General features: G+C 46.3%; 1 protein-coding gene across 2 annotated transcripts; it reads left to right on the plus strand.

Moving 5' to 3' along the window:
- Positions 1 to 47,689: 47,689 nt before the first annotated feature.
- On the plus strand, positions 47,690 to 115,325 carry ADRB2 (adrenoceptor beta 2). 2 transcript variants are annotated; one of them, XM_054037670.1, is made up of 2 exons: positions 47,690 to 56,008; positions 94,310 to 94,643. In XM_054037670.1, the coding sequence occupies exons 1-2, from the start codon at positions 54,823 to 54,825 to the stop codon at positions 94,564 to 94,566; spliced, it is 1,443 nt and encodes a 480-aa protein (XP_053893645.1). In that variant the 5' UTR covers positions 47,690 to 54,822; the 3' UTR covers positions 94,567 to 94,643. The 2 variants fall into 2 exon arrangements, with proteins under 2 accessions (XP_053893645.1, XP_053893646.1); XM_054037671.1 differs by lacking the exon at positions 94,310 to 94,643 and adding an exon at positions 113,604 to 115,325 and having other exon boundaries at positions 47,694 to 56,008.
- The last annotated feature ends 28,854 nt before the right edge of the window (positions 115,326 to 144,179 follow it).

Genomic DNA, 144,179 nt, shown 5'->3' on the forward strand with positions numbered 1-144,179 from the left:
TGGTTTATAGCTCTATTGCCCAGGGAGCTGGATGCTGTTGTTTGTTGTTCTGAAGCTAGAGGCAGTGGTGTGGAGATGGAGCTGATATGGCTTTAGGATCCTCTCTCTTAACTTCTAATTAGTTGTTCTGGATTGCCGCTGGTTTGTTTTCTCATTCCCTCATCCATTCCAGCATGTTGGATCATCATTAACATTATCTGAGTGTAGGTGATGGAGGTTTGGTTTGGCAGCAAACAGAAACCAGACCCCGTTGTTGTCACAGCTTGGCAGAAGACAGAGATCTGACAGAAGCTGGAATCCAGCTCCAGACAATCCCTCGGAATGACACCAGACCATGGAGTTTGTGTTTCAAACAGAAAATGCAAATGATAAGTAGTACACATGTCTGCCTATGAGAAAATCTGAGGACAGAAATAGTCTGCTGAAGATTTATTGCTCCTTGGAAACAATTCCTAAAAGGTTTGGCGCTGTCTGATGTGTTATTTCTGTGTATGCTGCACCTTCAAGCCTGGGGGAGAATGACAGTACACCCTCTCTATCAGCCAATGTCAGCTCCATCCACTGTTCTATGTCAAATAAGGTTAGCTCAGGAAGGCTCAGCCTCTCCCATGAATGTTATAATTCCTAGAGTGACCCCCATAGCATTGGTGAAGACTGATTGGATAACGTTCTGCCAGGCACTTACAGAAGTACCACCGTTTGGAACTTTCACTATTAGTATTGACTTACAAAGCACCATGAACTTCCCAGTGTGGCTGTAGTCTCAGAGTGACAAAGAAACTCTTTACAGGCAGGTGTGTGTGTGTGTGTGTGTGTGTGTGTGTGTGTGTGTATACACACATAGTGAGCTTCAACAACCACCTATAATTCCCATCATGTCCTGCTCTGGTGAACTTTGCTCTGCTCTGCTGCTCTCTGCACAACATGACAGACAGTGAGGGAACTAATGTTACCTAGTATTTGTCTGTTTTGCCAGATTACATGTTGCTGACTCATTAGGCAGCTGTGTAACTTTTTCTGAAAGGTTAAAGGTTTCCAATAAGCCTGGTTGGGAGCTGACAAAAACCTGCAGTCTAATGACCCAAACAGATTGAATATTTCCTTTTGCTAACAACCACAGCAAACCTCGTGTGAACGACCCTGCTCACAACAGTAGTTATAATAAATTGTATTATGAATAATTAATACTTAGCCTTGCTTGGTACCTTCCCTATCCAGGGAGGTGCATTATACATGTTAATGAATTGGCGTGAGTTTCTAAAAACTTCTTACTCTCTGGTTTACAGGTGCCAGCTGAGGAAATAACAAACTTGTCCAGATCTTTATTAAATATAGTAGACAGTGATCTGGCATCATCCACTCTTTTATCATCCCACCAAGCCCTTAACATGGATCGAAAAGCCAAAATTTCCTTTCCTAATAAGAATGCCAATGTGAAGCTGATTATTTTGAAATACAAAGTCCTCTGCCCTGGAAGCTACAGTCAATATTTGGGGAAACCAACACTGATGACACATGACACCACCTTCTGCACTCTCTCTAGTCTTTCTGGACTCACCGCCCAATTCCAACATCAAAAAGATATTACTTCTTTTCTCTATCTGTTTAATATGTCTATGGATGTAGTGTAATGCTGCAAATGGTCCATTCTTTCCATTAAGCTCTGTGAGCCAAGACCTATCCTCAGTTGCACTTGTGTATTTTCATTGATCCAGTGAGGTTTAACGGGTGTAAATAAGGAAAGACATTGACCTTCCAGGTTTCTCTATCAACATTTTCCTCATTTCCTTTGTTACTTCCAGAAGAGTGTAACAATGGGGCTGATTGCTGGTGATCAAACTTCCAGAAAACAACACAATGTTTAATTACTCAGAAGAGTCTGCTAATAAGGGAAACATCAGGTTGCTGAATCCAACAGCAGCCAGCCATCCCTTGACTAATGTTCTTCCTGAACTTCAGTGATTATTGCTGCTGATTCCTCCTATTTGGATTATTCACATCTTTAATGCCATAGTGGCAAGATGCAGTAATTTTGATGTCACTGATTTACAGTATTGAACTATAAGATTAAACCAAGGGTGGCAAAACTGAAAAGGAGCCAGAATTTACCAATGAACATTGCCAAAGAGCCACAATAATACGTCAACAGCTCGCTCCGCTCCGCCCCTGCAGCCTCCAGCGTCTCCACCCACAGGCAGCCCCACCAATCAGCACTTCCCCACCCCTCCCCATGCCTCCCGCCCACCGCAATCAGGTGTTTTGCAGTGCGCAGGAGGCTCTAGTGGGGAGGGGGGAGGAGCGAGGGCATGGCAGGCTCAGGAGAAGGGGCAGGGGCCTTGGGAGAAGAGGTGAAGCGGTGGCAGGACCTGGGGCTGAGCAGTGAGCACCCCGCAGCACATTGGAAAGTTAGCATCTGTAGCTCCAGCCTCAGAGTCAGCACCTAGACAAGGAGCCGCATATTAACCTCTGAAGAGCCGCATGTGGCTCCGGAGCCACAGGTTGGCCACCTCTGGATTAAACCAAGATTTGAATGGGGAAAAAGTAAATTTGGAGTTAAAATGACTATAGACCTTGTAATGAGGTGCAGCTGAGAGACATTTAGTTGCTGGAGACGGAGACCTTGATTGATATTGTCAGGATGAGACACTGACAACTATTTATGGATAATGATAATTCAATAGCACAGATATGACCGTCATGAAGACTTTCTTATAGATGTAGTAATAAACGACCTTATCATTTGGCATTTGAAAAGAGTATTAGAATTTAGAAGAGACTTGGTCTTTCTACAGTTCCTTTGATCCTCCCATTCCCCCAGTAAGTGGTGAGAGCATTGGGTTAGATGCTAGTTGTGCAGTGATAGCATGGGTAAATGTAAACAATATTATGTGCTCAATAACAGCACATACACAGCCTTGGACATTGCCACCTGTTTTACTGAGAAAGAGAGTGCTGGCCACATCACTTGGTTATCCATTAATAGTTTGAAAATGAGCCACTGGCTGTGGAGAAGTACTAGGCACTGGCAAATCAGAGTCCTCTGTTTAACATCTCATCTGTAGAATGTAGTCTGAAGGTTAAAAAGAACCTGCACACTCAAGACAAGCTACTGCACCTCTGTCTCCCTTGCTTTTCATTTCTTTGCACCATGTCTCCCACCAACTAGGGCATTGATTCTCATTGCAAAGTGGAGGAGGGCTGCATAGCATTTGCCAAAGGGCGAGAGTCCTTAATCCATGTCAGACTGTTGTGCTCATGGGTCCTTGATCTCTCTGGCCTCTTAGAAATCTGTAAATGGTCCCATCTTGATAGCTGGTGGTAGAGCTAAAGCTCTTCACAAACACACTTATATTGTAAAAAAACCCAACAAATCAGCAGAAAGTAGGTTAACTATCAAACTGATCTTTCAGCTCACCCGCCTACCTCCTAAACCAATTGACTTTTGACATCCCTCTGGAGCAGCAACAAAGGTGGGAAGAGGCTGACGGGGGTGAGGATGGGGGAAGGTGTGTGTGACAGTCACAGAGACAGCACTTTTACAAGCAGGGGTCACAGGTATTGAATTTGTAGTCTGATCTCCTCCCTCTTGATCTACTGCCGCCGCTTCATTCCTCGGCGGCAATTTGGCGGCAAGTCCTTCCCTCCGAGAGGGGCCGAGGGACTTGCCGCTGAGGAGCCGGACGTGCCGCCCCTTTCCATTGGCCGCCCCAGGCACCTGCTTGCTGCCTGGAGCTGGCCCTGAACATATCTTATTTGTTGTCCACTATCACCCAAAATGCTTTTCAGTTTTACCTAAATCCATGCTTATTACATTAGCACAATCCTGTGAAAGTTCTGGGAACTTAATGAGCCTTTAGCTGCTTTACCTTTGTTGTTTTCTTTCAGAGTAAATGAAGACACTACAAAACTGGACCCAGTCAGAACTGGAATATGGTGTTCTTACAGCTATTTTCTGCTGGGAAACCCCTATCAGTTTCTGTTGTGGCTTTCCCAGCCAAACCAGTGCAGTTCAGCAGCAAGATGAATGTGAATGTGAACAGGAAAAGGTCTAGCTAATCTTGTCAGAATCTGTTAACCTTATGACTCACAATATAAACACCCTGATGCATTAGGCACAATATTTTATGCGAAGTTTTGATTCCAATTCACCCAGATGTTATTCTTCAAGTTCTCAGAAGAGTCTCTGGTGAATACAGTGCCAGATTCTGCTCTCAGTCACACCAGTATGAATTGGAAATAACTCAATTGCCTTTGATGGTGTAACTTTGGATTTATATCAGCGTAACTGACAGCAGAGTCTGGCCCAAGAAGTCTTACTAAAAATAGCAATTCTCCCTGGGAACTCAGAGCACATGGAAGATTTTTCTAGCTCACTGGGCCCAAGTAGTGTCCTCTGCCCTTCTCACTAGAATTAAGCAACAACCTGATATTTGCATGCCGTTATTTGTGCAGCTTATTATTTTTATATCATGTTTTGCTTTTAAATAGTGAGTTCTGATTCAGTTCTGAAACAGAAAAACCCTGCCAACCCCAATATTTTAACAGGACGCTTCAGTTAAAGTTCAGAGGCCAAATTCTCTCTCACTGTAAAGCCATTACAGTTAGTGGAATTATGTCAGCAGATCACTGCGCCACAAACTTGCATCTGAACTAGAAAATGTATACATTTTTTTAAAGACTAGATTAAAGGATTAATAATATATCTTGGGGTTTGGCATGGTGTTGGCAGATGGTGAGCCGGTTACACATACACAGACACACAGATTTCTGCCAATGTGTCTTAGTCCACACCTTCTTTAAACCCAAGAATACCCACTCAGCTATGGTGGTGTTGACATATCACTGTAGTGCTTTGATACAAAGCTTTGGTTCAATATGGGATCAGTCAGACTACTAAGGAACTAAAAGCCTTCAAATACATATTCAAGTAAGATTCAAGATGCCAGTGTGTTTTCATTTACCATCGCCCCCAAAATGGATCATCCTTGGTGCTTTCTCACAGGAAATAGCTCTCTGCACCAAGCATTCCAGCTCTGCTAGCTACAATTAGAGACATCAAGGTCATTCTCAGACTTTAGTTAAATGAGTGGTAGCTTCTTTTGGGGCCTCCACAGCTCCTGCATGACCCCTTCCAGTCCATACAAAACTCAGCTGCTAACTATTTTGATATGCCACCTCATTCTTTGGAATCCCTCCACTGGCAGCCCCTGTTTCAATATAGGACTTTCAAGCCTCTTGTCCTCATCTGCCATTACATCTGTGGCTCTCCCTGCTTGTCCATTCTTGTCTCTTATTACATCATCCGCTCCCCGCCCCTCTTGCTGTGCCAGCGATGCTGGCCTCAACCGATCCATTGTCAAAGTCTCATACAAACACTGCCAAAAGAATATGTGGTCATGCAATTAAAGATTGCCTTAATTCTGGCCTTTCCTGACTTTGGAGTGCTTGATTTTTCAACCTCGATGTTCTTTTAATGCAATATTTTAATGTAATATATATAAAGGCTATGTATATTTTTGACTGTATCCATCTTCGTTTTTTCACTTCTCTTCCTAGACTTTAAGCTCTGTGGGGCCAAGACCGTATATGTGTTTATACAGCTCTTAGCATGATGGAGCCCTGCTTGTGACTGAGGCCTCTGGATACTACTGAACTATAAATATTAAAACAATCTGCGCACAGGAGAGTGTCAGACACAGCTCAGGAAGTAGCCATAGACATTATAGAATAGATCTCAACAACATGAGGCTGCACCAAGAGGAAACCCTTCAACTTTGACCTTTGTTTAAGCTAAAATGTCAAGTGGTTTCATATTTCACTTCTGACTAGACAAGAATCCTCATGGGTCTGCTTCTGAGAGAGAAATCTAAAGCAAGCAACATTATGTTTTTGGGGCTCCAGATGGGATCAAGCGAGCTCTCCGCTGGTTTCCCCCGCAGATGACAAATAACATATTTAATGTAATTCTATTCTCATTTGAAAGCTAGTTCTCTTTAAAATTCTTCATCTGTTTCTTTACCCATCACCTAAGTTTCTCCTGGATCATTCTATACTGGTATCTTTTTTTTTTAGATGGAAGAGAAAGACTGGACAATGATAAGTGTAGCAAATTACTGAGTGTGACAATAGATGTAAAGGTACTAGACTGGGAATAAGATGATGTGGGTTCTAATCCTGGCTCTACCACTAATCTTTGGGCAAATCCCTTATACCTCTGTGCATCAGACCCCCCGCCCATCTGTAAATTGGGGATATTAATAGAGATCTATCTCACTAGGGTGTCGTGATGATAAATTCATTAATACCTGAGATGTGCTCAGAAACTAAGGTCATGAGGGCCATAGAAAAGCCTAAAAATAAAATAAAAAATATCAAAAGTTTGTGTGGCAAAGATGCCAAATCCTGATGCCCTGTCCCAACTGCAGTGAATGAAAATAAATGAGATGGTTAATGCCTGGAAAAGTGAATCATATGAGTTCCAATGGAACACTCCCTGCTATATTCCTGGAGTGGCTGGAATGCTGCTGAGTGGACAGAATTCCACAGCCCAGCTCAAAGGCTTCAAAGGCTGAAGCTATCTCCTTGAGTCACCCTGGTGAAAGAGCTGATAAGGCTGGGCCAAGAGTCCCTGCGATGTTAGTCACTGTGTGTATCTATGAATCTCTCAAGAGTGCTGTCACTTGGAGGCTGGCTGGAGTGTCAAACTCAGTGTGTTCAATGATAGATGTTGGGCACTCATTCACTCTGTGTACAGACATGGTTTAGGTTTCACTATGGATTGTCCCCGGTGGGGAATGTTTCCACCGCGGAGGTCATGCCAATGAGAACTTGTTGAAGGAAGGGACTTGGTTGACTACATTCATTCCTGTGAGTCATGTGACAGGTGAAGAAGGTCAGAAGGTGCCATTTACATAAGCTCACGTGCTCAGAACAGATTTCTTTGAACTTCTTGCCCAGAAACTTTTGGCGCCATCTCTCATGCCCACAGGACTGCAATGCCCCCTAAACATCTTGTGACACAGGTTTCCAATGCCACAAAACACTGGCAATGCCCTGCTACCCTGACATGGCCCAGAAGATCCTGTAAGAGGAACCCCAGTATACAGATCATGCACGTTTTCCAATTAGACACGCATCTTGCCCTAGCAAGGGGAGGCTGTTACAACTAGCAAGGTCTGCAACTGTGGCAACAAAGGGCAGGGTAAGGGTCTGGTCTGAACTAATGTGTATATGAAAAAGGTTCTTGATCAGGGGCTGGACAAAGGTTGGAATTGTTCTTATAGTTTCTGCAATGGCTCCTTGATCCTTTACCAAGCTCTGCTCTGATCTACCATTAATGGGACACTAATATGATTTGTTTTGGGGGTGTTTGCCTCCAGGAGTAAAGTTGCTATTCCCAATCCTGTGCCTGGCTTCAAAGTGTTGTATTCACCTGCTGCATGCTCCTGGATTAGACTCACCAAGTTCTTAGGGGTCTATAAAGAGGGAAATAATTTATTGGCGCATTCACAACTCCTAGGCAGATCCAGGAGGTAGCCAAGCACATCATTGCCTCCTGACTGCTGCTCATAAACCTGCTGCTCCCAACAGCCATGGAGCCATCTGATTCCAATCTTCTGTCTTTTTACACGAAACCAACAGAGTCAAACAGCCCAGAAACCAACTGAGCTCTGCAGAATACTGGAATTTCCCATGCAGCACTAAGAAAAGAGTGGCACAGAACTGACTGAAAACAGGGGAAAATTTCTCAACGTTGATCTTTCAATTTTTTTTTCCTGTTTGCTTGTTTGTTTGTGTTTTTTTAATTGAAATTTTGCTGAAATTTCAAAATGCAAAAACATTCCAGCCAGCTGTAGAGCAGATGGATGGCACCAGCCCAATCTCACATGTGCTCCTGAAATCCCTAACATACCTAATGCCTGAGTTCCATTCCTGTTGACCTTTCTGTATGCTAGAACTCGCAGGGGTTAACAGAGCCCCTGTGTGCATTTGAGAGAGGCTGAGAGTCTGTTCAGGGTCAGGAAGATAGTTAAAATAGGTTTCCAATGGTGCAGCGTGATGGCCTGACATGCTCTCAGTAGAGCCAATACTATCCTTGACTTCAATGACAGCCGAGTATGGCCAGTGCTGAGTGCTTTCAAAAAATCCCATCCTCACACTGGGACATCCTTTTAAGCAGGGCCGCATTAATGCAGGGGCTTTAGGGGCTGCTGCCCAGGGCCTCGGGCTAAGGGGGGCCCCGCAAAAATAAATCCATAATTATATACAATTCAGTGGTCACCAACCTGTCGATCACGATTGACTGGTTGATCCTGGAGCCTCTGCCAGTCGATCATGATCTCTGGGCTGCTAAAAGTCCAGTGGTTCCCATCCAATGGGAGCTGTGGGGGCAGTGCTTGCGGGCATGGGCAGCACACAGAGACATGCTGTCCCCCTCCCCACAAGGGCGCACAGAGATGTGCCAGCAGCCGGCCACTTTCGGGAGAGGTGTGGGGCTACAGCAGTCAGGCAGCAGCCTGCCTGAGCCCTGCTGCGCCGCCAGCCAGGAGCTGTCTGTGGTAAGCACCTCCCGGTTGGTGCCTACACCTCGTACCCCCTCCTGCACCCCACCCCCCTGCCCCAGGTCAGAATCCCCTCCTGCACCAAACTCCCTCCCAGACCCTGCACCCACTTCTGTACCCCAACCCCCTGCCCCAGATCAGAATCCCCTTCTGCACCAAACTCCCTCCCAGAAAGAACCCCTCACCCTCTCCTGCACCCCAACACTCTGCCCCAGCCTGGAGCCCCCTCCTGCACCCAAACTCCCTCCCAGAAAGAAACTAATATAACAGCTGTTCTAAGGTAAGAAGTAGGCTAGTTTGAATTAACTTAACTATATTCTACATGGTTTAAGCCTGAAATGTAACCACAGAATGGTTTTATGTTAATTAAAAGGCAAGTTTAGTATAGTGTTAATAGCCTCGATGCCATAATTGTGATCATTTTGTTTTAAATTAGGAAAAAGACTTGTATACAGGAGCCCCACAAAATCTAATAGCCCCAGGCCCACAAGAGAGTTAATCCGGCCCTGCTTTTAAGGGTAGGTGACATTTGAGGGGCTGTTTCCTGACTCATTCCCCATTTAAATGGACACCTGGCTAACCAAGCCAGGTTGTGCAGAGAAAAGAGTGTTGGGGCAATGGGGTTTAATCCCTGTGTCAGGATTCCAATCCTATTTCATTGCCATTTCACCATTTTCATAGCTTGGTGTCTTTTCAGTATTTAGCTGGAATAGAGCGGCAGTTTGGTTTTAACCAAAGAACATTTAGTTAAAAGAAACCCAGACAAGGTGAAAAGAACAGCAGCTTCCAAAGGACTCTAACGACTGGCCAGATGTTATCATTTCCCCCAGCCACTTTCAATATTCCCAGTGATTCTCCAAAGTTCTTCCAACACAAACAAGATGCTGTTCATCTAGGCTTTCCCAGGTCTTCCTCAGACACAAGAACTCACTTCAGAGGGGACAAATTCCCCAAAGTTGTTTGCAGTAACTACCGTCTAAGGAATATGTTGCTGCCCTTTACTTAAAGATTATTTAAAGATGCTGGAAGTTCATGACTTAACTGTCTAATTCAATTTATTTCTCTTTTGAAACTTACAGTAGCTGAATCAGTAGAATTCAAAAGAAATAAAAAGCCCAGGCCCACAGCTGCTAAGGAAAAGCATCTTAAAACTTGTCCCAGCAACAAAAGGGTTTCCTTTCCTCCACATTCAGTGAGACTGGTGAAACCAACAAAGTCGAGAGGAAGGATAAGCCAGTCATTAGAGTGCTAGTTTAGGATTTGGGAGACCTGCCTTCTAGTCCCTCCACTGCTACAAGTTTCCTGTGTGACCTTGGCTAAGCCACTAAGGTCCAGATTTTTACATGTACTGAGGCATTATTCTACTCAGGCTTGCAATTAGAGGAAGAGGATTTTCTGGTTCTGTGGCCAAACCAAAAAATCTGGGAAAAAATTGTTTCGGTCAACCTGAAACGACATTTTTTTTGTTTAGTGGGGGAGGGAAAGATTGTAGAAGGGTTACCCTGTGGTTTGTTGTTAAATCTAGCTACAATTTTAAATAAAACATCACTTGAAACAAAAAGTCAAAATGTTTTGTTTTGAAAATGTTGAATAGAAACACTTTTTGGAAAAAAATCCATTTTTTCCAGCTGAAACTATTTGCCAAATTCAAGCAGAAATCATGAACACTTTCAATCGACCCCAAACTGCATTATTCAGTGAATAAACTATTTGCTGAATAATTTCACCCCACTCTACTTGCAATGCCTAGCTGACTTAGGAGCCTAAGTCTTATTTTCAAATATGACAATGCATTTAGGAGCCTAAGTCTCCCTGAAAGTCAATGGGATTTAGGCTCCTAAGTGTCTAAGTTACTTTTGAAAATGATACTTCAGCTCCTAAGTCAGCTAGGCATTGCAATGCTGAACAGAGATATGCTTAAATACCTTTAATAATCTGTGCCTCTCTGATGCCTCAGATCCCAGTGTGAATAATGGGGATACAAGCACTGCCCTATCTCACAGGGTGTTGGAAGGACAAATACTGTGAGGTGCTCAGATATTTCAGTAATGGAGGCCATACAAGTACCTTAGACAGAAGTCTAAAAAGTCACATGCCAATCATTCTATACAGTTCAAATCTAGGAGCTCAGACTTCATGTTCACTACACAGAGGCCACTGCAAGACTATTATTCTAAACTGTACAGAAATTCTTTAATTTTTTATTTCTGTAACACAATAGTCTCAGTTTATGTCAGGACATACAAGCTGAGAAGAATCTTCTTAATACAGAGGACTAGGAGATTTGCTGCAGCAATTTACAATGCTGTTAATTTTGTCCAGCTTCTAAGGTATACTTCTGTCCAATACACTGTGAAATTCAGTATTTTCTGCAGTTCAGGTAAATCCAAATTATGTTGCAGTCTGCTTTGAAAGCTTCGAAATCCATGTGAATTAGGTGCCATGGTTGTGGGCACCATATAAAAACCTAGTTAGATAAATAGATAGTTGGATGTTGTCTTCATTATCTTCATTAGACCTTCATTCTGACTATGGTAAAATGAAGTCCTCACTATGTGCCAACAAATATTGGTGCAGAAATCCTGCAAAGGCTACTACTTTATCTCCGGTTTCATTATTATCAGACACTGTAGCACCTGCTGTCCCATCCACAGGTCTCCATTCTCCACCTTCTATCACTTTGGAGAAGAGTAGTTGTTCCGTGGTGAGAATAAGGACAAACATAATGTATAAAAACCCTGGAAGTTGAGTTTGTGTCTGATTTAATCTCTCCCAGAGTCTAGGCAGTCACAAAGTCTCATCTTGCTATTCTCCTAACTTGTGTCAAGATCACAAAGCGAAGAAAGCATCTCTCGGGGAAAAAGAACATTATTTGTGGCAAATTAAATAAGGAAGCCAAGGAAACACCTGTATAAATCACACAGACATTTAACTCTAAAGACATTCTGAAAATTGATTTCACTTGGGTGGCCTTTGTGGCACAGGGGGGAATGATTTTATTGTCTCTTTCCTTTGGCTGCAAAGATGTCTGTTTCTATTTTGATATACGTGCATGTAGAATAGGTTTAGGAAAGAGGAAAAATGTCATCACTAATAAACTGCATGTCGCTGATTCAGATAAAGGTCCCGTCACAACTAGGCAGCAGAATGTAGCAATTTACATGGAAAAATAAGACTGTTCTTGGTTATATAGAAAGTTCCTGATCTTAGGGTTTATGTTTTACTTTTTTTCTGTTTTCTGTCTGATGTAGAAAGTATCAGGCTTGCGTGAACTCACCTTTCAAATAATACAACACAACGCTTGGCATTAAGACTCTCATTCAGTTTTACGTTAATGCTGCACTTTCCAACGATGAGGGAAAGCTGTACTTCTTCTGTACTTCTTTTGTGTTTCTTTTATTAAATTCTTGGTCTTTCTCAGTAATAGTAGGAAAGTGTTTGGGGGGTACTTGTCTTGCAATCTCTAGTACAGAGCAGCACTGAGTACCTGGATACAGATAGTACATTTAGCACCTGCGAGTACGAACATCTATGAAACATTTCAAAGTGAACATTTTCAAGGACAAGGTAAAATTTAAGAAGCAAATTTTCTGTACAGCATAAGCAAAAAAAAAAATCACTAATTGTAAAATATGTATTTCTTGCAGTTTTCTTATTGAAACGCTTTTGGCCTGTGAATCTAAATAGTCAGATATAAAGATATTTCACTAGCAGGACCACTGCCAGCTACTATCTTACTCATTCCTTTGTGTAGTGTGTGGGATACCTTGAAGATGACATGCCCTATTGTACAGAGAGATGTCAGCAAACCAGTAAAGTGCCTGAACCCACTATTGCTTATTGCTAAAAGCAGCCAAGTCAGCAGGCTTAGCTTAACTACAGAAGGAGGGGAGGGGGATTTGGGTGCCACAGAAAGGGCAGTTTGACCCCGCGTCCTTCCTGATAAGAATTGTGTTGAAGTTGCTGATACATGCATCTTAGAAGAGCAGGATGTGCCCTCAGGAATGTGTCTAGCAGGGTCTCAAGGCTGCAAACTCTGGGAAAAACCCACACCTGATTAATCAATAATCAGAAGGAAGCCTCTTGCTTGACCATTGGAACTGCTTGCTTAACAAGTTTTCTTTAAGGGACATGTCATTCTATTTCTAATGTATAAATAAGGGGGGAAAGTTTGAGGTAGTTGGACTCTTCTGAACTCTCCCTCTGGATACATCTTGCAGTCCCCAGCAGCAGACGGGCTGCCGCTGTGCCACTTGAGAGCCACGCTCAGCTTTGGTAATTATTGAGGGTTGCGGGTGTTTTACTAACCTGTGGTGGATGTGTGTAAGTGCTTGAGACTAAGTAAAGTTTAGCTTTAAGCAAAAGCACTCTTGTGTTGTCCTGTTTATGCCAGCCATCTATCGGTTGGACGGCTGTGTCTCCCCTGATTTATTTCCTGACACCACCTCGCACAGAGTAAAAGTTACCAAGAGCTTTGTGTTGAAAGAACCCTGGATAACACTATGAACTGGCAAGCTGATGAGTTGAGTTTAATTAGCAACAGACCTCAACCCAAACCTCAATTCTGAACACACCTAGATTTTAGGTTGATAAAATCAAGATTTGAATTTTGAAGCTTGGATCCATCCCCAACCCCATGACAATGTGGGACTTTTCAACTGACACTAGTGTGGATAGAACAGGTTAATTAGAAATGTTTCTTTGCAAACAATGTAATGAGGCGTGGTAGCAAGAGGCACCATGAAGAAATGGAGCTGCAATATTGAAGATGTGGCTCATGTACATGATCCAAACCCAGGCGCCTGAACTAGGGAGACCTTGAATGACTCAGGTAAGTAAACCAAGCATGGCCAAAATAATCCCAGCGATTGGGCAACTGCTGTGTTTGCCAGTTTATAAACATTGCAAAAATTGCCTTTCTCCTTCTTCTGCTCCTCTCCTTCCATTCCCCATCTGGCTGGGAAAGCGCCTGCCTCAACCTCAAACAGTACAGCAGCTTTCCTGGATAAAAACTATGAGACAAGTGGGCAGAGCTTTGCATGGTAGCAGAGCTCATTGATAATCTTGTTAGATCAACACCATTGGGTTAAATAAGGTGTGTTTGCACCAGGCAGGCAATGCTACAAAAGTGGTCAGTGCTATGCTATGGATGACAGAACATGGAGACAGAAAGACTAAATAGATGGACAATGCACAGTAATAGAGCCCATAATAGACATGGAATATGTCCCCTGATATTACTCTATACATAATTTAAGAACAAGTGACTCCCAAGAACCTGCCCATTTCTTCTCCCCCTCTGTTTCTCAGTTTTCCTTTGACAATGACTGTAGTTGTGTTTTGTGCCTAATTAATCACTGTTTCTACATGGCCTGCCTCAACTCTTAACACAATCACTCACTGCAATACTTAACACTTATTGATATCTCATCAGGCTCGGTGGCATTCTGCTGTCATTGGGATCTTGCCCATTTGTTAAAATTTAGCCCTGCATAGGTCAGCATGCTGAAGCATTTCATGTCAATCACATTAAATCAGTGAGACAGGCCACTGGCTGAAAACGGTCATTGTTTTCCGTCAGGATTCCCCCCTCCCCCCCCCCCCCCGGTGAAATTTTCTATTTAAAATAATCACATAGGACTCACTTTCCCAATTACAGTGCCTGAACTGTGCACCCGGACATATATGCATGTTGAAATAGGCAAGTGCGTGCACACTGACCTGTCTGCAGGGCAAAGGCCGGTTTTGTGCATACAAATAAGTGTTTTGCATGTGCAAAAAGCTATCACTTTGCCTGTGCCCATATTGTGCTGATGTGACTTAGGCATGGAGTTGTCTTACTCTTAAGCACTGTTATCTGAGGGGCCATGTGTCTGGTTTTTGCTCTGGTTTGAGAACTATTTAGACATTGAGCAAACTGATGGGCTACTGCTGCAGAATGCGAGATAAAATAACAATGATTCACCCTGAGAAGAGGAAAATATCTGAGAAAGGATGCGTCATCCTCAGACTTCCTTTGGAAGGGTTGCTTGGGAAGTTTCCTTCATTTTCTTTCCACCCCGGACCTACTCCATGAGCAGGTTTTAAAGATAAGAAAAAAAAGAAAAGAAAGACAGAAAAGATTCCACTGAACAGTCACAGTCAACAACCTGTCAGTAGGCAGTGCAGCTAGGGCCCTAGACTGGGGGCCCAGATTCTGTTCCCAGCTCTGACTGGTTTTGCAGCTGACCTTGGGTAAGTCACTTCACCTCTCTGTGCCTCTATTGTTATGGGTAGCTTGCCCCTGCCAAGGCCATACTACAGAATATGCTGTGCTGCATCCAGCTACACCCACCTGCTGTGCTGCTGCATGTTTCAAGTTTGTCCACAGAGAATAGATGTGTTGTGATATTGAATGCTTCAGGCAACTTCATCTGTTGTATATGGCAGAATCTTCTAGGCCAGTCCCAGCAGGAATATTGTACCCCCTAATACTAACAAATGTGAATGGGGGATGGCGGCTCAGCAGAAGCAATAAAAGGAGCTCTCTTCCTCGCACTCCTATGGGAGATGTTAGAGAGAAGGTCTTACATTGCTCTGGACAGGCAGCTGTGGCCTACTCCGACATTTGGTGGGAGATTCAGAAGCCTAGATGGGTTCCCTGAGAGACAAATGTCGAGGAATTCTAATTATTAATAAAGCTAGAGATAAATCCAGGGGTGAAAGTAATTTAAAGGACTTACTGGTACACTGGAGTCCTGAGCAGGGGGCAGGGCCTCAACTGGAAGGGGCCTGACCTTTAGAGCGCTGGGCCCTTTAAATCGAGATTTAAAGGGCCCGGGCTCTGGCTGCAGTAGTGGTGGCTGGGAGCCCCGGGCCCTTTAAATCACTGCCGGAGCTACCAGCTGCCAAGGCAGCTGGGAGCCCCAGGGCTCGGGGGCCCTTTAAAGGGCCTGGGCTCCAGCTGCCACTACCCAGGGGCTCCAGCAGTGGGGCTCTGGTGGCAATTTAAAGGGCCCAGGGCTCTAGCCACTGCTGGGAGCCCCAGGCCCTTTAAATTGCCACCTGGGGAAGCTGGTCCGGTACGGGCGTACCGGCTCTTGCCAATACGCTGTACTGGGGCGTATCGGCTTACTTTCACCTCTGGATAAATCTTCGATGTATCCCCCCTTTACTGGCTCTTGACATTCCAGGTCTGGCTGGCACATGACTACACACTACGCAGTAACCCATTATTTCCATGAAAGGCCCCGTCAGCAATCTGTTGTAAAACTGGGGCATCTGTACTGATTTATTTGGTTTTCCTCCCAGTGTAGCTCCCCCGCCCATGCACGAACTCTATTCCTGAAGCAATTCCTTACAGTTAGACTAAACAATTTTTTCTTGTAGCTGAGGATAACCAGGCCCTACTGTACGCTAGAGTTCATCCTATGGACAAGTTGAACCAAAGGAGCGGGTTAAACGCAAAACCAAAAACAACCCCTCTCTCTAGTTCCAAACAGGAAAGGACCATCGTTGACTTGGTACCAACCTGTCATGTGCAGTGTGTGAGGTTTTGCATAGCCCAGGATTAACCATGGGATTTTGTGGGTTGCTTCAACTTTTACTGACATGTTTATATATTGTGAAGATTAATAACCAAGATTTCACGACCCGGGGGATTTCCAGCTAAAAGGAAAACTGGGCGGTTTCAGTAGATTCCAAAGATGTCCTGACACTGTTGATGGAAAAATTGTATTGTATGTAGCCTTCTTTGGGCTAAGGTTCATTTAAAGTTCTCCATGACAGACAAAAGGGTCTCAATAATGGTTGAGAAAATGACATTTAATTGTAGTATAGCCTTGCCCTCTGGCCTCTAATTAGGGCTTATAATTAGTCCTATATAGTACCACGTAAGCATCTGCCGGGAACCATAAAAAACTTCCACACATACTTAAAAATAGAATTTATATGCTACACAAATCCAAACAGCAAGTACTGGATATGATGAGCAACAACCTGAGGACTACAAGGAGGGTTTTTATTGCCAGGTTCAAGAGGAAATATTAGCTCATCAAACGGAATGCTGAGTCTTCAAGAGGTCAATTATCCTCCACTCACCTTTAGAAACAAGGACATTTTCCTATCAAGACACCATGGCCAAGGACAGCATGGTTCCTCTTAGGACCTTGATCCAGCAAAGCATTTAACCATGTTCTTATTTAAGCATGGGGGGACAATAGCATGACTTATGTGCTTAATGTTGAGCATGTGCTTGCTGGATTGGGGTCTAGGTTCCATATGTGATTGATATCCATGGAAGCTGTATACATGAATCGACACTGGGAAAGAGAACTGAGAATTATAGATGGCAGAACCCTGAATACATATCTTAGACCTCTCAGCAACCTCCTGACAGGATCTGGCATGCTAAGCCTTAGAAAAATGTAAAGACTAGAAATGAGGGGGAGGAAGGGAGGGAGGAGGTTCCGTGTTAACTTTTTATGCAAATCTTCAGAAACTATTTCTGGATTTGTACTTTGCTGACACACAATATTTTGTGCTGTGAACCAACATACACAAAATACTGGTATGGCGACTGAAATGCTAACATGTGAAAAATAAATAAAAGGATGGTTTCCTAAAACTAGCCCCCCTGTGGTTAATGCCACCCCACTTGGGATCTTTTCTCTCTTCAGTGATTGTAGCCAGTAGGAAATCTGTGGGGAATTAGATGTAGCGATTTAGAAGGAAATAGTAAATCTCATTTCCTCATTTATCATTTCCAGTGCGAAAGTTTGTTTGTTTGTTTAGGGACTTCTTTTCTACTTATTTGTCACTTTGGCCAAAAATTTCCTCAGTACCTTTCAAGAGAGTTTCAATCTATAACTAAATAATAACTCATTAGTGCGCTCTCTCTCGCTCTGTGTTCATGTCCTGGTGTGTGCAAACTTGTATGTGTGGTTAGATAGGCTTTTGTGTGTCTCACTGTATGTGCACATGTGAACATGCTGTTTGTGTGTGCTTGTGTGGATACATGTGGTTTGTATGTGTGCGCATGGACTTGTATGTGTACATGTGGGTCTGCATGTGCATTTACTTATATGTTTAAGTGTGCACATGCCTGTTATGTGTGCATGTAACAGTTCTGGGTGGGTGCATGGTGTGTTTGTATAGTTGCACACTTACGCCAATGGCTGCACACAAAGAAGAGCCGGATGAGCGAGAGCGGGTGTTGACCCTCTGTTGTCTCCAGTTGCTGCTGCTGCCCTTCCGTTTTTAGGAGTTGTTTTTCTTCATAGTCTAACTTTGTTAAACTTGCTTATGTGAAACAGTTAACAGGGAATCCACTGCACATTCTTAATTGGAGTGATAGCCCCCCAGATAGAAAAACATGCGCCTGTAAAACTATGGCAGGGGGGGACATTCTTTCCCAGTGAAAAAGGCTGGGAAATAAGTGACCATGAAACCACACATAGATCAGGCTGTGCTATTAAACTGGCAGAATTCTCTTCCAAAAATGTCTGTCCATGTATTCTTCTTTCCTTCTTTCCGTTCCAAAACACACACATTTTGAAGGGGTGAAGGCAGGAGCAGATTTACCATGAAACAAACTGTGTGGTAGCATGGGGCCCCCAATGACAGGGGGCCCCCAATGACAGGGGGCCCCCCAAAATGCAGGACAAATGTCTGACAACCTGCCCCCGAGTCCCGGCTGATGGCGCAGCAGGGCTCAGGCAGGCAGACTGACTGCATGCCATGGCCGGTGGTCCCACGCCACTCCCGGAAGTGGCCGGCTGCTGGCATGTCTCTGCGTGCCCCTGGTGGAGTGGTGGGGGGAAGGTGGCTCCGTGCACTGCCCCCGCCCCCGGCAGCATACAGAGACCCGCTGCCCCCTCCCCACAAGGGGCGCACAGAGACACGCCAGCAGCAGGGCTAACGCTGCTCCCTGCCTGCTCTGCCTCCCTCCCTCCACACCACTTCACATGTCCCTGTAACCCTTGGGGGGAGTGTGTGTGTGTCTCTGCACACTGCCCCCGCCCTGAGCGCCAACTCTGCAGCTCCCATGGGCCGGGAACTGCAGCCAATGGGAGCTGTGGGGGTGGCGCCTGCATGCACCCCTGGAGCCCTCCACCTAGGAGCACTGAGGAGTGTGTGTGGCCGGTCGCTTTGGGAGCCGCACTGCTGGAGGTAAGCACCACCCCTCTGCCCCCCTCTTGCCCCCAACCCCCTGCCCTAGCCCACAGCCTGCACCCTGCACCCAAACTTCCTCATAGAGCCTGCACCCCTACCCCTCCCACACCCCAGCCCCCTGTCCCAGCCCAGAGCCTGCCCCCTGCACCTCCTCCTGCATCCCAACCCCCTGCTCCAATCAAGGTACCTCTCTTTATTTTCATTTACTTCCCATTACTTAGAATATAGGAGGAGGATGAAGAAAAAAAGAATGAAAAACAGGGGGGGGAGATAAGAGAGAATGTTCTTTTTCTTGGCTGGGTCCCGAGGGGTGGGGGTGGGGGGCAAAAATAAAGCTGTGCACAAGGCCTCACTAACTCTAAATCTGCCACTGGGTGAAGGGAGAGATGTAGTGGTTCGGAACAACAACAAATAACCAGAGAATTCACACGTAGCAGCAGAAGTAGATCCTCTGCCCTTTCTCTGCTGTATTGGATCCTAGTCAGGTGGTCTTCAGTCCCTTCTCACAAGTACTTATTTATGAAAAACACTGACCTACTGAATCTGTCCCTTGATAGGGACAATGCAATTGCGCTAAGCCATGTTGAACAAATAGAGGTAATCTTGGAAAAATGAATTTAAAAAATCCCTCCTTAATCTTTCTGCCACTGACAGGGTTAAAAATGTTCTATAGGGCACGGCCCAGGTGTCTTTAGAAATCTTTGCATGATCTCCCCAGGATCTCCTCCAACCTCCAATGGGATTATTAAAAATCTGTTCATGTTCTACCATGTTGCAGCTAACATGGTAAGGAGGAGCTGTGTATAGTGCTCTGCAAGGCCTATGCCAGCATTTAGTTCCTGGGCTTTTCTTACCAGGGTTTAGCAGGAGCTGAAAGGGGATAGAGGGGCCTTGCATTGCTCATCAATCAAATGACTTCTCTGGCTGATTAAAAGTGAGGCACTGGTAAGTTCCTAAGGGAACCCCCTCCATTAGGGTTACCATACGTCCTCTTTTTCCCGGACATGTCTGGCTTTTCGGCACTCAAACCCCCGTCCGGGGGGAATTGCCAAAAAGGCGAACATGTCCGGGAAAATGGCGGCTCTGCTCCTCCCCTGACTCTTCAGCTCTGTTTAAGAGCCGAGCTGCCCGAGCGCTATGGCCTTCAGGCAGCCCCCTTGCCTCCGGACCCCAGCCGCCGGACGGGCACTTCCCCTCCCGGGCTCCGGCGGCGCAGGGTCCGGAGGCATGGGGGCTGCCCGAAGCCGGTAGTGCTGGGGCAGCTCAGCTCTTAAACAGAGCCGAAGAGTCAGAGGAGGAGCAGAGCCTCTGGCCGCGGCGGCTCTGCTCCTCCCCGACTCTTCGGCTCTGTTTAAGAGCTGAGCGCTACGGGCTTTGGGCAGCCCCCATACCTCCGGACCCTGCGCCGCCGGAGCCCGGGAGGGGAAGTGCCCGGCCGGGGGCGCAGGGTCTGGAGGCAAGGGGGCTGCCCGAAGCCCAAGCGCTACTGGCTTCACGATTTGCCGGGCAGCCTCCAGACCCTGTGCCCCCGGCTGGGCGCTTCCCCTCCCAGGCTCCAGCTGCGCTGGGGAAGCGCCAGCCGGGGGCACAGGATCTGGGGGCTGCCCGGCAAACCGTGAAGCCGGTAGCGCTCGGGCAGCCCTTTCCACGTGGCTGGGAGTGGGAGGGAGGAGGGGGCGGAGTTAGGGTGGGAAGGGGCGGAGTTGGGGCGGGGCTGGGGGTGGGGAAATGGGCGGGGCCGGGGCCCGTGGAGGGTCCTCTTTTTTTATTTGTTAGATATGGTAACCCTACCCTCCATTTTGTTTTGGCTGGAAGAGTTGACATGATATAAGGCCACAAAGCGGAACTGGTGTATAAAGCGAGAAAAAGCCAGGTGACCCCTTAAGCCTCTGAAAGGGACATGGGGAAAAAAACAATCACCCAGCATTTCCAGGCCTCAGGACTGTCCTCTGACGTTTTAGCTTTTGGGGCAAAAAGGAGACCTCACATTTCAGATCTGTTGAAAAGGAGACAGCAGATGAATAAGGATTCAGGAAGCCAGAGGAAAACAGATGACTTGAGAACTGCTTTGCACGACCTTTTCAAAAACCTTCCCCCACAGGCCAGAGCAGCAGTTGGGGAGGTCATGAAAGGCCTAAGCAAAAGGCTAAGCAAAGCTGTGATTGCCAAATGGTGAAAGGGATACAATGGTTTCCTACAGTGCAATCAAACTTTAAGGGCTGCCTTTCTGAACAAATACCATTTTCAGCCATTGTGCCTCTCATCACATGAACTATCCTTGTCACACGACTTACAGCACCTGGTTCTCCTCTCATGTCCATCAAGTGCAATTCCATTGAGATGGATGGAGTTATAACAGCATAAGAGCAATGTTAGTGGGTGGCAATACAGCTCCTAGACCTCATTTGTCAGATAATAATAATGCTGATCTGAACCCTATTGAGTGTTTAATTCTGCAGTTACTATTACCAGCTTATGGTTTATTTATTGGTTTACATAATTGGTTTCTTAGAGACAATCTCCCTTGGCTAAATGGAACAAAAAATCATCCAGTGAACTGTGATCCCCCCGTGCTCTGAAAGCAGCATAAGCTGGAACTGTTAACAAAGTGAGAGTGCCGTAAAACATTGGGGAATCCTGGCTGCCAATTGGCTGCTAAGAAGCTCATGATTTATAATATGTAACAGTAGCAACGCATGATTCTTTCCCCCCCTTTGAGTAATGGATCCAAAGCTAACAATGCTCTGTCCTCATCAGCAGAAACATTTGCTGCGGGGTGGGCCAACAGCTATTGATGCACGGCCCTGTTTTCTGAAGTGCTTTTCCCTATTCCTGTATGAAATACATCTGTAGCCAATTACATCTGTCAAGCTGTATCAGTGAGCGCATATGTGCCTATACATGTGTGTGTCCATAAGAATTGTGGCGATGAGCAAATAGATATTAAAACTAAGGCTTGGTCTACACTACCCCCCCCAATTCGAACTAAGGTACGCAACTTCAGCTACGTGAATAACGTAGCTGAAGTCGAAGTACCTTAGTTCGAACTTACCTTGGTCCACACGCGGCAGGCAGGCTCCCCCGTCGACTCCGCGGTACTCCTCTCGCCGAGCTGGAGTACCGCAGTCGACGGCGAGCACTTCCGGGTTCGACTTATCACGTCCAGACTAGACACGATAAGTCGAACCCAGAACTTCGATTTCCAGCCGTCGAACTACCTGGTAAGTGTAGCCAAGGCCTAAGATCCTTATTCTGAAAAATAGTGGCTAGACGTCTTTAAGCTGTGTTACTAAGGATGATGGAAACGGAGGGAGTGATCTTCCTACAGGCAGAAGATGGTAGCTTCTAACAGTCTAGAGGTGATGGAGGCACCAGGCTGCAGAACTGACAAAGTCATTATACATAAAGAACAGCTGGTTTGGCAGAACCAACAACCCAGATAAACAACAAAAAGATCAGCAATTCTTTCACCAGTTGGAGGGCAGAGGAATAAGGATGATGCATTGAATTTGTGTCATTTTTCTCCAGAAGAGGAGACTAGCATTCAAATCTCTGTTGGATCACTAAGAGAGTGAATGCAGTCTCACCTCAGCACAAAACCACCAAATAGGCCTACCACATGATGCTCCCAAGTCTGGATTAGTCGGGTGAGCAGTAGATCTGGACGGGGCTGCATTGGAAAAGCTGGGCTAGCATGGTCAAGCCAGGAATGAGGGCCACTATGACAGTTGTTTCGGGAGCTAGGATTAGTTTAGCAGATGGTGCTGCAGATCACAACTTAGATGCATTTATGGAGCTAGGTGGAAATCTTGCACTGAACGTGCCCTGACTAAACTGTACCCAGTAAGAGCTATTATTTAAGGAGTCCGAAAATAAAATTTAAAAATCCTGAAGTATTACTGTGCCAATCCAGTCCTGGTGGAGTTCCAGAACTGTTCCTTGTGCTAATCTCACTGTGTTCAGGTCCTGGAAGCTTGGCTCCTTGGGTGGAAGTGAACACTCAGCATGTGTTTTCTGAGCCCCGGGGCGGGAATGCATTCTACAATTCCTTTAGCAGTTCAGGACCCTCATTGTGTCTGGTCAGAGGCACACTAGGGACCTGGGTTTGGAAAGATGTCAGGATTCCCATGGAGGTACAGCTGCATGCAAGCTCCAGAGAAAGAAGGAAGTAGGGTGTGTGTGCAAGCTTCAGCTAACTCTACAGCAGAGTGTCCTTTATTGGGCTAGTTCCCAGAGAGGCACTGATGTCTGATTAGTAAGTGGTGTATTGGTGTCAGTCTGCAAGTGGGTAGATAGGAGAAAAAGAGTAGGAGAGGAAGCAAGAACAGGCCAGCTAGATTATCAGCTGATGACACATTCAATATTTTCGCTAATGATTTGGATAATGGCATGGTGAGTATGGTTATAAAATTTGCAAATGACATTACACTGGAAGGGGATGGTAGCATTTTGGAGGACAGGATTAGATCAAAAGGACCTTGACAAATTGGAGAATTTTTCTGAAATCAGCAAACCTGAAATTCAATAAAGACAAGTGCAGAGTACTGCCCTTCGGAAGTAACAATCGAATGCACAAATACAAAATAGGGAATAACTGAGTAGACAGTAGAAATGCTGAAAAGGATCTGGGGATTATAGTGGATCACAAATTGAATATGAATCGACAATATGACGCACTTGCAAAAAAGGCTAATATCATTCTGGGATGTATTAACAGGAATGTTGTATGTAAGACATGGGAGGGAATTGTCCTGCTCTGCTTGGCACTGGTGAGGCCTCAGCTGGAGTACTGTGTCCAATTCTGGGAGCCAAACTTTAGCAAAGATGTGGACAAATTAGAAAGAGTCCAGAGGAGAGCAACAAAAATGATGAAAGATTTAGAAAACCTGAATTATGTGGAAAGGTTAAAAAACTGGGCATGTTTAATCTTGAGACAGGAAGAGTCTTCAAATATATTATATTATAAAGAGGACGATGATCAATGGTTCTCCATGTCCACTGAAGGTAGGACAAGAAGTAATGGGCTTAATCTGCAGCAAGCGAGATTTAGGTTAGATATTAGGGAAAACTTTCTAGCCATAAGGATAGTTAAGTACTGAAATAGGCTTCAAAGGGAGGCTGTGGAATCTCCATCATTGGAGGTTTGTAAAAAAACCAGTCAAGGATGGTTTAGGTTTATTTGGTCCTGCCTCAGTGCAGGGGGGTGGACTACATGACCTCTCCAGGTCCCTTCCAGCCCTAAATTTCTATGTTTCTATCATTAACATTGACAGGCTTATTTTCCTTCCAATGACATTTCTTTACGTTTACTACTCAGCAACTAGAGAGTAGTGCGGGAGAGATCAGTGGAGAAGGCCCTTTGATTCCAAACACAGGCCAACACGTTTCACTGCTTCTTTTCCTTGAAGTGTCAGTACATTCTATTATCTCTAACACTAGCTATGAAGAGGTGTGGGGAGACTGAAATCAACAGGCTGAAAGACACAGGGTACTTTCATTTTCTTTAATTATAAAGTATCTAACACCCCTGGATTGTCGTTATGCTCAGGATCTAGCACAGTGAGCATTTTTATCCACACACCTGGAGATCTTTACCTGCCCTCAGAGTTACTTGGCACAGTGAAGAGAATCTTTCTGCCCATTGAGTATCTAAAGACAGCATTTTCCTGGAACATCTGTCTAGGAATATGCTGCCAAGACAGTCTTCCTTTCTTATGGTTCCAACCATGTCACTCCCATGTTCGAGTTTCTTCACTGGCTTTCCCTTGCCTTCTATGCTAGGTTCAAGGTATTAATTTTCACATCTAAGGACCCTGTACAGCTACTTCTCTGCTCTTAGTTTCTCCTGCTCTGCGCCCTCTCCCTTTGCTCCATCCAAGACTCATTCATCACTGCTCACTTTATCTTTCTCAGTTTTGTGACATTTTCCATGCTTGGAAATGTATCTCTGTCTTATGCCCCAAACATCCCCACCACTCACTTCAGTGCAGGGGGGTTCCCTGCTCAAGCAAATTTTCTTCTTCAAAGGACCTTTCAGCAATCACCACTACAGATTCCTACAGACATCACCTCAAGTCTGTCCCTTCACCTTCCAAACTTTTAACTACATCTGAGCAACACTGAAAGCTCTCTAGGGCAGATACCACATCTCTTTCTCTGTTTTCAAAACACTGGCCACTCTGCTTGCACTCAAATTACTGATGATGACAATAATAATTCATAACTATTAATAGTTAGAACATTCAGCCTATCAAAACACGGATGGCCTGATTCTCCTGTACAGCTGCACAATGCCATTGACTTCAGTGGAGTTTCTTCTGATTTACAGAAGAGTGAGAGAAACATCAGACCCAGAATATTCATGAATTAACTCGTACAGTACTATTTTGCTTTGCCATATCATTGCTATGGACACCAAGGTCCTGATACTCCACTTCATTACGTTAGTGTAAATCAAGAGCAACTCCATTGAAGTCAATGGAGTTGCAATGATATAAGCAAGGACAGAATAAGGTCTTCATGATATTTAAACATACAACTCCCCCATTCCAAACAATATTCGCTTCCCTCACCAACATCGGCTCCTGCAAACATATCTAATCTGTCCTCTACGCTATACAACGGCTTCCCTTAGAATGTCAAGTTAAGTTCAGGATCTCATTCCTCCTCTTTGAAGTGATCAATGGGCCCAGCATAAGTAAATGATTGCCTAAAGCTCCAGGATGAGGACCAGCTCCACTTCTCAGAGACAATGGACCTTTCTACCACAAAGCTTCTGTGTGCGGGAGACAGACCTTTCTTAGGAACAAATTCCTACAGGAACTAAGGACCATCACAAACCTCACCACCTTCCATTCCAAGTGCAAGGTGAATTGCTTTGACCTGCCTTCTCTAACATAAACCCGGACCAGCTTGTACATTTGAATACAACACCAATAACTACCACAGCAAAACACTTCATTGCACACCTAATTCTCCAACTTGTCAGAGAATGAACTACATGTAACAGATGCCAGCCACATCACTTAATGCACTACCGGGAGTTGCTCAGATACTATAGTGATGAGGGTGGTATAAGAACCTATATAGACTAGACTAGACCAGTGCTGTAAACACAATATATAGCCCCAAGAAGTAAAAATAAACCTCAACCCAAGTCTAAATCAAATAAACCCATCTTACATTATGCTATGAAAGCAGCAAAGCTCCGGATTCTGCTGACTGCCAAGGAGAGTGAGTTCCAAAGGCAGGGCCTCCGACTGAAGACATGCCACCAGCACTGGAGTGTTCAACAGAGGTGGTACAAGAATATCTGACGTGCCAGGAGGCATTACAACTCTGATCGCTTGGTCCCTAGGCAGAGATTATTAGAAGAAGTGGCACAGCAGGGAATCCAATTTATGTCCATAACTGCATGGAAACTAGGAAATGCTACCAACCTGGGGCCCAGTCCTGCAATGGGCGGCGCACTTTCATTTCCTTTTGGGTCTGATCCTGCTTCCATTGAAGCCAATGGCAAATGTCCTATTGGTTTCAATGGGAATAGGATTGACTTCAATGGGAGTTGAAGGTGCTTGGCCTCTTGCAGGACTGGCCCTTAATCCTTTCCATGGAGTAGACCCTGGCTTTGCCATGCCTTTCAGACTCAGAACCATATTAAAATACAGATGATTTTACCAAATCCTTAACCATCCTCCTCTCCAGCTGTCACCTTTTGATCTGCTCTTCCTCTGCCATCACTGCTGGTTGCCAAGTCACGTGTGTGCAAAGGGAACTGTTCTCCTGTCTCCGTAGGATATTGTGAGCACACTGCAGGGCTTGCTGCAGAGGGGAGAGGCTCACAGGAATATAGGACTTTTCATCAAAGATCAAAGGGCTGTTTCAGCTGACCTGGCACCCTGCCTCTGGCAGCAGCTTGTAGCTGATGCTACCGACAAGGCGAACCCTCCCATCCCCAGTAACATGCAAAGCCTTTTATCGACATGCATATCTCCGAGATCAGCAACTCGCATAAACGAGATACCAGACGGAGCATGCAGCAGTTAAGTGGGGCTCTGGGTCCTGTAAGATTTTGATAAGTGGGGAGGAGATTTTTGATATATCTGTCTGGGTTCCAGTCCTGGGTTCCTAACCAGAATCTAAGGGTTCTGATTCTAACCTCCCTGGTGCAACGAAGATCATTGTGTAACTTCTAACTACCACAAGGGCTCATATAAATGAGTTGTGCATCATGGACTCCAATCGTGACCTAAGACACTTGCATAGATTTTTACCAGGGCTACAGGAAGAGGGTTTTTTTTATTTTAAATCAACCTGCATGATGTCCTGCTATTATAGTCCTAGGCCCCTTTCACCTCAGTCTTGACCTGCAGCATCGCAGGCTCTTCCAGTCCTGAGCCCCCAGACACCTCTGCAAAGTAGCGCATTTCTCGCCTCCAAAACCCCCTTCGTGTCCTGAGGATCTCCCAGAGACTCGTAGCCATGGTCAATATTGTGGGGTGGACACATGTGACGCAGGTGGGAAGATAAAAGAACACAAAACTATAATTAGGCTGTGAGGCAGGATTTGAACCCACTTCCTAGAGTCGAAAGGCTGATGCCTAACCTATGACATCACCCCAGTCATCCATGTTTGTCAGGTGTCTAGTTGAGTTTCATCTTCCTTCTTGCTCACTCCAAAAAACAGCACTTGCCACAAGTTCAGGGAAAGCAGAGGGCACCCCAGGGAACCCCTTTCCAAGAAGTCAGCTTGTGACACTATCAAGATTTTACCTGTTCCTCTACTGCATAATTTATTACACTCATGACTTTCTACTTCACTCCTCATTTCTGCACCTGCTACATGGCTATTTCTATGTTTCAGCTGTTAGAATATCAGATAATATTTGCTTTGAAATCATCGTCTCATGTCACACCAGCGGGAAGCTGGGGATTAGCTGAAAACATGTCTTGTAAAGGGGATAATCAGTTATCAGTTGCAAAACTGATCTGATGTCTCTCCAGTACAACAGCAGAAGTCACTGCAGGCAAAGCCCAGAATTGCTGATGAGGCCTTTCCTCTGTTGTAACTCGGCACTGTTACCATACTTTGACTTTTCTGAGAATTCATAGCAAGGTCTTCTTATAATAACTGTGAAGAAACGAGGTGGTCTGGGTATGGAGGTTAGTTACTGGGCCACAGATAAGAGGGTGAGTATTTGGCTATCAACCTGTACCTGTGGGAACCTATGGCCCTTTCCCTCTCCGTCACCACCTATTGTGTATCCGTTGCCTGAGTTATAAGGACTGCAAGGTTACTAGACCTTGGTAGAGGTGGTATCAGAAGCCGAGTTAATTCTATGAGCCTCCAGATACCATCCCTGCATCCTTTCATTCTGCACCTGCAGCCTACCTACTGGACCAAGTGTGAATCTCACAGAAACTGCAGACTTCCTGATAGATTCCCACAGTTAGAACTTGAGTCCTGACCACCCGCATCACCTCCTTTTCCAGTCCGTGGCTCCTCCATACAAGCTCTGTCAACTCACCTCAGTCCTTCCCTGTACACTGCCATTCCTGCACACCCGACTGCTTCATCAACACACCTCAGTATTACCTTGCAGAATCCTGTCTTACAGCCCCATACAGCTTTGTTAATACACCTCAGTTTTGACCTGTCCCAACCCCAGTTATTTCAGTCCTGTGACACACACAGTTCTTTCAGTGTATCTCATGGAGGCCTGCAGTAGCCCCAGATATTCCATTTTTGGGTCCCTAGCCAGCTTTGTCAATATACTTCATTTTTGACCTGCAGCACCCTTGGCCTTTCCAGTTCAGTGACTAGCTTTGGCTGCATCTGCAAATTTTGCAAAATTGTGCAATGAGCTGCAAAAATGTGACCTACAATAAAATCTACCAGCCTGGTTTCACTTCCAACCTAAGCAGCATTTTGTACTCATGTCTCCCATGATAAAAAAAAAATTGTGCAAAAAGTCACTGCACCACCCTCTCCCCAATGATCAGCACTACAACTACCCTTTTCTCTCCTGATTTTAATATAGCATGGAACTAATGTACCAATCTTCTTGTAATGTGCACCATAGGTGCCAACTTCCTCTCTACCTAGGGGGGGCTCAACCCCCTCTCTGCCCCTGACCCCACCCCCACTTCATCCCTCCCCCAAAGCCCTACTCCACCTCTTCCCGTCCCAACCCACCTCTTTCCACCCCCTCCCCCGAGCGCGCCCCGTTCCAGCTCCTCCCCCTCACTTCCAGCGCCTCCTGCACACCGCGGAACAGCTGTTCCATGGTGTGCAGGAGGCGCTGGGAAGGAGGGGGAGGAGATGATCAGTGGGGCCACCAGCGGGGGGGGGGGGGTGGCGCTGGTGGGAGGCGGGGAGGAAGGGGAGCTTGGCTGCTGGTGGGTGCTAAGCACCTGCTAATTTTTTTATTAGAGTCGGTGCCTATGATGTGCACATCCAACCCCCATTTTATCAACCCATGTTGATGTACATAGGCCAATCCATTCTTTGGAGGGTTGAGTTATTTAATTTTGAAAAAGTATTTACATAATGAATAACCAAAGCATCCAGCATGTTTTTGGCTTTCACAAGTAGAAATGAGGCCAAACCTAAACACTTGATGTGTATTTTTTATTTTGTTGGGTAAATATTTCTATAGTAAGTAGGTCAGTAAAATGAGGATTTAGAATACAGAAGACATTCCCTACAGTACTACAATCTTTTGAAGGTGCTCTGGCTCAAATGTTGGAGTTGCGCTACTTGAATGACAAACTCTAGGGACATTGGTATAAAGCACAACTCGAAACAATGCTGGCTAAGAAGATCAAACCTCATTAGAGGATAGTATCATGATATTGATCACGAACAATGTATTTTAGTTCAGTTTAACGACAAATGGAAAAGTGAGAAAAGGAGATGGTACAGGCTGGAAAGAGACACAGATGGTAGACTCAGTTTTCAAACTTGATCCCTCCAACCTCATGATTGGGCTTTTACTTGACCATTTAGAGCCTTAAATATGAGGCCCCTAAGTTCTAACCACAGCCCAGTAATGCAACATTTTGTGCAAGTAGCTTCAGCAGCCAGCTTTGAAAAGTGGCTCCCCAGATTCAGGGGAACAATACAGCTTTATTTAAAAATCCTTGAAAAAGAATAAGATCTCTAAGCTCTAATCATTAGACAGCTAACCTAACCAGCCAAATTCTGAGGTGGCTACAAAGACCTTATTCAGGTAAAACTCTCATTGATGTCACTGACAGTTCTGCCTGTGTAAGGGCTGCAGGATCTGGCCATGATGTTTTCGGGACCACCAAGACCAGTAAGGGGTTCAGTCACCACCATTTAGCTTCTAGGTGCCTTGGTGGTGTGCGGCTATGGTTCAGATCCCTGACATCAGTAGCCACCCCACAACCATAAGGCCTCACCCTGGCTCTCATCAGCCTCGTTATTCTTTGACACCAATAGCCCCTCTAGTTCTGAGTCTCCCCAAATCCATTCTTCCCAAGTTCTTAAGTACCAGACACTTGGACCATTCCCCTCTGGTTTGTCACCCCCGATGGCATGGAACCAGCTCCCCAGTTATCAGTTCATTTTGGCACACACTGCACACAGTTTGCACCCCAAAGACCTGGTTGGGGTAAACATAAACAAAAAGTTTATTTAATAGAAAAACCACAGATTCAAAGATAAAATAGCGAGGGAAAGCAAACATAGACAAGTTACACAGAAAACAAACCTCAAGAGCAACTGTAGGCTTTACACTTCCATACTAGATAAACCCTTCTTTTCTAATACAAGTTACCTACTGCCTTTGCAGATTCCCAGAGTACTACCTAGCCATAGAGGAGATCCAGCTATTCCCAGATAGCTTCCCACCTAGAGACTGCCCCTCAGTTCAAACCTCTTCCATTTTAAAAGGGTTTGCAGGGGTTTTTTTCCCCTTCAGTCACTAGATACTCAAAGTGGGGGAAACGCCCTAATTTCTTGTTTTCTGAAGACTGGGATTTGCTTTTCAGTTTCAAGTTGTTTCAGTGTTTTCCCATTAACTCTGATTGTCTATCTTTGTCTTTTCCAGGGCTGGACAATGGATGGGTACTTGAAGGTACTGTAACCTTCAAGTTAACAACTGGCTTGGGGATGCCTAGGGCCCTACAAAATTCACAGCCATGAAAAACACATCATGGACCATGAAATCTGGTCTCCCCCTGTGAAAACTGGTCTTTTGTGCGCTTTTACCCTATACTATACAGATTTCACGGGGGAGACCAGCGTTTCTCAAACTGGTGCTCCTGATCCAAAAGGGATTTGCATGGGGGTCACAAGGTTATTTTAGGGGGGTTGTGATATTGCCACCCTTACTTTTGCACTGCCTTCAGAGTTGGGCAGCCAGAGAGTGGTGGCTGTTGGCCAGGTGCCCAGCTCTGAAGGCAGCGCCCCACCAGTACCAGTGCAGAAGTAAGGGTGGCAATACCATACCATGCCACCTTTACTTCTGCCCTGCTGCCTTCAGAGCTGGGTGGCGGGAGAGTGGCGGCTGCTGACCAAGGGTCCAGCTCTGAAGGCAGCAGCAGAAGTAAGGGTGGCAACACCATACCATGCCATCCTTACTTCTGCGCTGCTGTGGCGGCAGCTCTGCCTTCAGAGCTGGGCTCCTGGCCAGCAGCCACCACTCTCCAGATGCCCAGCTCTGAAGGCAGCACCGCCTCGCCAACAGCAGTGCAGAAGTAAGAGTAACTGTTCTGCAACACCCCCTACAATAACCTTGCGACCCTCCCCCCCCCCAACTCTCTTTTCTGTCAGAACCCCTACAATTACAACACCCTGAAATTTCAGGTTTAAATAGCTGAAATCATGAAATTTACGATTTTTAAAATCCTATGACCATGAAATTGACCAAAATGGATCGTGAATTTGGTAGGGCCCTAGAGATGCCCACACTTGACTGCTTCACTGCCCAGTTGTGAGACGATGTTGAAACTGTAGTACAGATTATGAGCACAGTTTTCTATGTACACAGATTCACAGCCACAGGCTGCATACATTTCGCACAATCACCATTACAAGCTTTCATAAAAGACCTTACTCAATATACTTTTATAGGAAAATATTGTACAATCAGTAGATTTGCTCATGGGGGGGGGGGGGAATTAACTCTTCTGTTCTCCTCTTGGCATGTTTGGACCCTGCCTGTCACACTGATTGTAAAAGAAGGTGTGTGTAGGAGGTGTGTTTAATTTTCAAAATAGAAAATAGAGGGCCAGTCTTGTGAGATGGTGAGCACCTCTTGAACGCTGCCAAGTACCTTCCTCTGGCTACTCACATTAACTACAGTGGGAGTTGAGAGCACTCTGTATCTTGCAGGGCTGGACTCAAATACACTTTCTCCTGCACTTACTTTGAAGCCCTAATGAACCAGGGTTCTTTGTTTTTCCCACAAAAGCTGCTGACCTGATAATAATACTTACTAATGCAATTTACACAAGTTAACTAATTAATCCTCACAAACTCTTGCTTATGGGCACAAAGAAGGGTTAGATGATGTCGTACCCAAGTCAATCAACAGCTGAGCCCGAACTACAACTTCAGTGAACAATGCTGGCTCCCTTGCCATAATAAGCAGTCGAAGCCACTTTCTGTATTCCTTGGGCTGCTTCAGCTTCTTGTATAAACCATCCTAATCAACCCTTGCTGGGGAAGCATAGGCCTCTGAACTCAGGTCCTGGCAGATAAATGATGGATGTGCTGATTTTTTAAAAAAATGTATCAAAATGTAGTTGAATCATTTTATAATGCCAAATTTGTCATGTTGTTTATTTTGGATCTTAAGATTTTAATTTAAAAAAACCCACACACACTAAAGCTTTATTGTTCTCCCTTAACTAATGCAATAGGAATGAGCTATGGATTTGCAAGGAAAGAGAATAAATACCTTCCTAAAAATTGTTTATCTCCTATTAGGGTTTATAGACCAGGAAAAGCCTTATGTCCTAAATGTGGAAAGGAACAAGGTTCTTTTTAACATATAGTGGTGGTGGGGAACTGTGTCTTCTATATGCTTCACGATACAGTTTTAGATAAAAGCAACAGAGAGTCCTGTGGCACCTTTAAGACTAACAGATGTATTGGAGCATAAGCTTTCGTGGGTGAATGCCCACTTCATCGGATGCATGTTTTAGATAGTGCCTGTAATAGCAGACATAACTAAATAACTGATCTCCTCCACATCTCTGTTTTGCCTGTGAAATTATCTAGGATATTTTAAGTTTAGACAGCCTAGTAGGAAGTATATCCAAGTAGCCATGGTGACTGCTAAAAAGATTGAGTTGTATTTGATAGGTGACAAGTCCTTCACCTAAATCATTGATCAAGCCCATATGGTAGGAAAACGCCACATGTCAAACTAAGGCCTTGGCTACACTTGCGAGTTACAGCACTGTAAAGGTTCCCCCAGCACTGTAACTCACTCCCCGTCCACACTGGCAAGGCATTTGCAGCGCTGTATCTCCGTGGTTGCAGTGCTGCATGTACTCCACCTCTCCGAGAGGAATAGCAAGTATTGCGCTGCCGCTGCAGCGCTGCGGCGCAGGTGTGGCCGCCCAATGAGCTGTGAATGGCCTCCAGAATTATTCGGCAGTATCCCACAATGCCCGTTCTAGTCACTCTGGTCATCAGTTCAAACTCTACTGTCCTGGCCTCAGGTAACCAACCATGTGACCCACCCTTTACATTCCCCGGGAATTTTAAAAATCCCCTTCCTGTTTGCTCAGCCCGGCGTGGCGTGGAGTGCTATCAGCGAATTTTTCCAGGTGACCATGCCTCCATGCGCCAAGCGAGCCCCAGCATGGAGCAATGGCGAGTTGCTGGACCTCATCAGTGTTTGGGGGGAAGAAGCTGTCCAGTCCCAGCTGCGCTCCAGCCGTAGGAATTATGATACCTTCGGGAAGGTATCAAAGGACATGATGGAAAGGGGCCATGACCGGGACGCCCTGCAGTGCAGGATTAAAGTGAAGGAGCTGCAGAGTGCCTACCGCAAAGCCTGTGACACAAACGGCCGCTCGGGTGCTCCCCCCGTGACCTGCTGATTCTACAAAGAGCTGGATGCGATACTTGGGGTTAACCCCACGTCCACTCTGAGCACCACCATGGACACTTCAGAGCCGGTGGGGGGGGGGGGTGAGGAGGAAGAAGAGGAGGAGGAGGAGGAAAATGGGAGTGATGGTAATGGGCCAGATGGAGACACCCTGGAATCCCTGGAGCCATGCAGCCAGGAGCTCTTCTCGAGCCAGGAGGAAGGTAGCCAGTCGCAGCAGCCGGTACTTGGTGGAGGAGAAACAGAAGAGCAGGTTCCCGGTAAACGGTTTTTTTTTCAGGAAGGAATTTTTTCGGTGTGGGCTCTTTGGGAGAGGAGGGTTAGCCATGCATGCCTAGATGTGGAATAGTGCATTGATGTGGTTTATCACATCGCGGTAATCGGCCTCGGTAATCTCCTCAAATGTCTCATCCAGAACGTGTGCAATGCACTCGCGCAGGTTTATCGGGAGAGCCACCATGGTCCTTGTCCCAGCCAGGCTAACGTGTCCACGCCCCTGTGCCACGAGGGGTAGGGGGACCATTGCTGCACACAGGCAAGCTGCATATGGGCCACGGCAGAAACCGCATTGCAGTAGAAGACCCTCCCTTGCTTCCCAGGTCACCCTCAGCAGCGAGATATCGTCCAGGACGAACTGTGGAAAATGTTGGGACAGTGTTCAGTGTAGGTGCCCCCTGAAGCTGTTGGCTCTCCCCAAGGCACAGAAACAGGACAGTGCAGCCCTGAAACAATCAGTCCCCCTTACTCACCATTTTGAGGCTCCCATGGGATATGTGTGCTCTGTTTCGGATGTGAAAATTATGCTATTGTGTAGACCCTGTGTGTTTTCTACTCCTTAAGTGCGGGGGGAATCATTACTCTGTCTGGTATAAACAATGCTGCCTCTGTTAAATGTTGTGTTTTGCCTATACAGCTGCATCAACCTTGAGACCTCAGCCGTCCCTCTTATCGCCTGCTCAGAGACTGCAAAGACTCAGGAAGAGACTGCAAAAAAGCAAAGAAGACATGCTGCAAGAAGTGATGTGGCAATCTATTAAAGAGAATGAGAAAGCACAGGACTGGAGGGAGAGAGAAAGCAGGATCCGCCAGGAAAACGCAGCGCACCGGCGGCAAAGCACTGCGCACCAGCAGCAAAGCACTGATAGGCTCATAAGCATCCTGGAGTGCCAAGCAGACGCTATCCAGGAGCTGGTAGCCATGCAGAAAGAGGAGCAGTACCGCAAACACCCCCCCACACACACAGCCCTTGTCCCCAAACTCTTTCCATTGTGCCCCACTGTCACCTCCAACTCACTTTTCCCAACTTCCATGTTCTTCACACCACCCGCTGCCTCCAACACCAGTATCTTCACCACCCAGCCCTGAAAACCACGACCCTTACCCTCTGCACTCAACCCCCATCACCATGCAGTATAGCTGTCCTGAAGTGCAGCACTCACTGCACAGCACACCAGACAGGACATACGCGAATCTGTGATTGTACCATTTCCCACTCCACCCCCCTTGTTTCTTTTCAATAAATAATTTTTTTTTCTTTTCAATAAATGGATTCTTTGGCTTTGAAAACATTCTTTATTATTGCATAAAGTAAAAGACTCCTTAGCCCAGGAAATAAACAGGCACTGCAAGTCTGCTTGTCTGTTTAGCAGACACTGATTCCTAAATATTGGAACTACTGCACTTCACTCCTGTGCAGGGCACCAGATATCACTGCTGGTTTTCAGCCTCAAATTGCTCCCTCAAGGCATCCCTAATCCTTGCAGCCCCACGCTGGGCCCCTGTAATAGCCCTGCTCTCTGGCTGTGCAAATTCAGCCTCCAGGTGTTGAACCTCGGAGGTCCATGCCTGAGTGAAGCTTTCACCCTTCCCTTCACAAATATTATGGAGGGCACAGCACGCGGATATAACCGCAGGGATGCTGTTTTCGGCCAAGTCCAGCTTCCCATACAGAGATCGCAGCGGGCCTTTAAACGGCCAAAGGCACACTCCACAGTCATTCGGCACCGGCTCAGCCTGTAGTTGAACCGTTCCTTGCTGCTGTCAAGGCTCCCTGTGTAGGGTTTCATGAGCTACGGCATTAACGGGTAAGTGGGATCTCCAAGGATCACAATGGGCATTTCAACTTCCCCTTCTGTGATCTTCCGCTCTGGGAAAAAAGTCCCGGCCTGCATCTTCCTGAACAGCCAAGTGTTCCGAAAGATGCGTGCGCGTCATGCACCTTTCCAGGCCAGCCTGTGTTAATGTCAATGAAACACCCACGGTGATCCACAAGCGCCTGGAGAACCATAGAGAAATACCCCTTCCGATTAACGTACTCGTATCCTAGGTGGGGTGGTGCCAGAATAAGAATGTGCGTCCCATCTATCGCCCCTCCACAGTTAGGGAACCCCATTTGTGCAAAGCCATCCACTATGTCCTGCATGTTACCCAGAGTCACGGTTCTTCTGAGTAGGATGCGATTAATGGTCTTGCAAACTTGCATCAACACGATTCCAACGGTTGACTTTCCCACTCCAAACTGGTTTGCGACCGACTGGTAGCTGTCTGGAGTTGCCAGCTTCCAGATTGCAATAGCCACCCGCTTCTCCTGTGGCAGGGCAGCTCTCAATCTCGTGTCCTTGCGCCGCAGGGTGGGGGCAAGCTCCTCACACAGTCCCATGAAAGTGGCTTTTCTCATCCGAAAGTTCTGCAGCCACTGCTCGTCATCCCAGACTTCCATGACGATGTGATTCCACCACTCGGTGCTTGTTTCACGAGCCCAAAAGCGGCGTTCCACGGTGCTGAGCATGTCCGTGAATGCCACAAGCAATTTCGTGTCATACGCGTTATGCGGCTCGATAGCATCGTCGGACTCCTCACTCTCACTGTCACTTTGGATCTTAAGGAATAGTTCGACAGCCAAACGTGACGTGCTGGCAAGACTCGTCAGCATACGCCTCAGCAGTTCGGACTCCATTTCCTGCAGACAGATCGCGCTGTACAGAAACCGTTGAAAGATGGCGCCAAAGGTGGACGGAAACAAAGGGATTTCTGGGATGCGAAGTGATGCATCACGGGGCATTGGGACAGGACCCAGAATCCCCCACACCCACGCCCCCGTCCCACAGCCCACGGCGCCAGAATGGGCAAAGGTGCTCTGTGGGATAGCTGCCCATAATGCACCGCTCCCAATAGCGCTGCAATTGCCGCAAATGTGGCCACGACACTGCGCTGGGCAGCTGTCAGTGTGGACAGACTGCAGCGCTTTCCCTACTCAGCTGCACAAAGTCAGGTTTAACTCACAGCGCTGTACATCTGCAAGTGTAGCCAAGGCCTAAGTATCAGAGCGGTAGCCGTGTTAGTCTGTATCCACAAAAACAACAAGGAGTCCGGTGGCACCTTAAAGACTAACAGATTTATTTGAACATAAGCTTTTGTGGGTAAAAAAATGCACTTCTTCAGATGTAGCCATCCTTCAACAAAAAAACTTCAAAAACAGACTTAAAAGAAAAACTGCAGAGCTACAATTCATTTGCAAACTTAACACCATTAATTTGAGCTTGAATAGGGACTGGGAGTGGCTGGCTCACTACAAAAGCAATTTTCCCCCTCGTCGTACTGCACCTCCTCATCAATTATTGGGAGTGGACCACATCCACCCTGCCTGAGCTGGCCTTGTTAACACTGGTTCTCCACTTGTAAGGTAACTCCCTTCTCTTCATGTGCCAGTATATGTATGCTTGTATCTGTAATTTTCACTCCATGCATCTGAAGAAGTGGGGTCTTTTACCGACGAAAGCTTATGCCCAAATAACTCTGTTACTCTTTAAAGTGCCACCGGACTCCTTGTTGTTTATGTCAAACTAAGTTACACATGGACCTAACCTATGAAACAGCCACCAGGGCAGAGAATTTCAAAGCCATCTGGGAGATCTGGACAATTCTAATGGGAATTGCGTTCAAGTCCCTCAGACAGCTTTGAAAGCATCAGCCCATTCCTTTTAGCTGTATGAAAATAGTGTGGTATGAATGTAACACTCATGAAACTAAGGATCTGTATAGTAGTTCTGGCCAGAGTTAGCACTGTCACTGAAATTAAATACCCATGGCTGGCCCATGTCAGCTGACTCCGGCTCGCGGGGATCAGGCTATGGGGCTGTTTAATTGTGGTGTAGATGTTCAAGCTTGGGATGGAGCCCGAGCTCTGGGACCCTGCAAGAGAGGAGGGTTTCAGAGCCCATACTCCAGCCCAAGCCTGAACATCTACACCCCAATCAAACAGCCCCGTAACCCAAACTCCGCGAGCCTGTGTCAGCTGACATGGGCCAGCCGCTGGTGTTTAATTGCAGTGTAGACATACCCTATATGGGCAGGAACTGTGCAAAATTACCATCGTGCATGACTGTGTCAATGCACCTTAATCCTGATCAGCTACATTCCTTGTGTGAGCAGTTTCAGGACCCTGGCACAGTTCTGCCAGTCCTGACAAGCAACAGCCTCTGCCATGCCAGTCCTAGGACACCCGCCCTTTCACACGTGCCTAGATACAAAGACCTAGTGCTGTGGTTACCCACATCAATCCTGACCTGCTACATTTCTTGCGAATGCTGGGCTGAGAATGACAGTCATAGCAAACATATATAATATATGCACATGTATCTATAATGTTCATATTAGATCCAGCGGGTCATTTGTGCTTACATTATAAATGAGGTAATGATGATTAAGTAACTCGCAAATGGCACCAGGAGACTGGAAGGGGTGTGTGTGTGAGGATTATATGTGAGTCATGAAGATAAAAAAATGTAGCTGCCCTTCAGGCCAACACAAAACCATATTTATTCCTCTCCCTATAAGACTCTCCAAATGGTGGGGATGGGAACAGGACAGCAAATGAAGGTGAGATTGTAGCATAGGTAGGCATACCTGATCTAGCGTTAATCTAGTTAGCTTGGTAGCAATCATAGTGAAGACATGCTAGCAACCTGACAACAACAGCGCCAGGGACCCTGGGTACATACGCAGGTTGCCAGCCCCTGTGCTGCCATGTCCCTCACCTGCACTAGCTCGATTAAAGCTAGCCTGGGTATGCCCACCTGTGCTAAAGTCACACCTTCATTTGCTGAGTAGACATGCTCACAGTATGGGCTGATGTATTCACATTTCACTCTCACCTGGAAATGCTCTGCACAGAAGAACCAATGCTGGAACCAGTGTTAGAAGTGAGACAGGAACTAGTCTCCACCACCCATTCAGTCTTTGGGCTCTCCACTCAGACTGTGTAAAAAGGGGCTGTTTACGGGGACTGGCTATAAAACAGCAACATACTAGAGTGGTGTTGTGCTGAGCCATCCAATCTCCCAGTTTCTCACCACTCCTAGCCCTCACAGGTGGCATATTCTCAAGGTTTCTCTTGGCTGTTTTGGAAATGTGGGAATCACTCTCCCTGTGTCACCTATCTCTCTAGGTTCCCTCTCTCTGCCTTTAACGCCTGTTAAGTGGCTACATCAACTATTGTGAAACCAAATGACTTTGACCTTTGAAGTGGGAAGTGAAGGGCTGAGGAGGGACCAATTCACTTTGGTATTATTTACAAGCATTCAAGTGCCATTGTATTTATGTATTTAACTTGTTGGGGCATGGGAAGGAGCCAGCCCATGATATGCCCAATTCATCTGTTAAACTTTGCTGTGCCTCCCAGTTTACGGCCCATAGCCCTCACCCCTGCCCCCAGTAATACCCCAGCAGTCTTGCTGAACTGGGTGCAACTGAAAGAAGAATTTGGCCCCATGTATCTAATATAAATAGGAAACCTGAGTGAAGCAACTTACTGTGGTAGCCCAGTGACTGAAGGGATCCCATAAAGACTAAGTGCAACGGCATGACTGGATCCCAGGGAAAGAGGCAGAGGACCCTGCAGGGAAATGCCATAGCAGGATCTCACTTAGGGTTTATCTCCACTGCTGAGTTGGCCTGGGTGACTGGCATCTGGTCTGAGTGACCGGGTTAGCCTAGTCTAGGTGTGAACAGCCACACTACAAAGTACAAAGTCCTACCTGAGTTACTGCGTCCTCACTGTGTGCATGTCCCCAGGACATACAATACCCCATGGTTCTTGGTGCTGCAGTAAGCTGAGTCGCTGCATGATTCTTTCCCAGTGAATTGTGGGAGAACTTGTCTGTCCTTCTGTGCACATGGAGGGAATTGTGGGAAGGCATTGGAGGACTATCGATACTCAGATGATTTAGCTTGTGTCCTCACTGCAAAGCGGGCAGGTTACCAGACAGATTGAGAACAGAACAAAAGTTCTGGCCCGCAACCCCAACCAGGCCAGCTAGCCTGTGTTGAAAGCACCCCCAAACTCAGGTTAGAGGACATGTGGACAGGAGGTCATTTGGGTCTACATCTGAGTAAGAGCCCAGGTTTCTCTGCAGTGAAGATACACCAGGGGTTCTCAAACTGGGGGTCGGGACCCCTCAGGGGGTCGCGAGGTTATTACATGGGGGGTTGCAAGCTGTCAACCTCCACGCCAAACCCTGCTTATCTCCAGCATTTATAATGGTGTTAAATATATAAAAAAGTGTGTTTAATTTATTAGGGGGGGTCGCACTCAGAGGCTTGCTGTGTGAAAGGGGTTGCCAGTAAAAAAGTTTGAGACCCACTGAGATACACCTTTACATTAGTTCCCTTCCCTGCAGAACAGCAGTTACAAAACCATGAATTAAAGAGAAAAATCAGTCCATTACCACACAATAGGATATAAAAACACCAGCCAGAGATTTAATTTCTTGGGCTATTAATGTACAATAACAATGCAAAACACCACTCACTGATACCATCACACAGATGAATGCCACATACAATAGTAAATTTAAAAGCAATTACATGCATTGTTTAAGAAATTGCACACAACATTTGTTTTGACTTGACACAGGAGGCCTGGGTGGATAAGGGGATTGGGTGGTCATGGGATACGACGCCTTTTGCTTCCAGGTGACCAGCTTGAATTTGGATCAGGTTGTTAATAAGCAGAAAAAGTTGATAGTGTCCAACAGGTGGATGGCCTGTGCAAGATGAGTTGGGGATGGGAAGAGATCTGAGTCCTGTTCTTAGTGAACAGATACTACATCACCAAAGACACCACCACAGTTGGCCTTAACAAATGCCAGAGAAAGATCAAGGAGTGAATGAGCTGTGGACGTTCTTCTCATAGACTTTAAGGTCAGAAGGGACCATTATGATCATCTAGTCTGACCTCCTGCACAACACAGGCCACAGAATCTCACCCACCCCCTCCTGTAACAAACCCCTAACCTATATCTGAGTTATTGAAGCCCTCAAATCATGGTTTAAAGACCTCAAGGTGCAGAGAATACTGTGCCTATTGCCATGGTATCTACTTATCTAATGTCCTTCTCACATCTAATGGTTATCCCAGATCAAAGTTGAGGCCCATTGGCCACAGATGGTGAGTAAGGAGATGTGCTGTCTCTGCCCATGTTGTACCTGTTCTAGAGACTTTAGTCTCCAGGGCTGACAATCAGACACCTTCCACCAGCCTTACATTCACTTGTAAAGACCCCCTTCCCAAAAACTATTGACATAAAGAGTGCTTGTGCCCTCATGCCACAGGGATAGATGTGTTGCTAAAAAAGAAAATGCTCCATCACCCAACCAGCCTGTGAGTGTCTAACAGAACTGGCATAAACCGACCATATGCCCCCATTTGGACTCTTACCACCTGATCCCATTTTTAACAGCAGACACGTAACTGGAAGAGTGGCTTGTAGAACATGCTTTATGGAGTGCAAAAAATATAAGCTGCATGGACAATTATCAATGAGAAGATTGTTCTTGGTTTGATCGTCATTATTATTTACATTATCATAGTGTCTAGGAGCCCCAGTCATAGACCAGGATCCCATTCTGCTAGGCACTGTATAAGCATGGAACAGAAAGATGCTCCCTGCCCCCAAAGAGCTTACAATCTAAGTATAAAAGAAGAGACAACAGATGGATCCAAACAGACAGTCAGGGAAACCAGGACACAGCAAGACAGTGTCATAGGTGTGGCCTTAGAAAACTTTATTCTTACCCTAGCCAACTCCCTCCCTGTCTGTGAAAGAACCAACCAGGAGAGCAGACACAGACTGACAGGGAAAGGGCTGGCTCATATCTGAGACAACCAGACAAAACGATGCTGTGGATTGTACAGCAGGGAATGAATAACTACCAGTCACTGTTTATGTAGCCCTTGCCACCTCACAAACACTAATGAATGTGTCCTCCAGACACCTCTGAGAGGTAAGGAAGTGTTATTCCCACTTTATAGGGTGGCAGCCGAGGCACTCAGAGATCAAGAATAACATTTTCAAAAGCACCTAAGTGATTTAGGAGTCTAAATCCCACTGAACACAACCCTTCTTTATAACTTTCAATGGGAATTAGTTTTCTAAGTCACTTAAGTCACTTTTGAAAATGTTAGCATAGGTGACTTGCTCAAGGTCAACCGACGACACCTGTGGCAGAGGCAGGAACCGAACGCAGCTCTCCTGAGAGCCAAATCAATGCTTTAACTACAAAACTATCCTTCTTCACTTTTCATCCTTTCCTTACACTTTCCTTCTTTCACACTTTGTCAGTGGCTGGACTGTGATCCCTCATTAGGTTCTGACTGTATCAGCCAGTGAGGGGATTGGATTCTCACTAGCTTGAGTGAGAAGCTGAAAGCAGTTCTTCCCCTCCTCCACAGCTGACCTTCTTGTTCAGGACAGAACACTTGCTGGCCCTTCCCTATGGAGAGAAACTGGAGGAAGGAGAGATGTGACAGTGTTTTTTATATCAGGAGCAGAGGGGCAATACTTCACTTCCACTTCTTCATACCCTGTTGCTTCATTACCAGATCTCCTCTTTCACCCCCATGACTCCACTCTTCTTGGCTCTATCTTCCTTCCATCAATCCTTGGAATGATCCCATAGAACTGAAAGAAAAATCTCTCTGACCAGCAGGCACACAAGCTATTTTGGGTTTGATATGCAGCAGATTTGATAAGAAAGCTCTCAGGAAAAAACAAATTTCCTCTTGGACTAAATAGAGCAGGGCACATACTGAAGCACATAGAGTTCCCTTTCCTATAATCTCATTAAGTAGCCTTTCTAAAATTAGAAACCAGGGGTGAAATCCTGGACCCATAGAAGTCAATGACAAAACTCCCATTGATTTAAGTGGGGCCAGGATTTCACTCTCAGTCCATTGCCATCCCACATCCGTGGTTGAAATGGAAGAAGGGTTCTTTATGCTTTCCACCATGTTGCTCCTTCTTGTTGTTCAAGTCCCCACAGTTTTAGTAGCATCAATTGATTTACATTAGAAATCTGTAAACCCTGTATGGTTTGAGTCCTGCCTAGTGATAATAATGATACACAGCATTTTTATTTGGCTTTTCCTCTGAGGATCTCAGAGTGGGTTACAAAGGAGATTAAGGATAATTACCATCATTTTACAGATGCAGAAACTGATGCACATGCAGGGGAAGTGATTTGCCAACGGCCACACCATGATTCTGTAGCAGAGTCATGAATAGAACCTAGCTCTCCTGACTCCCAGCTCTAATGCTATCCATCAGACTACACAGCCCATGTGGGAGACCTGGCTTTCTTGATGCCTCTAGAAGGGCTGGAATCAGCTGAGGTGCCCAGCTGACACTGCCTTATTTAAAAGTCTTGGGTCCTGACACTGCCATATGTAAAAGTCTTGGGTCAGGATGTTTTATCTGAAGGATCCTTGACTTGGGAGACCATTTCTCAAGCTGGTCCATCAGAGCCTGAATTTGAGGGCACGCTACAAGGCCCGAGATACCAGCTTTTGCCTGAGCAGAATATGGGGGAGGATTATGGTTACATTATTTTTATGCGGGTACTCTCCAAATGCAGGAACATAAGCCGTGGGCTCTTTATCAGTATTTACCATTCTCTTTATCAGAGCTGACTTTCATGTAGTAAACCTGATGTGGTTACTTCCTGTGGTACAAATTCATCCTTGGTGTGTAACTCCATTCACAGGGGATGATTTGGGGCCACGGTGTCTGACGGGAGAGGACTTGCTCTAGACAGGAACATTACAAATAACAATATGTGTTACCAGCAACTGAAAAGCCATGGAATGACAATTAAGAAAAGATTAAATCTTTCACCTCTGGACACCTGGGTATCTACCCTTAGCTGTGCATACATAGTCCATGTTGATTTCAGTGGGAGTCTTGTCCATATATGAGAATTTGGCTCAGAATTAGGTTACAAGTGAAAACTAGTTATAGGGATTTCAACCCAGTCTGCAAAACAACATAAAATTCCTACACTATTCACCATAAGAGTCAGTCCCTGCTCCAGAGAGGCCCAGGGACAGCATGGGGTCTGCAGCTCAGGACTGAGGTGCCATCCCAGAGCTTTGGGGAGGACAGGGAGGCGTAAGCATTAGAATAGCAGGGGATGTTTGCAGGGCAGGATCGAGGCCCATTGCCAGAGCTCTGGGGCGGAGGCACAGCCAGCATTATGCTTGGTGATAGCTCGTGCTACCTGTCACCCACATTTATGAGCACAAAATTCACTCACCAGCCCTAGTAATAATAGAAGCTTTTTCAAAAACACATTTATCTTTAACTATTATTTTGGAGCTTGCTTTATTTCCTCTTTTGCCTTCACATTGTGTCATTTTATAACCTCTATTCACCATTGTTATTGATTTATACTGGAACAATTTAGCACTTGTTCTGAAGACTATAAATTCCCAGTGTTCAGCTGTTGTATCCAATATCATATTTCATATTAAGCAGATCAAATATACTGGGGTGATTACTCATCTTGACCAGCTTCCTGTTCCCTTGGTCCTGTCTGAAAGGCAGTTCTGATTATCATAATCTCCAGCACACTCCACAGAAGGCAGAAAAAAGATCAGAGGATGTTGTTTAGCCTGCTGTAAAATAAAATACCCCGGCGCAGTACTCCTGCAGACCGCCCACACCATCCCCACATAGGGCCTGTTCACGCAAGGAGTTGACAGCACATTCAACGTCTGTTGACTCGGCTGGGCAGTGGAAATACTTTCCTCCTGACCTGGAAAAAAATTTCTGAAACACATTCAGCTCTTGACTATCAAGGGCCCTAAATCCAGACAGTGCCACTGTGATGTAGAGACCTGTCCACTGGTATGAGATCCACCAGGCTGATTTCACACAGCTGGTAATTATGGAAGATTGGGGAGATTTCTGAGTCATACTGTGAACTGGTTTTGTGTTGTCTGCTTCAGTTTGGAGTGTGACCTTCTTCCGGTCTCTTTGCACCCTCGTTTGTGAATTACAACAGTGGTTTCAACCTTTTTTCATTTTCAGTCTCCTAAAAAATTTTGGATGAAGGTGGGGATCCCTTTGGAAATTCAACCTGTGGTCCGTGGACCGCTACCATAGAAGTCTTAAAACTGAAAACTGACTGAACAGAATTCAACTACAAACATTGTATATGCTCGGCATGGCATTTGACACAGTGTGAGAAAGGGCACTAAACTGTGGGCTTCTAGGGTAATGACAATATTTCTGGTTTTTGACCTGTGGGCGGGGGTATTCATATACTTTTGATTGATCAGAAAAATGGAATGCCTTTTCTGGGATCTGAAACCTTTCGCAGACCCCTTAGACATAGTCTTCAGACCCTCAAGGGTCTGCGGATCACAGGGTGAAAAACACTGTATTAGAGCATCCATTTTGTAATGGGGACTTGACAACTCAGGGGAAGACTATGTCTGAGAAGCTGTGAGAGAGCAATCAGGGGCCACCAACATTAAATGACTCTCCTGCACTGGAACAATGGGTGTTCTACTGGTTGGGCCATTGCCTTTGCATGTCTGTCAGCACAGAAGCAGACAGGGGAGTTGGAATATGGAAATCTCTTGGCTGAAGCACATGGGGAAATAGGAGAGACTGTCTTAGAAGAAGGGTGCTTTTCTAAGCAAGAGGTCAGAGCACCACCATAGGCAAGAACACCAGACTTAGGAGAAAGAAGGCAGGAAGCTCACCAACCCCAGGACTCCTAGGAGGGGTGAGATCAGACTATGTGGTGTACATTCAGGATTTTACTGTCTATAACTCTCTAGTGTGCTTTATTAAGAATAAAGTATCTGTGGTTAAGAAATTCCGCTGCTAAGCCTGTGTTCCCTGCTTTCCTGCCACATTGTCCCAGCAGGGCTTATCTAGAAACTACAGCTCCCACAGTCAAGTGGACTCTGGGGGAATATGTCTAAGCAACTGTTGGCTTGGGAAGGCTGCAGCACTGGTTTCAGGGGATAAGGCAGCTGGATTCCTGGGTCCTATTTGCCCAAGAAGGGTGTCAGACAAAGGGTCTGTACCTGGGAGTGTGCCTGAAAGACCCAAAGCTAGGAGTCACTACCCACACTGGTGGGGCTTGGAAGTATGTGGGGCCCAGGACTTGGGTCCAGGAGAGAAAACTGGGCCAGGTTGTAACAGCAACATCTTCCAATCACTACTGACCTGGAATTGGATTGGTGACTTAGAGATGAAAGAAACAGTAGCCGACGGCTAATAGGCCGAGCTATCCAGTAGCCCAACATCGCTCCTTAAACAAGAGGAAGGATCATCACTGAATGAAGCAAGAAGTTTTTCTTTGTCATCTGCCACCTAAGGTGTCCTTCCATTACTTACAGCTCCTGCCAGCCTGACGACTGAGCCCCGGTCATTAGCCTAGATCTAACATAAATGTCTTCTCCATTATATAGGGGAGCATGTTTTCCTGGAGCTCAGAGGTGGCACATTCTCCTGCTGTGGGAAAGGAAAAGAAAGGGAGTGCTTCATATTTATTCCACGGTAAACCAAGCCCTTTGGCAGAAGTGTTGACAGATTCTGAAGGGAGCTCCCATCTAGTTCCTTTTTGGTTGTAGGAATGGCAGCTTCAGAGTGGGGACTCAAGAGTGAGTGTATAAAAGGTAGGAATGGGGGGGGGGGGGGGATCCTCAGGACTTTCAAAGGGAAATGGAGGAAACCCTGACAGGAAAAACTCAAGTTCATGTGTCACTTCAGTGTTAATTTCAAATCAGATTAAGGCAAGCAGGCTGTGGCTCAAAACAAATATAAACACGTTCCTTCTCTAGTGATTCATGGTGCCGGGTTAATCTCAAGTTGCCCCACCTTACAATTTAAAAAGAGAAAGATGAAGAGAAATAAAGAACCACCAAGCCAGATTATTTTGTTACCACAACAATCCCCTCATAAAAGCTACATGCCTCCTGCCAGGCTCTTTTGTTTGAAGTTGGGACAAATCCCTCATCAGCTGTGAACCCTTCCATTGAAGTTTCTGTTTTTTAATTCTCCACCACAACAGTCATACCTGCCACAGATGTTGCTGTAGGGACTGCATTCGATTTCTGCTGCTGGGCTCCAGAGCAGCACCCGTACAGCAATGGTCTGAGTGCATATTGCCTTTCCGGAGTGTTAGAGTCAAACTGAGGCCTGGTCTACACTAGAAAATTAGATTGGTTTCACTATGTTGGTTGGGGTGTAAAAAATCCACCCCCCCAAGCCACAAAGTTATGATGACCTAAGTCCCCATATAGACAGCGCTAGGTCAACGAAAGAGCTACTGCCTCATGGATACCTACACAGATGGGAGAATCCTTTCTATCATTTTAGGTAGCGTCTACACTGAAGTGCTGCAGCGGTGTAGCTGTACTGTGTTAAGTGTAGACAAGCTCGGAGAGACAAGGTAGGTGAGGTAATATATTTTATTGGGCCAACTTCTGTTGATGAGAGACACAAACTTTCAAGCTTAAACAGAACTCTTCTTCAGGTCTGAGAAATGTACTCAGAAGCTCACAGCTAAATATAAAGTGGAACCGATTGTTTAGCATAAGTAGTTAACTCATATTTCAAGGGACCACTGAAGGGTAAGTGGCCCGTTAACACTTCTCCATATGTTGTGATAGGCATATGTAGGACCCTTGGATCTTGAAAGATGTGTGGTGGGGGATGTTGATCATTGTAGCAGTGGAGATATGGCCACAAGTTTTGCATCTGTTGTTCTGGCAGGGTCTGGTGCTGTTTTGAGTTTGTGTGTCCTGGCCTGTGGGGGAGCTTGCTTGGTGAGGTTCTGGTCTTCTTTGAAGGCCAGAAGAGTGGGTTCAGAAAAGATTTATTTCAGGATGGGGTCCCCTTTGAGTATGGATTGTAACTGTTTGATGATACCCTTATGGGTTTCAATATGGGGTAGCAGGTGAAAAGTAGAGGAGTGAGGTTGAAGGTTTTATTTCTTTCTTGAATCAGATTCTCTCAGGGTATTCATGGAACAATCAATTACACACATACAAAATGGGAAATGACTGCCTAGGAAGGAGTACTGTGGAAAGGGATCTGGGGGTCATAGTAGATCACAAGTTAAATATGAGTCAACAGTGTAACATTTTGTTGCCAAAAAAAACAAACAAAAAACAAAAACAAAAAAACCCCATCATCCTCCTGGAATGTATTAGCAGGAGTGTTGTTAGCAAGACACAAGAAATAATTCTTCTCCTCTATTCGTCCCTAATATGGCCTCAGCTGGAGTACTGTGTCCAGTTTTGGGCACCACATTTTAGGAAAGATGCGGACAAATTAGAAAAAGTCCAGAGGAGAGCAACAAAAATGATTAAAGGTCTAGAAAACATGACCTATGAGAAAAGATTGAAAAAAATTGGGTTTGTTTATTCTGGAGAAGAAAAGAGTGAGGGAGCACATGATAACAATTTTCAAGTACATACAAGGTTGTTACAAGGAGGGAGAAAAATTCTCATTAACCTCTGATAATAGAGCAATCTTACTTCTGCCCCTTATAGCTATGTCCAGAGCAGATCAGAAATCCACACTAATTGTCCATCTACAACAAAGTCTGGTTTTATTCAGTGACTACAAAAACTAGAATGGGTCAATGTTATTTGAATAGTGGTATTGCGGCTTTGCAATCTTCTTTACACAGAAAGGGTTGCAGAAACACGTCCCAGAGTTTGCAGCATCCATTATGATGTGCACGTGGTGTCTTGTGAATGTTTTATAATGTTACTAGAGCTCCAATTTTATAGCTTAAAGTCCTGGAGACCTCTGAAGGCTTCACTCTGATAAGATGTCAGTGGTGCAATCCTGGAACCATTGAAGTCAATAGGAATTTGGCAATTGGCTTCACCAGAGCCAGCGTTTCACCTGGAGTATTTTCCCATACCCCCTCAAATTCATGCTATAAATATAATAGTCCCGATTCTTCACTATGTCTGATTCAGAGCTGCCTGGCCTTGGTGCAAGTTAGAGCAGGAGAGAAATCCTGCTCTAACTCATGCCACTGGCACTGCTGGCATAGGGGTCCTTCAACCAGCAGAGGATTGGTGAAGTGGACCTCAGCTCCGTCACCTGCTCAACATGTCTCCTCCTCCCCCTCACATCTAGGTAGGGAGAATTCGCTGCTGGTAATCTTTGGCTGGTATAATGGCCTCAGTGGAACAAAGAACCTGCCCCGTCACTTCTTAACAATACAATCAACTCTTGAAAACATTGTGTTGGAGATAACAAATGAGATTTTCATTTTCAGAGCAGCAGAGCACATTATATTAATTTAATAAAGCTGGGCAAGGCCCAGACAAATCAATCAATGGACCATCTTCATACAAAAACTCAATGAAATGTCTGTAAAGAGACAAGTCTCACCGTTTAAATAATACCATCATATCTCATGCCCATCAGGCACAAGGCCCTGTGAACCAATAGGTGCCTGAGCCAGTGGAAATCTTCCTTTCCCGACTGCCCCACTGTGCGCTGCTAACCAGGCAGTGGTTCATGGAGTCTATAAATCAACAAAGACTTAAAATGGTCTGAGTGGTTCTCTCCACCCAAATGATAGAGAGCTCTAGAGTTCTGAGATCAGTTGTGAGGGGAGCAATTGAGCCAGTTGCTAGAGGTAGATAGGGGTCTGTGGGTGTAAGAGAGAGAGAGAGAGAGTAGCAAGGCCTCCTGCAGCATTTTTGGACTTGCAAACAAATAATTCAGCATTTACTATCCCCCAGGTATTTTCCATTAAATTTCCTCTTCTTTTCAAGATATGATGTTTTTTTGCAATGATGCAAACAGGCATTGTGTGTGTGTGTGTGTGTGTGTGTGTGTGTGTGTGTGTGTGTGTGTGTGTAAAAGGAATTTTTAGGGATATGGCGATTGTATACATTGCAAGTTAGAAATAAATGTCATGAGATTGTCATATGCTTTTTGAACTCTTGGAGCAGATGTTTAAACACAATCAATAAATAATAGCATACCCCACAAAGTACAGTGAAGTGAACTTCCTACTTTATTCACAAAAAAATGTGTTGATCATTTTCTGATTTATTTGACCAGCTCTTAAGACAGGACAAAAAGCCAGTGGGTTTGGTGTTGTGACAAACCCAGATTCCCAAAGGTAGCTAGGTGCCTAAACTCCCAAGTGCATCCTACCTTCCCTTCCCTACTCCGCTTGCCCATTATCTCCTCTCAGATATTGCTCTCCTAATACCCTGCGTGCTCTCCCAATTATTTTTTTCAGTGTACCCACTGCAAACCATGTACCACTAGCTTTGGGGCAGGGGAGGGTTGAATGCATGTGCAAAAGAGGAATGGAAAGAGCAAGCTATTAAATGGTCTCAAAGCAACTGGGACTGCATTAAACAATTATGGACTAGATTTTCAGCTGGCATCAATTGGTGTAACTCAGTTTAAGTCAATGAACTATGCTGATTTACATCTGTTCGGGATCTGACCCTATAACTATGGATAGAGATGTATTTAGAGTATAACCCCATTTACCCAATCTCGGTTTAACTGAAATTCCTGTTTTAACATTCAGCATGCTTTGCTTATCCAAACCCTATTCTTTCCAAAGGCCTTGGATATTTCCAGTGGAAACAGGTGGTATAGACCATCAATTTTATTTTTTAAATATTGGTCATTTTAGTGATGTTAAAAATTCTGTGTGCAGGGGTGGCTTTTAACTACAAAATGTGGGGGTAGGGTCAGAAAATCTTGCAGTACTGTGGTTGATACTTCTTAAGAGAAATGTCTGCAACACTTAGCAAAAACCTCACAGCTTATTTCCTGTTTCTAACACCTCACTAGCCCTTCTTTTATAAAACTGCAAAACTTTTTAGAAACTTCCTATGTACAATGTAGCGCTCTATCAATAGCAGCTCTGGGCTGAAAAAATACATCCCCTAAGAGCAGCATTTGCATGACATGGGACATCTAGTGGCTTTGAAGCAGTAGGTTTTGAGAAGTTTGCTCAGACCACATGGCCTGAGAAGTGATGGGTACAATGAGAGAAGCAGAGCAACTGTAGGCAGGTTTACTCAGCAGAACTTAACATCTAGGGTTTTATTACTTTTACATTTAATTTTCTATTAGCAATAGAAAAATGAGGCAGAATCCTGAAACCCTATGAATGTTTAATGTCTTAATAACTTTAAAGTGTGATTCAACATTACTAATCCTTCAGAAATCTAAAGAAGATTAATCATCAGCCCTCTACTTCAAACCATCTAATTAAGAATAATATTTGCATTTGTATAGCACCTTTCATCCCAAAGAGCTTTGCAAACTGTGGGCCCCATTCTCCAAATGCTTGCATACATAAGCAGTCCCTAGGTGGTAGCTCTGCTGAAATCAATGGGATTACTCTTGTGAGTAAGGCCTGCTTCTGTGAATAAGGGTATATATGGGATTACTCTTGCGAGTAAGGCCTGCTTCTGTGAATAAGAGTGTGTGTATGTATGTGTGTTTGTATATATATCACCACTGAAATGCAGCTATCTCTTGTGTGGAGGGCAGCAGTTACCAGGTACACAGCACACTACACAACTATGGATGGAGGTGTATTTTTAGCCAAAAACACCACTGCAATCCTTAACCTTAAATGCCAGGAGATCTTTAAATCCATGCAAATCACAGCCCACAGGATCCCAGGTTTTAAAGTCATGTCCAAAAGACTTCACACACTGCATGGAATGCAATTTATCTCAGAAACAAGAAGGGCTGAGTCAATATGGTTTCATTATAAACAAACAAGCAGATATTAAACATAAAAGGCAAAATTATTTCCATTTAGATGAAAAGGAGCTTGCGGTAGTCTTTATTCCCTAACATAGCAAACTGCTTTTGGGGGAAATGCTTTTACACTCAGACCACCAGGTTAACCATATCTGGCTTCAGCATCACCCAGTGGAATGCACTGAAGTTATATGGTCAGCTCAGGCATATTTCTAACAGTATTTCTCAAGTGTTTGGGAAATCACTGAATAAATTTGTTCAGTACCATGGTTTTATTGGAGATGGGTCACAGCTGTGACTGATTACAAGCAGATGTGCATTAAGGAGAAACCTTTCCAGCTGTGGAGAGAAAAGGCACTCACTCACCCCATGCATGTGCCACAAATAATTTAAATTAAAAGTTATTAACCTTTAATTTGAAAAGATTATCTTTTGAGTGTACAGCCAGATAAAATAGGTACAATCTGTAATAACAATTCTGATGTAAGGTAGAGGGGGGAAAAAACTAAGAAACAAAGCTATGGTGTAAGAAAAGCACATAAAAAATTCCTTCCTCTCCTTGTATATTGCTTTTCTCCAGTCAAAAACTTCAAATTACAGCACAATCCAAGGCAAAATAAGGTCTTTCTATTAGCGTTAAGGGCCAGGATGAGCTAAACTGACTATAAAAAAAGACTATATTGGTCTTTAATTGTATATAGCCTCTGAGAGCACAGATGTAGCTCAAACAATGTGTCTGAGATTGAAGCCTCATCTCTTCCAGATTTCTTGAACTCCACTTCCCCTGCCATCTTCCAACTCAATCCAAGACACATGGTCTCCCTCTATTCTCTTTTTTTCTCTTGGATTTATCCAATTGATAGCTCCCCGGAAGACAGATAGTTTCCATCCAGGTACTAACAATGAGAAATCTATACTGTTGTCAGTATAGACTCAACACCTGTCAGGATCATACCTGTGGAAGCTTCCCTCCATTCCAGTTTTGCCCTGTCAGTTGATTCCATGAGTTTACATGACTTCCCTCTGCAATGGCATACTGTGCCTGCTTTTAAAACAAACATTGAAAAATATTAAAGGGACCGATCCTGCCACCCTTACTCCTGTTGAACCCTGTTTTGCTGTGCGAGTGTCCCGCTGAATGAGTCTAGCTCTAGCAGGAATAATTGGAGGAGGAGGCAGATTCGGGTCCTGTCTCAAAGTGATTGTGCCTAGTCAATATAACTCTGTTCTTTCGACTTCTAACTTCGCTTTCTCCAGACTAAATGATGCGTTGTATTTTCTTCTAGCCCTCCATAATCAGGAAGGAAGTTTTCCTTACACAGGTTAAATGACCTGGTTCCAGAGATCATGTGCTAAGTTTAGACATGCATTTAAAAGGAGGGTGTTGCAAGATAAATACTGTAATTAGAGAAACGAAGTCTATTTCGAAGCCTAATTTAGCAAACAAAGCAGTTGCACCTACTGCTCAAAAACTTTAATTTCGATCATATCTGCACATACCGATCTATATCCGATCATGTAACTTTGCTAAACGTTTAAAGTAGCTAGACAGATGGGTAGCCGTCTCAGTGATTATAACTACCTGCATTTCAGGGTACTGGCGGATTGGCAGGGAGGCTGTAGAAATGTACCATTCCCAGCGCTACGAGATGATTTTAATCAAAGCTGAAGTAGAACAACTTCAGTTCTAAGTAGTAACAGGCTGTTGGCAAACTGCCTCTGCGAGCTATACAGCAGGAGGTCCCCAGGGGATTAGGTGGTAAAGTGTGCAGAGAAGGTATTCCTCTTCGATCCCATTCAGCATCGATAACTTTTCACTGTACGGTTCCACAGGTGGTTTCTAGGCCAATCCACTTCCATAGGACCCTGCTGCAGCAGCTGTGTGTCTGCAAACACCCAAAGATCTAGCATGCATTTACTAGCGAGAGGAAATTACCTTGCTTGCGAAGCAGTAATGTTCGCTGGGAACTGAGCGTGGCGCACGCAAAACAACCTCACTGTCAATGCACAAGTGAGGAGGGAGGGTGAATGCAGAGAGTTGTGCGAAATTCCCCTCGGTCGCAGCAGAATCGAAACCTTCACTGCAAAAGGGCCGAAGTGTCAACAGTGAAACCAAAGCGCCAGGGAAGGCGCGTCTGCCTCTGTCAGCAAAAGCGCCTGGAGCCAGGGATCAACCTGCGGGCTGTGTTCCCAGGGAGCGCCCTGCTTTGAGAGGCAGATGCGACCGGGGCAAGCAGCGATCCGGGCTGCCAGGAGCGCCGGGGCTGGGGCGTAAGGAGAGGGAGACGTTTGCGGGCTGCAGCGGATCAAAGTGGAGGCTCCCCGGTCAACTAGGGGAGAGACCGCGACTGGGGCTGCGAAAACCACTCTAGGGGACAGACCAGCAGGAGCACCGGCAACACTGTCAGCCGTGTGTGTGTGTGTGTGTGTGTGTGTGTCCTGCTAGCAGCCCATTGGCTGGGGGCTGCCTGATGTCACGGCTGGGTGTTCCTATAAGCTCTTCAACACATAACGGGCTCAGGACACTTGTAGACAGGACTCCTGTCAGGGCAGGAGCTGCCCAGGCTGCCGCTGCAGAAGGGAAGGGAGGAGGCTAAGAGGGGAACAAACAAATGCAAATTCCTAGCCCCCAAACAATCTGTCAACAAGTCTAACTGCAAGAGGCCCCCAGCCCGGCCAAGCCACCGCCGGCATTTCTCGGGGGGCTGCCAAGCTTGGATCTCCTACAGCGCGCGTGTGACTGCTCCAGGGCACCGAGCGCGGGAGACAGCTGGCGTGGAAAGCGCGCGAGCGGAGCGCCGGCCCTGCGCAGTGGGCATCGGACCGTCCCAGACTTGCCTGCGAAGAGCCCCAGCGCTGTGCAGCGGGGGGTCGGACCCGGGGCTGCCCGAGGCTTGCATGTCAGCAGGGAGCAGAGCGCAGAACGTGCGCTGCTGCGGGTAGGAAGCCATGGGATCGGTGAGTCCCACCAGCCCTGTGCTTGCTACGGGCAATGTGAGCAGCAGCGAGGAGCCGAGCAGTTCCAGCCTGTCGGAAGACGTCTGGATGGTGGGCATGGGCATCCTGATGTCTGTGATCGTGCTGGTCATCGTCTTTGGCAACGTCCTGGTGATCACCGCCATCGCCAAGTTCCAGCGGCTGCAGACCGTCACCAACTACTTCATCACTTCCCTGGCGTGCGCCGACCTGGTGATGGGGCTGACCGTGGTCCCCTTCGGAGCCAGCCACATCATGCTGAAGCAGTGGAAGTTTGGGAACTTCTGGTGCGAGTTCTGGACCTCCTTGGACGTGCTGTGCGTCACGGCCAGCATCGAGACCCTCTGCGTCATTGCCGTGGACAGGTATTTCGCCATCACCTCCCCCTTCAAGTATCAGAGCCTGCTGACCAAAAGCAAAGCCAGGATTGTCATCCTCGTGGTCTGGGTGGTGTCTGTTTTGACCTCCTTCTTGCCTATCCAGATGCACTGGTACAGAGCAGATGGCCCGGACGCCAAACGCTGTTACAAAAACGACACTTGCTGTGACTTCTTCACCAACCAGGCCTATGCCATCACTTCTTCCATCATCTCCTTCTACTTGCCTTTGGTGATCATGGTCTTCGTCTATGCCAGGGTCTTCCAGGTAGCTAAGAAGCAGCTGAAGAAGATAGACAAATGTGAAAGGAGGTTTCATAACCAGAACAACAACCAGCAGGAGCAGAACGGGAGAGCAAGTCACAGGAGGACCTCCAAATTTTGCTTGAAGGAGCACAAAGCCCTGAAAACCTTGGGGATCATCATGGGCACCTTCACTTTGTGCTGGCTGCCCTTCTTCATAATCAACATCGTGCACGTGATACAGGACAAGATTATCCCCACTAACCTGTACATCCTCCTGAACTGGTTGGGATATGTCAACTCCGGCTTCAACCCCCTTATTTACTGCAGAAGCCCGGACTTCAGGTATGCTTTCCAGGAGCTCCTGTGCCTCCGGCGATCTGCCCTGAAGATGCACGCCAATGGATTTTCCAACAGCAACGGGAAAAGTGACTTCAACGAGGAGGACGATGGATATCAGTTGGGACAAGACAAAACGTGTGAATTGCTGTGTGAAGGAGCGGGGGCACCTGCCAGTGAGGACTTATTGCACTGTAAAGGTACTGTGCTGAACGGTTGCATTGAGTCCCAGAGCATCAATCATAGCACACACGATTCCATATTGTAGAGAGAGGAGCCTTTACAAAAAAAAAAAAAAAAAAGCCAAAACACCAGACCCACACACACAAAAACAAACAAACAAACAAACAGTCTAATGAAAAAGGCACCTATAATGTAGTAGCTGCAAGAGAACTAGCAACCTTCATACAAATATGTGGGAATGCCCCCTTCGGGGAGGGAGGGATTTGTTTATTTGTAGGATGTACAAAATCCTCTGGCAAGTACATATTTATATACACTGAGGGTTATTTTAAGACTGTGGATGAGGTTCATCCCATGAAGACTTGATGACTATTGTGGTGTTCTTGTTACTGTGTTTATCTACCTCATAGATCTAGTAATAATAAGCACGTAACTGCTGCCCTCAAGCCTAGGTGGACTCCTGTCTCTTTGGTGACTGGGCTGTCCCCCATCAGAGGAGAAGATGATAGGCCTGTCTATGAAGCCTTTACTTCAGGGACGAGTCAGGGTTCGATTTCCCATCGTTTGAGGAATCAAGGCTGGAGTTTACTTCTTTGTGCAGTGAATATTGGTGTTAGGATGACCTCACTGCACCTGTTTGTCCAAAGTCCTGTCCATTGTATAAAAGTATGGTGACAACTTTAAATGGCTTCACACTCAGTTCTGCTAGGAATGGCTCATCTCCCCCGCACCAAATCCCCATTAATCCCAGTTCAGCTGGTCAGGCTTCATGTTAGTACAGTAAACATACCTTTCAACTGCCCTTCCTTTGAGATCTATGCTTCCTTTCCACCCACACAAATATGATGGTCCCATTTTCATTACTGCGCATTATTTAAATCCCAAAACCTTGTCTGTGAAAGGAATGGGCAATGTCCGCTTATGCTAAAGAAACCAGCCCCTTTCCCCATTATTAGACGCTTCCTACGCTAGCAGTGTCCTTCACTTGGGATCTTTGTTCCCTCTTGGCATCTGGAGAGGTCTGAGCCTAAATGCCAGAGGAATTAATGAGGATTAAGCCCATAATTATAAAATTGTTAGCACTGGGTTTCTGCAGTTGACATCATCCAAAAGCAGGGAGCTGGGGCGGCTGGGAAGCTCAGCGGGGGCTGTAACACGATAACTAGCACTTCCCTTCTGGTCACTCTGAGCCTGATTCCCCGGCCACCACCCGTGGCTGAGCTCGCATTGATAGGGAAGGTGGACGGGTCGGTCAGAGCGGTGCTCTGCTGGTTCCAACAGGTTTCAGCTCAGCGAGTAGCCCGTGAGCATCAGCTCGTTCCGTTTACAGAGCGACTCTAAAGACATTTCAACGCCACTTCAGTGGCAATCTTCGCAATAGAGGCGCTTTCCCCTTTTCTATGTTGGTCTCAATGGCCTCAGAGGTCCGAGTGTGGAGTAGGCTAGGACACGCAGTGGGGGCTCTTAGGCAATGACCTGCTGAATAAAGGGTGGTTTGATCCGGGTCATTATAGCCTGTGTTCTTTGTTAAGCACTCAGTGTGCTCGGAGCTGTACCCTTCCGGTCGGAGCGAGCTTAGGCTCCGAATCGTGGATTTGAGGGGGGGGGGGTCACTGAGCGAATTGATCTGGGCAATATTTTCCCCTCCTGAAATTTCCCCTTTTAGTCTTCCCATTTTTCAACGGTGGTTACACCCCGGCACTAGTCCCAGTGCTAGTGGGGTCATGGGGCCAGCAGTCTGCCCTTTATAGGGCTCTTATAAAGCATTTTGTGTAATCTCTGAATAAGTGTCCCCCATCTCATGAGGGCCAGAACACGGAATCCTGACCCAGGCCACCCCAGGCTGTTGTACAGCGAAATTCCCCCTCCACATCCAGTAAACCCGCTCTTGAACAGGAATTCTCTTGTACAAACCAAAACAATCAAATGAAACACGCGGTCAAAACATGAATCAATTTTAGCCTCAGATGGAGGGTATGGGGCAAAACCCTGCTTATGGAAAAGTCCCCTGGAATTGTACAGGGGTGAACCCAACAAAGTTCTGTGGGGTTCTTTTAAAATTACCATCAAACCTTTCGATTTTTTAAGGAAATGATATAATTTCTGTAGGGATTTAGAATCGCTCTATAGAATTCTATACAAGAGAGATTAAATTTGGTAGGATGATTTAAAGAAACCAAAGAATGTTCTCTATTCAATTCTCTAGGACTTTTTCGTTAAAAAAAAAAGCTGGGGGAATTTGGGAGAATGTAGAAGACTATGGTTGTAAATTTCACTGAGAAGGTAGCTGGAAAGTTGTCCTGTGTGCTGCTAAAAATCACAGAAAATTCCTCTAGCTAAAGGTTTTCCCAATCTTTAAAATAAAATAAGAATGTGTATTTAATTCAGAGAGCGTTTGGTCTCAGGAGACAGTGGCTATGGAAGGTTAGGTCAGTCCGTGTTTTTGTGGCTCCGTTGTATTTGTTTATTAGCTTTCCCTCTTGGCAGGTTTTACATTTTGTTCCTAGCTTGCAAAACTTGCTTCATGCTGGTTGCAAGCTCCCCGGGACTGTCAGCTGGGAAGCTAATACTCAGACACAAGTGGACAGGTGCGGGCGGGGAGGAGTACAGAGACCTGTGGGGGAGCGAAAGGGGACTGTTACTCTGAAGCAGAGCAGCGGCTCTGCCATTGCCTCTCGATGCAGGAAGCAGTGATCAGAAAACGGGACCCTTCCTTTAGGCTTAGGTAGACATTTTTTTAAAGGGTGCGGCACGTGAAAGAGGATGTGAAAGAGAAGAGTCCTTTCAAAACACATGAAAACGAGTGAGGTGAGGGAAGGTCACACACTGGGTCCCTTACAAGGCAGTGACACGTTTTAACATTCCAATCTGTTCTATGTATCTATATGCCAGATCCCTCAACACAGTGTCTGAATGCTTAATATCTTGGTATGTTTCTGTTTTGCTGCTTTGTTATTGCATTCTGTTAATAGAGGCATGCTGTCTTAGGGAACTGCTGAGCTTTGACTAATTTGCTTGAAATAGCTTTTGGTCACTCTTGGAGTCATGCATGGGTTAGGCGACTAAGAACGTTTTGACCTGTGCCCTAGGATTCCAACAAGGAGTTTCCTGGAATAGCATCTTAGTGGGAAGAAATATCAGAGAAAACAAAACAAAAAAACAAATGCAAAGGTGTTTTCAAATGGTGAGCTGCTCCCAAACTCAGCATTTATTGCACCACACACCAACGCCTTTGCCGTGAAAAAACTCTCCACCAAGGATATTGTCACTGTAATTGGTAAAAAGAATAGGAGTACTTGTGGCACCTTAGAAACTAACAAATGTATTTGAGCATAAGCTTTCGTGGGCTAAAACCCACTTCATCGGATGCATGCGGTGGAAAATACAGTAGGAAGATACATATACACAGAGGACATGAAAAAGTGGGTGTTGCCATACTAACTTACAAGAGTAATCAGTTAAGGTGGGCTATTATCAGTAGGAGAAAAAAAACTTTTGTAGTGATCAGCATAGCCCATTTCCAACAGTTGACAAGAAGGTGTGAGTAACAAAGTCGCAATACTCCAACAAAAAAGCCCACAAAAGCTTATGCTCAAATACATTTGTTAGTCTCTAAGGTGCCACAAGTACTCCTGTTCTTTTTGCTGATATAGACTAACACGGCTACCACTCTGAAAACTGTAATTGGTGTTTCCAATGAATTTCTGACTGAGCCTTTGCAAATCATTTGTGATCACTCCTGAAAGCTGTCCATGTAAAGTATAGATTGTCTTCGCCTTGTGTTCTTTCTTATTGAAAATACTTTTTGCACATGGTTGGGCAAGTTTCCTGTGGTTCCTGGGAGCTGCTGAGCAGTCAGGAATCTTGATTTCCTAAGCGTTGTCCTGTCAAGTGAGGCCTGCTGCAGAGATTGTCAAGTGAGTGGTGAGGATTTGCCTGCTGATTTCTTACAAGCTAAAGTCTCTGCATCTTGATCAGAAATCTGTAGTTTGCTCTCTTTCAAGTTAGATCTTTGTTGCGTCTGTTAACTGCAGATGCCAGAGGGATGTAACTAATTAGCGGAGCCCCCCCTCTGGTGCACACAAGAACATCTCCCCTGGCCAAACTGGTAAAAGGTATGCTGAGTTTTCCCACGTGGAAGTTGTTCTTTGCAGAATGTACAGTGTTTCTTCCTGTTACCCAACTCACTCACCTACCCTTGACACAGAGAAAGCACTTTGTTTAGCAGCTAGTAAGCATATGTAGCCCGAACCACCTTCATAAACCTTTCAATTTGTGCACAGTCATGCTTGGGATTAGTGTTTACACCATGCAAGGTGGTTATTAAGGTAGTAAAAAGCCTGCAGTCAGGTTCAAGAGAGGTGACCGGGAGGGACATGCTGCAGCAGAATTTGGAGCAAAATGCATGGGGCGGGGGGGTGTCTTTCTGACAGCCCTTCCTGCAGGTTGGGGCCAGTTGTGAAGTGTGATTAAGGGAGAGACTCACTGCATCTGTGAAATCAGAAGAATGCTAAGGCAAATCTCCACAAAAACAATGCTGCGTTATCTTCTGCACCTTTAACAGTTGTCCTTAAAGGAGAAGGACAAATTAAAAGACAAAGCCAGACACCATGCAACTCAATGAAGTGGGACTATTTATAGCTGAGACTTTGCAGTCACTATTGTGCTACTTTGCAAAGGAGTATCTGCAAGTTAAAGTGGGCCCACCATGTCATAGCTTTTCCGCCAAGGTGATGCGAGCTCAGAGACTACAAAAGTGTGTGTGCAGGAAAAACTAAGGAATTCTGGGTGTGTATGATTCAAATTGCCTCTAAACATGTGGAAAGTGAAATAAAAAATAATGGCAACAAAATTCAGAAGAAAAATACCAGGCTTTCTTTAAACATGCGGAGCATTCAACCCTGCAGAAGTCTATGGAAGGATTGTAGAGATAACTGTGTATTGTCCACATTCCCTTTAGGGTCCAATTCACCATTGACCTGCACCTTATGTAGTCATTTGCCCCTTGTGAAGTAAGTTCAAAGCAGGTGTAAACGCTGCCATTCTGCTTTGTTTTCACACTCACTGCTCTCGTATAAATGATGATACAAGATGCTGCAGTGAATTCAGCTCTGAAACATTTTGAACCATGTACACACAACACGCATAGATGTGAAGCCTTGTCTCAACTATTGGCTTTTATGGGGAAGAGGAGTTGAAATTGCTGCTCCTTCCTCTCCCCAGCAAGGTGGGCCTGGTCCTCTGGGAAGAGTGACTAAAAGAGCCTGATCCTTGAATCCTCCTTCAAAGGATGGCAGGTGTGGTTGCTATTACAAAGAGAGTTTTGCCTGGGTCAGGACTGCAGGGCTGAGCTCAAAGTATATACAGAGAAAGAGAATGTGGTCTGAGAAAGCTTCTTCCTCCTTCATTAGCTGTTTACCTCCTATGGGAGATGAGTTCCAGGATGTCCCTGCTTGTCTACCATTGACTGCCCCCTAGCACCAAGCAGAGAACAGGGTTTGCTTTAAGGAGGTTGCCTGGTGCATCTCTCCCTGCTGTTGATGTCAGGCTGTAAGCAGATCCTGTGCACAGTTCAATTCCCATATTAAGCCTTTAAAATACAGCCAGTCCCACTGAAGCAAACAGATAGCGATGATGTTACAGGGTACATGCAATTGCTGTTAGGGGACGTCACCGGGTCTACAAAAACAATCTCTTTCCAGATAAACATTAACAGGGTGTCCTAGCAGAATGAAACCTGACACAGTGCAAGAGTTAAGAACTCAGAAAATCAGGTGTCATTTGTTAATGAAGCTTGTTTTGTACAGTACATGGATTTAGATACAGAATGCTGTTGTACAGTACAGTAGGTGCATGTAAACACACACATTCATTATCTACATGTTGCATACGCTGCATCAGTGTGTGTGTATATTAATTATTATTATATAGCAATCCAGAGGAAGTAAAAAATTAGTTACAAGTTGTGGTTCTCAATTTCCTCTCCTGTGTTTTTTAGTCTGAACAACCAGCAACCAACAATCACGTGCAGTGTTTGTAATATGAATATACCCTCATGAATGGAATCACATGTACATGTGACATGGAGGATACACACCAGGACAGGGTAGCTTATAAGATTGATTGGGTCAAGTATGGGAGGGAAACGGCATCCCCTCACAAGTGGCAGGGTGACATTCTCTTTAGCAAGGGCCCAGGTCTGCTGTCATTGACATTACTGCCAAATTTCCATTAACTTCAGTGGGAACAGGAACCGGCCCTGAGTGCAAACAAATGCCGTGTCCTCATTGCAAGTGCTGTGCATATTTTGTCAGTGACCACATTTGTTTGGCTATTTGGTATTAAAACTTCAAATGCTGTTGCTGTGTGCTTATCTCAGAACCACAATGCTGTTCCAAGCACTGGAAGGTGGAAGGGTCAGGAAGCAATAGACTATTCATTGTTAGACAAGGCTGGGAAGATGACCTGGATATGGTGACACTGATCAACACAGACAGGATGGGTAAAGGAGGCATCATTAGTCCTGAGATTTGCATGTAGATCACCTAAAAATTGTTGCCGATTTTACTTTTCTCTCTGAAGTCAACACAAGTGGGGTGTGAGCTGTGGAGGTCTCAAGCCACCTGAAGTTGAAGGAAAGGATCAGCAACTTCTTTGGAAATCCACCAAACAATAGGTCAAATTCTCAGGTGCTTAGTCATGTGTTACTCAGCCAAAACTCTCATTGGACTTGGCTCAGTGAAAACTGTTGACTTTCCATAGAAACGTGACAGTTCAGAGAATGAAACTGTCATGGAACCAACCAGTTACAATAGGGGCCCCTATAGAAACTGCCATGTGGTGATTAAAAACGCAGAAAGGAAAACCTCTTGTCTGATAATTTATTTTGTAATGAAGAAAATATCCGAGAAAACAGCAGAAACAGGTTTATATAGATAAAGTATCTGGGCCAGATCCCCAGCTGGTGTAAAGTGACTTCAGTGCAGCTATGTCTGTTTATACTAGCTGAGGGTCTGGCTCAGAGCGTATAATACGCAGAGTGCTGCTTTCACTTGTGGAAAAAAAAGAATCCTAGAGAATTCCGCTGTCACTGAAATGAAATACCATGTCCAGACCTAAAACAATGCGCTACACAGGCCTACATTCTGTGCTGCTGGTTTGTACCTCTCACAAACCCTGTGTCACTGAGATTGCACTGGAGGCAAGTGGAATATTTGGTACCCTTTGTGTATGTATATGTACAGTCTTGTGAATATATTTTATAGTGGGGGATAAGTGCCCTCCCCATCTATTGCTTATTGCACTTTGGATGAACAGAGTTTTGCATAACCTCATGCTCAGTTGTGTAATCCTTTGAATTCTTGTAAGTCTTGGTGCTGTAATTGCTGCTTTTGCATTGTTGCAAAATAGTGGTGTAGCTGCAGATCCCTCAGTCAGTTTTTACTCTGATAGCTGCATTTTCCACTTCAGGAGTTGGCTTTGCTCCATCCTCCACAGCAGACATAGTATGTAGAGTCCTATCACTGTGTCAGTCTTTTGCCTCATTGGAAACATTCCCGGAGAGCTTTTGCTTTGTGGGAAGCTTAGGCCTCAGAAGATGAATTGTCAATATCAGAGAATTATTGATGTGTGTACTATTAACCTATGAGAAGTATGCTGATCCAGACCCCCAATTATGGGGAATTCTCAAAGCACAATCCTCTTTCTGTAATGGGACAATTCCAAACACCCCAAGTTCTGGAGAAGTCCAGGTTTACACCCAGATTTCACACCTGCAAGTTCAGGAAGGACCCTGTGCTTTGATTCTGCCTATGGTGAATTTTGGAAGCAGGGTTTTGCTCTGTGCCCATCTCTAGTTACTATGGAATCTCTCTCTCTCTCTCTCTGTCAGCTGTGCTTCCCTTAGTCCAGACATATGGCATATGCTGTAGAACCTAGTTAATTCATATCCCCAAAGTCAGAAAACAGCTGATAGCTATAGGAAGTTAGTGATGAAAGGGACTGCAGGTCAATGCATATTATACTGTGGTGTGATATCAAAAGGGCATGTATGGATGGATGTATATAGAGGAGCCAAGACTGTGGGAGCTGAAGGATCAAGCGCAAACAATTGAGGTTCCACTGATTGTACATGTAAATCTACCCCCCATTCCTGTCCCATGCATTCTGGGCCATGCGTTTAGCTCCTAAATGGCTGAAGTTTAATGTGCTGGGCACATTAAAGGTGAGAGCGAGTGCTGTGTTGAGACAGTGAACGGAGGCAGGGAAAGGGATGAGGAGAGTTAGTTACTAAATATCCAGAAATATTAGCAGCCTGAAATTTAAAAAAGTTAAGAAACAAGAAAGAGCCCCTGCCTCTCTGGAGAGGTGATGAAAGGGTGAGTAAGCACAAACCATGATTTCCAGCTTGGCCAGGGGTGGCCAACCTGAGCCTGAGAAGAAGCCAGAATTTACCAATGTACATTGTCAAAGAGCCACAGTAATACATCAGCAGCCCCCTGTCAGCTCCCCCTGCTCCCAGTGTCTCCCACCCATTGGCAGCTCTGCCAGTCAGCGCCTCTCCCTCCCTCCCCGCTCCTCCTGATCAGCTGTTTCGTGGCGTGCAGGAGGCTCTCGGAGAGAGGGGGGAGGAGCGAGGGCATGGCAGGCTCAGGGGAGGGGGCACAAAGGGGTGGAGTGGGGGCAGGGCCTGTGGCAGAGCCAGGGGTTGAGCAGTGAGCACCCCCAGGCACATTGGAAAGTTGGCGCCTGTAGCTCCAGCCCCGGAGTCGGTGCCTATACAAGGAGCCGCATATTAACTTCTAAAGAGCCGCATGTGGCTCCGGAGCCACAGGTTGGCCACCCCTGAGCTTGACCATGTCACAAGGCTCTACTTACTTACTATAAGGGACCTATTTTAGCCGGTGCACGAGGCCTCCAATTTTGACAATGCTTGCAAGAGCTAACAGAATGCTGAGATCCTCCCCCTGAATCTTCCTGCCTTCTTGTATTACAACAGCCTTGTCTCCAGGAGCCAGAAACACAGAGGCTGGCAAACAGGAAAGATTTGCTTTCTCTCGCCTTTCTTTTCCACTTGTTCTGCTTACTTCATTTCCCCAGGCTGCAGGCTCACTCTATCGTTTACTCTCCCTTTGCTAGGTTCACTTTCTGCTGTCTGGGATCTCTGAGCCCCACCTGTGTAATGGAAACTGCCCTCCCCTATAAAGTAGGATGGAACAAGGTTCCTGCATGACCTTGTTATCAGTAACTGCCACATACTGGGCAAAATGTCCCATGTCCCAGCCCGTCTCCCTTGCTAAAATTAATAAGTGATGTTTCAATGCACATACTTGGGCCAGATTTTCAAAAGTACTCAGTATCTACAGTTCTTATTTAGGTGCTTAAATGGGAGCTGTTGGGTGCTGAGCTCTTTTGAAAATCTAGCCCTTGGATCATGATCCTACTAGAAGCACATTTAAGTTACTCTGTGTTCATTTAAGAATTGCTTGGAACTTAGGATTTTACAAGGCTTGTTTTACATTTCTAGTTGATTTCTCTGCTTGCCATGCAGGACCCCAGGCACCATTTAGTATCTGTGTAGCAAAGGCTCTTTCTATGTGAAGATCTTTGCAATTCGTGATACTGAACCCACTGGCACTGGTATTTCATTTGTTATTGTTTTCATTGGTGGTGGTCTGAAAAATGGGCATTAGCCCTAATCATCTTCCCCACCTCAGCCAGAACACCTCACAGCCGGTACATCACAATTGCTGCAAAACACAGTTATGTTTCAAAGGGGTTTGCGATACCCTATTCTCACCACATCTATCTCTCGAGGAGTAAGGAGACTGATCCTAATTGGTATGTCTACATTACAATTAAAAACCTGCGGCTGGCCCATGCCAGCTGACTTGGACTAAGGGGCTGTTTAATTGTGTTTGACATTCAGACTTGGGTTGGAGCCCAGGCTCTAGGACCCTGTAAAGTGAGAGGTTCCCAGAGCTCCAGCAGCAACCTGAATGTCTACACCACAATTAAACAGCCCCGTAGCCCAAGTTCTGTGAGCCCAAATCAGCTGGTACGGGCCAGCTGCAGGTTTTTAATTGCAGTGTAGATATACCCATTGGGTACTGAAGGGAGTGCACAGGACCAGCCACTTCTTGTGATACTACAAAACGGGGAACTCAACCTTTGCCCAAAACTGCAGCTTGCCAGGAGCCCTAGGCCTGCGCTTTAAGGCCCTGATGCTGCAGCTGACAGCACAGGGCAGACTGTTTCACCCACAGGGTGCCGCATTGGAGCTACAGCAGGCTCTGCGTGGGCACAGCAGTCCACATATGTATCAGCTGTAGGATCAGGGCCCATGTTTGCATAATATGGAGCAGACTATAAACTAGCCTAATCTTTAATGTAGAAGTACCCCAGCAGGTCTCAGTAATGCAGCCTGGATCAAGACAGAGCATGGTGGGACCTGTAGTTTCTATTAGCCACACATCTGTATTAAAGATGAAGGCAGCTACAGGCTGCACTGTATAATTCCTTGGGCCATCTTGCCTATAAAGTGCTGCCAGGGGATACTCATAAGATCATGCCATAATAACCACGATGCACCAATCTGACTCCAATTTTACACAGGAATCACAGTATAATGGAGTGAAGAATCGGGCCCAATATTTTGCAAGGTGTAAGACCTGGAAAAAATATTGTTGAATCACAAAAATGGGCTTGCAGATCCTCCATTAACATAATGACAGCTTTCCTCCCATCTTCTCACCTTCCCAATGGCAGGAAAGGATATCTGAATTCCTGTGCAATGTTGCTGGTGCCAGTGAGAGTGCATGGGGAAATAGTTTTTTGTTTACTGTCCTTGGTAAGGTCTTTTTTGCACAATTGTTTATATAAAAATATGCAGTAAAGAAATGTAAATATATTTTTGTTCTTATAGCTAGATATAGAGATATATATATGAAAATATGTATGTACAAAGATTGAGTATTTATTACAGGCCCTACTGTTTGACATGTGTTTAAATAAAGAGGTATTTATGGTACTGTTGTGCCCTTGTTTTGCTGTCATTTTGGCTGGCTGAATGTCTCACACTTTTCCCCTAGTGCCTCTGATGAATCCTCCAAGATTTGGAAACAAAACAAAGCCACCAGCCGTGCATTAGCAGGCAGGATGCAAAACCTTCTTGAGTCTGCATAAGGTTTTCCTCTCTTGGGGCCTGATCCTATGAGGAACTGAGCACCCTCATCTCCTGAATCCAGCAGGAACTGAGAGTGTTTAGCACTTCCCAGGATAGGGCCCTCTCTCTGGTTCATCTCACCATCCAGGGTTATATTCTAATGGTTTTCAAACAATCTGCTCTTCTGTCTGCTCACATTGTAAACAACATATCACTGGCTTGAATGACTACTGTTTACAGCATCGTTGTAGCCATGTTGGTCTCAGAATATTAGAGAGAGAAAGTGGGTGAGGTAATATCTTTTATCAGACCAACTCAGGGCTTAAATTGTCATAGATTATTTCACAGATATGCTATAAAAGTGACATGTTGCCCCCCCCCCGCACCGCAACATGTTATAAAAACTCCAGGGCCGAGCAGGGGGGAGGGGAAGCGGGAGGCCTCAGGGCTTCAGCCTCTGCGCGGGGGCGGGGGGGGGCGCGCGGTGGAGCTCAGGGCTTCTGCCCTGCAGGCTGGCGAGGCTAGGGGCTTCTGCCATGTGGGGTGTGGGGCTAGGGGCTTCAGCCGCCTGGGGGGAGGGTGCGCTGGGGCTTCAGCTCCATGGGAGGCATACTGGGGCTCAAAAATGTTTACCAGAGCTCTGCTCTGGACAGCTCCGGCTGCATTTAAGCTCTGGCCCAACTTCTACTGGTGAAAGAGGCAAGCTTTCAAGCTACACAGAGCCCAGACCTGACAAAGAGCTCTGTTTAGCTTGAAAGCTTCTCTCTTTCACCAACAGAAGTTGGGCCAATAAAAGATATTACCTCACCCGCCCTTGTATCCTGAATGAATAATGTACCTTTGCCACAGAACAGGCCTGCTTAGGAGGTGCTCTCATGCACTTATTTACAGCTTCATTAAACCATTTGGTTGCTAGTCCCCAGTGGGACTTCAGAGAAACAGATGTAAAATACTGAGAGCATTCCCCAGCTAGATTAGATCATTTAAAAGGAGACAGGACCGAGCACTAGAAAATGTATCCTGGAGACCAATCCTACATTGGCAGGGAATGGCAATAACATATCTTGATATGTCTTTCCACTTGTACCTTCTATAACTCCTTGAAGGTAGAGCCAGGTCAGGGCTGGAGCAGCTAGGTGCGGTGTTTGAAAAGTATAATCGTTTTATGGGCTCGTTTCACCATGCAGAGAAAGATTTCTGGTTAAGAACATAAGAACACTGGACTGTAACGGATATCCTGGGTCATCCAGTCCCTTGCTATCACATGCAACCCCACATTAATACATTCATCAAGTGCCATCCTAAAACCAGTTAGTATTCTTGCCCCCACTACTCCTAGTGGAAGGCTGATCCAGAACCTCATTCCTCTGGTTGCTCCAAGGGACCCATCACTGCAGGTGTCTGAGATGAAACACAGCCAGAAACACAGCCCAGAGTGTTGCAGTGGAAAGTATTTTGCATTCTTCATGCTACTTAGGGCCACGATAAGGGCTTCTGCAGTGAAAGGCCTGTGTATGCCCTGCGTAGTTCAGCATTCCTCCTTCCCAAAAAATAATAGCAGGCTTTGCAGAGGCACAGCACAGCTTGGGCAGGGAAGTGGTTAAATCCAGTCATTACCAAAGCCACCACAACTATCCAGAATCTAATCATTTTCTTCATTGGTAAGTATTAGTTTTAAAAAGGACTGAGAACACTAGAGAGATCCCAGCCTTTCCTGACAGGGTGGGCCCTGAGTTGGCACCAGACCTTCAATGGGCTTTGAGGGCACTCAGTACGACGCAGGATCAGCCCTATGCTTTCAAGTGGGACCTCATCTTGGAGTAAATTTCCAGCCACATCACACTGCATAGAAAGGCATTTTACCCTTGGGGGCCATGACCACCAATTCCCATATTCCTTTGTGTTTGAACCAGGACTTCCCTCCTTCCCCAACCTGCCTTCTCCTCAGGTTTGATCCTGCACTGATGTCACTATAGTGAGGACAATGTGACATAACAGTGGTTACTATGAAAATTACCTGCAGTCTCACAAACACCTGACTTCATGGCAGGCTCAAGCAGCAAGGAAACCTGGTCTGGAAGGCAGGGATCCTTACTATAGATAGTCCCAACCCCCAGTTCCAAACACCCCTTCTTGGGGTCCAGGTGTTCAAATTCCAGAGCTGAATCCTGCAGCTTCAACCCAGTCCTGTGAAAAGTAGACAGCGAAAGGAGCCTCAGGGAAAGCCCTTCCAAGTTCTTTCCCCTTAGGTAAATATTTCCTTCTCTCAAGTGCATGCTAGTGCAAGAGACTCTTTGATCTTTTAGGTCCACAAAGAGGAGGAAACCCTTCAGGCAACCTTGGGCGTGGAGGGAAGGGCTCTCTCACCCTGAGGCTTCAGTCCTTACTCCCCTCAGACCCACCCAGCTGAGAGCATTACTCACCCTTTCTGAATCTCACCAGGGCTGAGACACTGTGTGCAACCTGAACACTTGCTTCTCATACCCCTGGGTGTAACTGTGCTCATAATGTTACATGATCCAGGACCAAATCCTGAAGGTATTTACTCAGCCTTTACTCATTGATTTTACTAGCAGTTTCGCCTGAGTAAGCTCTGAATAAAACCTGAGTAAATTGCAGCCGGATTGTGAGCTCAGGCAGATGGCTCGATGAGAAAAGTCTTCTAGGTCACATGTTTTTAAAAGGCGATATTGCTTCATGGGACATAGCTCCCAGAGAGTTACAGTGCCTGCGGAGGTGGGGGAAGGAGGGAGAGAGGGAACTACTTTAATTATTTGTTCATTCATTTATCAATATATTAATATTGGACCCCAGTTCTGCACCGTTCACTATCCAAGAGTTTTCTCATTCTTGGCTCAGGAACCCCCACCCCTTTTTGGTCCCACCTGATTTATTTGTTCTGAGAATAGATGGCAGGTATCCGTGTATGTTAAATATAGGTTGTCATTCCATATCCAGTAAGCTCCTGCTTGAAACAAGGCCCCATGAGCCAGGTCTCTGTTACACTAGTGTAAATGAACCTGGCATCCCTTGCTTTCAATCAGCCGGAGAAGGGAAGGGAGACTGTCTCCCACCGTGTGTTTGTACTGTGCCTAGCCCAATGGAGCCTTGATCCTGATTGGAATCCCTGCATACTACTGTAATATGAATCAATAATCAATAGTGCAGCTGAATTCAAAACCTGGCCCTTTTTCTTTCCATGCACATTCTAGGTTTAAAATATCCCTTTTGTTCTAGGTGCAGAAGTCTCCTGTGTATAAGGTTTGGGTGATCAGCCTAGCAACCAAAATAATAGAAAGAAAAAGAAATCCCGATAATTAGAGGGAGAAACATCACAGTGACCACTGCCCAGTCTGGGGTTGCTAAATTAATGCTGAATCTCAGGGCTAGTCTACACTACCTGCCCGGATCAGCGGGTAGAAATCGATCTCTCGGGGATCGATTTATTGCGTCTCATCTAGACGGATAAATCGATCCCCGAATCGACGCGCGTACTCCCACCTCGTCAGGAGGAGTAAGCGCCATCGACGGGGGAGCCACGGCGGTCGATTTGCCGCCATCCTCACAGCGGGGTAAGTCGAATAGGATATGTCGAATTCAGCTACGCTATTCGCGTAGTCAGAGGCTAGGTTTAGGTTGTGCTCACTGGAAGATTTAAAACTCCCTACCACACCTTGTTATATGCAGGTCCCCATTTTACCATTTCCACGCCTCCCTCATTGATCCCACCCTCTGTACATGTGCTGTCAGCTAGTCAGGACTCTGAAGCAAAGGACCTGGGTGACTCATTAAACCCAAATATCTTCAGCTCTTGTAACTTCTTGGGAGGTGTGTCTGTGTTGTGACCTATGGGGGCACCGATTTTAAGAGTATTGCTTATTATTCAGCCTATTTGTCCTTTCACAGTCAGATTCTGCTCTCCGCCACACTGGTGAAAATCTGCAGTTCACAACACTGACATGAAATTGAACAACTGATACTTAACTCTGAAAGAGCATAACCTGCGAAGCACAGCTGCTAGCCTGATTGTGAAATGACTGCGGAGAGGGAGGCTTTCACAACTGTGCCGGTGGAACAAATGTTACTCAGTGTGGCAAATTTCCCTAGTGTAGACAAGGTGTCAGTGTCTTCAGTTTGTATTTTGCTCAGGGCTTGATTGTGAGACTTTAGTCACCGCCCTGAACCAGGGGGTGTCATGCAAAATGCACTGCACCAGGCATAGCCTGAGGGGGCACTGTGCCTCAGATATATCCCTTGGAGGTACAGTTCCTTCCCTGCTTCCCTCCTACTCCAGGGGAGCAGTAATTTGCTGTTCTATACTAGCACCAAGTTACGATACCACTGCACTGGCAGTGCTGTGCCAGCTGGTGGGTTGGGGCACAGTGCCAAGGCTTCCTGCTTGCTTTGGCCAGTGCCGGGGGAAGAAAGAGGCATGCAGTGCCCATTCACATCTTTGTGGTCCAGGTTGCCTATGCAGGGGCGTAAGATGGTGGCTTACTCCTCCCAGTGCCAGACATGCCAAACCCACGAGAAAAACCACAGAAATTGGGCTAGTTTTTGGCTTGTAACTTGTTGCTTGTTTGGGCTTGTTGCTTGTTGTAGCTTGTTGCTTCTTTTTTTTGATGGGCTCCCAACAAGCAGGGGCAAGGGGGGAGCGGGGCGGGGGCGGGAAGAGAGTCAGGGGTGCACAGCGGGCCCACCATAGTCCCAGACTGCAGGCCGGGGGTGATCTAGTCTCATAGAGTGTTGGGGTTCTTAGGGATTGTCTTGTTTTGGCCTTGTTTTGAAATGGGATTAGCTTGATTTTTGGCTTATTGTGAAAGTCGAGATGCTTATTTACCACGTGAAAGTTGGCAACTGTGGCCATGTACAAACCTGTAGTACAAGTCAGAATTGAGTTGGTAGTTTCACCTCTCCTGTGAGCGTAAATCAGGAGTACCTCCATTAAAGTCAATAGTTACAGCAGTGCAAAACCAGGGTGAGATCAGAACCAGCCCTCCATAGCCCCTCCCGCGCTGACACTCACCGACACCTTTCCTTCCCCGTCACTCTTCACCTAAAACATTATCTCCACTCGAAGGCAACAGCCAGTTTAAAAAGAAAATGGGCAGCAGCCTGTAATTGGGGTAATTATAGCAGCCTGCTTCTTGAGGGAGCAAACCTGACATATAATAGTCCCCACGGAGCCAGCACAGTTCCTTGCTCAGGAGGTTGAGAATCAAATACACCCAGCCATGCCAGGCTGAGTCTCCTTCCCAAGCTCTGCTCCTACCCCAACTGGCTGGGGACACTGTCTTTTTGTGAGGGCTGTCATCTTATCTGACATAGCAGGGATTGAACCAGAGACAAACATATGAGGGGCTACAGCTTTAACTAAAGCATCACTGCTCTATAGCAGAGTCAGAGCTTCTGTGGCCCAGCACCGAGGGGCTCTTGTAGCACACACTCACCACAGGGTAACATTTTCAAATGGCAAAGAAGATCTGGGAAGATCATGGTGGCCCAGGCAACTGCAGAGTGGGGACCCTGGTGGCTGTAAGACAATGAGAGCCCCCACCCCAAGTACAGGGGAATGGAAGGGACTCAGCAGCTGGCAGGATCAGAGACCATTTGAACTAATTAATATGCGTTCAGTACAATTAGAGAATGAGAGAGGGAGATGGGAGAGAGGGGACCTGGGGGAAGGGCCGGGAGAGTGAGAGAGAGAGAGAGAGAGAGAGAACAAAGTCATGGCAAAGGCATTTTATGACTTAAAAAAGGACAGCACCCACTAAATGTGCTATTTGGCTTATTCAGATCACTGTGAAAAACTGGCCGGATGTCCAAGCCCCTGCATGGCGATCAGCAGGGGAGATAATTCCCTCTCCAAGGGGTTCCTGGAAATGTATATTTCCAGTCTGGAACCCTGCAAAGAGGTATCACTGAACTGTCCATTCCTGAATGAACAGTTTTCAGTCTCCCACAAGAAAAGTAACGTACACCCTGTTCCTTCTGTGCTTCCCCCCCAGTCTCTAATGCAGCCTGTGAGCTGACATTTGCTAGCAGACTGTAAGTGACAGTTGTGGTCAGTTCTCACTAGCAATAAAAGGTGATGACATACTGTATGTCGCCAGCAGTGGGCGGGGATGGGGGAGGATGAGGGGGTGTGTGTGACTTATCCAGCTGCACTGTACCTAACAGAATGAGGAGCACAAGAGTCAAGTGATCCGTGGCAAAGGGCCCAGGCCATTCCCAGTAAGGAAAGGTCAGGAGCACAGCATGCAAATGAAGTGTCACCAGCCTCAGAACCAAAGGCAGTGATGGTAGCAGGCCGGACATGGCAGACAAGGCCGTTGTTTTTAGGTGTGATTCATTTACTTTGGCCTGTGGAGATAAAAACAAAGTAAGGGGAAGAAAAAACCAAACCACAGAGCCTCAGCTTCTTTGGCTGCCAGCTGGCGAAACATTCTGCTCTGCTGATCTCGATCACACACGCACGTTTGGTTGTTCCTCCAACTCCAGGCTTAGGGAAGTCCAGAGACGTGGCATCATCTTCATATCTCCCCTCTGGATGCAGGCATTTATCAGGCTCATTCTGCCCTCTGACCCAGGGCAGACATCACAACATGTCTCCCCTTGTAGGCAGGAGTGCTGCCAGCTTTTCTGCCGCCCTAGGCGGCGGAAGGTCCCGCCCCGAAATGCCACTCCCCCAAAGAGGCGGCGGAAGGTCCCGCCGCCGAAATACAGCTGCGGTCACTGCCTCCCAAATTGCAGCGCCCTAGGCGACCGCCTAGGTCGCCTAATGGGTTGCGCCGGCCCTGCTTGTAGGACAGTAAGTACTACAATGTTCTGTGGGAATGGACCAAAACACTAGTGCTTGTGCTACGGTGATACTGCAAAGCTCTGGGGCCTTTTCCATAGACTGGAGTATTTTTCTTATAGCATGTTATCCTCTATGCCAGAGGTGAACATCAAACCCCATGTGCTTTAATGGATAACTTTCTGCCGCATAAGAGTTTCCTCTAAAGCTGAAAATGTTGGAAGAACAACAATAGCACTAAACTCTTTGAGGCAGGGGCATCATTTTGTTATGTACAGTGCTAGCATAATAGGGACCTGGGCTTATAGCTGGCCTTGTTAGGAAATACAAATAACAATTAACAATAATAATAAAAAATAATAGCGGTATTGCCAACCCCCAGGATTCAAAATCAAAAGGCCTCCCCCAATCATGAGATTAACATAACAATCCTGAGGGGTTTTTTTAAGAATACATTTTGGATTCTGTTTATTTTCCTTCTGGGTTTTGAGCATTTAGGGTTCACCTTTTCAAGCTTTTATTTCCAGCCAGGAAGGTTAGAAACTTAAAAAGAAGAAAAAGAAAAAAAATAATAAAAACACCAAAAACCACAAGACTCCTATTAAAAATTACAAGAGTTGGCCACAATGTATGTGCCAAATTCATCCCTGGAGCAGGCAAAAGGGGCTGTGGCATTGGCCAGCATTTAGTCCTAGGAGGAAATTCCCACTCTTTGTGTTCACTGGTGACCATGAAGCAGGATTTGAACTCACATCTCCAGAGCTGAAGGCAAGGGCACTAATCTGCTGTGTCACTTATGCCCCCTTATTGTTTCTTTGGAGTGTGTCTACACTGCAATTAAAAATCTGCAGTTGGCCTGGGCCAGCTGACTTAGGCCACCAGAGCTCAAGCTAAGGGACCGTTTAACCGTGGTGTAGATGTTTGGGCTTGGGCTGGAGTCCGGGAGGGTCCAAGCCCAAGCACAAATGTCTACCTTGCAATGAAACAGTCCCTTAGCCCAGGCTCTGTGAGCCTGAGTCAGTTGGCACAAGCCAGCCACGGGTGTCTAATTGTAGTGTAGACATACCCTTAGTTTCCTAGGTCATAAACTGCAGGATTCATCAATGTAAAAAAAATACATGAGAGCCAAGATTCAAACACATCTTTACTTTTAAGACTCTACATTGCAATTTAACATCATGGGTGAAATTCAGCCCTCATGTATCCCCAATAGAGTAAATGGAGTTAAAATAAGGATGAAAATGGCCATGTCTCTCTAGTTACACAGCTGCCCACCATGGAATTCCACAGGTTTCCAGTGGAGGTCTTGAATGAAGCCATGAAAATGGAAAAGCTCCTGGCTCCAGTGGGCTATGAGTGTTCTGAACAACCCCCAGATGCTGTGCAGTCAGTAGGGCAAATCTACACAGTAGCTGGGAGGTGTAATTCCAGCTTGGGTGGATGTATACACGCTAACTGTGCTCGAGCCGGGGCGACTCCAGGCACCAGCATAGCAAGCTCATGCCTGGGGCGGCAAGCCGCGGGGAGCGGCTTGCTGGTCACTGTGAGGGTGGCAGGCAGGCGGCTTTCGGAGGCGTGCCTGTGGGAGGTCTGCCGGTCCTGCGGCTTCAGCGGCAGGGATGCCGAAGGCGCGGCACTGGCGGACCTCCCGCAGGCGCGCCGCTGAAAGCAGCCTGCCTGCCGTGCTTGGGGCGGCAAAAAACAAGCCAGAGCCGTCCCTGGCTTGAGCTAGCACCTAAAAATGGCAGTGAGGCTGCGGTGGCACGGATGGTGTTTTGGGCTAGTCACCCAAGTACCATCCTGCCTGATCCCCTGGGTACATACTCTGGCAGCTAGGTTGACAGTCAGGTTTGACTTAGTATAGTGTTAGGGATGATCATCATCCCATGTCTGATGGGACTCTGAACTGAAACCAGAACCTAAACAAGGTGATGGAAACATTTGGTGAGTCTGGTCCACATGCAGCATCTTCATGCAGGATCTTCCACTTTCCAGGCCTATCCACGAAGTATTAAAAATAAGAGAAAGAGGTCCGCCTTGGAGCTAACTTGGTACCATTCACCCACTGGTGATGAGGAAGTGTCTGACTTCTGGGTCACAGCTAGAGTTTCTTGGAGGAATCAACTCGGACACACCTGTGCTCTGTGTTTTTTGTTACCTTCATATACAGTTTAGGGCCTTTATTTGGAAAATGTTCTTCATGAGGAACGTGTGTAGGCAGGCTGGGTCTTGGGGCTTTCCAACTCTTTAAATGGGTGTTTGTTTCAAGAGTGAATTGAGTGGCAGGCTGGGGAACTCCATTTAGACTGGGTTGCCACCCCTTCCTGCCTGTCCAAGTAATGATTCCATGCCAACCATTGGCACAGGGTACCTTAGAGCTAGGCTGGTATTGCCTTCCTCCATCCTGAGCATTAGAGACAAGTGCTGCTCTAGTGAGAATACAAGAGAAGAGCCAGCTGGAGACTCCAGCTGGTAGGAGCAGAAGCAGTCAAAGAAGGGACTGCTGCACTTGGGAGGAGGAGGTAAAATGGGGCCCAGTTGGGACCACCCCTCTCCCCAGCACCCTAATATGTGCAGGGAGCCTCCCCCTCACCTTTGGGCCCCTAGGATGCAGGTAGTTCCCCTCTTATGTGACCTTGGGGGGAAACTGCAGAGAGGATCCAGCCAGAGACTGCAGCTGGTTGAAACAGAAGCAGCTCAAGGAGGAACATCTAAACATTCAGAGAACTTCCTACATCTTTGACTGGACGTTCTCGATCCTGCACTGACTGGCTGTTTACTCCAACCCTCTTCTTCCCTCGGCCCCTCCTTCACTGTCTCTTCCCCTCAGCTTCACTCTACACTAGCTGCTTCTTATCCTTGTCTTCCTGTTCCCCTGAACAGGCTCCACACCACGGGAACACTCCCACTGGCATACGCGTGAGGTCACATCGTGTGGCAAGAGTGCAGGAACGTTGTTCTGGCCTGTGCATTTAGCTGATGCCGCCTTACTAAATCCCTCCTCCCCTCCCTCCCCTCCCATTTGGAATGAATACAATGTTTGTTGCCATCACATTGCTCACTCTGCTTGTGTGTTCTATCCCTTCCCCCACCCTGCATCTGTCTTGCCTACTTAGGCCTTGGCTACACTTGGCAATTCACAGCGCTGCCACGGCAGCGCTGTGAAGCGCGAGTGTAGTCGCACTGCCAGCGCTGCGAGAGCTCTCTCACAGTGCTGTAAGTACTCCACCTCTCCGAGGGGAGTAGCTTGCAGCGCTGCGAGCGAGCGAGCGTGCAGCGCTGCAGGCGCTGATTACACTGGCACTTTACAGCGCTTAGGGTTACCATATTTCAACAAGCAAAAAAGAGGACGGGAGGAGCCCCGCCCTAGCCCCGCCCCTGCCCCTCCCACTTCCCGCCCCCCCAGAACCCCCAACCCTCCCCCCGTTCCTTGTCCCCTGACTGCCCCCTCCTGGGACCCCTGCCCCTAACTGCCCCCCGGGACTCCACTCCCTATCTAAGCCTCCTTGCCTCTTGTCCCCTGACTGCCCCAACCCTTATCCACACCCCCACCCCCCAGACAGACCCCTGGGACTCCCACGCCCCATCCAACCACTCCCCACCCCGACAGCCCCCCCCCAGAACTCCCAACCCATCTAAACCCCCCTGCTCCCTGTCCCCTGACTGCTCCGATCCCTCTCCCCACTCCTGCCCCCTGACAGCCCCCCCAGAACTCCCAACCCATCTAAACCCCTCTGCTCCCTGTCCCGACTGCTCCGATACCTCTCCCCACTCCTGCCCCCCTGACAGCCCCCCCCAGAACTCCCGACCCATCTAAACCCCTCTGCTCCCTGTCCCCTGACTGCTCCGATCCCTCTCCCCACTCCTGCCCCCTGACAGCTCCCCCCCAGAACTCCCAGCCCCCTACCCCCCGCTCCTTGTCCCCTGACTGCTCCCTCCTGGGACCCCTGCTCCTAACTGCCCTCCAGAACCCCACCCCCTACCTAAGACTCCCTGTTCCTTGTCCCCTAACTGCCCCCTCCTAAGACCCCCCCCCCAACTGCCCCCCAGGACCCTACCCCCTACCTGTACCCTGACTGCCCAAAACTTTCTCCACTCCCCTCCAAAAGCCCCCCCCCCGTTTCTTGACTGCCCCCTCCAGAACCTTCCTGCCCCCAGTCCCCCTTACCCTGCTGCTCAGAACAGGGTGTTGGGCTCTGTGCCAGCCGGACACATGGCTGAGCTCCCCTGCACAACACAAAACCCGGTCCCTGGCCCTGCACAGGGTTGCCGGAGCGGGCTGCAGGAGGAGGAGCTGCCGGCCGGCTCAGAATGCAGGGAGGGGGGGGTGGGAGGAGGAAGCTGCTCCGGAGTCCAGCCCGGGACTTTCCTGCAGCCCTCCCAGCCGCTCGCTCTGCCGGGGGAGGGGGAAATCCCGGACATTGTGAGTGCTTTACAAATTCCCCCCGACGCTATTTTTAGCACACAAAAGGAGGACATGTCCGGGTAAATCCGGACGAATGGTAACCCTAACAGCGCTGCACTCGCTGCGCTAGAGGGGGGGCGTTTTCACACCCCTGAGCGCAGCAAGTTGCAGCGTTGTACAGCGCCAGTGTAGCCAAGGCCTTAGATTGTAAGTTCTTCAGGACAGGGGCCATCTACGACTGTTTGTACAGTGCCTAGCACAATGTAGCTCCTTTCTTGGTGGGTCCTTAAGCTCTACCCTAATAAACATGATTCATAATAATAAAATGCATGGCTGCTATTGGGAACCAAAGCACTTTGTAATGTTAGGTTCAACCACTGGGATTTCAGGAGATTTAAGAAAGAAAGAAAGGCATACTGCCATCCCCCATTAGGCAAAATAGTCATGCAGACATGAGCCATGTGCCAAGGACTTCAATATACCTATGTGTGAATATACCTGTGATGAAGATAATACAGATCACCAGTGAGAGTGTGTCATTGCAGTTTTTAAATCTCTTGAAACCCTGTGGCTCAGCCTTGTTAAATTGACATTAAATTTACTAGCCCAGTCATAAAAATCTACTTTCCTGCCCTTTGCACTAATGCTAATGACGGCGGCAATGGAAAAAAAGGAATGACATTTTACTTGCCCATCAAAAGGCATTACTGGTGCCAGAGTGAGTAGTTTGCAAGGCTGCTTAGCTAATTCATGACGGTTGTGCCTGAGGACTGTGTATGGACAGCCCATCACCTGCCCTCCTAGCTGCAGCTTGACTTGCACCCTTTTTTGAATCCTGTCTGCCCCCTCCAGCATTCTTTGCACCTGGCCCCTCAGCTGCATCCTGCATGGCCACCTCTCCCCTGTTCTCTCACCTATACCTGCCCCATCATCTGTTGTACTTGTAGCAGGCTAGAGTCATCTTTCCCCTCCCCCACATCCTTTAGTCTCAGCTGCCAGCACCACAGAAACCATTTCAGAACATTCCTTCCTTCCACTAGGCGGCTGCGACACGCCTCGCTGATATGTTAAACCTGCGAGAGCTGCCACTTGCTGGGAGCATTGTCAAAAAGGGCCTTCCCTTGGTTTGGTTCTGGGAATGTCGATGAACAGCAGCCTTGTTTAACATTGACTCTCTTCCAGCCTGAGCTCCCTGTGGCATTTCCACATGAGCCCCAAGCCTCATTCCACACTCGCTCCGCTATGATAAACACCGAAGTTTGCATTTTGTCAAAGGTTTTTACTGGAAGTCGGGAGCCAACAGTCCAGCAGCTGTTGGTCCAAACAGTGACCTCATAGAGAAATCTTGGCAAAAGGCGCCTTGTTTTCCAACGGGCTGCATATATGGGACCCTATGTGACTGAGGTACATGTATATATTAGCTCTTCTGCATAACCCAGCGTGACCTGAGCGTGCTCACTCAGCCAAGGCTGAGATTACAGAGCAAGGGTCCTCATAGCACTACTAGTCAAGGACATTCATTGAATCCTTCTCAGAGACCTGCAAACCTCACTGAAGAGGTTTCCTCCGGCAAGAGCCCTCTGTCCTGTGATCTATGCAGCGTTTCTCAAATGCAGCCACCAGGGGCTTTTCTTGGGACCACAACCTTCTGGGTTTGTGACATGGAGGGGGGGCAAAGTATGGTCCTCCCCCCTCCCTGTTGCTCCTGGATGCACGGCCTTGGTGTTGGTTGCTGAGGCCACCAGCAGGAGTTGGGCCCTGCCCCCGTCTGGAGACACAACGCCGGAGGAGCAGGCAACTGGTGAGTTCCCCACTTTCCCAGGGGTGGTGGGGCTCAGCCTTTGGTCCCACAGGACCCCAGAATAGAACTGATTTCCTGGCTCACCTAAGGTGCCTTCCCACACTCCTTTGAAACAATAGGTGGTGCTGCAGTGTAGGACTGAGAGGCATTATCAGCGGTGACTGGATGTCAGGTGACTGGGGTAGCAGCGGGTGCTGCATGTCAGGCTTGAGACATCCTGGCAGAGCCGTGCAGGAGGTTGGCGGGACGGCACGGCACGGCAGCGTTGCCATCTCTCACTTGTTTATTGCGAACTTCATAGTATGTCATGTCTCAGCTCCTGGAGTCATGTGACTACAACAGAATCTCAGCCTTCATTTTAAAAATGTAAGTTACTTGCCCATGTGGTTGCAGAGAAATGCTAGAAAACATGACCCCTAAAGGCTAAAAATCCAGAAGGCAAATAAAAATAACCCTACATTTAATATTTTTTTAAAGACAGGACAAAAAACAATGGGCTTAATCTGCAGCAAGGAAGATTTAGGTTAGATATTAGAAAAAACATTCTCACTATAAGGATAGGTAAGCACTGGAATAGACTTTCAAGGGAGGTTGTGAAATCTCGATTGTTGGAGGTTTTTAGGAACAAATTAGACAAACATCTGTCAGGGATGATCTAAGTTTACGTGGTCCTGCCTCAGTGTAGGGGGCTGGAGTAGATGACCTCTCGAGATCCCTCCCAGCCCTATATTTTTATGATTCTATGATTTTTTGGTGGGATGGGACTGACTCCTGATTTTTGGAGCTTGGAGCTGGCAGTACCCGTGCAGTGATTGTCTGCATGAACCGAAGTTTCACTAAGAAAAGGTCTTTCCCACTAGAAGTTCCCCCTCCTCATCTCCAGCCCCGTCTTTGGATGAAAGGGGACCAGCAGCCCAGCTCAGATCGGTGGGGACAGGCTGCTGATCTTTGCCAGGAACTTGCACGGGGATCTTATCACATCTTCCTCTCTCTTTTTTTTTCCTTCCTCCCTCTTCTAGAGTTGTTCAATCTCAAACCAGGTATTTTTTTAACATAGCTTCTTCCTTTCCCTCCTGCTGGAGACTATAAAGCCAGGCTGCGTGTCTGGAAGAATGTCTTCAACAAGCCCTGACACAGAGACCAGGCTATCTGTGGCAATACAGTTCTTTCATTGTTTCCCTTCCCAAGCTTTGCCTGATTGTTGGAGTTCTGTTTTTTGATGTGTCCCTTTAAAATTAATAGCAAGCCAGCTTTCTGCTCTAATTACCTGAGGCCCATTATTACAATGGGCGTGGAGCAGGTGTGTGGCTGTCATTCTGAGATGGTGCAGTCATTATCCCTCTTCAGTGAATGCATCCGACAGGTACAGAGATAAATCTGCATGGTCTTTTCTCTCTCTCCTGTAACTCCCTCCCTGGTACTGGGCTGGCTTTTAAGCATGGCCACCTCTTGAAAGCCAGTGAATGTGTGAATAATGTGGCATTTTCCCTGAAGCAATCAAAGTTGTTTACCTCTCTCCATAGCAAGAAGCACAGAAAGTGTGGAAAGAAAGGAGTTCAAATACGGGCTTTTCACTGACTGGGACTCAGACAGTAGGGTAGAGGAGTCCTGAACACAAAGCAGTCTCTTCTTGCTCCCCCATCTTAGTTTATTTTTAATTCATATTAGTCAGTTTCCAGTGGTTTGCAATGGTCCCTTTCTGGGCCTCAGCCCCCTTGTGCTAGGTGCAGTACAAACACACAGGAAGAGCCAGTCACTGCCCTGAAGAGTTTACAGCCAAAGGCCTCAGTCCTGCTAGCACTTAAACACATGCTCCACTTTAAGCATATATGTAACCTATTGACTGCCCTAGGGTCAAACTCAACCAGCCAGAGAGAGGTAGAAGGTGTGTCTACACTAAAGAAAAAGTTACGTTAGTAAGTGATTAGCTAAGATGTTAGCTAACCTCTTGGCTAGGTCTACACTATGAGATGGGGTGTGATTCCCAGCTCATTTACACTTACTCGCTCTAGCTCTCATCGCTAAGCCGTGCCAAGTATAAACCCACCTGAAACTGGTGGGTATATATGCAGCATGGCTCAGCCATGCCACCACTGCCACTGCTACTGCAGCTACGCTGCTATTCATACTGGCACTAACTCGGTGGGACCTAGCATGAGTATGACAGGTTGGAATCATACGCCTAGCTCACAATGTAGACGTGGCCTTTGACTAATGTAGACATACTCCCAGTCTCACATATGCAATCTCCACTGATGAGCAGTCACAATTGTCAGGGTTAGTGGGTGGCTATTGCATCTTGATTGATACTAAAACGTGTGTGAATCTGTGGTATGTGCCTCTGCAACCTTAATTGTTCAGGCTCTGCACAAAGGCTCTTCAATACCTGGGGCTCATTTGAGGACTGACTCCATTCTCAGAAAGAATGAGGGGTTTGTGAGTGGCCGGCATGAGAAGCAGGATCTGCTGGGGCGGGAAAAAAATCTCCCCCATGCTATGGAAACAATAGTCTATGATTAAGGCACAGAACTGGGAGTCAGGAAATCTGTGTTCAGTTCCCAACTGTGGTCAAGTCATTTCACTTCTCCATGCCTCATTTCTCTCATCAATAAGATGGAGCTAGAATCATAGAACTGTAGGGCTGCAGGGGACCTCAGTGGGTCATCGAGTCCAGTCCCCTGTGCAGAGGCAGGACTAAGTATTTTCTAGACCATCCCTGACAGGTGTTTGTCTAACCTGTTCTTAAAAACCTCCAATGATGGAGATTCCACAACCTCCCCAGGTAATTTATTCCAGTGTTTAACCAGCCTGACAGCTAGGAAGTTTTTCCTAATGTCCAACCTAAACCACTCTTGGTGCAATTTTAGCTCATCGCTTCTTGTACCTGTCCTCAGTGGGTAATGAGAACAATTTATCACCCCCCTCTTTATAACAACCTTGCACATACACCTCTACCTCGATATAACGCGACCCGATATAACACGAATTCGGATATAACGTGGTGAAGCAGTGCTTCACGGGGGCGGGGCTGCGCACTCCGGTGGATCAAAACAAGTTCAATATAACGCGATTTCACCTATAACGTGGTAAGATTTTTTGGCTCCCGAGGACAGCGTTATACTTGAAGACTCTTATGTCCCTCTCAGTATTCTCTTCTCCAGACTAAACAAACCCCATTTTGTCAGTCTTCCCTCATAGGTCATGTTTTCTAGACCTTTAATAATTTTTGTTGCTTTTCTCTGGACTTTCTCCAATTTGTCCACATCTTTCCTGACATATGGTGCTGAGAAGTGGACACAATACTCCAGTTGAGGCCTTATCTGTGCTGAGTGGAAGAATTACTTTTCATGTCTTGCTTACAACACTCCTGCTAATACATCCCAGAATGATGTTCACCTAATATCATTCACCTACCTCACATACTGGTTGAGAAAGCAAATTCATTCATCTTTGCAAAGGGGGTTGAGAACCTTTATATGTGCCAGATATTGTCATTACTTGGCATCCTCAAAGGAAGCTGAACCTCAGTCTGATCCGGTTACCAATAGAGATTCAGCAAGACTTTGCTAGCTGTTAATCAACACATTTTGTTATTTTGCCAGCTCTTACCTAGAGTGTTGTGAGATTGGCTGTAAAACAGCCAATGAGAAAACCCAGGGCTTTCATTTTTAAAGCACAGGACACAATTACTTGAGCTAGCAGAGTAATTCTTAGCTAGTAGCTGTAGAAGGTCCTGACTCTCTCTGTGTTTTACTTGTCAGCTAGTTCTGTATAATCCTGCCTAATTTAAAACCAACTGTCCCCTGCACAAAAACCTATCTTTTCTTTCACACTAAGAGCTTATTAACTTTTCCTGTGTTTCCTTCCCTGAAAAATTTTGAGCATAAGGTGGTTTGACTTTATGTGAAATGTTACAATCTTGCAAATATCTGGCCTTTCTTCAATCGTTCATTATATTCAAAGTGGCATTTCATGCTCTTTGGCCATGTCACCAGCATGGACAAAACCATCCCAGAACACTGTGCTCCCAAAAGTTTCCATTAATGTACAAAGGGCTGCGTGCCCTGGTGCCACCCATGGGGTCATCCCAGAGAACTGGGGATTTGCAGGATTGAGCTTGATCTGGGAACTTCACTACACGATGCCTGGTGTGACACCATCAACCGTGGTCACTCTGGCTGGCGCGACAGTTCTTAGTAGACTATGCATGTTTGATGGAGATTGCCCAGAGGGTTTTTGTTTACACAGGACTTTCTTCTTTATACCCACCCTATGGTGTGATTCATTCAGGGATGCTACATTCTGCTGTTTGTGATACAATTGCTTTCTTAATGCTGAGTTGTTATATCACAAACACCAGAGCAAAATCACAGAGCGAATCAGGCCAGAGGAACAGGAGGGTTCTACTGGGTAAGTTTCTGTACACACACTAATTATAGAATCACAGGGCTAGATCCTATCTTGGCTTTTTCTGAGGGAGTCCCTAGGGATTTCATCCAGGATTTCCACATGCTGGTTGTTACAAACAGATGACAAATAGAATTAGACGTATTAGGTCATCTTATCCCTTGCCCATAGCCCAGTGCCGGATTGTTCCTGCACTATAGTGTATGCAGTGACACCTGCGTTGTGCCCACATGTCACTGGCTAAATAATTGCAAGGTTATTAAAATAAATATTGTTGAGTGCTTTACCCAGTTCAAATGATGGGGCTTCCCCCACTTCCCTTGGGAGATCCTTCCAATATACCTCAGTGCCTTGTATTTTCTGTTATCCTGCCTACATTTGAAGTTTGCTCAATTTCATCCCATTGCTACTAGTTATTTGCCCTTGAACCATGCTAAACAATGATTATCAGAATGTGTTTGTTCGGTACTGACAGTGTGAGACGTGCTATACAAGACATAAAGGAAATCTTGGTCCTTGCTACCACGAATTTACAATCTTCATAATTATTTTCCTTCCTTGGTATCTACATGCTTCAAATATTTATGGTTTGTAGTGTTGTTATAGCCAGGTTGGTTCCAAGATATGAGACAGACAAGGTGGGTAAGGTAATATCTTTTATTGGATCAACTTTTGTTGGTGGAGGAGACAAACTCTTCCAGACATGCAGAAGAGTTCTGTGAAGCTCAAAAGCTTGTCCCGTCCACTCACAGAAGTTGGTCCCATAAAAGATATTATCTCACCCACTTTGTCTCTCTCAAATATTTATAAACAGTTATGTTCCACGAGTCCCTTTATGCTGTCATTTGGCCAACTTATGCATGTTCTATGCTTTTAAATATCGCCTCATGATCTCAGTATTTCCTTTCATAGTCTTTCATCTGCTGGATTTACCAAGATATATGGATTCATCACAGAGTCTTAGATTATAAGGAAACCAGAGGAAACCACTGTGATCATCTAGTCTGACCTCCTGTGTACCAAGGCCATAGAACTTCCCTGAATTCTTTCATGTTTGAACTTGTGCAGATCTTTTAGAAAAACCTCCAATCTTGATTTAAAATTTGCCAGTGATGGTGAATCCACTGCAATCCTTGTTAAGTTACTCTGTTAAAAGTCCTTTGGATACTTTCCTTAGTTCTGAGCACTTCAATACATGAAAGATATCAACAAAATGCAATCTACTGAGATTATAAACTCTTTGACACTGAGACCATCCTTTTATTCTGTGTTTATACAGTGGCTAGTGTAACCCACACAGTAGGGTGTGGTGTTCTGTCCCATCTAGTGGCACCAAGACCACTTAGAGAGAGTGTTAAATGAGTCTGCTAACAGCCAGCTGGCTTTTAGCTCATGCGGTAGAGGCTCTTGCACTAAGCTCCAGAGATCTCAGGTTCAATCCTGCCCGCCAATGACCAGGGTCTGTCGGTGTTACACCTAGCACAATGGGGTCCTGGTCCATAACTGGGACTCATCAGTGCTACTGCAATACAAATAATAAATAAATTCTTCTTATTAATAACATATCATAGGGAATTCAGAGATGAGCAACCAAACCAACTGAAGGGTTGGAAGGATTGGTTTATGAGGAGAGATTAATAGAATTAAGTATATATATAAATATCTTGAAATGAGACTGCTCAGGTGGATGTTGGGTAAGATGAGAGCTGATAGGCTACACAGTAAAATGGTACGAGCCATGATGCGGGTAGACTCCATCACAGAAAAGCCAAGGCAGTGTCAGTTGAGATGGCTGGGTCATGTGAGATGACGAAGCACAGAATATGTTGGCCAGAGAATACAAGTAATCGTAGTCACAGAACAAAGGCCATAAGGAAGGTCCAGGAAATGGTGGTTCAAGATGCTGAAGAAAGACATGAAGAACATTTTTGTCATCTTGGAAGACACACAACACTGGAACTGTTGGAGATGAAGAATGAGAGCCACTGACCCTGACTGTCTGGACAAGGTGATGGCGAAGAAGAATAAATGTAGCTTCCCAGCACCTTATTTTACCAGGATTGTTTTGGAAGATGTTAGCATGTGATGGCTGTTCAGTAGCTTATGTGAAATAAATTCTGATGCCCTCATTCTAAGTCTCAGTGGATGGATTTCTATGTCACTGAAACCAACACCACAAATGATAATAATCTGTACCTTTACTGGCAATCTCAACAGAGAGGCCAATGGTCATGAGGACTGATCTCTCCTGGGTTACCTCTGGGTCAGGGTTAAGATATGTTGGAGGCCAGTGATAGAGAAACTTCTGCTACCACTTCCTGTGCTGTACCTCTCTTTTGGGTAAATCGAGGACTTCAATCTCTAGGTCTGTCCGTGGCATATCTTTTGTCACTATGAAATTTACCTTTAAATCACAGTAGTGATGACGATCCAGTTAGGCCTATGGTACAAAACTGTCACTGCCAAATATCATGGGACCATCCACATTTTAAATCTGGTACCATTTTATATTTTGCCTTCACAATACGAGATGAAATTCTGCTGCAGAGTCATGATGTTGTGATGTAAGGATTTGATGATCGCTGGGCCACAGTGTCCCTTTAAAATCCTGCAACAGCTGTTTCCAAATCTTGATGGCGACATTTAGATTTTATTTTCCCCTCTTGGAACTTTTCCAAGCCTTGTCTGATCTCTACCATCCCTTCTGGGGATAGGGAGGAAGTGTCCTTACGTCGAGCTGTACGTCAGGATGAGATTTGAGCTGGAGATCGGCAGGTTAGGAGTGCCTGGGTTTTCTGGCTGAAAGCACAGCCAAAAGAAATTGCTAACAAAGCAGGGAGCAAGCAGGATGTTGGAGTGGGTGTTCCAACCAAGCATGGAAGATCACCGCGACTGAAACCATGATATCATCAGCAAGCAGAGCTCTCCCTCACATGGAAATCTTTTTATATCCCTGTGGCAGATGCCAATCTCTTGCTCATTTAAGATGGTGATTGCCAGAGATCTCTGCAGAAAAGCCCCCAAGGGGCTGACATGGTGCAATCACCACCCAAAACCAGGGCCTGGAAAAACAGGCCCCATTGCTGGGATATTATTTATCTGGGTGTTACATGTGCTCCACCCATGAATTCCAGGTCATTACTTTTATTCTGTTTGTATTTCAGAACTAGGTCACTCATCTCCTGTAGGGTTGCATTGTGTCATGCTACATTCTGTCTGCTAGATCATCAGTGGCCCAGCATTTCAGAGTTGCACCAGTTGCGCAGCTGGCTGTAATGTTGGTTTGATGGATGAGGCCAAACAGACCGTACTATAATTCGGACACCTTTGGCCTTGACATTCTTTTCACAGGCTCTTCTGCTCACCAGTGCAGCTGTGCAAAACTCAGGAATATTTATCCACTCAGGCACAAAATCTACTTGCTCCACCCTTCACGGTGCTGATTAAGGTAAAATCAATTTTGTTCCACTTATTATCAAATAAAAATTACTCACCCTCGATGAGTGATCTATTGCCCAATTTTGAAAATGGAATTTAGACTCCTAAGACACTTGGGTGCATTTGAAAATTTTATCCTACATTTATCTTGCACCACAGAATTAAAAAAAACAGGTGTTTTTTTCATCCTGATCCCATCCATCCATCCAGCTATATAATTTTAGTATGACCATCACTGAAGTAACAAGGCAGTAGGTCCATGGATTTCCCATTAAGGATAACATCTCAGAACCCCAAATGGCACAACCCAGGCTAGAAAAAGTGCCACTCTGCCTGTTTTTAGCCAAGTTTCCTGGGTGTAAATGCAGCATAACTGGCTTGAAGTGAATGGATTTACTCTCATTTACTTTAGTGTAACTGAGATAAGAATCTGGCCTGTTGAGTTTTTTCTATTCAGGTTACATATCACTGAAAAAAGCAAGGAGCGAGGAGAACGGGCAGGAGCCATACATTCAGGCAGGGAGACTCTATGGATGTATTGTGCAAGGAAACAATCAGGGTAGGCTTTCCACTGGAGGATCATCCAACAGGCAGAAAGGGGGAAAGTAAGAAGTGCTGCTCGCCAAGCAGTGCTTGGTCTCGAATCAAGAAAAGAATCCAGACTAAGACCTTCCATTTCTACTTCCCTGGGAGCCTGCAACCATGTGGGAACCCACCAGCCTATGATTTATTATAGAGTGCAATGATTTGCCAACTACCCTGCAGGTTTTGGATCTGTGCTCTGCATTTCCATAAGAGTGCTCCACTTTCAGTTTCCATTCCTGGTCTCTCATTTGCCCTGGGCTAGCAGGCTTTAGATGCCAGTTTGATTCCCATCCTCTGTTTCTCTGTGACAGGACGGCATCCAGCTCCTGCTTTCTGCTCCATCTACCCAGACTCAGAAGCCATTAAACATCCAGTGCCGTTTATTTACATTGGCTCTTCCCAGCATGTTACTGACCCCTAAACTACAATTATTTGCAGTTTCCATTTCTCCTCAGTTCTCTGCCGGGAAGAAATCTTTCTACCCAGAAATTCTTCCTGGTTCTAGCTCTGCTACCCTGCCTCTCTCTCTCCCCTTCACATCCTTCCTGTACCTTCTTATACCTCCTGTGTTAATGGGTCAATTTGTTCATTAGCCCTCCCCCAGCCCATTCTAGCCCACTAATTAGACCCATCAGGTCCACCCTGAGGAGAATTAATTGGAGTTTAACTAGGGTTACCATACGTCCGGTTTTTCCCGGACATGTCCGGCTTTTTGGTAATCAAACCCCCGTCCGGGGGGAATTGCCAAAAAGCCGAACATGTCCGGGAAAAATACCGGCCGGGCACTTCCCCTCCCGGACTCCAGCTGCTCTGCTCCTCCCCTGACTCTTTGGCTCTGTTTAAGAGCCGAGCTGCCCGAGCGCTACCGGCTTCAGGCAGCCCCCTTGCCTCCGGACGCCGAGCCGCCGGCCGGGCACTTCCCTTCCCGGGCTCCGGCTGCTCTGCTCCGGCAGCGCAGGGTCCAGAGGCATGGGGGTTGCCCGAAGCCGGAGCGCTCGGGCAGCTCGGCTCTTAAACAGAGCTGAAGAGTCAGGGGAGGAGCACAGCAGCCGGAGCCCAGGAGGGGAAGTGCCCGGCCGGGGGCGCAGGGTCTGGAGGCATGGGGGCTGCCCGAAGCCCGAGTGCTACCGGCTTCAAGGTTTGCGGGGCAGCCTCCAGACCCTGCGCCTAGGGTGACCAGATGTCCCGATTTTATAGGGACAGTCCTGATTTTGGGGTCTTTTTCTTATATAGGATCCTATTACCCCCCACCCCCATCCCGATTTTTCATACTTGCTGTCTGGTCACCCTACCTGCGCCCCTGGCTGGGCGCTTCCCCTCCCGGGCTCCAGTTGCACTGGGGAAGCGCCGGCCGGGGGCACAGGGTCTGGAGGCTGCCCGGCAGACCGTGAAGCCAGTAGCGCTCGAGCAGCCCTTTTCGCGTGGCTGGGAGGGAGGAGGGGAAGTTAGGGCGGGGACTTTGGGAAGGGGCGGGGAATGGGCGGAGTTGGGGCAGAGAAGGGGCAGAGTTGGGGCGGGGGCAGGGGTAGGAAAGGGGCAGGGCTAGGGCCCGTGGAGTGTCCTCTTTTTTTATTTTTTAAATATGGTAACCCTAGTTTAACTGACCAAAGTACAGGTTTAGCTGTTGGTTCCTAGCACTCTCCGTCATGCTTTCATTTGCCCTGGACAGCCCAGACAATACCACTGCCAAGGAAACATAGTGACCATCCCAGTAAGACAATGAGATGTCTTGTGCTGCTGCATAGTATCCTCCATTAAGGACCAATGCCAATCAGCCCTGAAGGGAACCCTGTCCAGTCCTCATTGCCCTGAGAGATGAAGACTGCCTAGTGAGACCTCCAGGGTGAAAGTGACAGTGTGAACAGGAGTCAAAATGAGAGAGATCCTTTGGTTTCTGGCAGAGGACTCTCTTCCCCACAACCGCCCCCAGCAAAGTAGGTGGGGGAAGGGGAAAGATGTGCAATCACAGGAAGAGGCTATTCTGGAGTGAAATGGCATTTTGTTCTGCTTTCTTCTTTGGTTTGTTGATGGCAATTAGTTTTTGGTCAGGGGAGTAGGACACACAAGATCAATGAGCAGGGTCAGAGGGTAGTCACTGCCTGCAGGATGCTGGTCTTTGTTTGCTGGTTGGCGCCTGATAAGGAGACATACTTAGAAGCCTGATGTCAGAGGCCATGGAGCTCTGTGTGGTTTCGGTTTCTGCGGCTGCTGCTAGAGTTTTTCTGTGGGGTGGAGGAGCTAGACGCAGATTCAAGAGAGTGTTAATATTAAAAGAGTTTTGGACTCCTCTGCAACCATTGCAGCAGCCATCACTTTCACACAGATGCGGGGTCCTGACACAGGGCACCCGAAAGTAACTGGAGCACACTTACATTCTAAACTTGCAAACTCAGCCGTAGGTCTCTGGGGCTCTTGTCCCACAATTTATCCCAGAACAGGAGTATTCATTAATACATGGGCATTGCTGCGTTAGGGTGAGGAGCACGTTATGGGCTTGGTCCTGCTGAAATGATTGGGAGCTTTGCCACTGATTTCCATAGGAGCAGGATTGGGCCCTTAGTGTACGTCAGTCTATAGCTAGTGGGAAGATGGTTACTTGGGTCAAATTGTCTGTAAGGGAAAAAATAAAATGGTTTTAAAGCAGCCGGCGTTAGCAGCCACACAGGCATCGTTGCAGGGAGATGAATCTTCATTATCAACAGGCACTTGTACCCCACCCTGCAGCATCCAGGTTGAACTGAAGTGGTGTTGCACTACAGCAGAGACCCCATGACCTATTAAGGCTTGGTGCCATTGCTACCTGCCTTCAGATGAAAAGGGCAGGATGGCAACTCCCTTTTGAGATCACCAGCATTATACTCAGATTGGCTCCGTTTCCTTTCCCTGGCTCCCTAAATTAGCAAGGGCTGGCAACATGGTGTCTTACTCAGCAGTGACTCTTCTGGCCAGCGTCTCCTGCCTGCTACACAGAGTGCTAAGCACAGATCCTTTGGGCTGGCTGCAGTTCTTTGTGGTATTTATAAAGCTGGCTGGCTTGGTTTTATTACAACAAATGTTCTTATCTGTGTCACTAACAACCTATTCATTGCAGCTGAGAGAACTGTAAAGGATCCAATCTACGTGCAACATTTACACACTGCTGGTTTCATTTGCACACTCCCCTCAGGAGGAGAGAGCAGAGGAAGGTTAGTCAGTGTCACTGCTGTTTCTAGTCCGTCTCAGTCAGGGTGCTCCTAGGCCAGGGATCGGCAACCTTTGGCACGCGGCCCACCAGGGTAAGCACCTTGGCTGGCCGGGCCGGTTTGTTTACCTGCCGCGTCCGCAGATTTGGCTGATCGCGGGTCCCACTGGCTGCGGTTTGACACTCCAGGCCAATGGGGGCGGTGGGAAGTGGTGGCCAGCACATCCCTCGGCCCGCGCCGCTTCCCACAGCCCCCATTGGCCAGTGGGAGCTGCGATCGACCGAATCTGCGGACACGGCAGGTAAACAAACCGGTCTGGCCCACCAGGGTAAGCACCCTGGCGGGCTGCGGGCCAGTGGTTGCCGATCCCTGTCCTAGGCTAACACGAGGCTGCTGTGTTTCAGATTCCATCATTAGAGGGGAAGTGAGGTTTCAAATAAAAAATAAACAGACACAAAAAAGCAATCCACTGCACGCTTGTTTCTATGGAAGTTACACACCCATGTACTACAAATAGTTCAGATTAGGGTTTAATGTCAGGGGCAGGGAAACTATCTGGATCCTGGCAAACTTCAGCCCAGCTTTCTTCCTTCCCATGCACCAGTGTCAGAGAAGGGCTAGAAGAGTGGTTACCGGGAGTGAGGTGTATCTTGGGGAAGTAATGCTGTATTCAGGGTATTCAGATTGGAACGATGCCCAACCTGTCTACATTCTGATTCTTATGTTACTTTCTCATTGTAGACACTAATTCTTGAGGAAGAGGTTTTGCTGATTGTGACTGGTTTCTGTCTGCTGAATCATTCCACCAGCTGTAATGTAACCTCTTCCCCAACAGTGCCCACCCCAAGCATGCAAAAATCATGTGTTTGGGTATTTTTAGAAAAGAACGTCTGGGTCCTTTTTCTCTGTCTTCTGCTTAATGAGCTGTTAGTATGAATACATGTCAAGTTTTTAAGCTTTCCTCTGGAAATTCGAGAGCTAGGCACTCTTTTATTTGTTACTTTATAATGAAAGCTGAGATTCTCACCTAATCACTTGCCTCCAGGCACTGGACTTGAGAAAAACCACCAAATATCACAAGATTCATGTTAAAATCATGAGAGTTGACAACATTGCCTGCCCCTGTTGGAGCTAAAATTCATTGATAGTTCCCCTTTAGCTTTAGCTCTCCACCAAAGCTCTAACAAAAGGGATTGTAAGTCCTTGACCAGACAGACACGTTGTGCCCTGAACACCCACAAAAATCCTCAAGAATCCCTCTGAAACAAGATTAACTAATACATAGCCCTCTGCACCCCAAAACTATACGCTGATACAGAGTCGTCAGATACCATAGTGATGGACCCAGTATAAGAAACTGAACAGAATAGAATGTGAAGTCTTCCTGGTACAACTCTAAAAAACAATGCTTAAAGAATAAATCATCAAAACCATCTTCAGAACTCACTGCTTTTGGGCCGTGCCTTACATCATTGACCTGACCCGTGGCCCAGAGTTCTTTCTGGAGTGGACACTGTTCTCAAATATCTATATGCAAATATAATTAATTCATATTTTTAAAGCCCAGGAAGTAACAAGATGTGTATTGTACAACAAAGAACATCTCAGGACTTTCCTTTCCTGTTCTCTGGTACATCAACTGTGGCTGTGTCAGATCCAGTTTATAAGTCAAAAGAAATTAACTAAATAAGAAATAAATGTAGATCATAAACTCCTAAAGGAGAGATCTAGTTGTTTATTTGTTGGTGAAGTGCCATGCACATGTGTGTCATTGTATACATTATTATGAATAATTCATAGTATGAGACAGCATGACAGTCCAGAGCAGTGACACTCAGAACTCAGTGATTCAGGAGCCAAATTAGCGATCAACATTACCCAAAAGAGCCACGGGGGTGTGAATTCATTGTGTCATTTACTATAGGACTGTATATTAATATGTAAACAGTGTGACGGGGAAAAAGTTTTTATAGATCGATAGATATATTTTATTCTCACAGCAAAATGATTGATCAAGTATTATTTTATCAATTTACAATTGGTTAATAACATAGGAAAAGCATTCTGATTGGTTAATAACTTAGATTAGTTAATAATAAAATCACAGAGTGTTTGAATATCATGTGCTGCAAAGAGCCACAGGAGACACATTAAAGAGCCACTTGGTCACTGGTCCAGAGGATAGGGCACTGGACTGGAACTCAGGAGACAAGGGTTTTCTTATTGACTGCTAGTGGCTTGCTGTGTAACCTTGGGCAAGTCACTTCACCTCTTTTTGCCTCAGTTTCACCCTATGGGAATGATGACACTTATATCCTTTGTAAAATGCTTGGAGAGCAACAGATGAAAGGTACTATATGAGAGCGAGGTATTATTACATTAGTAACTATGGACAGGATCCTGCCTTGCTTGTACACCCAAAACACCAGGGGTTTGGCTGGAATAAAGTGGATAGGAACATACTTGGACTCACTGTATTATCTGTACCTCAGCCCACCATGAATTTCACGCAGCAGCACTACTTTCCCTCTTCACAGGGTTAAGGGAGCCATCTCCTTTGTGCAGCCACATTCAGCTCTTAACAGCTTTGGGGGAGTGTGAAGCTTTTGCATCTCACCCTGCAACCATCTGTGTGTCATCGAAGGAGGAAAGTGACACGGAGAAGACTGAGGCCACGTCTACACTACGAACACTACAGCAGCATCACTATAGTTCCGGAATCATGTCTGCATCACTCTGTAGTGCAGACACAGACGACAGCGGTGGAAGGGTTTCTCTAACTCCGTCTCCCTGAGTGATGGCAGCTAGGTTGATGGAAGCATTCTTCAATCAACATAGCTGCTCCTTTACTGGGGGGTTAGGTGAGCATAGCCAACACCACTCAGAGGGGGGATTCTTCCTCAAGAATTAGCTGTGTCAATCTAAGTTTTAAGTGTAGACTAGGCCCGGGGGGAGGTGGGAAGAAGATGTGGGGGAGGAACAGAGGGCATTCGAAGTCAGGGAGAGAGCAAAGAAGCAAAAGGGAAGCAGTCTCTGTCACAGCAGCACGCACGCCCAGCTCAGCTCGATTTAGCTTAATTGTCCCATTTCACCTGCAGAAAAGAAACATGTACCAGTAATGAATTCCTGCAGTATAAAGCTGTGGTGCAGCGGGAGGCACCAGGATTTGAAAGAGAAGGGTAAAAGTGTTTGACGCTGCATCTATTCCCACACGCACACGCTGGGTTAATAGGCTGCCTGGGTTTAGGGACTTGGCTCTAAGGCTGTAAATCATTTCCCACATTCAGCTCTGGTCAGCTTTGGGTTACTGACCCTCCGCATGATGGGCTCACGTGGGAACAATTTACACCGGGGACGCAGCCACAGAGCAGGAAACGCACATGACACAGGGATGGAGAATTTCCTCCTCATCAGGCCTGTTAGGGGTATTTCTATTCAAGAAGTAATCTCAGTGGTATCGCTGCAGAATCAGAGACTTTTGCAAAAATGCTTCTAAAATACAGAGAGCAGGTTAAAACAGGGATGCTCTTGGAATTTTCTTATATGTACAGATGCATTGATATTCAAACACTGCAACCATTGCAGTAATAAGACACATCAATTACACTGGGATGGAAAAAATGTAAACAAAAGAGGCTGGGAAGTAAGGTACCAGCTATTCAAAGTGATTCTTCTGGCAAGTAAACTCGTTCAGGTGGAGTTCATGGGAAGGACCATAATGGAGCCTTTGCAGTGTCTTTGGATTGGACAGTCAGTGCAGGGCCAGTCTTGTGTTTACTTTGTGACATTTCCACAAAGGGATTGCACTGTTGCCTCACTCCTAAATGCGAGTGTGGGGCTTAGAATGGCAATGTATTTCCTTAGCAATTTTGTTGCCTCCATCATATATAAGCGGAAAATGCATTATTGTAGGGTTGCTCATAACCACATGGCTACACATGGTAGAGTGTAAATGTAGGGTTACTTGTGGGTTTGGGGCAGGTTACATGAGCTATATGTGAGCCACTGACTGGTTTCTGTAGGGTTGCTGCCATGGAAACTGTGTTGTTACTGTGGTGTTTTTTGTTGGATTCTTGTAGGTTTCTAGGCCCTGCCAGTTCAAAAGAAGAAAGCAGGAAGGGAGATTGCAGTGACTGTGTTCTCACAATAAAATAAAGCTGACAGGTCTCGTGTTAAATCTATTAACCTTGATACTCAGTTTAACGTTGAATTTTCCAACCTTCGTCATTTCAAGTCAGACCCTCAACAGAGTTTCGGCATAGGGAGGATGGGTTTTTCTGGCATTTAAATGGGAGCTGTCAACTTGATTAATCCCTCAACAGATCTGAGAAGGGATTTTCTTTTGTAGTTGTCACCCTCCAGGTCCTCTTGCCATAAATGCACAGCACAACAAGAAATCATCCATCTGCTTGTTGATGGTAACAACTAAAGCTACCTTCATGTGCTCCGAAAACAACCAGTGGACTCCACTTATGTGCACAGCTTTATCCATAGATTGGATGGTCACGGAGTTGGACTTTTTAAAGTAAGAATTATTATTGGTTTCCCCCCTAATTATTTTGGATAGCACAGTCGTAACGATGTACCACAATCTAACAAGCCACCAAAAATACACTCATGAAGTTTCCCAGGAATTGTTATAACAGCTCAGCAGTCAGGGGGGAATTGCAGTTCATACTCAAGTTTCACAAACGATTGTCTTACAGCTGGGGAAGTATTTCCATCACTTGAAGCCAAGTGTCCACAAAGGTTTCCTCCTTCAGACTCAGGACCAATTTTAATGTGGTATATTTGAAAGTAATGTTTGTTTGGATCCTCAAAATGTGCCCAGGCCAGAATTGAGTAATTCTACCATCCTGTGACTGTAGACCTGTCCTTCCTCAGCCCATGGCCCTTTTGTTCTTTACTCTCACTCTTGGGTTGCATCTAAAATTAGACAGCACATGGACCTTGGCTTAAACTGTCCAAAGTGATTTGGGAGTTTGGTTGTCTCCATTTGGGGCTGCCCAGCTTGAGACACCATAAAAGAGCCTTATCCTCAGAAGGTGCTGTGCACCTGCCCTCTGGGCACTCCGAAACTGAGACACTGTCGTCACTAGTCAGGGTTGAAAATCTTGGCCAAGCTTATCTTTGTTCCTGGCTTGGTAACACATCTAGCAATAACAAGGATAGGCAGCTCCGAAGTGTGCATTTCCATGGGAAGCCATTTCCAGCTGATGGGTCTCTGTCCCTTTCCGAGTGAGCAGGTGACCACCTCACTAAAAACACCACCAGAACTGGCACTAAGGACCCCTATTGATGGCAGGTCTAGCAGAACGGCAAAGGACTGAATGAATCATGGAGACTGAACTCCCATTCCCAGTGGGAATCTCACCCCATCCAGACTGAGGCACTTAGGCCTGGGGAGACAACAAGGGGAAGATTTGCACAGGTGCTGTGCCTCTTCAGTGCATGGAGGGCTTCAGACTCTCGGGGTGTCGGGTTTGGTAGCTTTGGTCAAGGCTAGATACAGTTTTTTAAAATAACCCAAACTATATTATATTAATTATATCATTAATTAAAACATCAATTGTTGGAAGGGGATTCAAAGGTTCAGAATCAAAGGAGCAACATTTAAAGAGGTCAGGTTTAGGGCTTAATCAAGTTGACAGGATCCCTCTGATTTCACATATATTATTCCTCTCCACTCAGAGACCAGAGCAACACTTCAGTGAAGGGCTTTTGCTGGCAGACTGTACTAATCGCAAAGGAACCCTTGACTGAGATTGCAGCCAGGTTGCCTCTCCCTGTTCTAGTGCAGCAGTGGTTACACCTAACCCGGCTCAAGAGCACTACGATCTAGTAGTGCATGGAGCCTGCCACATAGAGTTTAACTTCTGACTGGGGAAGAGATAGAGTGAGGGCAGTTTGCAGGAAAATTAAATGTAGCAATTGACACATGATGGCTTCATGGGTAAGCTTGGTAGGAAGGGAGGGATGCTGTTATCCCCATGTATATGAGCCACAGCTGTGTTGTGCAACCTTCTGAGACAGGAGTCGGCAACCCCTGGCACACGGCTTGCCAGGGTAAGCACTCTGGCGGTCCGGGCCAGTTTGTTTACCTGCTGCGTCCGCAAGTTCGGCCGATCGTGGTTCCCACTGGCCGTGGTTTGCCGCTACAGGCCAATGGGGGCGGCGGGAAGCCACGGCCAGCACATCCCTCGACCCGCACCGCTTCCCGCCGCCCCCATTGGCCTGGAGCGGCGAATCGCGGCCAGTGGGAGCCGCGATTGGCCGAACCTGCAGACGTGGCAGGTAAACAAACTGGCCCGGCCCGCCAGGGTGCTTACCCTGGCGAGCCGCGTGCCAGTGGTTGCCAACCCCTGTTCTGAGACATGCAGACATCTGTGATCCCAATAGCTGTGTTTAATCCCTTCTATCATTACTGATTCTGTCACTTACCACTCCTCTGAACCTTGTTTCTGTTGTCAGTAGAGGAGTGTCTGGATCCACATTTTTAGAGAGAGCAACTGGAATCTGCAGTCATTAAACACTGTAAAAGGAAGCTTTCTCGCTCTCCATTTCTGCTTTGATTTGGGTGGATGGGGAGTTAGAAGCCTGATGACCTGTGCTTGCAGATAGTGTGTGTGTGGGGGAGGAATAGGGGGCATTCCGTGTGAGCATGCTCAGTACAAGCCAAGCAGCAAAAGCAGCAAATCGGGGGAGAAGCACATGACCCTGCATGCCCCTGCCCCCCATTCGTGCCCTGACATCTCTCCAGCACTCAGATACTACCATGATAGATGGAGGAGTGGGGGTGCATTTGGAATGCTCCATTATCCCCAGAGGAAAAGTGAGAATTTCTAGTCAATGTAATGTTGCTGTTTATTTTTTCCAGGTGTAGCAGTTGAACATGTTGTATTGATACAGTAACTCCTCACTTAAAGTCGTCCCAGTTAATGTTGTTTTGTTGTTAGGTGGCTGATCAATTAGGGAATATGCTCATTTAAAGTTGTGCAATGCTCCCTTCTAATGTCGTTTGGTGGCCGCCTGCTTCATTTACTGCTTGCAGGAAGAACAGTCCATTGCAGCTAGCTGGTGGGGGCTTGGAACCAGGGTGGACCAGCAGCCCCCCTATCAGCTCCCTGCTCCCCTAAGTTCTCTGTGCAGCAGCTGCCCAGCAGGCTAGCAATTGCAGCTGTCCCTCCCCCCACTGCCATGTGCTGCTCCTGCCCTCTGCCTTGGAGCTGCTCCCCGAGACTCCTGCTTCCTGTGCGGGGGGGAGGGAAGGAAGAGGGAGGCTAATGTCAGGGTGTCCCCCTCTCCCCTGCTCCTGCACCCCGCTTACCCCATCTTCCATAGAGCAAGGGGGACACACCAGGGCTCAGGACAGAGGGAGCTTGCAGCAGCTGCGGTCTCAGCAAGCTGATCTAATTAACAAGGCAGTGTACTTAAAGGGGAAATGTGCAAATCTCCCTCCATTCCTGCTGCCTTGTAGAGTGAGAGAGTTAACCCTTGAGGGCTCAGCCAATTGCTAGTTCATCATTTAGCAGTAAGGGAAATATCCCACCCTCTGACTCCTCCACCTCAACCAAGCTTCACAATCATCATCACTGTGTTCCAGTATTAAATTGTTTGTTTAAAACTTATACTGTGTGTGTGTATATTAGTCTTTTGTCTGGTGAAAAAAATTTCCCTGGAACCTAACTCCCTCATTTACATTAATTCTTATGGGGAAATTGGATTCGCTTAACATCATTTCGCTTAAAGTCGCATTTTTCAGGAACATAACTACAATGTTAAGTGAGGAGTTACTGTAATAGTATTTAAACCCAAGCCAGGGTCCTGTCCATACTACGCTAGAACCATATCAGCAACAAGAAAGAATGTGCACTGGATTCCAGAGTCCAGCCTACAGTTTAACTACAGTGTCAGGGGACCCAGTTACAAACTCTTGTCTCTGTCATAGTTAAAACCTGGGCTTTGGTCTTGCAGGGCAGACAAGATTGAAGCGTGTTTTAAGCATTCGCAAACTCTGCTGCAGCTCCCCAAAGGTCAAGCCTGCAGTAGGCTCAAGAGCTTGGTGCAGCTCCATCTACACTGCAAGAGCAATTTGTGATTTACATTTCACCCCATTGGGCGTATGCTCATCTGTAACCAGGCGCCCCGTCATCACGATGTAGCTGTTACAATGCTGTCAGGGCCTTGTACGCTAAGGCTGTGGTTTCTTTATCTTTGTTGCATGTTCCCTCGTGAATCCCACATAGGGCAGTAACCCAACAGTCTGGTTTCTGTAAAATCTCACCTCCTGTCCCCTTCTCTTTGACAATAACCAAACTTTTCCTGGGTGGAAATGAAACTGCTGCCAATATTTCAGGGTGAGCCAGTTTGTTAGTTCCCCTTCTGATCGGGGGAAAAGGGGAGGGGGAGGACTGGCTTCCATCTTCATAGGCCTTCCTCTCTCATCCTTTTCCCCTGGTAATTCACATCACAGTAGCTCTGTTGGGTGGAGGAAACCAGCTTCACAGATTTGAATGCACAAAAGCAACACATGAAAATATTTTCGCGTGCATGCACTAACGCACACGTAGCCTTTTGGTCACGGAAATACAAGAGAGGGAAAAAAATATTGCTGGCAAAAACACCCCAAGCCCTCCTGACTCTCAAAAAACTCCTGCCAGAGTGAAGATTTTATAGATTGATTTCAAGGGACTTACAGCACTTCTGGGACCAAGGTCCAAACTGTTGAGGCACTTAAAAACAAAATCAGAAAAGCTGGACCAGGCAAACAAGAGGGAGAAATAGGATAACACTGGCTTTCAATTCCTGCTGCCTTGCAGCTCTTCCACATTCTGACTAAACTCCAGAGTTACTCAAATTAACCACTGCCAGGAAGAGAAAATGTCCCTGAAATCTAGTATTTGGACCTTATTTCTCACTGAAGTAAATGAGAACCCACTTTGGAACTAAGCAGCTGGACTGTCATGTATACCACTTTACGAGCCAGTGATTTTCACTGGTATCCTGGTGATACCTAGAGGTGGCATTCTGATGTGAAATCTGTGCTGTCTAATCAACGATAAATGAAAGAGGGAACTTAAGTCTTCACACATGCAGGATAATGTTGTCACTATGTGGGGGTGTTGTACAGTTAAGTCTGGGAACAGGTAATAAGTAGTAGATTAGCAAAGAGGAAGGATGTGGTTAGGGCACTTAACTGTAACTCAGAAGCCCTGTATTCAATTCCTGTTCTGCCGCAGCCAGTGTGATCTTAGGCAAGTCACTTGGTCTCTCTCTGCCTCAGTTCCCAAACTGTGCAAAAGGGGATAGTAGCACTGTGTTACCTCACCAGAGTGTTATGAGGATAAATACATTGATGACTGTGAGAGGCTCAGATGCTATGGTCATGGGAGCATATAAATAGCTACATGAGAGTGCTTAGGCCTTCGTGTATCCACTTACTGAAGGTTGGGTTAGAAAGTTTGGCTCAAACTCAGTCATTATCAGATCCACTCAGGAGAGGCTGGTACAAAGGAAAATTGGGTAAAAATTGGAGCAGACAGGAACAGGCAACCTCCCCCGCACCCCAGTTCAGACAGAATGTTAAAAAAAAGAAATGCTGAGAAGGGCAGACACAATGATTCCAATACACACAAAACTGAATAGACCTTGTAAAAAGCCCATTCATTTAAACTATAGGGACAAAAGGGTTTTGAATTCAAACTAGTTTGCAAACCCTGTAAGCCCTTCATGGTCTCAGGGTACTTAAAGAGCCTACAAATGACAATAGGCCAGATCCTCAGCTGCTCCATTTCGTTGTAGTTAGGTTGGCTTCAAGGGGCTTTGCCAAGTTACAGCAGCTGAGGATCTGTCCCTTGTGGTAGGTAAGAGACAGGACTCTGGTGTACTGAATTCTGTTGTGGATGCTGCTGGACACAGGCAGACCATGTGCGGTTCCCTCTGCCTCTTCACAGATGACTCCCAGACTGACTGACACACCATGTGCTGCCTGAAGTCACCACCCAGACTCTCCCTGTGTATGTCTACACTCAGCAGTGCAAGTAGGGTGGTACGGTGTACCAGCAAGATATTTATAGCTGGTATGGCATACCGGAAAGAGGAGCAGCAGAAACTGGGGCCACTGGGTGGCACCACGCCGGCAGCTCCTCCAGTGCAGCTGTACCGTCCCCAGCCCTTCCACGCAGGGTCTCCTCCATCTGTACAGCAGCCCCATCAGAGGGTGGGGCTGTGGTCGGTACAGCCACACCGGAGGAGGTGCCGGCGTGGGGCCACCTGGTGGTCCCATGTTCTGCTCCTTTCCCCGCTGCAGTTCCTGGGAGAGCCCCACGGTTCTCCCAGGACCCACAGCGGGCAAAGGAGCAGAATGTGGGGCCACCAGACAGCCCCACACCAGCAGATCCTGTTGCGCGGCTGCTGTACTGCCCCAAGCTCACCCCATCCCTGTCCTCTGGTGGGGCTGCTGCTGTACAGACGGAGAAGACTCTGCGTGGAAGGGCTGGGATGGTACAGACACACTGGAGGAGCTGCCAGCGTGGGGCTGCCCAGTGGCACCAGGTTCTGCTCCTTTCGCACTGCGGTTCTGAAAGCGCAGCGGGAGGAGGACAGAGCCTTCCTCTTCAGGTAAGGGGGGTGGATCATGGGGAGAGCGTGGGGGCCCCAGGCTCGGAGTGGGGTGGGGAGGAGTCATGTGGAGGATCACGTGAGGAGGTCAAGTGCCCCTCTGTGTCCGTTCCCCCACCCCAGACCTGTAAGAAATGGATTCCACTTGCACCACTGTCTACACGGCAACAGAAGCCCAGGGCTCAAGCCTAATCTTATGTCTACACAAAAATTGTGCTAACCAAGGGCACAGATCCAGTGTCCCAGGACCCCACGAGGATGGAAGGTCTGAGCCTGAGTCAAGCCGGAACTCAGAGTTGAAGTCCTATTGCTTTGCAGTGTAGATGCAGCTCCATGGACTCATGCTCTGGGTGTCCACCTAAAGTATCCCACAGTCCCACAGGCTGACTTTCTAGAGTGGTCATATTTCGGGAGCATGCTAGGACGTCTGGGATATTGGGTGGTTGGACTTGGGCACCCATAATGCTTTGTAGATGCTAGAGCCCCAGGTTGGGTGCCAGGGTTCAACAGTTCTACCTGAGCTTACAGATGAGTGTAGACACTCAAGCCCTAGGTTAACAAACCCAGGGTCTGCTAACTTGAGTTCTACTAACTTGAGGCTTATTTTGCAGAGTAGACATACCCCTTAAGTCCCAGCCAATTAGAGAGGGTGTTGTGTTGTAGCCTTGCATCAGAATGAAAACATTTGGCATTGCCATGATGCAACACCGGAACATCATGCGTATGTGTACACTGCAATTAAACACCTGTGTGATGCGCTTTAGCTGACTTGGGCTTGTAGGGCTCTGGCTACGGGGCTGTTTAACTGTGGCATAGATGTTTCCCTTCTCCTTTACAGGTCCCAGGGCCTGGGCTCCAGCCTTAGCCCAAATGTCTACACTGTAATTAAACACCCCCATAACCTGAGTCCGAGTCAACCGACAGGGGTGTTTAACAGCAGGGCAGAGACATGCCCCTTATTGCAATCTAGCATTGTGATGTCCTGATGCACTGATTTCATCTGGCAGGGGCAATCCAAATTTCAGCTGCTTTGGGTTGCCCAGTGTGATGCAAGACAGACCGCAAAACCTCGAAGGAACGCTTCTGTGATAACCAGGATGCATGGCAATCCTTGCTCTCCTCCTCCTGAACATACATATATATCTACTAGGACTGGCTGAAAAAAGTAGATGACACTTTTTTCCTTTAAAAAATGCTGTTACATCAAAACAAGTGTTTCAGGGAAATATATCAACTTAAATGACATTTTTGTCAGGAAGGTTTCTCTGCTCCAGGATGGAATTTCTGGTCAAATCCAGAGAGAGAGACAGACACCCCAGAACAGCCAATTGATTTTTATTCCAATGCAGAAAAAAATTGTTTATTTTGAAATCTATCGGAAAACTTTCAAAAGTCTTTGCAAAAGCAGATTTGTGTCGAAATGTCTGTTTGCAGATTGAAACCCATGCTTTGCATTTTGGAAGGAGGTCAGTATATGCTAGTGGTGCGGATACTGACCTGGGATGTAGGAGACCTAGTTACAAGCCACTGCTTTGCCTGACTCAGAGCAGAGCTTTTCATCTTGTATCACTCTGAATCAAGCAGAGCAGGGACTTGAAGCTGTGTCTCCTCCACCGGGCTATTGGCTATTCTGATGTAGAGCTTGGGTCTCTCATGTTTGTGTCTTTTCAGGAAACATCTCTTTTCTGTTCCTCATTGGAACAAAAATGTATTTCAAAACCTCAACATTTTTCACAAAAAGAAATTGCTGTTTTCCGGCCAACCCTAATATCTTCCCTGCAGCTTCTGCCTAGCTCACATTTGACCAACGGGTCTGATGCTCAACCTTTCCTTTTCCTAAATAAATCGGGTTACAGAACACCACAGCTCCCAGGCGCCTATCATTATACAACTGCCAGGCAGAGCTGACATGCTAGAAGGGTCCTGCAGCCATTCTGTGGAAATACAACTCATCCTCTTGTTTCGCACTGGGAATCAGGTTCCTTTGTACTTTAGTCTGAGATGAAGAAGTAACTGATAGATTATTTTATAGTCAGTTACCCTAGAGCCATTTTGTATTCTGCTTTGTGGGATGGAGTAGTAGCTGTTTAGCATGCACTTTTTGAGCCGTGTGGCCAGTTGTAAATTCCAGGTGACAGGTGGTTGGGGCATGAGATATAACAATACGAGTTCCTGATGAGTTCTCTTTTCATACGTGAGCAATTCAGGTGAGGCAGGAAGGGCAGTGAGGTGAAGATGTGGGAATCAGTGACTACAAAAACACAAAAAGAAACATCTCTTGTTAGCACAGAGCCATTGCAATGCTTAGCTAATGGACTCTTCTGATTTGCTGAGTATGCTGGAGAGATTTAGGGTAAATCCTAACTCCAGTTTTGCCCCAGCCACCACTTAACCCCAAATCCAGTGGTCACCAAGCATTCAGACATAGTGTGGTTCTACTGCGCTGGGACAGCAGGATTTGGAGATTGCCTACAGGGTGTCCATCCCTCCCTGCTACGCTGTGGTTCTCTGCTCCTCAACACAGGGTGGGGAGTTGGGGATGAGCTGGATGAGGGGTGGGGCCGGTGGTCCATGACTGTGCTGATCCACCAAGCCCTCTCAGAGGGTGTGCTTGTTACAGGGGCTCCTATAGGGACACAGTAAAGGCCACTGAAGCATTCTGGTGTCAATTCATAGCCTGGGGACGATTTCTCCCCCTCCGGTCCCCATTGAACCCCTCACCACAAATCCCCATTACTCAGAGTGCCCTTTGACATCCAGTTAGAAATATGGATGGCTTGTGTGTACAAGTGTCATTTTCATTTTCCTCACAAACAAATGAGAGCCCCTACAAAATGGCTGCCCTGAAGCTTGTACTGTACCTATCACAGTGGAACAGAAGCATTCCCCCCACTAGTTTTTCACCTCTTTCATGGGCATGTGACATTTCACTCCATATTCTTTATGAAAATATGCTTATGATATGAATATGACATAACTGAGATATACTTTATGCAAGATGGGTCTTGTAAGGTATCATTGGAAAGGTTATGATTTACTGAAGAGATTTCCCAATACATACCCAGTTGTATTTGATACATACGAATTGGATAGACAATCACCAGACAACAGGCCATCAAATTTGATGAGCCATCAGGAAGGAACAACAAAACCATGAACATACTAATCTCTCTCTGTCCTGGGAGGTGTCTGGGGACGTAACTGTGACACTACTAGGTCAGGTGGTCTTGTCACCTGATATTAAACATTACCTGGGACTTCTTGTAACTTTTCACTGGAAGGGAACGGGTGGGGTGTGGGGGGGGGTCAAGTTTGGGAAACAAAGGATTCTCGCCTTATGTAAATCCTATTTAAGGGTGGGGAGGAAGGCAAATGGGACTCTTCCTCTCCATGGCCTGTCTGCCCAAGAAGAAAGACTGCTAAAGCCACCTGAAGGGAAGGCTACGGGGTCCAGTCTGAAAAGGAACTCTGACCCACAGAAACTTTGCAACCTGCCTAAAATAACATTTAGGGTGAGAATTTACATTTTGTAATCTGTTTCTTAAATTTATTGAGCTTAACTTGCGTATTTTGCTTTATTAGGACAGCAAACTACTTTGTTCTATTTGTTATCTCTTATATTCACTTAAAATTCACCTTTTGTAGTTCATAAACTTATTTCTTGTTTATAATATAACTCAGTTTATGTAATTTCTAACTGGGGGCAGGGGCAAGAAGTTGTGCATATCTCCCTCCACATTGAGGGAGGGGGCGAATTTCATAAAACCTTTGGGTTTGTACCCCTTAAAGGGAGTGGGCACCAGGGTGTTGGGGCAAGCACCTAAGGCTGAATCTTTCCAGAGTGGATCTCTGTCTCTCTGTGCAGTTGGGTGAGGCCCTGCCTGTGTCCTTGACTGGAAGAGGCTTGTGAGCCTAGCCCAGCAAGGCCAGGTAAAGGGGACCCAGGCTGGCAGAATATGCTGACTCAGTAGCACCCTAGCACATCAGGTGACACCCCAAAGATTCCAAACCCATCAGAGGGCTTATGGATACAAAGACAGGAAATATAGTTAATGAGTTCAGACTGGCCTAGTAGTTAGCAAGATAATAAGATACACACATATGCAGGCCGTAACATTCCTCCATCTGGCACACAGCCCAGTCTCCTGGTCATGTCCATTGCAGTCTGGTATGCAGGTGGTTCATCATACCACCATGTCTGTTCCTTTATGAAGTCTGGGCTTCTCATAGGCAAGCAGGGTTTGGGAGTCATGAAGAGGGACTGGGAGATTTCTTCAGCTGGCTTCTGTTTTGAAACCCATGTTTTAGTTTGGGAACTAAATTCCTGAGAGTTCACAGATCAGAAGCGAGACCATGAGAGGTCAGGCAAGCTGCGGCTCCCGCTGGGTTATGCAGCGCGGCAGATAGCTCGCATTCCAGAACAACATCTGGATTTTTGCATTTATATGACAGATGGTTTGGAAAAACAACCTGAAGTTTATTTTAATTGTCATCTTCCTAGCCTACTTCCTACGTGCGCACACACATTCAGGGACCATAAATAAGAATTCTTTAGGCGATGCAGTTCTTAGGACAGCTAGCCCTGTCTTCCATCACTCCCTGTATATCGTGTATGCTGCCGAACTGATATTACACCAGTTTTACAGCGGTGTAAATACGCTGGATCTGAGTCTCCGTTCATTGTCGCCAGTGTGCATTAGGAGTTTTTCCACTGACGTCAAGGGAGTTACAGTGGTTTTGCACTGGTGTCAATGAGAGGAAAACCAGCCACAATTGACTCCAATGGGGCTACTCCTGATTTACCCCAGAGCCAGCGAGAGGAGAATTGGGCCCAAAATGTTCAGAAATAAGAAACTGGATGACCACTGGACATTGCCAACCAGGATAATATAAAATCAGGCCAGATTCTGATCTCAGTTACTCTAATATAAATCTAGTGTAACTCCATTAGAGTTAGTCCTGATTTACACGGGTGTAACAGAGATCAGAATCAGGCCTGTCGTCATCCCAGTGTGAGGTCTTGAGAACCAGGGGCAAATATGTAGATTATTTTTTTCTTCAACAAAGCACTAATCTATGCTCCTACATAAAGCTTGTCAGGCTAGGTTGATCCGTGGGGTAATCCACCATCTTCAGTGGAGTTACACCAGGAATGAATCTGGCCATCTAGTTTACTTCACCAGCCATATTATGATAGCAGTGAGACTCTGTAGGGTGGGTGCTACCTTCCAATATCATTACCACACCCGGCGCCTTTGCAAACACTCCTGCCTCATGCTTCCCAGGTTATACTCCCTAGGCAGCAGCAGCAGCCTCTCTCCCTGTTGTCTCTTATTACTTACCATCTTGAAACTAATTAATTAATTGTGGAATGGCACGTACTGGTTCCAAATGTAGATGTCCCACAGTGTCTGCAGGTGCACCTGAAACTGCCTCTCGGGCAAAATGCAGTGGGATGCTTGCTTTTCGATGCTGCTTGCAGGAAGCCTGGGACACCTGGTCTAGATATTCTGCACTGACCTCTACTTCATTACTGGGTGTCATTCAGGGCACTGACTTTGACCTCTACATTTCTGTGGGCCAGATTTCGCCCCACCCCTTACGCCCAATTAGGACTGTTTGAAGACTAAGGAAGTGAAAGTGGGAGAATCTGATCCTGTACCATTTGGTCCTGGCTACCTCAGGGCTGCCTCTCTCCTTGTGTTACAGCACAGCAGCTCGAGCTGTCATCAGCCCCTAACTGTAAACAGAAGGGGAAGGTGGAAATGGATTTTTCAGGAAAGGGCCCTTGGCTCAGGAACTCAGTTTCCTAGAGGGTTCATGGGAGCCTGAGCTTGTCGACCTTCAGGGATTTAAAGAGGCTTTTGCTTGCGGAAGTACTGGCAAGTGTCTGGGGTTTATGGCTCTAATGGCGGGACAAGTGGAGGGCCAGACCTGCAGTAGGTATAAATCACGTGGCTCCATTAAAGTCAGTGGGGGAGCTATGCCTATTTACCCCCACTGGCCTGGCGTCCTTTATTGGCTTCTGGCCAGTTTGTTAATTGTTTTTAAATGACTGTGTTTTTTTAATAGTGCGTGTGTGCTAAGAGAGTAGGTCATCAGCAGAGTTTATACAGTGAAGTGTACACCTGGTACAACTCCTAAGAAGTCACAGAGCATGAGGCACCAAAGGGGAGGAAGAGGGTCATGAATCTCCCCAGGAAAGAAAAAGAAAGAAAAATAAAAAAGGAGGCTTCCTGGCAAGCTCAGTTGTGAGGATATTCTAGAAGCTCCAAATCCCATCACAGAACAGCAGTGGCCAGTGTCCAGGCAGAGGGAACATGACAAACTCAAAAAGAAATGCAGTCGTCCCTTTAAGTTCTTATTGCCTGAGATATATGTGGCTCCAGGGGATTGGACAGGATGGATGTGTACGGTAGTGTGAGAATGAGACATCGCTCTTCATTTCACACTTATTGTCCCATCAAAGTGAAAAAAACTCCCCAGAGGCAGCGCTCCTGGATCTAAGCATGAATGGAAGATGAAAATCACTGCTCAGTGTTACTGAGATGGGAATGATTAGAGATGGGAAAATGCTGCACAACTTTTCCTGCCTCTTTTGTGTTTGCTGTCTGTGACTATTCTAGGAGAGGAGTTCACTGGCAGGAATCAGCATGCTTTAAGAGACTGTTGAAAAATAGTCACAAAAAGTGAATGAAACGGTAATTGTTGGCACTGGAAATTTGAGTCTAAATGTTCAGTTTGTCCAATCAGGAAGCAGAAATATGGAAAGTAACCGATTTGTCCAATCAAAACTAACCAACACAGTTTGAATGTAGAATACCAAATAATCACAATAAATTCCTCATAAACTACCTACAGACAGAGAATGACTTCTGTGGGAGTTTGTCTGAGTCAGAACTATGTAAGGACTTCAGGACTAGACCTATGAGTTGTGGGCAGTCAATACCTACAAGACTGAGTGTGTAGCAGAGCCAAAACGTGGCTCTTCCAAAGTTAGAGAAGTGGGTAGTTATGTTGCCATTGCTTTGTCCTATCAAACCCAATCCTGATCTGCTTTGCGGACTTCCTATTTCAGATTTCAAGCATATTATTTGCCCAGCATATTCTTTCCCTTATTTTAAAGTGAATCCCTTGCAAACATTAGGATCTTCTCTCAGAGGTTGCAGTGTGGCACTTCTGCAAACCCCAGGTTTTAAGGTTTCAGAGTGGTAGCCGTGTTGGTCTGTATCAGCAAAAAGAGCAGGAGTACTTGTGGCACTTTAGAGACTAACACATTTATTTGGGCATAAGCTTTCATGGACTAAAACCCACTTCATCGGATGCATGCCATGAAAAATACAGTAGGAAGATATATATACACAGAGAACATGAAAAAATGGGGGTTGCCATACCAACTGTAACAAGACTAATCAATTAAGGTGGGTCTGATTAGTCTCGTTAGAGTTGGTATGGCAACCCCCATTTTTTCATGTTCTCTGTATATATATATATCTTCCTACTGTATTTTCCACTGCATGCATCCGATGAAGTGGGTTTTAGCCCACGAAAGCTTATGCCCAAATAAATGTGTTAGTCTCTAAAGTGCCACAAGTACTCCTGTTCTTCTTCCTAGGTTTTAAGTTAGTTTCCTTGTCAATGTCAGCTCAAAAGCTCCACCTGTAGGGGAACTGAAAAAGATCCCTTCAGGTTCCAACTTGGTAAGATAGGAGGAGAAGCTTCACTCCTTCCAGTTTTCCTGTCCGTCACTCAAGGGTGGTTTTCATGTTTCATTGCTGAGACTGATTTGTTTCACCTTTGCAACGGTACTTCAGACTTTACGATATTCTTATTTTTTGCTGCTAAACCTTTAGCTCCAGGTTCTTCACTGCACCTAATGTGGTGCCGTTGTGTACTGAAACCAATGGAGTCTTGATATCTACCACATTTCACCTAGGAAGCCTTAAGGAATTTCAAGTTTAGTGAGCTGTTAGATTGAAAGATTTTTGGAGCAGGGATCATGATTTCTTATATGTTTCAATAGTTTATGATACACTGTGGACAATGAGAGAAACAAACTAAATAAAATAATAATTATTAATAATAGAATCCAAGATTATTTACTGAATCGTTTCCCCACTAGCTTAGTGTTAAGTGTATATCAGACCAAACCCTTCATGTATTTTAATAGCTGTGACAACAGAAATACTAACGGTCAGTAGACCTTTTTGGAGGGGGAAATACTAAGGGCCATGTTCTCTTCCTTTTTCTTTGTGTGGGTAATGAAGCCTTCATAGTAATTAAAGTGTTTTTAAATGTTCTATTTTTGTCTTTGAGGTTTAGTTTTAAGTTTCCTTTAATTAATATTTGTAACTATTATTGTTATTGAATAGCCACCCCACCCCCACCCCCAACACGGCTGAAGTCACTGCTGAGTTTGGAGATCTTTATCTGATCCACACAAAACCACTGCACAATAGATCAGAGTCTCTTTTATGAGAGGAGCTGGCATAGAAGAAGGTGCTACACGTCATAAGAATGGCCATACTGGGTCAGACCAAAGGTCCATCTAGCCCAGTATCCTGTCTTTTGACAGTGGCCAATGCCAGGTGCCCCAGAGGCAATGAACAGAACAGGTAATCATCAAGTGATCCATCTCCTGTCGCCCATTCCCAGTTTCTGGCAAACAGAGGCTAGGGACACCATCCCTGCCCATCCTGGCTAATAGCCATTGATGGACCTATCCTCCATGAACTTATCTAGTTCTTTTTTAATAGATAATGGTGCCTTGGCAGAGCTGAGTGAGAGAAACTTGCACTGCTTCTTCCCATGCTATCCTGGATCTAGTCAGCACTATCCATCCCCCTCACTTTCATGAGGAATAAAATTAAAATTTAATCCTATTTACATCGCCTCTCTCTTCCCCCAAATATTGCCAGCCACGACCCAATGCTGCCAAAACAACGCCATTGGACTGCCACATGAAGCATGCATGGAAATGGTTCTTTGGATAATTCTGAACCCTGGATACTAGGAGTCCTAATCACAATAAAGGAAAGAAGAGTACTCACTGGCTTATTCATTCAGACCAGAACTCTTGATAGCCTTTCCCCCAGCTGAGGAATCAATCTCTGTGTGAAAACCACAGCAGAAAGTTTAAGCCAATTCTTCTACTGTATTACTCACATCAGGGCCTAATCTAAACACCACTGAAGTCTATGGGAGACTTTTCATTGCCTTGGGTAGTCTTTGGATCAGGCTCATAGTGAGTGTCTGGGAATACTTTATTGCAAAGTTTTTCTCCAGCTGTTGGGTTGATTCCATGTCTCAGTAGTGGAACTCTAATGCTGCTATGGTTTCCCAGGGAAGCCCCATTTCTCTGTATCCATGCTGTGCAATGCTCTCCAAAAAGCCTCAAGAAAAATGTGCCGCTCATCTCAGTGAGCTCAGCGCCCATCCTCCCTCTGCTGATTTCAGTGTACAAAATAATCTTCAAGCCCTGCAGAAACTATCATCACAAGAGCCAGAAATCCTGTAAGTTAGAAGGAAGGAAGGGTGGAGAGGGGTCTATATTTTACAGAGCAGAGACAGCACTGGTGGCTTTGAAACCAAACAGAATTGGCAGCCAACCCTATTGTAAATCGTCTGTCTCATTATGGAAGTTTGACTTCCATTCTCACCAGAAATTTAGCTTTATTTCAGTCTTGGTTGTGTTTTCATAGAACTGAAAGGTTCTCCCCTACCCCTCCAAGATCCATAAAACTAGGTCTTTGTGCCAAAATCATCAAGTCATTCATTAAAATAGCATTTAAAAATAAAAACAAAATCAGACCCAGGCTATTCTCTCTCTCTCTCTCTCTCTGACACCCATTCATTTTCAGAAAGTTGAGAACTCTTCTTTTCTTCTATCATTATGGTCACTGGGGTATATGAGCACAAACTTAACCTTTAGTGACCTGTGATGTGCAGGAGGTCACGCTAGATGGTCCCTTCTGGCCTTAAGCTCTGTGATCATCTGTAATACCCTAAGAGTGCATAGGAGGCATTCGTTATTTATTTCTGTTATTTGCTCTCTGCAGGGAAGTGATACTGAACCATTTTTTGGGTGGGGGAGGGAAGGGGTCGCTGTTTGGGGGAAAGTATTGTTTAGCAATTAAAATGGCCAGAATTGCGTGTGCTCTCTGCTGAGCAGCTTGTGAGATTGTTCTGAGTACCTGAACGGAGATCACGGGACTGTTGTGGAAATGTCTCTAGGGACAGTGACAGCAGAGCCCCACCTACCTGCAGAAGGAGAAGCATCAGCTGCACTCTGACGTGTGCAAAGAGCATTCTCCAGATAAAGGGAGCATAGCACAACTACCAGCAGCAGAGGAGCACAATGAGGGGTACAGCTTCTTTGGTGCCCCATAGCCAGTGGTGTCCCAAGGGGGTGTCTGAAGGTGGTGGGCGAGGGTCTTATAGGGGTTCATGTCCCAAGAATGGTTCTTCATCAGTTTTGCCATCTGGGAGGCTCCCTGAGCTAGAGCTAGGCCTGCTGCTTGCAGCTGAGGTAATTAGCTGTGGATGAGCCTAGTTAGGCTCAGAGACTTGAAAGAGGGCGAGGCGCATTGACTGAAAGTCAGAAACTAGCTTCTCTCCCTGAAGGACACAAGCAGCTCCTGTTGAGTTTGTATCCGGCTTGTACAGTGAGCAGCTCTGGGGAGTGTGGTCCTCTGTCTACTGTTTGGTATGGAGTTTAAAGCTGCATGAAGGGCATGTGGCCAGATGTTTTATTTGCTTATGCTGCGGGTGCGGGGAGGAGACAGACCCTGTAAATACACTGGGAATGCCAGAGAGGGCTTCCCCTGGGATATGGTGCTGGTGAGCTTCCATCTAAATTCATGGATGCCAGGCTTTGCTCACTGAGTCTCCCAGTTCGAGTCTTGGCTGTGGTAATGTGTGCCTTGCACGTTTAGTGAGTAGAGCTGCCGGGCGAGCTCTCCATTAGCTGGTTAAATACACGTATAGGCCACGTGGAGCCAAGGAGACTTTTATTGCTGACACTAACAGGAGCAGAATTGGGTGCTTAAGGGACTGGGCTGTAGTTGCTGGATACAGCCCACACCACTAGCAGATAAATTGCAGTGGGGGAGGTGTAATCCCTTTCCCAGGACTCAATATTGAGTCTTCATTTTTTCTAGGCCTGTAAAGCTGTAATGCACAAAGCTGATCATTTTTCTCTCTGCTCCACAGAGATCCCTGGGTGTCCTGGAATGGTTGAAAGTTGAATGGGCTGAAGTGTCTTCCTCACCACGCTGAGCTCACAAGGGCTCTGGAGAGAGAAAGCAGGAGCACAGCCGTGCTTCTCTGAGACTGGTGAAACCGTGGGAAACTACTGCTTTGGCAACTGCCTTCATCTCAGCCCATCACCAATAGTGAGTCACCCGAAGGAGAAGCTGATGAAGGAGTGGCAGCGAACCAGGCAAGGATCCATCAGTCCATCAAGCCTCTCGGGGGATAAAAGAGCCACATCCCAGGAACCAGCCATGTGAAATCGGATCCACTCTGGGAAGGTGACAGCACAGCCCAACAACACAGCACGGAATGAGCTGAGTTTCCACACAGGAGGAAAAAGACATCCAGGGGTTTCCCTGTCATGTCAACTTCGGAAAGCATTGTTTCAAAAGGCAAGAAAGCTCTAAGGCTGCCCTGTCCTCTCCATTGGCCAATTCCTGGAAAAGAAGCCAAGCTCACTCACTCCTGGCCTGGCCAAGGGATTGCTAGGAACATGGCCATGGCTTTTTTGTCCACATGCTGGCAGTGGGGTTCAGATGAAACAGGAATCTTTTAAAGACTAGAAAGACAAGGAATGCTGAAGTTTGCTTTTATTTATTCTGTGTTAGCTTCTACCCATGGCATCTTCTCTGTCTCTTCCTCTGTATAGACAAATAAATACCCAGTACACCCCTCAGTCCTACTCAGATAGAAGAGGAACATTACCATGGGCCAAATCTGAGGTCTTTACTCAGACAACAGTCCCACAGACCCCCAAGGCGCTGCCTTCAATGACTATAAGGTGCTAGGATTTGACCCCATGTTTTGGCACTGAGCAGGGGTCGGAAGAGATCTGCTTCACCTTTCACTTTCCAGCCCTGACAGTCAAACAGCACCAGCCACACCCTTGGAGCCCAGTTTTCGGACCTGAGCCCCAAATGCCATACAAGGCTCAAATCCCTCATTCGGGTATTGAAATCAGTGCACAGGCAAGTCAATCCTTGTTGAAAACTCCCTGGGTTATTAAATATACAAGAGGGTTCAAAATGAAAAAGCCCTGGTTTGGTTATTAAGGGCTTGATCCGGTGAGGTTCAGAGGATGCCTAGCTCAACCCCCACTGGCACCCAGGGGAGTTTGGTGACCAGCACCTCCCAGGAGCTCAGCATCTCAAAAGATCAGGAGGCCCTTCATCTCTTGACCCATGTTGCAAAGAAAGAGACAGAGAGCTTGAGGTCCACGCAGCGAACCATTGGAAAGACAAATTCAGACTGTAGGAAAGCTGTGATGTTCTTGCAATTTCTGATGGCAGAAGAATAGTCTTGTATGCCAAGCACCCGGCTCAGCTGAGTGAGTCCAGGATTCCGCTTAGCAGCCCTCTGAGTTCTAAGCACCAGCAGCGGTAACGGAAATTCTGAGCTTTGCACGCAGCCCCATTTTGACATGAACTGTGCAGACAGGCCGGGCTTCCACCTGGAAAACCTGTAACACAAAAACGAGACTGTGGAGAGTTGTAGAGCAGCTTCCTAACCCGTGTCTGCAAGTGGGAACCACTGACAACTCTTGTAATGACATAAGCAGGCCTTCAGCTCTAGCAAAATAAAAGCAAGCCATTTCACTGGGGTTGCCTGACGTTTAGAAAAAAAGAGGCTGCAGTCTGACCTTATTTATCTGCGGTGCAGGATGTGAAGGGTACAGAGTGTGTGTGAGCGTGAGAGAGAGAGAGAAAATGCATGTCTGTACGCTAATTAGACTCTCACTGGTACTTTATATTCTTAATATTGTTTTCTCACGCTGCCATCTACAGCAGAATCAAAGTTGTTTTATATACAGTTCCCTTGTAAGTGCCTGGTGGCCAGGTTCTCAGCTGCTGTGAGTTGGCATATTTCCACTGAAGAGGAGCTACATCAGTTGGCAGCATCTGATGATCTGGCTCAGTATCTTCAACGTACCCTACACTACCATACAGTACAGTACAGCTGGTTAGATGCTGGCTGCCAAGTGACTCTGTAGGCAAATGGGGTAGCCATTCTCTTCTCCTCAACAGCTCACCCTCAGCCTAGGCCATTCAAACCTGTGTGACTGAATTAGGCCATGAATCTCACCTCTTTATCCCTTAGCACACTTTCCCGTGAATTCTTATGCTGGAGAGAGAACTCTAGGCCTGACTCTGTTAACGTTTGAGGACTGTCCTATTACAGAACAAAGCCTAGGAGTCATTACAGTGACTGACTAGTCATGGAATCTCTGTTAGAAATGGTACCATGAATTTTCTCTTCAGGCCGAAGAGCAACACAGGATCCTTTCAGTTACTGTCAACTGCTCCCACACCCACACAAGAGAGTATTAGCAGGAAAACAACAAGGAGTCCAATGGCACCTTAAAGACTAACAGATTTATTTGGGCATAAGCTTTCGTGGATAAGAAACCTCACTTCTTCAGATGCATGGAGTGAAAATTACAGATGCAGGCATTATATAATGACACATGAAGAGAAGGGAGTTACCTCACAAGTGGAGAATCAATATTGGCCCTGTCAACACTGGTTCTCCACTTGTGAGGTAACTCCCTTCTCTTCATGTGTCATTATATAATGCCTGCATCTGTAATTTTCACTCCATGCATCTGAAGAAGTACGTTTCTTACCCACGAAAGCTTATGCCCAAATAAGTCTGTTAGTCTTTAAGGTGCCATTGGACTCCTTGTTGTTTTTGTGCATGCAGACTAACACGGCTACCTCCTGATACTTAGCAGGAAAAGTAGCTAAAATGGACACAATCTCACTGTTAGCTCACAAACACACCCCCAAAGTCAGCTATGATCTATATACTGCCAATTGCTTCCTCACAGAGTCATAGGAGATGGAAGATACTATCCAGTCCATCTATTGAGGCCCTACAGGTTTGTTCCCTATGTTACATTTGCTAGTGTCTTGTCAAGTCAATTTTTAAATGCCTCAGCCAATGGGGCTTTCACCACTTCCCTTGGGAGCCAAGGTCAGGAAGCTTCTACTAATATCACACCTACACCTGGTCATACCTTTCAAGTCCATGTCGCTCATTATCATGTCTAAGGGAAGATGTCCTTTTCCAAGCTCTGCCTCTTTAGCTCTTTTCATCTTTCCTCACAGCTCAGTCTCTCCAGCTCCCTGATTGTTGCTATTTTCTAAACTCCTTCTAATTTGACATACAAATAGACTGATTCAATTTTGATTCCAGCTGTGAATAGTTTGTGACAGATCCTTTTTCAAAGTAGCTCAGGTAGCAGTGTCTGAAGCACTAGCCGTGCATTGATAGCTCCCCAGTAGCATGTATGAGGTTGACCTTGCCCTCACCACCCGGGAAGACTGAACACAGGTTTCACAATCAGGGGTCATGTCATGTGACACAGAATTTGGACCTAGTTCAGTGACAAGTACTATTTTATCCAGGAGGGGACTAAATCCTGCTGAAGACAGGATAGGACCAAGTCTCCATCCCAAACATAACCAGCTTCCACAAATTCAAACTGGGTAGTGGAGGCATGCAGCACCATTTAGTGTGACTGCATTGACCCATGGCTCTTGGGAAGAAAGCTTTTTAAGATCATTTGTGGGCATACGGGCACAGTTTATTCTGGTGCCACCTTGGCTGATGCCACAGTTCTTGTTGAGAGCGCCATTGTACACTGCTCAACTCACAGAAGCACATGCGCCTTGTAGGCATGCAGAATAAAGCTGCACGTAATCATAGCGAATGCACGTGGCAGGCTTGCATAGGGAGTGTTTGTACGCTGCATTTGTTCTGAGTGCTATTGTGAACCTGAAGTCCAATTAGAACAAATTGTTCTAACAAATAAAGTCAGAAATGCCCTGTTCCTTTGTCCTGAATTTTCACTATACACCAAAAGTTGTGGTGGATCAGAGAAGGGACTGTCGTCAGATTGAAGAGAACGGAAAGCAGCACTGTCACACTGGAGTTTGTGGCAGTGTGATGTAGGAGGAGAGGAGCGAGAGGCAGGGTTTGCAGGCTGCCTTTCAGGTGGGCACCAAAACTCCAGACCAAAAGTTGCCTGTCAAATGTATCTGGTTAGAAATGTTCCAGTAGCACGTTAGAGTCTATGCTGGGGTCAGAGAGAAAAGACCTCCTTGGTATGTGACCAATGGTCTCTGCCCCAAAGTCAAATAAGTAAAGGCTGTGCTGGTACTAAAGGCTGTGCTGGTTCTAAAGGCTGTGCCTTTTAGGGCTGAGCTTCCCAGACAGAGAGTCTGGCCAGGGCACTGTGAATGTCTTGTTATACATAGCAGGGGTGGATGTATCTTTCTGATTCAGTGGGTGCACTGTACTAAAGTGCCAAGGGGCCACTGACCACCTGTAGCAGCACCCTCCGCCCTGGCATCGCAACCCTAATCCTGCCTGGTGTGGAGGAGAGGTCCCAGGGACCCCATGACAGAGGAGAAGCTGGGCCAAACGTGAGTAGCACTGTGACCCCATGCACCAGGTCACAACGCCTGGAGGGGGAGCCAGACCCAGCCCTGTGGGACAGGGATGAATGCAGAGTGGGCTCGCTTTCCAACACCCAACTGCCCAGGGCCTCCCCTCCACACTGGGCTGGGAGAAGTCTATGTCTGCCTGTTTTTGCACCCTCGGTTCCATGATTTCTGTAGGTTCAGTTGAACCCATGAACCCACATTAAAGCTATCCTGATGCACAGCCAACTGGAACCAGACACAAAATTAAGCAGATCTCTTGCAAGCATCTTAAATGCCGAGGCCCATATTTTTAAAGGTATTTAGGCTTTGCGGTGCTTAGTCAATAGGATTTAGGCTCCCAAGTGCCTAAATCACTTTTGAAAATGAGACTTAGCTGTTGGAACACTAGTGCAGCCACACCTAAATACCTTTAAAAGTCTGAGCCTGGGCGACCACTGAACATTACAGCTGCAATAAAGGCATGACACAAGGAGTGCTGGGCCTCCCAAAGAATACAAGGGGCTGGTCTTTATTTCCTGGCCCAAGCCACCTGAGATGAGGGAGGGTCCCAGGAAGGGGTCAACATCCACTGACTCCAGTTGCTGCTGTGAGGTTGGGCGGGGTGCTTCATTTGGTAACAGCAATGCTGTCAGGGAGAGCAACCTGTGAGCTGGCGTAGACCAGGCGAGAACTGTATCAGTCTCATCTTTTTATCTGGAGCGAGGAGGAGAAGAACAAGAACCAGATCAAAGTGGAAATAAATTGGAGCTTTCCAGGAGTCAGAGTATCCTGATAGAAGATTTTGGAGGAGAGACGGTCACCCTTTAACTCTTCAAGGTATGTAACTTGAAGGCTTCTTCTTTGAATAACTTCAGACCACAACATTGCATGTACCATAATGTCCTCTCTAATAGATCCCCAGCCAGTCCCTGTATCAGCCACTAGTGACGTCATATGGTTCTGAGGTGGGTGGAGTGGATAGCAGGGCTAGCTCTACAGCTGTACCAGAAGCACCCGTCAGGGGAAGAATTCAATACCTGCATCATTAGAGAATGTAAACGACACATTGTTTGAACCAGATTTCACTATTACCCCATGCCTTACGAAACATCACCTGGATCTTTAACATAAAAGAGAGTTTAGCCGGGGCCTTAATATTTCCCAATATTTGAGCCAGTCATTTAACGTTACTACGAGTGTGCCTTGCATTCTACACACAGTGAACTGTCTGATCAACATTGGGGCAGTATCTATAGACTGGCATATTCACTCTCCACAGAGCCATGAACCTCCCCCATCAGGATGGCGTTATATTGTCCCAGACCTTCTTCTGCAACCCTCCCTTAGCAGCAATTTCCCCCTCCGCTCCCGCTCAGAAGAGACAAACATTGAACAGATGTAATGACACAATGGCTGCTCAGAGAGACTGGCAAATCGAGAACGCCCATGGGCCAGACAGCCGGAATGGAACGCCCATTCCACCAGCAGCTATTAATCAGTCCTGGTGTTATCAGTATTTTTGTTGGTCTATTCATCTTACTGGATCATTTTCCACCTACCTTCCTCTCCCCATGAGATAATTGCTCTGTGGAGCTGACCCATCTCTCAGTCTCCAACACATGCACTGACACACTGATTCCAAGAAGCAGGGCTTAGAAAACTGTAGGGAATATTCAGCTGTGGCATTAGCGGGCACAACTCAGCTGAAGGTACAGAAGTGGCACTTTGTATGCCTATTGCGCCTTCCACCGAAGGATGTCAAAACACGTTACAAAACTTAATTATGCTTCATGTATCTTTTTTCTGTCTAGTTCCAGATCCAAGCCTGCCAACCCACATAGTTTCAATAGGGCTTACCTAATCCACCATTCATTTATTAACTCAACATTTCTTTATATTCCCCACATACTGAACATTGTGGATGTTTTAGCTTCTAGAATTGAGCAAGCGCTGAGGTTTGCCTTGGTTTTAGGGATGGGGCAAAGAGTGATTAATTGAGCCATGCTTTCCAAAAGATTTAAAAAAAAAAATACCCAGACATCCACAATTGATCTCAATATTTTGCTTAAGTTCCAAAAAGTTTCATGCAGCCCAAAGCTTCTCCCCCATCCTCAAAAATAACTGCAAGGAGATCATCCTAGGCATATGGCTGCAATAAAACACAGCTTCATCCTTTCATGGTTAGATGTACCAACATGAATTATGGCAGCTTAGATTGTCTTGATGGGAGAATGTAAAATTGCTTTATGTGGCTGTTGTTAATCTGACTGAACCAGCAGCACTCACAAACAGTGGTGTCCAAGTGGGGATATTTTATTAATCTGTTTAATCTCTACAAAAGGCAAACAGCTCTTGCTTATACTTCCCAGCAAAAGGACTGCTTTTAATATCGGTTTGCTCATTCTATGCTCTAGATTTCTCGAGCACTGTGTCATTTTTGCACCTGATCAGGTGTTTAATTTTTGCAACTGTAAATTGGTTGATTTTAAAAACCACATCTGGCTTGGTTTTGTTACTATCTTGCAAACAGTAGGGAGTGCAGAATGCGGCAGATATCACAAATCTTTCACTCATCCAGTTTGCTTCTACAGCAAGGCAGCAGGAAAGACGTCATTGCTCCTGAACTAATTGAACTTGTTTGTTTGTTACTGACAGGGCCGGCTCCAGGCACCAGCTCATCAAGCAGGTGCTTGGGGCGGCCAAGGGGAAGGGGCGGCACGTCAGGCTGTTCGGCGGCAATTTGGCGGCGGGTCCCTTGGTCTCTCTCGGAGGGAAGGACCGGCTGCCGAATTGCCGCCGAAGAAGAAAGCGGCGCGGTGGAGCTGCCGCCGAAGTGACGCCGATTGCAATCGCAGCTTTTTTTTTTTTTTCCCCGCCACTTGGGGTGGCAAAAACCCTGGAGCCTGCCCTGTGTGGAGTACAGCCCCTCTGAGCTGTATCTGTGCTTCTTACAGATAAGCATTAGAGAAGGCATGTGTCATGTTCTTCTGTACCAGATAGGGGCTGGTCACAGACCTTGCTTATACACACCCGATGTGGTCATCATAAGATCCTTTAATGCTCTGCCGGGTATGGTTGAGGTTCGTCAGTAGGGCTGAACTATATAATACAGTTTAGCATTCAATTACATCTCCCCCTTTAAGTTCTACATTCCTATCATTTACAATATTTACACTATCACGCTGTCTTTGAAGTTCAGTACATATCAGTCTGTTGAGTGTCCCTGAATTGTACTGGTTTTCTAATCACATGACCCAAATGTATAACAAATTGGTCATCGGGCTGTCCAGTAGGGGCAACGACTGACTGTGGTTGGTTTGGAATCCTTGAGTCTTCTTGTTCTGCATCTGCCATCGATAGAGTTTGCTCTGTTGATTGTTCTTTCTGAGGAACAAACTGTAGATGTCGACGGTTTCTGTTCAACTCTCCACTGTTGGTCTCAGTCACATAGGATCTGGGTGCTGAATTCTTTTTCTTCACAACAGCAGGAGTTGTCCATCCTTTTTCTCCATCCAATTTGACATGAACACAGTCACCGGATTCTAGACCTGGTAGTTCTCTGACTGAGTGACTTCTGTTGTAAAAGTGATCACAAGCTCTTTTAGCCTTTGTATCAGTTTTAGCTACTCTCTTCCTGTCTGGTCACTTTGGAGATTGATAATGACTTTTAACATTCATATGTCTGTTTCTAGCTTCAAAGCTAGTTTCAGGTTTTCAAGTTGCTCCTGTCTTTTGTTCTGTTGTTTGTAGGGTTACCATATTCTGTGCCTCCAAATGGAGGACACTCCACGGCCCACGGCCCCGCCCCCAGCCCCGCCCATACCCCCGCCCCAACCCCGCCCCCTCCCCAAAGTCTCCGCCCCCTCCCCTGCTTCCCGCGAACATTTGAGTCGCGGGAAGCCTGAAGCAGGTAAGGGGGGTGTGGGGGGGAGGAGGCGCGGCCCAGGCTGGCCCCCGGCGGCTCCAGCCTGGGTCGGCTCGGGCCCTGGGGTGCCGGCCCCGGCCGACCACCCCCGGCCCGCCCAGCACTGCCGGCCCCCGGTGGCCCGGCGCACCCCCGGGCTCCCCGTGGGCCCGGCTCCCCGGCTCCCCGCGGGCCCGGCTGACCAGCTCCCCGCTGGCCCGGCTCCCCGCCGGCCCGGCTGACCGGCTCCCAGCCCGGACCCCGGCCCGGCACCGCGCCCCCGGCTCCCCGTCCGGCCCCGCGCCCGGCCCGGCCCTACGCCCCTGGTTCCCGGCCCGGCACCATGCCCCCGGCCCCGCACCGGCCCCGCACCGCCGGCCCCGGCCGAGCACCACCCAGCCCTCCCGATTTTCCCGGACATGCCCGGCTTTTGGGGATTTCCCCCCGGACGGGGATTTGAGCCCCCAAAAGCCGGACATGTCCAGGAAAATCCGGACGTATGGTAACCCTAGTTGTTTGACTAATTCAGACTGTTTTGTTATCTGTATACCTGTGGTTAAGGTTAAATCTCTCTTCAGTTATAGCTGCTGTGAAAGGCTTTTATCAGTTAACCCAATAACCAGCCTCTCTTTTATATTTTCATCTTTTGCATTTCCCAAACCACAGCTTTCAGCCAACATATGCAGAGCTCTTATAAAACATGCAACATTTTCCCCCAGGTGTTGAATTCTCTGGTGAAAACATGCTCCTTCATAAACCACATCATAGGCGCCATCTTTATGAGTTGCCAGGGGGTGCTCACCCCACCCCTGCCCTCACTTCACTCTTTTCCTCAAGCCTCCACCCCACCTCTTCCCGCCTTCGCTCCGCCCCCTCCCTCAAGCGCACCCCACCCTCGCTACTTCCCTCCCCCAGTGCCTCTTGCATGCCGCTAAACAGCTGATCCGTGGCAGGCAGGAAGCAGTGGGAGGGAGAGGGAGGAGCTGATCTGCAGTGCCGCCAGCGGGCAGGAGGTGCTAGGGGGAGGGAAGGAGCTGATATGTGACGCTGTTGGTGGGTGCTGAGCACCCACTATTTTTTTTCCGTGGGTGCTCCAGCCCTGGAGTACCCATGGAGTTGGTGCCTGCGAACCACATTTCTCTGGGATATTAAATATGATTCAAACGTAGCCAGAACCTTTTAATGTCATCTTTGTGACTGTCTTCAGTAAAGTCAAAGGATTTAAAGATATGCTCTGCCTGCTTCCCCATAGCCTAAGTTAAAGACGATACCCGTATATCTCCAGTTTCTTTGTGGAATTTGTTTGGAATGCCAAGTCGTGCAAAATATTGTTTCCAGTCTATTCACTCTGAAGGTTTGTCAAAGCTGAAGTTCTTTGTTGAGCTCCTGCAACCTTTGTGTCTTTGTTCCTTTTGTCTGCAAACTTTGTTGCTGTTTTCCTTCTGTTTCTTAGTTAATTCCTGACACAATGTCATGTTCTTTTGTTCCAAATATGAAGCAGTCACGGAGCTTACTTATACACACTAGATGCGTTCATCATAGAATCCTTTTAAATAAGGTATTTTACACACAATGCCACCTAGTGGCTGAACAAGTATAACACAGTTTAGCATCCCATAACAGCATGGAAAAAAGCTTTAAAAAGAGAGTGGGATACAAAAGCCATGACTAAGAGCGAGGCTTAGAAATGGAGGCCTCAAGAAGCAGGGTTGCCTAGGAAATAGAGTGCTGGCCTAGGACTTAGGAGACCTAGGTTCAATTCCTGCCTCTGCTGCTGGCCTGCTGGATGATCTTGGGTAAGTCACATCTCCCTGTTCCTCAGTTTCCCCATCTGCAAAATGGGGATAATAATCCTGACCTCCCTGTGTAAATTTCTTTGAGATCTCCAGATGAAAGGTGTTATATAAAAGCTAGGTATTAATAATAACAACAACAACTGGAGACAGTTGTGTGGGACCTGAATGATGAGAAATTTGAGCCTGGTGCTGCAAGTAGGAGGAAGGTCATGAAAGGATTCAAAGAGGGGAATGGCATGGTGAGATCAGGAGACCTCCATAATAGTTTGATCTTCTTCTAAACAGGTGGATGGAAGGGCCTAAAGAATGTTATAGTCGGAGGTTAATGAATTCAGCCTCAAACCCTCCCAGCCTCACCATCTCTAGCCTAGGAGGATGTGGGGCAGTTCAAACCTGGGATTTCAGGATGGGGGACAACTTTAGCACCCCTGAGCATGCCCCATGCCTTTAGATTTATCCACAGAGTTGCTGCATTAGCAGAGCTGGGGAATAACCATCAGCTTGGATTCTCTCCAGAGTTCCTCTACCCTGGAAAGTCACAAGCAGCAGCAAATGGAAAAAGGACAGAGAGAGTCATCCAGGAGAAGGTTTCTGGTACTCTGAGTCCTGTTGCTCTTTCAGCCTGAGGAAGAAGGGAAGAAGCAGAGAATGGACTGGTCTCAAATATAAACTTTGTTTCCTGTTTGCATTATCCTTTGCTAATCTTTGGTGGTTCATGGTGTTTACATTTTCTGGCTCAGATCTCATTACTCAACTTCTTTGGTCTGAAGAAATAGCACCTTCCTTCTAGGCAGGGGCTGCCATCACTGACGTCTGGCTCCCTGAGTCTCTGTTAATGGTGTGCCATTTTTACTTTACTTGTGCAGCGATTCAGTGTGCCATCACAGCAATGTTAGACAGGCAGCTACAATTATGAACACGGTGCCAGCCCTGCAGCAGGTCAAGCAAGATGTTTATAACTCAACACACACACAGCTTCAATAGAATCTGTATTACCTTTTCCATCATTTCTTTTTCTCCATTGCAAACTCCTGCAGTCTTCTCTTGTTTGCTTTTCACTCCAATACTTATCTCAAGGCTGTATCAACTTAAGTTTCTGAGTGCTGAATCTGGCCAGGTTTATAGATTCACAGATTATAAGGCCAGAAGGGATCTCTGTGATCATCTAATCTGACCTCCTGTATAAAACAGATCAGAGAGCTTCCCTGAATTAATTCTGTTTGAACTAAAGCAAAAAACCAGCCAATCTCAATTTTAATATTGCCAGTGACGGAGAATCCACCACAATCATTGGTAAATTGCTCCAATAATGAATTACCCTCACTATTAAAAATGTGCCTTATTTCCAGTCTGAATTTGTCTAGCTTCAATTTCCAGCCATTGAATCTTGTTATACCTTCTTCTGTTAACTCATTATCAAATTGTAGTTTCCCATATAGTTACTTAGAAAATGTAATCAAGTCACCTCTTAATCATCTCTTTCTTAAAATAAATAGGTTAAGATCCTTGAATTTTTCTTGTGTTTTCCAATCCTTTAATCCAAGGGTAGGTAATCTATGGCACGCATGCCAAAGGCAGCACGCGAGCTGATTTTCAGTGGCACTCACGTGCCTGGGGCCTGGCCGGGGGGCTCTGCATTTTAATTTAATTTTAAATGAAGCTTCTTAAACATTTTAAAAACCTTATTTACTTTACATACACCAATAGTTTAGTTCTATATTATAGACTTATAGAAAGAGACCTTCTAAAAACGTTAAAATGTATGACTGGTGCGCGAAACCTTAAATCAGAGTGAATAAATGAAGACTCGGCACACCACTTCTGAAAGGTTGCCCACCCCTGCTTTAATCATTCTTGTGGCTCTTCTCTGAACACCCTCCAATTTATCAACATCCTTCTTGAATTGCAGACACCAGAGCTGGACACAATATTGTAATAGCAGTCACACCTGTGCTATATACAGAGGTAATGTAACCCCCTTACACCTACTTGATATTGCCATTTTTATATCCAAGGATCGCATTAACTCTTTTGGCCACAGCATCACACTGGGAGCTCACATTCAGGTGATTATTGACCAGGACCCCCAAATCTCTTTCAGAGTCACCACTTCCCAGGATAGAATCCCCCATCCTGTAAGCATGGCCTGCATTCTTTGATCCTAGATGTGCACCTTTACATTGAGTCATATTAGAATGCACATTGTTTGCTTGCATCCTGTTTGCTAAGCAATATAGATTGCGCTATATCAGTGACCTCTTTGTTATTTACCACTTCCCCAATCTTTGTGTCATCTGCAAACTATTAGTGAGGATTTTATATTTTCTTCCAGATCATTGATAAAATATTAAATAGCAAAGGGCCAAGAACCGATTCCTGGGGGGCCCCCACTAAGAAATACACCTGCTCAATGATGATTCCCTGCTTACAATTACGTTTAAGACCTGATAGTTAGTCAGTTTTTAATGTACTTAATGTGTGCCACATTGATTTTCTATGCTTCTAGTTTTTTAATCAAAATACCATGTGGTACCAAGTCAAACACCTTACAGAAGTTTAAGTATATTTCAATAGCACTAGTACCTTTATCAAACAAGCTTGTAATCTTGTCAGCAAAAGATATCAAGTTATGCTGACAGGATCTGTGTTCCATAAATCCATGTTGATTGGCATGAATTACTTTACCCTCCTTTAATTCTTTATTAATTTTGTCCTGTAGCAGCTGCTCCATTATTTTGCCTGGAATCAAAGTCAGGCTGATAGGCATAAACTTACTCAGGTCATCCCATTTATTCTTTGAAAATATAGGCATATTAACTTTCTTCCTATCTTCTGGAACTTTTCCAAGTTCCAAAAGTTATTGAAAAATCAACATTAATGGTCTATCAAACTCCTCGGCCAGCTCTTTTAAAACTCTTGGATTCACATTATCAGGACTTGCTGATTTTAAAATGTCTAACTTAGTAGCTGTTGTTTAGCATCCTGTTTACCACTGGCTTTAATGAAAAGACCAATGAGATTTTGGGTTTCATGAACAGAGGCATCATATCATGGAGACAAAAGGTGACAGAAGCTCGGATATTGTGGCAATGAGTGCTGTTCTAAGAAGATGATGAATAGATGGCTGCACGATGATCTGCCAACAGCCACCATAGTTCTCGGCCTGTGATGTGGCCCAAGTATATCTGAATAATATCCAGCCAGTGTTCTCTTTGGTTTTGCATGTACTTCCCTCACAGGCTCTTCTTCTCCAGAGACCAGCAACGTCCATGTTTTCTTGTTCTAGGATCCTGAATTGTGATGGGGTGTACCAGGCATTTGCTGCCCTCTGCTGGAGGCCTCTTGGCATGCCTGAAGCAGGTGTACTTTTGGAGAAAGAACAGTGAAAGTTCAGACCTCCATGAGCTGTGTAGGACCAGTCAGAATCAGCAGCTGGCAGATCCAGAAAGAATTGGTCCCCCAGTGTCTAGAAGAGCTGGGAGCAGGCAGAAGCGAGTCAAGGCCTAGGAGGGAAGATAGAAAAGACTGTCTGCTTCTTCCAGGGGCCAGCGGACTATGGATTTCTAATATTTTAACCCACGAAACTTGGCCTAGTCAGAGGCCTAACTCTGACAACACCTTTTTGTTGAGACCAGCAAAAGATTGGCTTGTGCTATGGAATTTAATGCCCAGCTGGCCATCTTGAGTTAAATATCAATTTATTGTTGTAAAATTAAGACATGCGTAGAAGACACCCACTGACTTATGGGAGCCTATGACACCACTATTTCATGCTCATCAGCCTCTCAATCTTCTTGCTCCAAGTCAGCCAGAGACAGAAGCATAAAGAGCCTCCAATTACTCTCCCTGCCTTATCCTGCCATTCCCAATGCCTGCCTTCCCCCAGCAGGACTTCTCGGATCTGCTGCCACCACTGGTTCCCCACTGAAGAAGCACCAGTATTGCCTCCAGTCCTGTTTTAATAGATTCTAACAATGCCAGACAGCTCTGCCCTGCCTGTCAGGCTGGAAAGAAGATCTTTGCATCTCCTAATCGCATCTGCCTTCCAATCTATTAGGCACAAACCACCTATTTCCCCCACCCACCCACCCACCCTTCTCTTTGTTTGCCTGAGAGCAAAAAAACGTGGGGTTAAATAACTGCATGCTGGTAATTTACCATAATTTTGAGTATTATGAAAGAACTTCGAGACTCTGACACTCCACTTTGGTTTCCATGGAAATTGACAAAAGGACCATCTTTAAATTGCATAATCCAGGCAGAGGATGCGCTTCTGGGAAGGATTTTGCCTCATCTGCTCATAGAGTGGTATTTTAATTTTTATTTATGTTTTTTGCCCAAGAAATTCATAATGAAAATGTGGATCTCTGCAGACAAGGCCCTGGACTGACAAAAGGAAGTGAAAACCGGAGCAGAAAATGGTGTTACCAAAATGAAAATGTTGGTAATTAAATCCCAGAAAATAAAAGTAAAACGTATCCATGCCTGACCAAAGAAATAGACCTGTTTATTGATGCTGCTCCCCTCATCAGGACAAGACTTGTGACTTGAAATTGAAAGAGCAGAAGGGTACTCGATACTTCAGGATGAACTGTTAATGCTGCTGTTCTCTGCTGCAACTTCTATGGTGAGTTGATTGTCTTTGAAGTGCCAATGAAATCACAGTGAGCCTGGTTGTGGACTTTTCAGGTGGATGGAAAGACTCCCATTGACTTGAATGGCTTTGGCTCAGGCCCAGCGTAAGTAATATAACTGGCAGGCGGAACAGTGGTGGAGATACATTTTACCTCTCCTGCCATTAGAGGTGCAGCAAAGTGATGAATGCATTAGCCTCTCAGCTTTGGAGAACTAAAATTCCCATCTGGTTTCCATCATCTATTCCTGCTTGGCTATTGCAAAAGCACGCATAAGCCACAGCCACTGCAAAAACATACCACAACAAATATTGCAAAACTGGCCATCTCCACTCATCAATTAAGATGAAGAATAGGTTAAATACAGAGTGGGTCAAAAAAATGGAAGAACAATCTCACAAAAATGTTGAAATTTCAAAGTTGTTTCCATTTTGCAAGGGTCGAAATGGAACAATTTGTCATTTTTGCAAAATGTTTCATGATTTTTTTCTCTGAAAAACTATTTCCCCCACCCACCCACCCTTCTCTTTGTTTGCCTGAGAGCAATAAAGTGAATGATGCCAGGATTTTGGGTTGCTTTATTTTCTTTTTTTCCTTTTCTATTTTTTCTTTTGTTGGAGACGTTTTAAAATATTATGGATTGGAAGAAAAAATGGTGGGAAAAGTGTGAGGAAAATACCTTCCATATCATATCAAAACAAACCAAAACCAAAACAAACCAAGGAATACAAAAAGGAAAAACAAAAATTCAACATTTTGAAAAATGTTCCGTCTTCAAAAACTGCAGCCAAGTGAAAATTTCAATTCATAATGAAATGAAACGTTTGGCTGTGTTTCATAATTTTCCTATGAAAAGTTTAGTCACAAATGACATTTTCCCTTGAAAAAAATTCTTTTTTGATGAAAACCCATTTTTTTGGTTAAACTTTTTTTTAGCCAGCTCTAGTGAAATAACAGCCAATCATGTTTCAAGCTACCCATCTAGTGAGCGTCTCGTGTCTTAGGAGCATACAGACTCTGGTTAGCCATAGCATAGACATTCAGGAGTCACTCTTTGAAAGTAAACCTTGAGATAATTAAATTAGCTACTGAATTGATTGAACACCCGCACCCTTCTACATTGGCAAGACCTTTGTGCTGGGCACTGTAACATGGGTATTCAATGCATACTCAGTTATAGCCTGGTGTCTGCCCAAATCCTGCCATTGAAATGAAGACGCCAGGCGTGCCATGCAATAGTCACAGGTGCAGTAGCAGGTATTCGAAGTGCCTTTCTCTCCTGCAGCTGTTAATCTTTTGCAGTGCGAAGGAAGCTCATGCATTGTTTGATTCTGATTGTGTGCTTCCTGTCATTTTAACCTGCATTGATATTTCAGAGGGTATAGACTCAATGTGCCACATCAAAGTAACACCTGACATTTTACAGCATAGTTTGTGCATATTAGATCCCTACTGAGATTTTTTTTATTATAAATCTTTCTTCAGAAACAATAAGCAACTGTACAAATCATTGCCATATTGACACCAAAAATGCAATATTCAGCACAAGGTTGTTGAGGTTTCAGGATCAGGAAACAGATACTTCCTGGGGTCTCTTCTTCCTCAAACTATGGTCCCTTGGAAGGTTTAGTTTAATGCTATTTCTGTCACTGAGTTTGAAAGAAGAATGAACCTTCATTAGTCTCACTGGAATACAAAGCCATGCTGTACCAGCTATTTATGCTAATCATATATAGATATCATTAGCATAAATAGCTAATCATATCTATAGATGATTCCCAGATACAATTAATCAATGAAGCCCTGAACACCACTATGTGTCTATGTCAGGCTAACTTGCTCAACCATTAATAGAGTTAAAATTTAACCTTTAAGATTTAGCCCTTATGGGGCTACTCACCTTCATGCTAAGTGTAATTACATGTGATTGCCACTCCTAATAAAGCAGGGTAGAGAGTTGCCTGCCAAGTGCAAATGCTTCAGGAAAAAGCAGTGCTACTGGTACCCCTCCAAAAGGGAAAGGAGACCTTTTTCATAGCTATGTTGCCCTTTTAGGAATCCATTCTTCCCACTGGACCTGATTCAAAGCCCAGTGGCTTCAATGGGCTTTGGATCAGCCCCATAGTGCATGTCCACAGCTCTCCTGGATGTTAGTGGGAATTGAGAGAAGATGAAGCCTATGGTACTATTTCATGTGTAGTGTGCACAGAGTCACAGCACTGTTTCTGGAAGGCACTTGAGAGCAGGAGGGATTATTGCAGTGTTTCTCAAACTGGGGTCGCCGCTTGTGTAGGGAAAGCCCCTGATGGGCCGGGCCGATTTGTTTACCTGCCCCGTCCACAGGTCCGGCCGATCGCGGCTCCCACTGGCCACGGTTCACTGCTCCAGGCCAATGAGGGCTACTGGAAGCGGCGCCGGCTGAGGGACGTACTGGCCACAGCTTCCAGTGGCTCTCATTGGCCTGCAACAGCAAACCGCAGCCAGTGGGAGCCGCGATCGGCCGGACCTGCAGACAGAGCAGGTAAACAAACCGGCCCGGCCCGCCAGGGGCTTTCCCTACACAAGCGGCGACCCCAGTTTGAGAAACACTGGATTGTTGGGACCAAAATTCAAAGAGCTGTTTTTAGCAGAGTTTGAAGAGAAAGTAGCTCAGGACATGTACTACCCCTGCCTTAGGAGGTACTGGAGGGGAAAACCCAGCCTGACTTGACAGGCCTTTCTTTACTTGCTTTGAGTTCCAGGTTAGAAGCTGATCTAAAGTGAGACCCCCTCTGACTCATGGCAAATTATTAAGCAGGCAACATTCAGATGTTGCCACAAAACACGAAAATAATGAATGTGGGGACAAAGCTGCTATCCGCACGCTATCCGCACAATGCAGTGTAACTTTGTTGAGCCAAGTGTGTTGCATACAACTGTGGGTGATAGAATCACAGAGAAAAATAGCCAGGGGATGTGGGAGTGGAGGGGAAGGATGCGAGAGAACCAGGATGACTTTCATCAGATCTGAAATTAGATGGACAGCCAACCATCTGGAGAGACAGGGGAAGCTGTTCCAGATGGCAGGAGATATAGACTTTTGTCAACAGCAGCCAGATCATGTGGATCCAAAAGGAGCACAGTGCTGGTGGATCAGGGAGGAGATGGGAGAGAGACTGAGGTGAGTCTCTGGAGGATTTTAAAAAACAAGGAAGGCAATTTTCATCTGCACCTGTACTGGGGAGCACATGGAGATCTTTGGGGATGGAATTAGCATGGCTGTGCTTCCACCTCCGGGTGAGAAAACAAGCAGCAGAAGAAGCTGGCTTCATGCGGTGTCAGGTTGTGCGGGCACTCAAGCTGGGAGAAAGCAAACCATATCCAGACATCTGCATGTCAGCTTGCGAGAGATGACAGCATTTTGTATTGCCTAAGGCTGTTCCTCACTGGCTGGGGACCCTGCCTCTGCCTGCTCCCGTCCCCTCTTCATTTTAAATTGTGCATTGAGGAGTTTAGCCTTGCAGGTGTTTGGGGTTTTTTGTTCAGGAAGTGAAGGCATCGCACTCATTATCCCAGTCTGTACCCCACCCTGTGTGCATGCACTCACCCAATGCCAGGGTAGGGTCAGAACACCTCCAAGGGGGTTGTTTTCAGAGAAAGTGCCAATTTCAAAATGTCACTTTTACAGCTGAGCCTCAGTGACAACCAAACCCCATTTCTCCCCGTGTAAAAGGGATCCTTCAATGGCAAAGCCTTAGAAAAAGAGGGGATGAGGGAAGTGAACAAAGACAGAAAGAGGTGGGGAGAGAGAGAGAAAAGACAGTCAGACATACTGAGAGAAGAATACAAGGGAAGCAAGACAGACAGACACGGGAAAGACAGATCTCACAGTGCAAATATCCACAAACACGAGTGGATAGATGATGTTTCTGGTTGTTTCCAATCAGTGTCCTTTGTGAGTGTCAGATCTGTCCTGGTCTTTCTCAGACACAGCTTCATTTTGACCCACAGAAAATGGTGGCCACTGTTCCATTTGTCCAGTCCTACAGTCCTAAAAGCAGTGGAGAAAGAGGAGGAAAGTAGGCAAAAGAAATCAGTAGCTGTCGCTCCCTTGACCAGTTTTGGATTCTCCCAGGTGACCCTTTGAATGGTTGCAATGGCTCTGGAATGGTTTGCTACTATCAGACAGGAAGTCATGGTCTCTAATAAGCAAGAGGGAAGCATGACCCAAGAGTCTCAAAGAGAGGCTCAGCTGCCAACTGGTAGGAATTAGGAGATCACTGCATTTTGGCAACGTCTCTCAGCTCTGCCTAGAACATCACCTTCTGGCTTTGCTACACTAATACCGCATGGAAAAAAAAGTAATTGTTTCCAGTAAACCCTGTAAAATAATGGCCTCATTGTTATTCATTCCTTTGGTGAAGACTTCCTGGCCCCAGCATGAATCCTAATAAACTAATAGGGTATTAATGTGGGTTTTGTAGATGTTCCCACAGGAATCCGCACTGCTGAAAAGCATTAATATGCCATTCTTCTTTTGTGCAAGGTGTTACATGGTCCATATTAGCATGGTTCTTCTGGGGAGCAGAGTGGCCTAGAGGATAGGCTACCAGCCTACAAGTCAGGGGACCTGGGCCCTATTCCCAGCTTATCCACTGATCTGCTGCATGTCCTGATCTCAGTTTTGGTCTCTAGGTGCTACCAATACAAAGGATCAATAATTTTTAAAAGATCAACCATCTCTCTTGCTTGGTGTCCCTCCTGCTGTTGTATTGGAAGAGAACAATGTTCCACCTAGTCTGACATCCAGCCTTTTAACACACCAGGATAATAGACCTTAGTTCTGGTCTATCTCCAAGAGCAGCCAGTGTTTTAGAGAAAGGTATAAAAATAAACCACCATCATGCCTTTAATACTTCAGCACTCAGCATGGGGAGAGGGAGAGGTCAGAACAAAACGGGGGATCTTTCTGATTGCTTTGCTGGTGACCAATTTATGCCCCGAAACACAAAGTTTAATTCTTAATTAACAAACCTGGCACACCGGGATTTCCTCTCACTGATCTGAGTGGGCAGTTTCAGTGAGGAAATTAGATGCTTTAATCAACACCAAGAAAGAGAAGCAGCATTATCATATCGCAGAAGAGCTGTGAAAGGAGAGAAAAAGAAATAGAATCAAATTGTTTTGCTGCGTCTCCTCCTCTTGTCAATCTCGGGGCACGTGGGAAGCCAGGGAGGTTAGAAGCCGGAGTTCAGAAGGTGCAGGGATTCATGCAGAGTCATATTTGGAGCGGAAAAGTTGGACTAAGTTTTATAAGCACAATGGCTGCCACTGCCAATTGAAATGAAAATCCTTTTGCTCAAATATACATCTCACATATGATGCCTTCTGAGATACTTTCTGACCTTTTGAATATTCAGCTAGTTAGGGATGAACAAACTGGGCACAGCTTTCTTTCAGTGAGCCAAGTAATGAATCAGTTACCAGCTCCAACTCTAGAAGCAGGTTTCACTCCGCATTTTGAGTCAGTATCTGAGTACCAAACCCACTCAATGTCTGAGTAATTAAACCTAACAAGAGCATGACCCTACAATGGGGGGATAGCCTCACACAATCAATAGCACCAGGAGCAGCAGTAGGCAAGGTCTTGACTGAGCAAACATTAGATTACAATAATATAACTGTCAAGAAAAATCAGACAAATCCAAATAATCAGACAGGGTTTGGACTGATTGAAGCCAGCCCAAGGGACAGAGAATGTCTGGGGTTGCAAGAGAGCAGATGTGGATCGCTAGCAGTGAGCACACAGAAGATGGAGGGAAAATGAATATGAATGAACCCTGACCACGTCCTGGTTCGTCCTGCTCCGAAGGTGCAGTGAACAAGAAGAGGCCACATGCTGATGGTGACAGAGTGTTAGGGGATAGGCAGTGGGACACAGGCTCCTTGCTCACTGGTTTTAATCTAGCCCAGATCAACAATGACCAGGTGTTGTTACCTACTGCAACTCTGGGATGATGGCCTACATCAGGGATCAGCAACCTTTGGCATGTGGCCCATCAGGGAAATCCACTGACAGCCCGGGACGGTTTGTTTACCTGAAGCATCCACAGGTTCGGCCGATCGCAGCTCCCACTGGCCGTGATTTGCCCTCCCAGGCCAATGGGGGCTGCAGGAAGTGGCGTGGGTCAAGGGATGTGCTGGCCGCCGCTTCCCGCCGCCCCCATGGGCCAGGACTGGCGAACTGCGGCCAGTGGGAGCTGCAATTGGCTGAACCTGCAGACGCTGCAGGTAAACAAACCGGCCCAGCCCGCCAACGGATTTCCCTGACGGCCGCGTGCCAAAGGTTGCCGATCCCTGGCCTACATGAAATGAGCTCAGAGGGAAGGTGTGGGAGGGGTTCTAAACTGTATTGTCCACAGCATAAACACAGTACCTTTGGCAGCCTAAATACAGAGAGCAGGTGCCAGTTCTGCCCCTGACTCTGCCCCCTGTGTACAGCAAATGTCTCAGTGTACCAAGGGAGACCTTGCCCAGGTGCAAGAGCAGGGTAGGGCTGATGTGTCCCTACGCTGCCCCCCTTGCAAGCTCTGGCACTGGGGGCAAGACCCCTATTGAGAGCTGTGTGGATTCTAGACTGTGGTACAAGCAACATACAGCCCTGGGGAAGTTGCCATTGGATAGAGAAGCCTGAATCTGGCTGCCCCTCTCAGGACCCACAGCCCAAATCTTGTCTCTTGGTACTAAATGGGCCAAGGATTTGGCCTGAGGAGGGGGTCCCTCTGGAGGTGCTTGGAAGGAGAAAGGCAGCCATTTCTAAGCCCCTCTTCTTACTCTGGCATGGAGGTAGCTGACAGGGAGGGCTCGGCAGCAGGTCTGCAGGGAACGTGCTTTATCATTCTGAGTGTTGCAGCTTCTTTCTGGCTCTATGGCAACAGGAGGCAACTCAATGAAGCTTTAATCTTTATTACTTGATCCATTATATAGCCCCAAATACAGGAGGTTTATCAGTGGCACTTTGGCACAGCATCCCATGGGATGATAACCTTGGTGTGTGACATAGCTTCTATCCTCCAGAGTGCAGCAGTCCTACACCCTGTTAGGATCACATGTCAGGGTGGTGGTGGAGGGGGCGTGAGTCTGTTCCCTTTTCATGCCTGGATTCCTGTCCCAATCAAGGCACAGGAGATGATAAAGGCTTGTTTGCTATGTGTGGGCTGTTACTAAATCCTATTCATATTTGAGTCGCATGCAGGGCTTAGTGCAAGCGTTTGACGAGGGAGGTTGGGGTGAGGAGACAGTTTGGATTTGTTGCAAGGTTTTATTTATATAGCACCAATCACTAATGTCTAGGGGGTGCATTGCAGATGCTCTCTCACTAATACCTCCCCATAGCACCCTCTCCCTTGCCAGAGGAGCTGTTAGTTTCTACTCCAGGGAAGCCCACAGCTCCAAATCCCAGGGTACCCTAAAAGGTCTCAGGGGTGCTATAGGGTTGAGTTGGGGGAGGGGAAGAGTGCCTCCGTTGGGACTTTCATTCTCTTAAAAAGAGTCACCAGCTGATATTAACTAAAGACCATCCTGGGGAGAGTCCTCTGCTGGCGTTTGCAGTCACCTGTATCTGCATCAACCACCCTGATTTCAGCCCAGGCTTACTGGGCCTGATCCCCTCTCAGTTACGCTGAAGTAAATCAGGGGTGACTCCAGTGAAGCGACATCCATGCATAATGGGTGTAACTGAGTAAAGGATCGTGCCCACAGGTGGAATTACTTGACCGCTGCCTCTCCCCCAGAGCCTCACCAGCTCAGATTCCCTCAGTGCTTGACTCCATGTGACCTAATGTAACCCAGGGCACAACTCCTCCCTGTAACACTTCTCCAGGGGGGAGGTCACATGGTATTATTAGAGGGAGGAAAAAAAACTTGGCTCACTGCAGCCTTGCCTTGGCTGCACCTGTGTCTGAATTTCCCTCCAGATCCTTTACCAGGGAATGAAAGTTCATGACTGAGCTACTTTTCCATCCCCTTTTTGGCGTTAGTCTTTCCAGGGCCTTGTTTGCCTGTGGAGGCTCAGCCGCTCTGGCCTGCCCCATGCAGATGTCTGCCTGATGACAGAAGTGCCCTTCACGACTGCCCTTAACATTCTTCTCCCTGCTACCCGGGCACTGCTGGAGGGATCCTCACATGGCCTTGCTGGACTAGTCTTTTTCCTCTCCATTTTTCCAGCCGTCTGCAGCAGGGAGGCCACAGCCCAGCTAAAACGGGACACCCACCCAGGAATCCATTCACAAGCACTGCTGACCTTTCCCAGTGAAACTTGGCTGCTGGGCTGGGTGCTCAGCGGACACTGCCCACTGTGTTCAGGCCACCCTCTGAAGCTCCATAGGGACCAGCCCTGCTTTGCCCGGAAAATACAAATAGGCAGAAGCCTAACCTCTCCGATGGGGGTCTGCTTCCCATAACTTCCACATCCCCTGTGCTGGGAGGCAAAAGGGTTACATTTCTCCCCCTCCGAAAGTCTTCAGGACCCAGATCCTTAAAGGTAGTTAGGTTCCTAACGTCCATTGTCTGCCCTCTCTGCAGAGAGGCAATAAGGCAGGAAGATCCTGATCAAGAGATGAAAGAAGGTTGGTTTGAGGAAGGGAGAGAGTGTTGGGATTGCTCTAAAAGGAGGAGAGAAGCCTGGGTAGCTACCTGTTTTTTCCTTGCTCTGAAGGACTTTAATAATCCCGGAGAAATGGGACTAGCTTTTGTCTAACCGCTAAAGAGACTTTTTTTTTCCATCCCAGGAGGCAGATCCGGTGCTTGGTGTCTCTAGGACCCCTGAGTGAGCTAAGTTCTGATGCAGTGATAAATGCATATTCTGTTTGTAGCTCCCTCCTGAGTCCTTGCCCATCAGTCTAAACCAGGGAGACTCTACACAAGTGGAGCTCACCTCTGAAGCAGAGGATGTTTGGGGATTGATCCTAAGGGATCCCAGTGACAGGTATTCTCCCCCTCATTGCCTCCTCAAGCAGGAACTCAAAGGCAACCTCCCACTGAACAAATAAAGTGATATTGAGGCAAGTAGGGTCCAGAGACTAGGGCATGGGAGCAGGATCTGACAGTGCTGGGTTTTATTCCCTCCTCGGTCACTGAACTACTATGATACCTTGGGCAAATCACATCCTGTCTCTGTGCCTGTTTCCCTGACAATAACATGGGAACGACAATACCAACCTCTGTGAAGTACTTTGAGAGCAATGGAGTTAGACCTGCCAACTTCCCCCTCCAGTATTAAAGTCCTAGTAGAAGAAAGACAAACGGCTTCACTGAGTGGGAAATTTCCTCTCATCCCTCTGTGCTCATCTGGGTGAGAAAGAGCCTGTTCAAATGCTGGGCTCAGTCTGTGTCAGATTTATTTCTCTGTCTTTTGCTGATCAGGGCATACTTTACAGTGGCAGAAAAATGCTTTGGCTGAAGGCGGTCTGGTTGTGATTCATAAATGAGATTATCATTTATTAAGGTAGAAATTGCACCGTGAGGCCACTAAGAACTAAGCTAAGGAGATACAAGCAACATTCACTTGGCAAGAATCTAATGGTGGCTGTTTCTCGAGACCCTCTACCTCATGGGAGCTGGCTTGCAAATGCTGAACTACTCTAACCTGTGGCTGTTTAGCTGACCTATCCATGCATGTGGTCAGCAGCTTGGACTGCCTATCCAAGCAGACCCGGAGGGGATTCGCTTTAAAGGGGATACTAGCAGCACAAATACTATGGTGATGGCAGTGGCATATGACCCCAAAGAGAATAGAAGGGCTGAAGAGCATCTAGCATCCCCTCCTCCATTACTTCAAAATAAACTGCCCTTCTGAGTCAGGGAGAGCTCCCACCAAACCCAAGCTGCAATGCTGAATCTATATTGAATCTTTAAGTAGTTCCACCCTCCCCAAATACCAGACTCAGCATGGAGCATACGCCTTAACACCAGAGGCCCCCACATTGTTTGTCTACTCCATTACTGCAATCGAGCAGAGGGAAGCAACTGAAATATGCCTGCTAAACACTTCCAGCAGGCCTCCTAGACCAGGCATTGAATGACAGTATAACCTGTCCATTGAGTTAACTTATATGACCTTCGTTAATACAGTATCGGGTGAGTCCTGATTGCAGACCAGAATGGATAGCAGATCTAACTTTAGGCCACTCAGCTGTGGTGTCCCCCTTGACTTCGAAGCCACTGTCTCTGTATGAGAACCCTCTGGGGAAACAGACTCATTAGTGGGCTATTATTAAAAGAAATGAATATACATATCATCAAGCTACACTGCCTCAAGAGAATACGGATTGAGCCAATTAAAGATGTAAAACAAAGGATTTTATGCTTCCTTAACTCTTGAGTACAGTCCCAAACTATAATTCAGGTTATAGTCTACCTTTTTTACACTCTGGTCTAGCCCCTTACCCTTTCAAATAGAAATGACCTTAGAGGCCTGTCTCAGGCCTTTTATACCTGTACCCTTACTGCCTTATTTCCTGCTAACAGCTGGTCATCACACAGGTGCTTCTGTACATTTGCCTCAGCTGAGCTTGGCTAGTGGTAGTAGTTAGTAGCTGAGTGTTTCATAGATTTAGTGTTTGGCAACTGAACTAGGGTAAGGAAGCTGTTTCCTCATTAGCTAAAATAACTCTTAACTTTGTGGGTTAGTGAAAATGGCAGGGGGGAACTAGGCTAAAGATTTTCCATTTCACTAAGAGATTCTAGTCCAAAGCTTAGCTGAGTTGCCTTCCTGCTGTATCATGCCCTTATCTAAGGAGCCTCTTCCATGGGAAAGGGGTGGTTTCAGTTCTGTGCTGGGGAAAGGATGGAAAGAAGGAACATTGCGGACTTTTGAAGGAAAAGATAGCAAGAGAGAAGGATCATTCTTATGCTGTGTATTGCCCATATTCATGCATGCCTATACCAGAGTGCTTAGAAGAGGGGATACTAAATGAAAACACCCAGGGCCTGAGCATCTGCAGCTCCCATTGACTTCAATTAGGAGTTAAGGGTTCCTCACTATCACTCAAAGCCTAGGTTTTAGTGCCTTGTGGGGGTGAGGAATGGGATGCCTGCATCTCTCACTCCAGCAGGAGCGCTGATCTCAGGGGATCTCTAAACAAATAGCAAACAAGGGCATGGCAAGGAAACTTGAGCCACCTTGGCCCTGGGACCCTAGCAGACTAGAGAGTTGGTGAGGGACCACAATGTTTACTGACCAGGGTAAGGCAGTCTGGCTACAATTTCCATAAAGAGCGGGGGGGGGGGCTCAGATTTTGGGTGTTCAGACTCAAATACCATAAAGCAGGCTGATTTTCAGAGGAGGGGAGCTTAGCACTTTCAGGAAACCAGGCCCTTCTAAGGTATCTCTAGCTGAGCTGAGCAGAGAAAAGTAATTCCGTTTCCTGGAGGATTTTGATATTTTGGCATTTGGTTTCATTCTGATTACGAACAACTCTCCCCTTCCTGCCTCCTCCCAGCCCCCAGATTTGGAAATTCACCTCTAAAAGGTCTGGAGCCTGCCTGGCTGGGTTGCCCTAGTGCTGTGAAATCTGGAAGCTCTGATGTCCCTGTTTCAGGGGCAATCCACCTGGTGGGCTGCAGACCCTGGGGTGGTGTGCTGCCCTGAAGCCACAGACCCTGTGAGCCCAGGCTGTCTAGCAGCCGGCTTGGCAGGCAGGATTCTGTTTGGAAAACTGAACTATCTCTGGAAAACATTTTGATTTTGTGGAATTGGCAAATTCTGACGAAATGATGTTTTGTTGGACTTTTTCCAACAAGCTCTAGTCTCAGGTAGGGCACCTAGAATCACTATTGAAAATCCTGGCCCTGCTCCTAGAGTGGCTCCTAGTTCACGCTCTGCCACGTCTTACCCTCTAGCTTTAGATACTGTATTCTAGGCATGTCTGAGTTAAGACGCTCCTGTGTCACTCAGTTCAGGAGTGAATGTACAGATTGTAACTGAAAGCAAAGAGAGGGCAATATTTCTCCCTCTAGCTTATGGCAGAGTTGTGGGAGTAACTGCTACAGAAGGACATCAAGCTAAATAGCATGGCTGGCTCTTACAAAGGTCCAGATTACTTTACAACTGTCATCCATAACATTTGCAGCTCTGCAGGCTCTAGATGGAATCGTAAAGGGATTGAAAGTTCAAGCTTCAGGGCCTCAGCTGATTGCCTGGGGTAAGGGAAAAGAAGAACCGAATTGCACACTTAGCTTTACAGGGTTGTTTTATCTTCTGATGTACCAGGTATTACTTTAGCTAGAGCTGGAAGCAAGACACTGGACTAGACAGTCCAATGGTCTAATCGAGTTTGACAACACCTGTTCCTACGTGAAGGGTTAACTCAAGCAAAATTAGTTCCTCTGATTTTGGATGACTTGTTCTACTTTCTGTTCCCCATGGTTAAAAATTGTTCTTGCCTGATATATGTTTGCATCTCACAGACTGGATTTGTTGGAGTTTGGGTTTATGAATTTGTTGCCATGGAAATAAAATGTGAGAGGCAATAACTTCCCCTTGCGTTGAGAAGACAGTAATTTTAAAGAGAAAGTTCAGGTCTGACAAAGCCTTGGAAAAAATAAAGGAACAACAACAACAAAAGTAGCTATGGCGTTAAATCGAATTAATTGCAATATGATCTTGAAAAGTGTGTACTTGGCTGCCAAGATCAGCTACTGTGATGAAATAGTACACCTTTGTTATTTCATTTATGCTTCATTCTGCATGCAAATCACTGTAAGATCTGTCCTTGATGGGGAGGATTCATCATCTGTTTGCATAAAGAATATTTGCCATGTTTGTGTCAGAATCCCTTGGCTATTTAAGGACAAAAATATTGTAACTAAAACAAAGTGCATGGTCTTTGCAGCACACCCAGGCGGTATGGCAGAGGATGTAACTGGAAACCAAACCCAGCTCTCCTGCACGGTGGTACTACAAGCTGTCTGTGCCAACCCAGTTTCCTCCACTTAGAAGCAGGAAACCTGTAGCCTGCTTAAAATAGCAAGGGAGGGAGAGTCTATGCTGCTGAAAGTGGCTGCAAGGCTAATGCTTACGGAGAAACAAAGCCACTGATTCCAGCCTGCCCAGAGTATTGCCAACTTCACCAGTTACCTACAGGATTCAAAAGTGCAGGTTGGTATGTCTGCCAGGGCTGGGCATGACGGGGTCCCCTCCTGCTTGGAGCTTCTAGGCAGTGCTATAATGTTAGTGATAAGAATAGTGGTGACTCAAAGCCTGCTTCCTGGGAGTCTGCTGGGATCTAGTGTCCTGGTTCAGGCCCGTGTCTGTTTATCAAATACGCAATGTGTTGCATTACATTGAAAGAATTCTCAGTCGGCCTGAACGCTCCATGGGCCTGAGCCACATTAGCTCTGTGGCCCATTTGCACTGATTGTGTTGGTACAAAGAGGGTGCAAACCGAGCCCTTCTTAGAGCCATCCCTGTCGGGTGTAGTATCCCTTTTTGTCATTACGTGATCTCCAGCTGCCCCCAGATCTAGGAGAGAAAACCCTCTTACTGTTGTCTCTTCAATGAATTTGGTCCATGACTGTGACTCCTAGGTGCTATAATAATAATACAAATAATTGATGATGATGATAATAATTAATAAGATGCCTGGTGCACAAGAGCATGTGCATGCTGCCCCTGAGCAGTGTATTCACATTGCCCTCTGGGATGTAGGAAAGCAGCCCTAAAATATCCCTACGGTTTGGTCTCCTAGTTGTGCTGGTCTACAATCCACACTGCAAATCTGGGCTGGTTTACATCTTCCCAGTGCAGCTGCCCTGGGATAAGAGTCCCTCCAGAGGGTTACTGAAGTGAAAGCCACGCACTGGCTGCAGGCGGAGGGTGAGCTAAGCCAATGGATTTAGATTGGATATTGCAGCTGTGAAATTCCAACTCGTTCCAAGGTGCCAGTGGGACATACAGTCCCCTGAAGGAGTCTAAACTTGAGCTCAACTCACTTCTTTTGTAATAAACGGGGATTCAATCCAACCATTGTGCTTTTGAAACCGAACCTGAGATCCCAGGAATGGGCAAAGCTCTAAGAGCAAAGTTTGTTCCAAATTACACCAGTGGGCATCTCTGTAAGGTTCTTTGCAGCCACTAAAAGCCTACTGTTATAACCTAAGCTGTGTGTTACAAGGGGACTTGGTAAGCCAGATCCTGACCCAAAATTTCCATTAAGAACAAAACTTTCCATGACCCTTACTCCAGCAGATCTCACTTGACATGTATGAGCTCACTGTAAGGGGGAGGAGGGCTGAGTCAGGAGGTCTCTGTTTCCTAAATTAGTCCTGGCAGGTGTCTCTGCTATCCTGGCTCCAGTATTGTCATGAGGATAGTGTGAAGTGGCTCACATCTCATTGAGTCTAAACAGAGCCCTTTCCCTAGTGATGCGCAGGTGTTGTGTCCAAACACCTGCACAGGAGCTCACTGAAACAGCAGCAGGACGCTCTTGTTCAGAAGGAAGGAGCTTAATCTTTGGAGTCTCTGACAATGGCTGGGATTCAGTGACTGCTAAAGGTGTTTTGTCTGCAGACTCCTAATGATCAACAGGTGCCTGTCCTGATGGAGGCAGTGTACTCTAGTGGCTAGAGCACTCAGGAGATCTGGGTTTTGTTCCTGGCTCTGCCCTTGGCCTGCTTGGCCATCTTGGGCAAGTCCATTTTCCCCATTCTGTGCCTCAGTTTCCCCATCTGTAAAATGGGGATAATGACTTACCTCCTTTATAAAGGACTTTGAGATGCACTGATGAAAAGCTGACCTAAGAACGAGGTATTACAATTGTTATCCTCCGTTTCTGATAGCATTCAGCAAAGGAACATTAACAGGCTCTTGTAGAGGCAACTGTTGTCATTGGTTATTTATAGAAAACCAAATCATCAAGGTGGAAACTTTCAACTATGCAAAAATCAGGCAATGAAAGTGCTTCTAGATCAAATTCATAACATTAGTGTAGGGCTAATTTTGCCTAAATGAGTGATTATGTGGAAATTGGCCTCTTCAAGGCATTTGATGAGGACTGGATACTGGAAGTGATACAGCTGGGATTGTAATTTTAAGATTTTTCTATTTCACCAGAAGAACTCTTTATGTCTACTTCACTTTCTCTGAGTGCTTCCTTGTTTTAGATCCAGATGGGTGATTTGCTATGGCTTTAGGGGGGCAGCTGCCTCCCTCCTCCCCCAACTTTTCATTGTCTATATGCTCCATTAGGTCTTCCACTCCACACCTCCTGACTTTGCAGAATATAAAATAATCACATAGGATATCCTATATGCTGACACAACTTTGCACTGCCCTGAATTTTTTTCTGAAATGAGGCCCCTGTGCAGATCCTGTCCTTGTTATGTTTTCCACACAGTTTCAGTCTTAATTGCTTTTATTTTAGACTCAATGAGAACAAGAGAGAACAAAAGTAAAGTCTCCATAAGAGAATAGGTAGATCCTGTGCATGTTGTTTCTATAACAGGCTGAGTCTGACTGGAATACCATGTGGCAGTTTCCCCCAGCACGTCAAAGCCTTCTAGAACTTTAAAGGCACAGCGCTGATAAAGCAAAATCATGATGCTTCCCTCGCTGCAATACTCTTGGACAAAACATGTGCTAACATAGTAACAAGAGGACAATCCACTGGTTTGAAATTATATGGTTCCAACATCTTTGTCTAAATAAGGGGTGAGGGAAAATCATTTGACTTAAAAAAACCAAGGGGAGGAACCACATTGAATCCATCCCCAACCCTAAGCGAGAAAACAAACAG

Source organism: Malaclemys terrapin, chromosome 8 (assembly GCF_027887155.1).
Source record: "Malaclemys terrapin pileata isolate rMalTer1 chromosome 8, rMalTer1.hap1, whole genome shotgun sequence".
Taxonomy (NCBI): Eukaryota; Metazoa; Chordata; order Testudines; family Emydidae; genus Malaclemys; species Malaclemys terrapin.

Bases quoted from the DNA above. Each gene is read 5' to 3' on its own strand.
- ADRB2 (XM_054037670.1), top strand. From the start codon at position 54,823: ATGGGATCGGTGAGTCCCACCAGCCCTGTGCTTGCTACGGGCAATGTG. The intron at 56,009-94,309 runs GTACTGTGCTGA...CCCTCTTCACAG, and splicing joins GGACTTATTGCACTGTAAAG to GGTTAAGGGAGCCATCTCCT.